The following is a 138,388-nucleotide window of genomic DNA, read 5'->3' on the forward strand; positions in this document are numbered from 1 at the left end:
TGGCTTTTTGACAGAAAGGCTACGAGTAAGGAACTGGGTGCCAATGGAATGGTGCTTTGCTAAGCTTGAATGTCGGAAGTGTTGATATTCATAGCCTGTCTGAGTGAGGTTCATTTACTTATTAAAATATGGAGAAAGTTGCCGCATGACTCCGTGAACATAATAAGCAGTGAGTGAGCTATAGGAGATCTAACTGTGGGGTAGGAGAATGGCATTGTTGAAGCAACCCCAAGTGAGAATGCTGTTTCTATGACTTTAAATTCTCTTCTCTTCCATCTGTTGTTAGAACAAGATTATTAATGAATGGGGCCATTGACGGTTGCTATGAAATGAATGGAGGCATTTGGTTGCCCTTATTTCCATAGCATCTTTGGATAAGAGCATCTCCATTATCCAAACTCCTTTGAGTTCAGCACTTGTGGGTTATTTCTGGTGTTATCTGATTCCTGCAATTTAGACATTGTGAAGTTCTGTTGGTTTTTGTCTCTTTCTGGTCCACTCCTTTGTTGTTGCTGAATATGAATAAGATTAAAAACACGTGAAAAATCAAATGTACTGTAGTGCCCTAATAAGCAACAATCACAGTCCATCAGCAGCGCAAGAAATTCCTTCATATAAATATCCAGTATCTTCTAAGCAAGCACCTCCAGCAGATCTAGCAAAGAGCACAGAACACACAAGAACAAGGTGATACACTTCTTCAATGTCCCTCCCCCAAAACACTGTGATTAGAGAACTCTGGCAAAAACATTATCTCTGATTAGAAACTAGAGCTGTCAGTCATAAAACAGCTGCCTCTCTCCACCTCGTGTGCTTTCCCTATATTGAAAGCTTGAGGGAAACTTGCAGACACACATTGATTTTTATTAATTTTTTAACTTTGGAGGCCCCTGCTTTGGTTCAGGGGCATTTGGCATTTCAGCTTGAACAAGCCCTGAATCAGTCTGAGGATTTCAGTTGACGATTTGGGGTTAACCCTAATCTAATGCATCTCTATTACAACTGCTACTATAATAATAATTTATTATTTATACCACACCCATCTGGCTGGGTTTCCCCAGCAACTCTGGGCGGCTTCCAACAGAATATTAAAATACAATAATTTATTAAACATTAAAAGCTTCCCTAAACAGGGCTGCCTTCAGATGTCTTCTAAAAGTCAGGTAGCTGTTTATATCTTTGCCATCTGATGGGAGGGTGTTCCACAGGGCGGGCCCCACTACCGAGAAGGCCCTCTGCCTGGTTCCCTGTAACTTGGCTTCTCGCAGCGAGGGAACCGCCAGAAGGCCCTCGGCGCTGGACCTCAGTGTCCGGGCAGAACGATGGGGGTGGAGATGCTCCTTCAGGTACTGGACAATGGAGAGGGTATTTGGGGAGAACCACTGAAAGTATACATAGTTTGAACTATTCCTTGGCAACGGCAGAGCTCAGAGCAAAGCCAATATAAGCACATAATTCCTGGACATTGCAGAATTCCAGTTGATCTGAGCTTGTTGGCATGCCACCAAGGTTAGAATTCAAGTCTAGGAAGCAGAGCTCATGTAGGCTTTGCCTTTAGGCATGCCCTTTCAAATGCTCTTTTACAAACCTTTGCAGTGAGTACCACATTCAAATCTTGCCTGGTGTCCAGTGCTCATAACTTCCTCTTTATTGACAGAGGGCCAGTGGAGCTGGCATAGGCAAGTCTTTCGTAGTAACATTCATGCCACACAACATATATTAAGCATATCCGTATGGAGAAAATGATAGGTTTAACTTTTGCAAGTTACCTTCTAAAGACATATAATGCAGAGGTGTTATAACAAGTTTTAAACTGACATCTTTTAAAGCAATGAAATGTAATTGGAGATCTCATTTTGAGGTTAATGGCTACTGTGACTTATTTAGGAACAGTTATACACCAGTACAAATCAATCATTTGTACCCAGAGAGGATGCTCTCATTTCAAAACCTCCACCGAGTGTCCTAGAAAAGCAAGTTTATCTGACTATTTTTAAAAGTGAAGAACTCCATTTCTAGCAATTCAGCATACAATTATTCCGGCTCAGAACCATTGTTGGATGCTGTGGGCTACATTTTGTCTGTCTGATTCATTATGCATTTCTAGAGAGCTGAGTGTGTTTGTACCTATTCGTCCCATCGTGGGTGATATCTTCTATACTCCTAGATGTGATTGCATTCCTGAAACTGGAGCGGTTTGGGGACCCCAAAAAATAGGTACACGTTTCTTTAGACAGTTCATTAATTTCCATTTTGGCACAGAGAGCTTAAACATCATTAAACCCTGGGATTGTTAAGAGACCACCCTTTTATAAGGCTATCCATCACCTTACATAACAAATGAAGTTAATCTCTTTAGCTTGTGGTTTTGCTAGGAAAGGCAAATCCTCTAGGCTTAGAGGAAAGTTGTGTGCTTTAAAAGGACCACAGGGATTCAGTTGTGTGTTAGTTGATACCTGATGATGCTCAGACCTGCTGGATATAATATTGGAATAGCATCAGAGAATGTGGTGTTGAGCCCCATCCCCATAATTAAGAAACTAATTGGGTCACTGAAACTCTCACAAGACTCCCCTAAACCTTTACAGTAGGAACAGGGGATCTGTTGTTGGAGAATCTAAGTATTCATAGAATAGCGACCTCTGCTGTCTCTTCATCACTGACTTCTGCATGTTTAATGGCAAAACTTAAAAGTATGGGGACTTGACGTTGTGTAGGCTCTTGATGTGTTTTAGCACCCTGATCTAACAGAAGTCTAGATCATGCAGGGCATCTATACAAGGACAGCAGGCTCTCAGCTGCAGATATTATCCCTCTGATGCAGGCATAGGCAAACTCAGCCCTCCAGATGTTTTGGGACTACAACTCCCATCATCCCTAGCTAACAGGACCAGTGGTCAGGGATGATGGGAAGTGTAGTCTCAAAAACATCTGGAGGACCGAGTTTGCCTATGCCTGTAGAAGACAGCGATGGGGATGGGTGTGCGTGGTGGGGTGGAATCTCTTTCATGATTGGAATTTTGGGAAGTTGAATAAGGACAATGTCTCTCTGTCATCCATGTTCTAGATCAGTAATGGCGAACTCATGGACCTCCATACATTGCTGGACTACAACTCCCATTAGCCCCAGCCAGTATGGCCAATGGCCAGGGATGATGGGACTTGAAATTTGTGATGTTGATTGGATGGGTACTTGAAACAAAACCAGAGATAAGACAAAACTGAACCAAGTATTTCTAAACACAATGACTTTTTTTTTCCTGGTGGGGAGAGTCTGTACCTTCCTTCCCAGTAATAACTTTCAGGTAGTAAGAAACGCAGACTTATGACGCATCTTCAAAATATTTGGTTTCATTTCTACAAGCTACAGTAGTTAGATTTCTTTCAGAATGAATATAGTCTAGCAGGGGCAGATGAAATATTTAAATGCCTGGAGGGCACAGGCTAATGAGTACAGCAGGAAGAAATATCAAAGGCAAAATGACTGTATGGTACAGATGTCAGGAACAGTTCTCATTTCATATTGGACAAAGGAACATACGTGGCTAAATAAAACGAAAAGCCCACATCCTTCAAATCAAAGATTGGAATTTTAACTCAAGAGAGAGCCAGACAGATGCACTTCCTGAAATATTTAAAGGAAAATGATTTTCAAATACATTGTTGCCTGAAGGTTGTTTCTTCCAAGAGATTTAGGCACAATGATAGAACACGCACATATGTTTTGAGGATAAGTTCAGGTGTAGCATTTTCAAAGCATAGGTAAAGGCAAGAAATCCTTGCCCATTACCTATGGTGTGAGTCTATCTTTGCAACTTGCACAGATGATGTGCACCCCTGCAGCTGAAATGGAAGATCACCCCCAAGCAACTACCCAGGATTCAGTTTCCTTAGAATGAAGGTCAGTAGAGATTATGGTGTCTTTAGGATACATGGTTGTTGGTTTTTTTTACATATATATACAACCTGATGGAGAGGAGAGTGCAAAATATGGTCTGAAACTCAACATCAAAAAAACAAAGATCATGGCCACTGGTCCCATCACCTCCTGGCAAATAGAAGGGGAAGAAATGGAGGCAGTGAGAGATTTTACTTTCTTGGGGTCCATGATCACTGCAGATGGTGACAGCAGTCACAAAATTAAAAGACGCCTGCTTCTTGGGAGAAAAGCGATGGCAAACCTAGACAGCATCTTAAAAAGCAGAGACATCACCTTGCCAACAAAGGTCCGTATAGTTAAAGCTATGGTTTTCCCAGTAGTGATGTATGGAAGTGAGAGCTGGACCATAAAGAAGGCTGATCGCCGAAGAATTGATGCTTTTGAATTATGGTGCTGGAGGAGACTCTTGAGAGTCCCATGGACTGCAAGAAGATCAAACCTATCCATTCTGAAGGAAATCAGCCCTGAGTGCTGATCCTGAGGCTGAGGCTCCAATACTTTGGCCACCTCATGAGAAGAGAAGTCTCCCTGGAGAAGATCCTGCTGTTGGGAACGATTGAGGGCACAAGGAGAAGGGGACGGCAGAGGACGAGATGGTTGGACAGTGTTCTCGAAGCTACCAGCATGAGTTTGACCAAACTGTGGGAGGCAGTGGAAGACAGGAGTGCCTGGCGTGCTCTGGTCCATGGGGTCACGAAGAGTCGGACACAACTAAATGACTAAACAACAACAACAACCTGGTGGAGGGGCTCACAGCACCAACAACTCAAAAGGTTTTGTTTCTCCTACATTCACAGCTGTGGGTCCAGCACAGGGCAAAACCACGTCTCTCTGACTGCAGCTTCCAACTCTCTCACACCTCTGGTTCCTGTTCTCCTGTGTAGCAGCTTGCGGTGTCTTCTATGACACAGAGCAACTTCTTTGGTTATGTTAAATCATGATGCTTAATTATCAGGAGTGGACTTTGGTAATCTTTGGTAGCATAGTGCCCTGAGCGAGGCCAAAATTTGGCCTCCATGATGTTTTTTTTTAAAAATAATATTTATTAAAGTTTCAAAAGAGTTACAAAAATGAAAAAAAGAAAAAAGAAAAAAGAAAAAAGGAAAGAAACAAAAAATACAAAATACATAAAAATAGAAACAATTAAAAACAAATCAGTCTTTCCATGTCTTGTCTTTCATTTACTTGTTTCTTTGACCTCCTCACACCTCCCTTTTTTGTATTCTAGTTCAATAGTTGTTTCAGCAAATCCTTACCATTTTTACTTTTATCTTAATAATTTATCTTAATATATTGTAACTTTACATTCTCACCTATTAACAATCCATTTTTACATACCCCTTTGTAGCATTACTGCTAAAACTGCATAACTTCATTCCAGCATCCTTCTAACATTCCTTAATTTTACAGTGTTTCTGTAGATAGTCTTTAAATTTCTTCCAATCTTCTTCTACCGACTCTTCTCCCTGGTCTCGGATTCTGCCAGTCATTTCCGCCAATTCCATATAGTCCATCACCTTCATCTGCCATTCTTCCAGAGTGGGTAAATCTTGTTTCTTTGCAATGCTTTGCAATAAGTATTCTTGCTGCTGTTGTAGCATACATAAAGAAAATTCTGTCCTTCTTTAGCACCAATTGGCCGACCATGCCCAGGAGAAAGGCCTCTGGTTTCATCAGAAAGGTATATTTAAATACCTTTTTCATTTCATTATAGATCATCTCCCAGAAAGCCTTAATCCTTGGGCACGTCCACCAAAGTTGAAAGAATGTACCTTCATTTTCTTTACATTTCCAGCATTTATTATCGGGCAAATGATATATTTTTGCAAGCTTGACTGGTGTCATGTACCACCTGTATATCATTTTCATAATATTCTCTCTTAAGGCATTACATGCCGTAAATTTCATACCTGTGGTCCATAACTGTTCCCAGTCAGCCAACATAATGTTATGTCCGACATCTTGTGCCCATTTAATCATAGCAGATTTCACCGTTTCATCCTGAGTGTTCCATTTCAACAGCAAGTTATACATTCTTGATAATGTCTTAGTTTTGGGATCTAACAGTTCTGTTTCCAATTTTGATTTTTCCACCTGGAAGCCAATTTTCTTGTCCAGATTGTAAGCCTCCCTTATTTGATAGTAATGAAACCAATCTCGCACTTTGTCTTTTAGTTTCTCAAAGCTCTGCAATTTCAATTTATCTCCTTCTTGTTCCAAAATCTCCCAATATTTCGGCCATTTGGCCTCCATACTGAGCTTTTTCTGAGCCTTCGCTTCCATCGGTGACAACCACCTTGGGGTTTTATTTTCAAGTAGGTCTTTATACCTTATCCAGACATTGAACAATGCTTTCCTGACAATATGGTTTTTAAACGCTTTATGTGCTTTGACCTTATCATACCACAAATATGCATGCCACCCAAATACATTATTAAAACCTTCTAAATCCAAAATGTCTGTGTTCTCAAGAAGCAGCCATTCTTTCAGCCAGCAAAATGCAGCTGATTCATAGTAAAGTTTAAGGTCTGGCAGGGCAAATCCACCTCTTACTTTTGCATCAGTTAGTATTTTAAATTTTATTCTGGGCTTCTTGCCCTGCCAGACAAATCTTCAGATATCTCTCTGCCACTTCTTGAAACAGCCCATTTTGTCCAAAATTTGCAGTGTTTGAAACAAAAACAACATTCTTGGCAATACATTCATTTTTATCACAGCAATGCGGCCTAGCAATGAAAGCTTCAAATTTGACCATATTTCTAAATCTTTTTTGACTTCCATCCAACACTTTTCATAATTATCTTTAAATAAATTCACATTCTTAGCTGTCATATTAACCCCCAGGTATTTCACTTTCTTAACCAATGTTAAACCTGTCTCCTGCTGAAACCTCTCTCTCTCAATCACTGTTAGATTTTTCTCTAAAACCTTAGTTTTTAGCTTATTCAACTTAAATCCTGCAACCTGACCAAATTCTTGAATCAATTCCAATACTCTTTTGGTGCTAGATTCTGGCTCCTGTAATGTCAATGCTAGATCATCTGCAAATGCTTTCAATTTGTACTGTTTGGCTCCGACCTGTATACCCTTAACCAGTTGGTCCCTTCTAATCATATTTAAAAGGACCTCCAGGACTAATATAAAAAGCAATGGGGAAATTGGGCAACCTTGTTGTGTCCCTTTCTCTATCTTAAATTCCTCCGTCACCACATTATTAACAATTAGTTTGGCCTTTTGTTCAGAATATATTGCACCTATACCATTTCCAAAACCTTGACCAACCCCCATCCCTTGTAGATTCTTTTTCATAAAACTCCAGGAAATGTTGTCAAAAGCTTTCTCCGCGTCCACAAATATCAAAACTGCCTTAGTATTGATATTCACTTGTGGTTTTTTCTAAGATATTAATTATATTTCTCGTGTTATCAGACAAGTGTCTACCCGGTAGAAAGCCTGCTTGATCTTTATGTATCTCTTCCACTAGTACTTTTTTTAATCTTTTAGCCAAAATATCTGCAAAAATTTTATAATCCACATTAAGTAGAGATATGGGGCAGTAGTTCTTAAGCTGTGTCTTCTCAGACTCACTTTTCGGTATAAGTGTAATATAAGCTTCTTTCCACGACTCTGGTGCTTTTTTCCCTTCCAAAATTTCATTACAAACTTCCTTTAGTGGTTGTATTATCCAGTTTTTCAAGGATCTATAATATCTTGAAGTTAAGCCATCCGGCCCTGGAGATTTACCCAGTTGCATATTCTGGATGGCACCTTCTACCTCCTGTTCAGTTATTTTATAATTCAACATTAGCTTGTTTTCTTGAGAGATTTTTTGTAGTCCATTTATTTTCAAAATTCGATCAATGTCAATTTCTTTCTGTGGCCCTTGTGTATATAGTTGTTTAAAATACCTCTGGAAACAGTTTCTAATCTCCACTGGGTTCTGTATGCTCTTTCCTTCCACTTCCAAATTTATAATAGTGTTAAGTTTTTGTCTTTTTTTCATTTGCCAGGCCAACAATTTCCCACATTTATTGGCCGACTCAAATGTCTTTTGTCTCATCTGTTTAATTTTCCATTCTATTTCCTGGTTCATCATTTTCATATACTGTACTTGATATAACTTTATTTCTCTCTATAACTTTATTTCTCCATGATGAACCTTCTCAGTTTTGCTCCCTTTGGCTCAGCACCATGTGTGTGGGGGGGGAAACCACCTGCACTGCCCGAAATCTGACTCTGTAACTAGTCAGTCAAAGCCATTACTGCCCTGAGATCTATGGGTATAGGGCAGTATACAAATTTATTTAATCACAATAGTAGCAACCTTGATTGGTTTGGCAAGCTTGCCCCCCACAGATACAAGATCACAAGAATTGGAAGGGATCCATCCATACTAACCTTGCCAACTCATAAGAATATGTTCATCCTTTACCAGACTAGTATAGAATAAACACCAAAAACATTTACATATTGGTTGCAAAATAGTGATAGGAGGGAGCAGGGGTGGCACACAGGAATGCCCTGCCTCTTGGTGGGAACCAGGGTGCCCCCCCCAAGTATTGCCAGTCGGCTTCTCTGCCCAGGGGTGGGGAAGATGAGCAGCAACACCATGTGCTGGAATGCCCTCCTCTTGTGGGAGGTGGTGGGGCAGACTACCTGTTACACTTCCGCTGCCTAAGGCAGGTGCTTCACCCCACCTCATGGGTGGGCTGGGACTGGAAAGGAGAAATGTGTGTTAGGGGGGTGCCAGCCAGAGGACACCCTACACAGCTTACTTTCCCACCATTCACGCCGCATCACTAAAAAAAGGTGCAGAACCACTTATGGTTTTGCCCCTGCAGTAAACTACAGTGGTACCTCAGGTTAAGAACTTAATTCATTCCGGAGGTCTGTTCGTAACCTGAAACTGTTCTTAACCTGAAGCACCATGTTAGCTAATGGGGCCTCCCTCTGCGCCACTGGAGCATGATTTCTGTTCTCATCCTGAAGCAAAGTTCTTAACCCGAGGTATTATTTCTGGGTTAGTGGAGTCTGTAACCTGAAGCGTCTGTAACCTGAAGCGTATGTAACCCGGGATACCACTGTATGTGGTGACTGCAGAACAGTGGGGGCAGAGCATTCTCCAGAATTCCTAACTGCCTTATCATCTAATAGTGTGATCTGGGGCTGAACCAGTATTTAATCATTGGCTGAACACTGCAGCTACACTGCAACAATTGGGGTTGTGGTGGAGAGGTGGCTGTCCACTTTTATCCAGCACTGAGTGAGAGTTCCCTAATACCAAAGAAATTCTGATATTTACTGGAATCCTTGTATACACAGGAGACTCGCTTAGCTTTTGATTATGATCCTACAGTTATTGTGATCCTACAACAATAAGAAACAGCAGTCTTTTGACTCAAATCACAATCCTTTATATGGTTACCCAGGAGTGAATCCTATTGTCTTCAGTGGAGCCTATTCCCAGGAAAATGTGCATAGGATTGCAACTTTACAATGCTGTTTATACAATCAGTACAATTAATGAGTTTTCTACATAATTGCAGGGACATTAAGCTTCCAGATACAACAGGCTTGTGGATATTTATCTTTAAAAGCATCTGATTCCTTATTGAGACAACTTTTTAATTATTCCACAGCTAGAAAGTTTATGTATGTTCACTATTGCATTGTAAGTGGTGAATTCTTTAAGCTGTTTGATGTTAATATTTTAATGAAAAACTTTTTTCATTTTAATATTTTAATGAAAAAAATCTACAATTTTTTAAAAAGCCACACACGCCAAGACACAACACACACAAAATATGTGGATGTTATGCAGCTCCAAATCACTTAAGTAATCTTCCCCACATTACAGAAAATGCCTAAGGGGGCTTCCATGCAACTTCTGAATTAGCCAGCATTTTTACGGATTGCAAAGAACTGCAAGGTAGTAAAGAAAAAGTGATCTCATTGGAGGATGCTCTTTCACTTCAAACCGAGTCAATTCTTTCTTAATTCTGACAACTCATTGAACATGCACACTGATAGTTAATTAGCGCAAATGCACGATTGAAGCACACACAGGTGGAATGACATTTTAAAAGGGGTATTTCATGTTCCATTAGGTACAGGGAAGAAGGGTTGCAGGATATGGAATTAGGATTTATTTGAGTAGCTTTGAGTAATACTGATAATAGATGCCTAAACTAGGGCAAGGCAAGAAGGCATTTATCAGGTTATTACTCATTATTTGGAGCCAGACATCAATGATGGAGGGAACCTGCCAAGGCCAAGAAGAGGACAAAAACTTACAGGGGAAGCATTTATCATATTAGGAAGGAAAATCAATGCATAAATTAAAGACACCAAAATGTACTTCCACAAGCTTCTAAAGTATTCTAGCGTGTACATATTCAAACCTTTCACTGTTTAGATAAGCTGAGACCTCCCACATCCAGGACTGGTTAGCTGGCATCTGTCTGTCTCAGGAAACAATGGAAGTGTGCGCCTTTGGCGGGGGGGGGGGAGGTCAAACCATTGTAGAGTTACAGTGTCTGCTGCGGCCGTAGAGACTGATAATGGGAGAGATATGTTTTGTGGCAGTTGGGGCAGATGAAGGTATCTGGTTGTGCTGATGCAGGTTTACCATGGCGTCTCTTCTTTCTGCACTTGTCCCAGTGGAGTGGTCATTTCTCCTCTGGCCACTGCTTCCTGATTGTTTTCAAGTGCTGTGGCCACCTGCCAGGGATTCCCACACAATGTGGTTAATGCTGCCAGCCTTCATGTCATGTCTCCAGACATCTTTGTAACACGGAGTTGGTCTGCCAATGGGCCTGGTGCCTGAAGCCAGTTCCCTGTCAAGCACCTCCTTGCAGATTCTGCCATCTTCAATTCTATGCCAGCATAGACTGAGACAGAGCTGCGAACATGCTGGGAATGTAGGCTTGGGAGACCACATCTTTGTTTGAGACTTTGTCTTGTCGTGTGAAGCCCAAAATCTTCCTGATGCAAAGCATGTGGAAGGCATTGAGCCATCATTCCTGGTGGGTGTAAGTTGCCTGTGTAAGTTGCCCATAAGGCAATGTGCTCAACATACAAGCCTGGTAGACCTTTATCTTGCTATTGGAATGCTTGCCAATGCTTTTGTCCAGCTCAGTGTCAATTGAGAGGTTGCTGGTTATGGTAGAATCCAGGTAGACACCTACCATCTCAAGCGTGTGCTCACCACTGCTGATGCATGGAGTGCTGGCGACTTCCTGACCCAGGATGTTGGTCTTCATAAGGTTGATAGTAAGGCCAAATTCCAGGCAGACGTTGCAGGATGCCCTGACATTGCTCCATGCCTGGCTCCATATTTGGTCTCAACAATGGTGGGGGCACCCTAAAAAAAACATTGAGGGGTCCCAAAGTGCCTTGGCCCCCGGGAGCTGGAACCTATGTAAGGAAAGTAGGAACATGTGTCCCTCTGTATCAGCAGATGATGGACAAGCAAAAGAAAGCACTTCCTCTCCCAGTGATGGCCACGGCCCACTAGTTTAGCTTGCTCCCAAAGGTGATTTGATAAGTTTAGGGAGGCTGGATCCATACTGGTTATTAGTCATGATAGGTACATGGAACCTCCATGCAAGGCACTGTTCCTCTGTGTACCAGTTGCTGAGAGCTAATGACCAAGTCCTGTCCATGACCTTCTCAGATGCATCTGGTTGGCCTTGATGGAAGACTGCATACTAGCTATGATGAACTTTGCAACTGAACCAATAGAGATCTTATGTTCTTACCTTAATGGAGCTCTTAGGGTTTGTCCACACTTCCTTTTGTTCCTCTTCTTTGCCCCTGGGAAAACTGCTCTTTAGTGCACAATCAGACCAAATGGCAATTCAGGTTTCCCGCCGGATTGCTGTTTGTCCCAATCTACAACTAAACAGAGGGTTTTCCCTTGGAAAGGAGCAGGGCAAAAGGAAAAATGCTTGGACCTGTGCTTTCTATGCATGACAAAAGCAGAAGTGTGGGCGAGCCATTAGTTAAATTTTGGGAGCCTCAAATTAAGTTAATTTAGTGACATAGCCGTGAATGTGTATGAGTTGGGGCTATTAACATGAATGCAGTAGCACTGCTTAAGATAATTAACAATTATTTACAGCTGCCAGAAAGACTTCCATTGCTAAACAAAGGGCAAGTGATGCTTGTCTCTTGCAATCTGAGCTGAAGCCTTTGGTTTTGGAGCTTTAGGGTCCTTTTGTTAAGCCATTTCTTTTTAATCTCTTGGAGAATTTGGTTCAGGAGGGCTGTGGCTCTCTATATCACTTGTGCTAGCTGCACAAATCTCTTTGGCTGTAGGGCAGGAATTTTCTGTTTTCCACAGAGGTCTCAGGGAATTGAAGTGAGATGATAAATAAATATATGGCTTGGTGGAAGTAGATAGCTTGGAGGCTTTCCACTACACAATATATTGCTCTTCATAATTATAAAAACTCAAACCTTTTTCTTTTTGCCTCCACCAGGAGAAGAGTGCCCTTAGAAAGGCCAGTCCTTTTAGCTCTGTATTTTTTCCTCCAATTACCTAAACCTATTTTGCACTACATAGCAGCATCTAGGAACTGGTGTTCAAAACTGTTGGGCAGCTGATGTGAGTGGGGAATGATGGAACTTAAAAAAATGGGATGTGGCCTTTCTTTTTTGCTTGTCTTCTAAAACATCAAGGGGGGGTGCTGGTTGTGAGACGAATAATACATGATGCTTATAAATGTATGAACAGATCACACTTTACACCATCACTGGTTTCTTATCAGGGGTTTGTTCTGGTTGACATTTCAGAAGCATAGTCTCTTCCATTGTGTATCTTCTCAGAATTATACACAACATGGAAAGAATCTTAACGTAGAAAAAGAATTGTCTTAGAATCATAGAATTGTAAAGTTGGAAGGGAGCCTGAGAATCTTCTAGTCCCAACCATAGCTGTCAACCGTCCCTTATTTGGCGAGAAAGTCCCTTATCCCAGCGCCGTGTCCCGCTGCTTTCCCTTATTGATGATGTCCCTTAAATTTCCTGGGTTTCAAAGGAAGCAGCTCCTCTCCCTCCCTCCCTGCCGGCCAGGGAGGAGGGAGGCTCCAACTGTGTTGCTTGTCTGCATTGCTCACCCAATAAGGAGTCTAAGAACGACTGGGGGTGGAGCTTGCATGCCTTGTGCTGATCAAATCGGCCGTGTTGCCTGGGGACTCACCTTTGCTCAGCACTTCCCAGCGGAGAGGTGATGGTGGTTTCCCTTGCTGCATCCCCTTTGCCGGGTTGCTGCGCTGTGGGAACCACCTGTGCTGGTCCAGGGGGGAGGTTACCGTGGGGCGAGGTCCAGGACCTGAGTCGAGGGTCGGCAGACAGTCCTCCACGGGCGAAGCGGGGTCCACAGCGAAGAGCCGGGAAATGACAGGAACTCAGGGGGAACAGGACTGGTTGCTGGCCGAAACAGCTCTTCAACGACATTGCTCCCGCAACCTGGGACCGGGCTGACTGGCCTTTATCTTCTCTGAGGCCAGGGGCGGTCCCGGCCCCCAGGTGACCCGCCTCTCCTGGCCTTAAGGCGAGCGCTCCTCCTGGGAGAAACCAGTTCCCTCCGCCTCTCTGCCCTGAGCCTCTGCAGCTCAGGAGAGGCCGGTGGGTTACTGGACCCAGGGGGAGACTCACTTTCCCCTGACAGGGCTGGGAGAGGCGCACCTGTAGGCAATGCATCCTCAATCGCCTCCAGAGCCAGAGTGGATTCACCTGGTGCCTGCTCCTGAGGATCCGGCACAGGTGCAGGCGCTTCAGAATCAAGGCCCTGCCCCAGCTCAGCCGGCCCTGGAGGCGGGGACTCCTGTGCAGGCTGGGATTCCTCTGGTTCAGCCTCTGAATCGGATTCCCAGGCCATCACACCACCACTTGAGGCTTCGTTTGGCTGCTGGCTGGGCTTTCTGCCTTTGGCTCAGAGGAGCTCAGAAGTTGAACATACCTGTGTTTGGAAAATCCCTTATTTTGGCTGCTGATCCCTTATTTTCGAGGCTGCTGGTCCCTTATTTTCAAATCTGTAAGTTGACAGCTATGGTCCCAACCCCTACAATTCAGAAATATGCAGCTGTCCTATACAAGGATCAAACTTGCAACCTTGGCATTTATCAGCACCGTGCTCTAACCAACTGAGCTTTCCAGGCCTTGAGATTCATGAATTCAAAATTCAATCCAATAATAGACACTGAAGTAGCCACTGCTTTCCCCTTTCCATTTTAGTGCCAGTTCTGGGGGGTTACAAGCCGAAAAAGACCCTGATTTCATCTTCCCTTAACTATGGCAGGGGATGTTTTCAGTATTGGAACCTTAAACCAATAACTTAGAGCTGGCTTGAAGCGCCCTAGGTTTATTGATATCATCACCATCATTCATCATCAGGAGTAGATCAAAGCCTTTGTGGAAATAAAATTGCCAGATACATATTTTTAAAGTCAATTTTCTGGATAAGTTTCATTTATTTATTTGTTCGTTTCTTTATCTAGGAAATCACAGCCTACAAAATAAGGTTCTCCACGTTGTTCTGCAGAAAGCTCAAAATCATTATATAAAGAACGGTATCACCATAACCTTACAAAGCATACTACTGCTTCACGGATGGGAACACTGACATAGTCAAGGTCACTGGTGAGGGATGGAGGATCTAAACCCAGCTCATCCAGTGCTAGGTACTGCAGGCTGTTCTAAACAATCTCACTTAACATGCTGTTGTCATTTGAGAGGTCACCAGGGTACACCTCCCTCCAGCATCCCCATTAATCAGTCACAGAAAGAGTTTTTGATAGTGTGAAGGTAAATGGAATCCATGTTGGCTTGATTGTTTTGTGGCTCATATTATAACCTCTTCCTATCTACTCCTATTCAGATTAGTACAATTGAAGAGTAACTAGGCATACAGTTAATAGTATTATAGTGGTACCTTGGGTTACATACGCTTCAGGTTACATACACTTCAGGTTACAGACTCCGCTAACCCAGAAATAGTACCTCGGGTTAAGAACTTTGCTTCAGGATGAGAACAGAAATCACATGGTGGCAGTGGGAGGCCCCATTAGCTAAAGTAGTGCTTCAGGTTAAGAACAGTTTCAGGTTAAGAACGGACCTCCGGAACGAATTAAGTACGTAACCAGAGGTACCACTGTAGTAGTAGTAGTAGTAGTAGTAGTAATAATAATAATAATAATAAGTTGCACTTAAATGTGAAAGAGACCTGGTTCATTGGTCACCTTGAGCTTTTGACTGCAGCATCTGTTTTCACCTGTGAAGTGGTAGTGCATCAACAGACCACGGTGTATTGCTATGTTCATGATATATCATGAGCCACAGGATCATCTGCTTCTCTCTCACCTTGACATGTGAAGTGTTGGCCTTTTCCAGGATGTCAAAGTCTATTCCTCATATTTAGGGGTGTCAATCAAATAAATCTTAGTCAGTTTAAAATAAGAGTTTTTGACAACTAATCTATCAATTTTAAATTTGCATGCAAGTAGAAGCTCAAGATGCAGGCTTAACAAACTGTGGGTTGAATAAAGTACCAAGAAGGCAAAGTCAGATATTCCAATCCCATAAACATAAGACTCTCTCTTTCAAATCAATGGCTTTGGGTGAGAGTGTTTTCCTCTTGAATGCCTGCTGAAATCAGTGTAAGGTTCAGAGGTTAGCCTTTCTCCAAAATTTGGACTCACTAATGAATGTGTGGGCTTCTAAAGTGTGGGTGTTAATGGCTGAAGGCAGCTGATGGCTGCAATCTTAACCCTGGCTGCTGCCCTAGAGCTTAATATCACCATGTGATGGCTCAGAATTTAATGGGCCCTAGACTGTCTCTCCTCTCCCAGAGCACCCCGATTCAGGACTTTCCAATGGCTGCTTTTGGAAGGGACTCGCATATTCAGAATCTGAATTTTATTATAATATATTTCTTTCTTAGACAATGATAACACAAAACAATCCAAAGTGTCATAGCTTGATTTCATTTTATATAAATGTGCATGTCAATCATCTCATGATTCACTCAAGGATAGAAGTTCAGAAGTGTCATTTAGAAAGGAGAGCATTTGTTCTCCCTCATGTGCTTTGGATCACATGTGATGGAACATCTATATCTCCGGTTATTGGGAACTACAAAAAGGAGATATAAAACATGCTTATATACCTATCTATCCACAAGGAGGATTATGAGCCCTAGGGTGAATCTCCTCCTGCCTGCCCCTGGAGCCTGAATTTCTGCTTCTGCTTTTAAGTTTCTGGAGCCAGAGCAAAGCTAGCACAAAACAAATGCAAGCTTATATCACTTTCAAGGAGTCAATAAGGCTAAACAATCAAGTTTAAGAAATCTATATTTCTATTGTGTAGCTACTTCCTTTATTGAGCTCTGGAAAGCTTGCCAGAAGCGGTACCTTAATGAAGGCGAGATTTCAGCAGCATTGGTAGCTTGACCTGAAAAAGAAACAAATCCTTTTGCCTACAGCAATGGGAAGATGCTGAGGTATAAATATGAAAAAGGAAAGCTCTGGCTACTGATGTTTTATGCAAAGACTCAGTTGCAACTGGAAATCATAGATACTGGGAAATACTGCACCACTCCTATTATTATATTTAGTAAAATGTATTCTGTCGCTGAGCTATAGCCTCTTCCCTAAAGATAATCTTGATACAAATATGAATTACTGTATCTGTCAGGGATACACAACAGCAGAAAACAACAGTAAACAGGGGCAGGCAACACTGAGAATGGTTGTGAGTTATTTTGATGATAGAGCTTTTGCTCTTAACAACAGTATCCAGCCTGTGGCTCCAGCCCAGCCAAAATGAGTTTTTAGACTAAAGCTGTAAGAGTAAAGCTGTGTGACTAAAGTGGTAAGGGTACCACTTACCCTGTCTCCAGTGCACTTCCACTGCTGCTGTTTGAAGCCATGGACACATGGTGCTAGCCACAACACACACCTGTCCTGTAGAGAAATGTTGTTTGAAGTGTCGCCCCTCAAACCAGCTTCCATCCAATTTGCAAATGGAAGCCACATTCGTTTTGCTGAAGTGTGTAGATTGGTGACAGCCGTTGCACATGTGCAGAAGAGGGGACATATGCAGGTGACTGCTTCAGTGAATAGGACTTGGGGTGTATGTCACGCAGGCTTGGGGAAACCAAACAGGTAATGCGCTTGGGGTGAAGAAGTGCCTGCCCCCCCGCATATACAACAATGTGCAAAAGCAACCTGATATGCAACGGTGAAAAATGACCTCACTGCATTTTAAGCTGCTAATGTTATATATAGCCTCAGTCTCCTTGAAATCTAGGCTGGAGATGGCTGCTTTAGCTAATCCAATCAAACTCTTCTTACAAATCAAGGCAAGGAGTGACCAATTTGCCTCCACTGTATTTTTTATTTATTTAAGGAAGTAATCCCCCCCATTTTTCTTTTGTGTGTTCAGACAATGAGAACAATGCAGCTCAAGCTGAAATCAATTTGACTCAAGAGTGTTTAAATTTTGCCTGAATGATGCCCATTCAACTTCTCCTGTCCCCCCAGCTATGAAAAGTGTTCAGTGTATCAAAGAAACCCCAGAAGCAAATTACAAGTGTAGAATTAAAACTTGAACAAGACAGAGCAAGTAATTAATGGGAAAGTAAAGGAATTCAATATAGGAAAGAAATTAACCATGACTGACAGTTTGAAGCTTTTTAAACATTTTGCATTGACAGAATTCTCTGAAGAGATTTACAACGTAGTAACCAACAGATGGCTGAAGGCTGTAATCCTACATTGCGTTATTAGGACATTTATTTGATAGTAAGACCCACAGAAATCAGTGGGGCTCACTCAAGTATTTATGGATGGCATCAGGCTGGCTCAGCTGTTATTTTTACTTAAAACGCTCAAGTTCTATTGAAATTTACGAGCTTGTAAATGGTCTCAGGATATCAGCATTAAGCTGTAGTCCACAAAAGGACATGCTTGACAAGACTGGCTATTGACAAAATTAAACAGAGTTAAATCAATCGGACTAAACTCATTTGCAACTTGATCCTATGAGCTGCTTGTGCTGACAATAGGGCCAAGTCATGGCCAAGATCTATTTAAAATGAGCAGCAATTTTTAATTGGTTAATCTGCATGACTAGTCACTACTGCTTTAACCACAAATTTAAAGCTAGTACTCCCATGTAACTGCAGGGCTTGATGGCAAGCAACAAAGACTTTGTGGTCACATCTTCACCATACATTTAACACACTCGTACCACTTTCCCAGAGACTCCTGGGAACTGTATTTTAGCCTTCAAGGAGCTATAATTCACAGTTCCCTTAACAAACAACCAGTGGTGGAGCTATGTACACAGGGCTTTGTTGGGGTTCCCTATTCATTCACCTAAATAAATGTAACTAGGTCAAAATTAGAGGTGTCTGAGGTGATCATAATAATGTTTTTGCCTCTGTGCCGTGCTCCCCATTCCCAAAAGCAACTCTATTAATTGTATTGGACAGGGCATACTACATTTCAGAAATGGATTAACAAAATCGTGCATTTCCCAATGGTCTAATCTCTGTTCCTTATGAGGTTTGCAAAAGTAACCACAACAAATGGTCTTAAAATCACAAATATGTCCAAGAGAACCCTTTAAGATACTGAGCAAAGATGCAACTGCTATGCTCCTGCTGTTGTGTGAATCTTGCTCCCCTCCCTTCACAATTTAAATGCTGAAAGAGAGAGAGGAAAGACAGGCTCTGAATGCTGAGCTTCTTGTATTTTTACTGTGTGCCTCAATATTTTAAACATTATCAACCCCATTCCTCCTGAGTTGTATCAGATCACATGAACTGGGAATTACATATGCCAGAAAAACGAAAGAACAGATGTGATCCTTTTTACCACATTCCAATTGGCTGCATTCCTGAACATTATTTACTCATGAGTAAGCCTCATGTGGGACCGACCCTTGAGCAAAAATTCATAGGGGTGTTTCTTTATCTAGATGTGGTGTGACAAAAGCCACAGAAATAATCTGAATGATAAACAGCTTTGGTTTGCCCTTAAAACATTGCTGTATTCACACAGTCTAATTTCAACAGCAGTTTGAAGGCTGTTAAATTTAACTATGCACCATAACTAATAGGCTTTTCACTACAAAATCAACAATAATGATATTGAATATTAATGTTGAAAAGTATAGTTACCAGCTCTATTTTATTTAATGCAAATGGTTTGCAGGAATGGACAAGCTATATGTCATGAACAAAACCATATTATTATTAACATTTATATCCCATCTTTCTTCTAAGGAGCTCAAGGTGACACATATAATTCTTCTCCTCATTTTATCCTCTCAACCACACTACAGGGTAGGTTAGGTTGAGAGTGAGTAACTGTCCCAAGGTCACCCAGTGAACTTCATGGTGAAGTGGGGATTTGAACCCTGTTCTCTCAGGTTCTAGTTCAACACTAGTCTGACCACTATACCACACTGGCTCTTTATCTGAGTCTGGGGTGTGACATACCTAGCACTCCAACTCATCCACGTGTCTGCCATGAGCTAGTCTCCCCCAAGACAGCATCTATATCCCAATTCTGTTAATTGTTGGTTTCTATTTCCCACATGCTATGGTTAACAGAGGAGGGACTGACTTTCTGGGATTCTGCCATAAGTCTGCTGTGCATGGAATTGCCAGGGCAGTGACTGACTACACAGTCCTAGACGCAAACCATTTCCATAGGTTAAGGCCAGTGAAACTCTCAGGGCAGGACTTGGGGCAGGTGTCCAGTACCCCACTGAGCAGAATGAGCAAGCGGGCTCCAAACACAGAAGAGATGGAAACAAAGTTAGTGGACTGTGTGGTTCCCTGTTTTTGACTGAATAGTGTGTGAGAGTAAGAGACTGTATATGCTTTGACCCCATCCACCAGCAGTGGTCATGGTACATCTTGACAACTTTCCTTGAGGTCATGCAGCCCACGGGGGTGGGGGGGTGGGGAGTGGTTCCCTACCACTGGGTTTGAGAGTTTGCTGTCTAAGACCCCTTAAAGCCTATGTTTCTCTTGTTGTGGAGAAAAATACCTCCTGTACATTTCAATAATTTCAATAACTGGTCTGTCACTCAAAATATAGATTTTATTGTTTTAAAGATAGAAACTTGAGTAGAGTTGCTGCATTTTGGGGTTAACTAAGCCACATCTGGGCCTTACTAAACAGAATATAATTGACTGTGTCACAGATGTTCAATAGTCTACTTGACTGCATGACTGTGACGTTTTAAATCTTTGTGTGTGTATGTGTTTTGTGATGGTTAGTTGCTGAAAAGGATAAAATGAACTGAGCTGAGCAATTATGTAGTACAATCTGAATGGTTTGGGGTAGCACAACCAAAATAATTTGATCAATATTGAGAATATAGTGATGTGTTGTTAGTTTTCCATCTTGGAAAGTGGAGTATTTTCCAAAGCACATAGTTAAAGATCAGGACATGGGCAAAGAAACTGAGGCCCTCCAGAAGTTGCTGGACTCCCATCCCCCTCAGCCAGCACATCCAATGATTAGGGAGGATGGGAGTTGTAGTTCAGCTCCCAACCCTGGATTAGGATAATAGTTAACTGGTGTAGACCCAGCACAAAATTGGGCACCATCACTTGGGGCTCCATTCTTTTGTAACCCATTGCCGTTCTAACCCATGGAGTGTGGTGGCAATTCATAGTCCTGTTTGGTGTGTGACTGTCTTCATCCTGACATCTTCTTCCTCTGAAGGGTACTTCATTCCAATCCAAAATCAGAGCAATCCGACGAATGATTTCCCAAGGCAATTCTTCTAAGGCCAAGAAACATTCTGTGCTAACAAGAGGGGAAAGCAAAGAAGATATTTCACTGAAATAATTAACCCAGTGGCGCTAAAAGTTAGCCTTTAAGCTACTCAATAAAACAAAATGCTTCTGCCTCTCCCCCCTAGAGGTTAGTATGATTAAATCTTAACATCCAGTGCCGGGGGGCTAATAAGAATATGTGATTTAGTTCTGTAGCTATCTTGATGCAGACTGATTTCAATAAACAGTAGATATCCTAAATTAATCCCCTTTGGTCAAAGTTATTTTGCTTCCCCAAAAGAAAAATAATCCTTTCTATCTGTATCTGGTACTATACCAGGAATGAGGTTTACATCTGATTGATTATGTGGGGGAAGTGGCCTAGTAGTGTGGGGTTTTTTTTGTGGGGTGTGGGGTACTTTTCTTGGCTTCATCAGGGCTTTCCTGAGAACTATAATGCCTTTTTAGTTTATTTTTATGGAGCGCATTCAATAAAATATCTTGTGTTAAGAGCCATGTTATGAAACCACAGCTTTTCCTTGCCAAAGAAGAGTTGCCTAACCATCAAGTGAGATTCTCAGGCTCGGCAGTAGGTATTTTAATAATAAAGAACAATGGGGTATCTCTTATGTTCAGATTCAGATACAGCTTACTTGCATGGCACGTGTTAGGCCAAACTAATATATATTTGAACCAAGATAAATGACCTGAATACAAAAACAAAAAAACCCAGATTGTATAAGTTTTTCAGCTGCAACTCCCTTGCCCACTACTGGTCTTCTAAAATCTTTGGTTCTTACTCTGTGGTGCTGTTGTATGGTCTCAATTTGACTTTAGCTGTTGTGGCAGTGGGCTATTTTAAACCATTCGGGCTTGGGAAGTTTCAAAGTCCTGCAGCTATTGCTCACAAATATGGACAGGAGATGGAAAAATATCTCCCTTGCCCCTCCTCCACATCTAAAAACACACTATATTGCCACACAAAATGCACTGAACATTGCCAAAGTCTTTAATGACAGAGGGATGAGCCTCAATCCATGCATTGTCCCTTGTATAAATGAGGGACAACTAAAACAGGGCTTGCCAAGATGGTGTTCTCCAGATGTTGTGGACTATAGTTCCCATCAGCTTCAGCCTCCATGGCCAGTCAGGGAAGATGGGAGTTGTAGTCCACAACATCTGAAGGGCATCATGCTGCTGCCTGATGACGATATGGTATATGGAAGCTAAATGGACTAAACACTGGTGAGAGGATAGCATCCTTCACTGCACCTAAGGCAGTGAGCTGGACCAAGTCCCTCAGGCAGACTGTGTGACAACAACAGGGCAATAGTTGGTGTGCATGTCTGCTCAGGAGGAATTACTGCTGCCCTCCTAAATATCTACCACCTGAAGCAGTTACCTCACTATGCCTAATGGTAGAGCTAACTCTGAAGGGAACTTTTTATGCTGCTTAACCTCCAAGGCTCTCTAGCTATTTTGTACACCACCTTGAGTTATATATGTGCAATATGATTAAACAATAATTGCAGTTATTATTACCTTGTTTGGTTTAGAGCAACAACAATGAAACAAAAATCCTGATGAAAAAGACAGTGGGGAAACTGATCTCTCAATAACAGCTTTTATGCATGCTGCAGATTGAGTCGATGAGTCAGTTACCTGACCACACTGAAGAGAATCTCTTTTACACACCCATAAATAATGTTGCACATCACAATGGAAAACAGCAATACAATGGGAATATCTGAGAGACCAGCCCCAGCCAGCCTCCAGTCTCTGGTCTGGTCTACTATTCTGTGCTTATCCATTGGCAAGTTAGCTACAAATGGCAGCATGCAAGTATCTTCTTCACTTTCCCAACCTCACGAGAGGCGTTCAGTCAAAAAGTGGTGTCACTTGCACTTGCCAAAAATTCAGTCTTCCTTCAGCAACCAAAGTACAATTCACAAGGAGCACACAGTATTATCATGTTGACCTTTCCAGCCAATTAAAAACCAAGCAGGGGGTGGAGATCGGCCATCGTTAGTGGCTGCTCCTGGGACATGCTGAGCTCAGCATGGATTGGCTTTTAGTATTGCAAGGCCTGAAAATGTTTTCATTGTTATGAAGTGTTAAAAGCCACACGATTTTGCTTTATTTCAGTCCACTACAATTGGACCTCATCAGTGCAGTGGCATGCTAAAAGCCAATCCATGCTGATCTCAGGATGCTCAGCCAGAGTAGTGTTATTGAGTCACTTCCTCAGGTAGTGTTGCTGGACCTGGATTCCAGCATTTTCTGAGTGTGAAGGGTTTTTTGTTTGTGGTGTGTGTGGCAGCCTCCATTGAGAAATGGCCTGCAACTAAAACCAGAGACTGGGTGAGGGACTGGCGACCTCTAGCCTAAGTGCTGCAAGTGGTTTTTGCCTCAATTTCCTGTGGCTTTTGAATTAATTTCTTGGGGGGAGGGGGGCAAGGAAGAGAAAACTGAGGGAAAGGAAATAGCAGAAAGAGAAAAGGGCTGCCCAGCTACTTTCAGCTCCAGCACCACCCACAGCCAGCCTTTGACAGATTACCCCTGAGGAAAATCAACTTGAACAAAAAAAGATTATTACCCACTCCTGGACATTTGAACGTCTCAGGTCATAACAGACAAGAACATGTCCATGTTCTTCCTAGAGTGCTACTTATCCTTTAGTTCATTAGCACGTGTGGAATGGACAACTCTTGCAGTTTCTCAGTCATTCTGGTTGGTATAAGGGAATATTGATCCATTATAAACACATTGCTGATTTCAATAGTGGCAAAGATATAGAAATCTTCTGGGTTATGAATGAGCACCGCAACCCCAGAGTCGGTCACGACTGGACCTAATGGTCAGAGGTCCCTTTACCTTTAGTAGTAGTAGTAGTAGTAGTGTAGGAAGCAGGTGGTGCTGTGATCTAAACCACTGAGCCTCTTGGGCTTGCCGATCAGAAGGTCGGTGGTTCGAATCCCCATGACAGGTGAGCTCCTGTTGCTCTGTCCCATCTTCTGCCAACCTAGCGTTTCAAAGCACACCAGTGCAAGTAGATAAATAGGTACTGCTGCGGCAGGAAGGTAAATGGCGTTTCCGTGCACTCTGGCTTCCGTCATCGTGTCCCGTTGCACCAGAAGTGGTTTAGAAACGAGATGAGCACTGCACCCCACAGTCACCTTTGACTGGACTTAACCGTCCAGGGGTCCGTAGTAGTAGTAGTAGTAGTAGTAGTAGTAGTAGTAGTAGTAATATACTAAGGATGATGACCTAATGTTACCCTGTTGTGCATTGTCTATTATTTTCATTTACAGTAAGAAAATAAAAGTGTCTTCCAAGTTGAAATAGCTATCAAAGAAAACAACAGTCACTGTTACAGCAGACTGACTTATTGACTGACAGACTGATCAATATACATTGGTACTTTCAGAATAATGGTGCAATATGCATAAGAACTATTGGGAATGCTGATTCTCTGTCTATTTTTCTTTGTAATGTGCTATAAGGAAGGATTCTCATTTGAATACTCATTTAATACTTATTGGGAGAAATAGTTTGTCCACTTCTATCACCCACATGAAATTATTTCTGTTGACATCAATTCACCCTAAAGAAACTGACCACAGATAATCAATCATATGCTCACCTTATCTCCTCCTGTTTCCATTCAAAATGCAATCCTGCTCACAAAGGTGCTACTTCATTCCCATTTACACCCTATAAAACTTGAAATGGACCAGAATATTCTGGCATACTGGCCAGTATTGGAGAATGGTTTCACCCTGAGCACCCTGTAGGCTGGAGTAACTGAATCTCATTGAAGTCATCCTGACCGTGTACAGAAGTGCAAGCTTCTTAATTCAGAGGGGTACTATAACCACTCAGAGAATATCACTATTTAGAAGGTACTCATCAGCCAAGCTGAAACAGAACAAAGCTGCATTCTGCTGAACTCCCTGACATTTCAATTTCCTGCCAGCAGAAACTTAAATGCCAGAAGGTAGAAGAGAACAACCACTGATCCTTCCTCGTGGCTTCAAGCTTTCTGATTTTGGATTTGGATCAACTAGATTTTCAATTTACCTGTCCCCAGATAAGAGACTAGTGGGACCAGGCTTTGGGAAACAGAGAAAGTAAATACAGTGGTACCTTGGATTAAGAACTTAATTCGTTCCGGAGGTCCATTCTTAACCTGAAACTGTTCTTAACCTGAAGACCACTTTAGCTAATGGGGCCTCCTGCTGCTGCCGTGCTGCCGGAGCATGATTTCTGTTCTCACCCTGAAGCAAAGTTCTTAACCCAAGGTACTATTTTTGGGTTAGCGGAGTCTGTAACCTGAAGCGTCTGTAACCTGAAGTGTCTGTAACCCGAGGTACCACTGTAGTCAGAATTTGACAGGCCATCTGAAGGGTTCACAGGTAGGAAGTGGGTTGGGAGGTTCATAAAATATTCACCAAGGTTTCCTAAAATCCTACATCTGAATTTTAGCTTGGTTGGATATGGCTTCCTGGAAGAAATTATGCTCAACATTTGCAGTGAATTCCTATGCAAATCTCTTGAGAAGTCTTACTTGTGTCCAATGGGACTTTACCCCAAGTAGATGTGTTTGGGATTGAAGCAATCTGAAGTAAACTTAGCCAGCAATCCTAACCCGACTTGCCTGAGAGTAAGCCCTGATAGTGTAGTCTCAACCCTCAAATAGCAGTATGAACAGAAACTCTCTCTGAACTTAACTGTTTATTTTTATTTGAGAACATTTATAACATGCCCTTCATCACAACAGTTCACAGGGCAGGGTACAGATTAATACAAATCACATAAAAACCACCATAAACTATACAACCCAATATAAACTATCAGAGCAGCTAAAACTACAGAATGGGCTGCTCAACCTATGTCAATAAATACGCTGCAACACTGTGAATGTTTGGGCGGACATGTCAATCTTTGGCATTGAAATGATGAAAAGAGCTGGTACCCAGGTGATTTCATGAGGTATGAAATCCAGTTTCTGAAAGGTGCTCAGACTTAGGAAACAGTTTTCTAGTGGGCAGCTGACCAAAGGCAGAGTATGTTAATATTAGTTGACTTGAAACTGATATTGATGGAACATCCACATTCTTAATTGCCTATGTAGATTTCAGTGGGGCATGAAGACATTCACTTGCAGCTGGATACAAAGAGCTATATGCTGTGTAGATGATGATGATGATAAATTTATATGCCACCCATCGGACTAGGTTTCCCCCGCCTCTCTGGGTGGCCCAAGGGATGATAGTGCTTGGTGGATGGATGCTTCCTACATAGAAATATCCCTATCCCTAGTCATTTGCTTCAAGTTGGACACTACAGTGTGCACAGCCAAGGAATCTAACCTCTGCTAATGTGGCTTCAAAAGACCTTTCAATATTAGGAACGATATAAGCACATTTCCTATACTGATTTAGAACCTTGGACCATATCAGTATCTAAGTGCATAGCCTTGAAGTCTACATCATAAAAATCTTTTATCAGTTGTTGCTGTGGATATGCCCACTTCACCAAATACTTCCTAAGCAATTAAAATCTATGATGCCTGGAGGTGGTCCACTGCCTTGCCCATACATTTGTGTGCAATGCATCAATTTGTTCCTGCATTGCTGTGGCCTCTGCCGCCCCGATTTCAGCTGCTATTATGACTTTAAACTCTCAGCTTTGCCTTTCCCCCTGCAGACTACTGTTTGAAATTTGATTGCTTATTGCTTTTCCCTTGGATGTCTCTTATTTAAAATGTTATTGCTTTTTGTCTTCTCGCTCACCATGCCTTTCTGAAGCTTCCTGCCTGCTTTCAATTTCCCTCCCTGCATTTCTCTGTTTTGTGTTTACCAGCTGCCATCATTTTTTAATCTCGTGCTTTTGCTTAGCAGTGTACACATCTTCCCATGCATCTCCAGAGTTTCCTCCCTGCCTCTGAACACATCAATTGCTCTCACTCCCCCTCTTCTGCCATGCTATTGAGCACCAGCCTGATTTCTTTCTCTGTAGAAAGAAAGAATACATAGACAGGGATGCAAGGCTTTCTGCTTGAACACTCCCCACCCCACCCCAGTATTCAATTATTATTTTTTTTTAAAAAAAACAACCCATGAAAGACTCTAATAAATTAGCTTTCTAAACTGTCAGGGGATTGATGAGGGCTTTGTACTTTTATAATTTCAGTTTTAATGTAAATGTTAATGGCAGTTGAATTCGTTGTGTCAAAAACTCTCTCAAGGCAAAATAAGGGTTTGGTCACTTTAAATGCAGGTAAATTAAATGTGTGTGGCTAAAGAGCTCCTAAATGATGCATGCTGGATGGAAGAGCCCAACTGGTCTTGAAGGAAGCTTCCTCAATGACCAAGTGTGCAGCTTGGCTGCTTTCCTGGACTTGGCTCTATCTGTGAAGTGCTGATAGTGCCTTTTAGCTGGCGTTCCCTTCATCAGATTCATTGGCCCAGTATAGCTGAAGGGGCATCTCCACCCTCATCGTTCTGCCCGGACACTGAAGTCCAACTCCAATGGCCTTCTGGCAGTTCTCTCACTGTGAGAAGTGAGGTTACAGGGAACCAGGCAGAGGGCCTTTTCAGTAGTGGCACCCACCCTGTGGAATGCCCTCCCAACAGATGTCAAGGAAATAAACAACTATCCGACTTTTAGAAAACATCTGAAGGCAGCCCTGTTTGGGGAAGTTTCTAAACGTTTGATGTTTTATTGTGTTTTTAATATTCTGTTGGGAGCTGCCCAGAGTGGCTGGGGAAACCCAGCCAGATGGGCGGGGTATAAATAAAAAAATCATCATCATCATCATCATCATCATCATCATCATCATCTCTGCCATATCTAGAGATAGTTGACTGTGTTACAGTCACCCATGCCCTGGTTGCTCTGTAACAGTCAGCAACTTGGACAGCTTTAGAAGAGGATTCCTACTAGTCATGATGATGGGTGTGTACTGCTAGTCTCTGAGGTGGGATGCCTCTTGTATTTTTATTTTGTGAACCTCCCTGAGATCTTTGGATGGTGCATAAATCTAACAAACAAACAAACAAATGAACGAACACAAATAAATGCCATTGGCTGGAGAAAACAAAGGTGGGGAGAATGCTGTTATGATCGTTGTCTTGCTTGTGAGTTTCCTACATATATCTGGTTGGCCCATGTGACTTTGGTCTCTTCCATCAGGGTTCTTGTTATGTCCTTATGGCTGTCTTCAAAGACCTTTTGGAACAGCAGCTGGTATAGAATGTAACTGCCTCATGCTTGGGGTGGGGTGAGATGGGAGATTAATATTTAGAAAGTATAACAGTGATTCTGTAACCAGCTGTACTGGTTGCCAGTGCTTTTCCAGTTCCCAGTTAGGTGGTGATTTCCTTTGAAGTTCTAAATGACTTGGGGCTGTGTTATTTGAAGGACCTGTCCTGGCTCTAAGATTGGCCAGGAAGAGTCTGCTCAAGGGCTTGCCACTGACGTTCATCAGATTGGTGGACATAAGAGACAGGGCCTTTTCTGTAGGACAGGTACCTGGCTCCCTTTATGGGCTTTAAGGACATGTATGTTTGAATTTGCTTTTAAGTGAATAATGTTGCTGGTCTAAATGTTATGAACAGTAGTTTTTAAATGGTCACTGATATTTTTGGTTTGTAGTGAAATGGAATGTTTTCTACCGATGGCTTTAGCTGCTGCATTGCTTATACACACACACACACACACAGAGAGTGCTTTTTTCCTAAAAAAAATGTTTAGGGGTATTCTCATTTTGACTCAAGAAAATCACCATTTTATAGTTCAAATCAGGAAAAATAAATACAGTAAATGGACAAAAGTACAAAGATTCAAAAAATGTTTAGGGGTATGTGTCCCCCTGTGTCTCCCCAGAAAAAGCTATGTTTTTGTGTGTGTATGCATGTGTGTATACACACACACACATATATATGATTACTTTTGCCGTTAAACCATTGTGAGAATGCTTTTTACCTAGAAAAGTGGTATAAAAATAAATGCTGGATTTAGGTACAAACATGAAGAAATATTTTAGATTAGTGCAGCCTCTGTTGCTGTGTGTCAAGATGTGTGAACCTGGTGGGTTATACAAGATTGGGATGGCCTAGAAAGAGGACACAGGTAAGGGAATTCCCATGTGTATACATAGGGATGGATATGGCAATGAGCTGGATAATTCCATTTGTCCCTTTTTGCTGTGGTGTTAAATGCAAGATCCACACTATCATCCTGTAAAAATTTGAAACTGGTGCAAGAAGGATTAATAACCATGAAACAAGTTTAGATATCTGGAAGAATGTGAAAGAATGAAAATCAGTGGGGCCTAATGACATTCACTGAAGGATTCTGTGTGTGTAAATCTCACAACTGCTGCCATATATGTATAAGAGTTTGTGAAGAATGATGAAGTCCTTGAAACAAGAAAGGAGGCGATTAAAGAGAGAGAGATTTTAAGGAAGAGCCATTAAAATACACATTAGTTGCCTTGACATCAGCACCCAGAAAGAGGAATAATACAGTAATTTGTAAGCACTAGAAAACAGAGCTCTGCCCAACATGAATGCACTAAGAAGTAATGATGCCATTTACAACTAGTTTCTCTCTATGGTAAAGCATTTTCTATAGCAGCTAATCAAAAGTATTTTCTTTAGTAGCTAATCAAAATCTCTTTGGTGTCTTTCAACTTCCAGAAGATTTCAACATACTTCTATCTGCAGTGACCCTTTAAAAGTGGTCTGTGATGAAATAAAAATAAACCACGAAATGATGAATGTGCATTTGACTGAAACATTGCATTCACATATTGAGGGCTGTATCTAACCTTCTCTGTCTGCTAGCACAAGGACTCTTGCACTAGTGAATGGGTTAGTTTTAATCTAGGGCAAAAAGAGGCATCCAATGCAACAGTTGTGCTAGTGGAAACTCATTGCACAAAGTTACCATCAACCTGTTTATGCATTCAGTTGGGCAACGATGTTCCACTGGCACAAAACATTTCACCAGTGGAGCAAGTATATCATTACGTGACTTTAACATAGCACTACAGTGGTGACAACTCTACCTGTGTAGCATTAGACAGGAAAAAAATTACGCAGAGGACTTCTGCAGTGGCCAGGTGGAAGGTGCACATAAAATTTGCTGCTAATATCAGTCGTGGCAGCAGGGTTTGTGGGGAGGTGCTGAGCAAGAGAGTAATTTGGGGCTACTTAAAAACATGAAAGGAACTCAGGCATAAAATTTAACTTCAATATACAAATGAAGCTATGGGGAAAGTATAGATAAATGCATCGTAATACATTCTTTGTGGTCGATTTTTAGTACAGCTGAAGTTGAGAATATTACATAATACTTTACAGTAACACAATAGTGTAAATACAAGCATACAAGACATAAACAAAAAGAAACAAGCTGTTACCTCCATATGTTACCACCATGTTGTTATTTTATTGAGCCTTATTGGAAGCAAACCTCTGTCAAATCACTGTAAATGAAACCTCTCCCAGTTTTATGTTCCACTGACATCAGTGCTCATCCTACTAGCTGCTTTTGTGACATAGATGATCATTTTTGAAATCAACTTCAAATTTGAAAAGTGATCTGTCACCAGAATCAACAGTCACAAGGACAGTGAGAAAAATGGGATGGACTCGTCAGCAACTAAGTCCAGTGGCAGCAAAATGGCAGTTCTGCAGGCAGAGGCCTATTGGCCATAAACAGAACATATTTAGGACCACCATGGTCTGTGGTTCATCAAGAAAAGGATCCATTTACTGATGAATCTGATCTTTTAAGCACAGGCTACATTTATTTGTATTTGTTTCTCTTTTCACAGCACATTTGTAAGCATTTCTTTCCGTCTTCACTTTTTCAGCTCTTAGTGCTTGGTAGCAAATCTCTGAGACGTTTCTGTTGGAGAGAAGATAAGGGCCGACGCCAGACAATTTACAGCTTCCTCACTGGCTGTAGTTATTATCTCAGGTAGTGGAATGCATTAGAGCAGAGAGGCTATAATTCTAGCATCAAGCAACAACAGCGGCTGTATCTGCTTTTAAAGTGTGATAGAGCACACGGGACTCGTATTAATGGCTCAGGAGTCACTTTGTTAAATGCCAAGGTTTAATTCCACGAAATCTAACTCTGAAATGGTGCGTGGAGACGAGTGTGCTCCTAAGGCTCATATAACAACTACATCGCCATTTGTGAAAGGTTCAGAATTAATGCGCTTGAATCTATTATCAAGGACAAAACAATGTGGTACAGAAGGACCCAACACAGCTCTTTTAAAAGGTTTGTAGTAGAAAGGCATAACAAAACATTTCCAAGAAAGACTCCCCGTTGCCTCTCATACTTTTTAAAAAGGGAATTCTGCTTCTCATGGATGTAGTAGTGCAAAACAGTTTTTGAAACTTAACTTTGAGGTATACAGTGTTAATTGCTACTTAAATCTGAGTTTGAAGTAAATCCTCCCATCCCAGCTTGTATGCAGGAAGCACTTTTGGTGGCTATGCGAGAAAGAGTTATGACCACTCTGCAGCATAAGAAAACAGTACCCACTTTTATGGTTGATTTTAACAAGGATGCTCCATGGTTTCATGCGCTATATCAGTTTTTATAGCCAGTCTCTGAAACTTTCTACCTTTACCTCAGATTGCTTCAGTTTCCTATTCATTCAATTGCCACCAGGGCATTGGCTTTGATACTGAAGTCTGGCCAGAAGTTTGTTTAAACCTTGTTTGTGTTTAACCTTGTCTGTATGTAACCTCAGACGTGGGCCCACCTCTCCAGAGTCCTTCTCCGTGCTATCACCTTGATTATGGCTATTCACTTTTCCGACTGCATCTGATAGTAACAGCACTCTAGACATTTTCTTGGAATAGAAAACTATTACCTGCCCTCTCAACTGTACAAATGCAGAACCATTGCACCTCACAAATAATTTCATCTTCTTCTTAGCAAGTTCAAGGCACAATTCAAAGTTGCTCCACCTCTTTTAAATCTTGAAATAGGACAGCAAATCGGGTCCTCCCTTAAAGAGGGCATGTGTTGCAGTGAGACCTGGCAACTAAACTCTGCGTTGTGGGTGGGTAAGATTGGTTAGCCACAACACTCAATTGGTAGGTCCCTTGATGCAGGGTTTAATCAGGCCAATGGGATGCAGGCTAAATGGATCAAGGGACCTATATATCCCTATGCACGTGACCCAGAGCTTCCTCTTTCGGTGTGTGCATCAGAACACCCGGCCACCTCTCCCTAATTTTAGGGCTTGTGTGCTTGACCTCACTATGCCGTTGTTTGTTGTCTGTCATTGGGACAGGGGGCATGGCAGGAATTTCCCCCACTTGGCTGATTGGCTGGTGCCATTTGGGTTTCGCCTGCCGTGTAGCAATTTGTCACAACTTGTAAGGTTGCGGATAGGCTCTGGATCAGGTGATAGGGATGGGAGAACACTCTTGCCACCCCTATGTGAAGGGTATTCTGTTAAAGGAATCCAAGGACTTGATTGTTTGGTCAACCCCTGAGAGGGGGTTGTGCCCATGCCTGAGTCCAGGGGGGCATTTGGGTGGCGGAGATAGCCCATTCCCGGCTTTCCACTTATCCAGGTGTTCACCCTTGGCTGACCTATGGTAGAGCTCTGGGTCAGCGCTACCTGCAAGGGTGCAGGGAGCTAGTTGAACCAGAGCCTATGCAACCACTCACTTGCTGTAATCAATAAAGTTGTGGCCAAAAAACCAAACCAAAATTTGAGTCTTGTCTGAATTTATTTAAGGGGGAGGTTTAAAGGTCTGAACACGCAATAAGTTTTCACTGTGCATTTTCTTTCACCGGAGTCTGCTGCGGCGCATGGTTAGCAGGAAATGAAACCATTTGAATAGATGCAGGAAGGACACACTGAAGAATGGTACTGGTTATGTGTCACGTTCAGTTGTATGAGTGTAAGAACAATTCACAAGAATTTGTCAAATGCTTTGAAAAGCTACGTGCCAATTGCCATTCAGCTATAATAGTGCTGTGGTAATTTTGCTGCATTTATTATAAAATTAGGACACAGCAGAAAGGATAGGGCTCCAGCTGGTGTAGATTGATAGATCTCTTTCGACATGCACAGTGTTTGGCAAGTCACACCAGTTGGAGTTTATTGTTCAGAAAAGAATGATAGCTTCGCTACCAGCCCACCGTCCAAGGTCAGAAATTAATTCTAAAGGAAAAGGTATTGGCAGAAGAGGGAAAACAAGATGTCTTACATAGAAACTTCAAGTGTTTTTGCCTCAGGTGACCTTGAAATGAATCTCTTCCTCCACCCCCACCTGTGTAGTGAGAAAGCAGTTTTCTGTAATGAGCTGGGCAAGACATGTGAATGGATGGGGCTGGTCATGAGTGTCTTTCCCACAAAACCATTGCCAGTTCTGTAAGAAAGATTGACACTATTGCCCCCATCAGTATGGGTGCATTATTCCCCGACATCCCCCAGGCGCTTGGGAGCACATCATAGAGAAAAGTATTTCTCACAGCTCAGTAGATTTTATGTGAAGGGCACCTCTGCAAGGAGGTATTTGCTGCTGAAAGTCCTTATCACAGCACTAACATTAATTTAGCAGTAGGAGAGACAACTGATTGAAATTATGTCTGTAATATATCACCCTTCTCAGCGGTTAGATGCTGCACTAAACTCATGGATGGCTAAAGCTTGCAAAGTAAAACCACCCAAAAGTAGAAAATAAAAACTATGTAACATGTATTTATTTGCGAAGCAAATGGACGTCCAAATATGTAGTTCGGTCTACCATGTGTTGTCGTGCACTCAGAATGCATAAATCTCTTGCTAATGATTGCAAGCTAATTGCATCTAATGATAAACATCAAGACTGCATTTTTCTTCTGCCTCTGTCCTGCCAAGAATCCTGGCATGGTTCAGAAGATGATGGAAGGTGATTCCCTTGAATGAGCACAGCAATTAACCAAGATGTCCACCCATAAAAAGGTTTACTGAGCAATGCTTGGAAGACTGTGCCCACACCAAGGTGGTTCTATAATATAGGCTATTTTAATTAGGTGTCAGTCTTTTTTTGAAGTTGAAGTGAAACTGTGTAACAGTTCTCCCAAAACCAAGGCGTCCCATTTATTACTGCCAAACAGAATGCAAAAAGGTCATTTCCCCACTTTGGAATTTCTGAATCATTTAGTAGCCAATTTGTAATGATAATTACAGGAGTTTGATGTGCATTTAGCCAGAGGTATTGTTCTTCCTCAGCTGTTCAAGAGAGTGAGAAGTGAAAATACACTGTAGCTCAGTGCCAGGTGGGCAGGAGGCTGGTGGGTAGAGACATCCAAAAGAAAAACAATACAGAAAAAACATCAGAGTCTTGAGGCACCTTAGAGACCAACACATTTATAATAGCATAAGAGTTCATGCACTGCACACCAGTTCACCAAATGCATAAATTATTATTCTGAGTTGCAGGCATGACTGAGGGGTGGGAACTGTATGCAGTGAGGTCAGAAGAAAATAAAATGCTACTTTAGCAACAGTGGCCATTAATTAAAAAACAGTAGTTTATAACAACTGATTGCTATTTTTATTTATCTGCAGTATATTTATTGGGACATAGGACCTGTCATACCATAGGTCCTTCTAGTCCAGTGTTGTCTACTTGGACTGGCAGTGGCTCTTCTCAGGTCTTTTACCTGTGATCTCATCCTTAACTGGAGATGCTGGGGATTGACACCTGTGCAAATTGAGTAATGGAATGGTATCCAAAGCTCCCAGCCATATGGCAAATCGCCTTTGAGACAGAATGATTTATAAAAGCAGTTTGCAATATGACATTGGCAGAAGGAGGTGTTCACTGCTCAAAGAAAAGAAGAAGAATTCTGTTGGACCTGTGCAAAGCCCATGTGTGAGTCTATGTTAATACAGATCCTGGTCTATGTTAATACACAAAATACTATAGTTTAATATACAGATACAGTGGGGGGGTGTATTTTATTCTCAGTTTTGGAACCACTGGAAAATACAAGTTAAACAACATGACTCTGGGCAGCAGCAGCTGTCTACATTCTCTATAGCCTCCTTATGAATAATTTCACAACTGCTCCAGAAAAATGGTGTTGTGTGAATGCATTCCAGTGACCTATTGACAGCATGGTCCTAAAAAGCACTTCCACAGATAAATGTTCACCACTTGTGTGGATGGAAAGCCAGTGGATTGCATTGTGCAAGTGAGTGAGCTGACTGAAATGGTGATCATGAGAGAAAACAGATTTTTGCACACTACACTGTGCATCTTTGTGTCCTGAACCCCTGGCCTACCTGGTGGCAAGTCACTATGTCAAGTCCAAAGTTCCAAGACTAGGGGTCACTCCATGCAAGCAAAGTCCAAAAACCAGAGTCAGGAAACACAGTCCAGGGTCATTCCAAGTAGGCCAAGTCTGAAGTCCAGCAGTCAGGATACAGTGCAGAGTCAAACCCAAAGAGGTACAAGAACATCCAAGCCAAGACCCAGCACTTCATCTCTGATTCCCTTTTGTACTTTGCATGTTCTTTTGCAGCATATGGGCTTTATGAGGCATGCGACTCTCACCTGTTCCAAGCCTTCTCCTGCTGGGAATCACACACCTGCTCCTACAGCTAGCAAACCCCACCTGGACAGCTAGGGAGCTGGGCTGTGGGCCCTTGCCTGCCTCCGCCTCTGAGAGCTCCATTTCCACTGCTATCTATGCCTCAGAGCCCTCTGTGTTCATGAGGACAGGGGCCCCTCTGGCTCTGGTGGTGGGTCCTGCTGCTCTGGTTCCTGTGCCTTGCCCTCCATCTCCTCACCATCCTCCATCACCCTGTGAGTATTTACTTCCCCATCGCCTGCTTTCCTTGGTGTGTCCAAGGCCTGGTTACACACCTCACCCAGATCCTCTCCCTCCTCCCCATCATCCTGCTAGTTCACAACCCTTTGTGTTTGTTGTTTGACTCACAGTGAACAACTTCAGTTCATCAAAGCAATTGCTGGGAAGTGCAAAACTCCAGCCTTGGACTGTGGCGCTGAAAATATTAATTGGTTTTATAGTCTGATTAATGGATTGCAATTAATTAATTGTTGGCTCAAATTTTAATCTGTCCTGTGATGGCACACTCAGTACTACTGGTATTATTGCAAATAATGAACGTCCATCTTTTGATCTGGGGAGATGCACTTAAACCTTCAGCAAAGGGACAAATCACACAAGTCATAGAAGATTGTTATTTTGTACTTTAATACTTCATGGCAGACTAGCAGGCAGGCGCTATTCACGTTTCAAGTAGTGTGTGTGTGTGTGTGTGTGCAGAGAAGATGGATCACAGACAGGTGTTTAGAAGGCACTGCACCTGTTGTTTGCAAACTTGGCAGAAGCTAAATAGCCCAGGGAGTCTTCTGCCACATCCTTATAATCATTCAGGGAATTTATAGAATACTTGCTTGCTACACAAGGTCAGCTGTAACTAGGGAGATTATCAGTGCCTTTAGCAAGTGCCATCGTTTACTCTAACAGCACTACAAAGATAAATGGAAAATAGCAAGTGATTTGCTTTCTTTAAGGTTCCATCAAAGAAAGGTGAGCACATAGTTCTGTCGAGACAAGGTGGATCTTTTGACAGCTGATCAGATACTATCAGGATGCTCAAAGCTCCCTTTTCAGCCCAAAATTACTACCATACCATAAAAATATGTATTTACAGGCTGCTTTTAAATGAAATGCATTATCCTGTCTGGTCATGATGTCTACAAAATACAAATGGGCTAGATTTCCTTGCACCTCCCTACCAAGTATTTTCCCTCTTATCTAAATATAAAGAGACAGCTTGGTGCATTCTGATTAGTGGTGTGGTTTGAGGTTTTGAAAGTCAGACACAACTCATATGTATGAAACAATTTGGAGCACCATTTTCATTCTAGCCTGTTTTAGGAATCCAAGTTCTATGTTGCTTGATTGTGTCACAAAAAACATCCCCAGCTTTATCCCCCCTTTGACTGCTTTAAGTCAAAATTCTATGGCATGCACTCTCCTGGAAAGAAAGCTGGACTTGCAGGATTGCACAATGAGTTTTATTGACAATCTGTTCTTCTTTTTTTATGTGTTATGTGGAACCTGGATAGTGCTTTAAGAATTTTGTTACAGAGTGGAAGGGGAGAGTTGAGATATTAAGGGACAACAGAGAAAGGGATGTATACAAAAGGTCTAGAATAGGATGAAGCTGAGATGACTCCTCTAACTCCACTTGCAAAGAAGTCCACATTTGGGCATTTTTTTGGATGGGACTCCCTGAATACAGGTGAAATGTTCACATCCATGTCGTTACCAGAAGTCCTAGTGGAGGCAGTGATTACACCCTTTACTTCCCTTGACATCTGTGCCGTAGTGAGAACACTCATGCCCTCCTTATGTTTTGACTCTGTGAAACATCTGATTGGCAATGTGGCATCATCACAATGGTTTCTGGCTATATCAAGGAGTCATGAAGCCAACTCAGAGCGGGAACGAGGGAAGCCCTCCTATCCTCAATCTGTCAGAGTGGAAGTGTGAAAAATGCAGACGGTGCAGTCGCTGCCACTGCCAGGAGTGGTAAGAGGCAGTGAAGAAATGCTGGGTGCAAGGTGAGAATGTGCTTTCAGGTTACATTTGATAGGGAGTTTTGATGCTGTAATTCTGATGGCGGTTTTGTATTTTGCGATGGCCACTGTGCTAATAGTTTGTTTTACAACTTGGTTGAACGGTAGATTCCCCCCCTCATTTTATTTCTGTCATATTTGATTGTTAGCCACCTTGAATTTCTTCTGAATATTATGCCAGCTGTGAATTAGACTTAAGACATGGTGGACAGGACTAGAACAAAAGTGGGTGTCACCATCCCCCCTCCATCAGGACCTCATCTTATCAAGAGCCTAGAGAGAAGACCTGGGGCTCCATGGTGGACCTCACTCCACCTGAAGTCCTGGAGGCAGAGTTTTGCCTGCCCCCACAAACCCTGCCTTGATTCCCAATTTCCCCCCATTGCTTCTGGCTTCAAGAGCAAAGACCTTTTGAGAATGCTAATCCTCAGCTGTTCCTAGCTCAGTACCAGCTATGGCTCTGGCTGCTACAGGCTGGGCTGCTCTTCTCCAGCCAGCAGGTTTCCAGAAGAGGGACTGAATGCCCATACCAGAGGTCTGAATTGATAACTAACAGAGAGTAGCAGCTAATAAGATCATAGCAGGTAATAAGAAGTCCTTCCATGTTTGTGCACATAACAGTGCTGTGATCATATATTGCAGTAGTCTTCCATATTCTTTTTCTAGTTGTATATCCATAAGTCCCAGTAGAAAAAGCTCTGGTTTCGACTCAACATTAATCTTTAAAAGCTTCTGTATGTATTTGTATCCATTTTTAGAGCTTTTTTACACGTCAACAACACATGATAAAATGTCCCTTCTTGTTCTTGACATTTTCAACAAACATTTGGAACCCTTTTATGCATTCTAGATAATTTATCAGGCGTTAGATACCAATGATGCATTGTTTTATAACCTTTAGTCCACATGTGTTCCCACTGATCCATCTATATATTATAACCATGTTTTTTGCTCATTTAGTTGTATATTCTTTAACTTGTTCCTCTTCCATTTCAAATTCAACAGAAGTTTATATATTTTAGATATAACATGTTCATCATCATTTCACAATTGAACTATCAATTAGTCTCTGAATGAATTGCCATTATCTCGCTTGCTCTGGTTCCAGGTTGTTCCAGCTTTGTCCTCATTTTTAATTAAACTGTTTTCCTCCTTAACAGGAAAGAGACTCTTATCTTCTGGCCTTGAGCCAGTGTCTGTCTTGGTCAAGTAAACCTTCATCTGCTCTCCATCTTGCCAGCACACTGAAGAGGGGGAGGCCAGAGCCTTTCATGGATTCCTTAAATAAAAAGCACCAACCATCTCAAATGATGTTAAAATCCATGGCAGAACTGTCCTGTTGACTTCTGTGAAAGATATATCAGCTCCTTAAAGATGGAACAAATGCAGATGGTGATTGCCAAGAGGGACTTTACTGGGCTGAGATGCAATGATAGTTTCAGTTAAATTAGAATTAGAACTCATTCCAAAACTCCTAGTACAATTACACAAATGCTCAATATTCTCATTAAGTTAGTTCATTTAATCAACATTTTCTAATCATGTTTTTCCTAGTTCATTTCCAAGTGATTATTTGTTCAAAGTGTTTTGTGAGCAACAGCTTGTTGTCTATCATGTTGCCGAAATGTGTGCCAGAAAGCTTTACCCTCCCCGTGCATGGCTCCTTAGCTGACACTCATAATCAGTGCAACTGGATTTGATTAAGCAAAAAACTGGCAGCATTTATGAAAATAGCAGACATTTTGCTGATTAAATGTCCCATAAGGAATTGTGGAAGTGTGAGAGACCCTCTTGACTTTTTTTAAAAATCACTAAATTAAATTATTTCCATTGGATTGGAAAGCAAAATCTCCTATATGTAAATTATCCCATCAGCTCTAATGTCAAAGTTTTTGGTCCCTTCTCCTGAATACAGAACTTCTAGCACTCATCTGCAAAATATTTATTCCAAGGCCAGTGGTGTTCAATGGTTGTCTTTTTTTGCCACAATTTCCAGAATGCATCATTAATGAACTGTAGGTCCTGCCCTATCATCTTAGCTACATACCTGCAATATGATGAGGTAGGTGTGCAAATTTACTATGCCCCTTCTCCCCTAAAAGAAAAGGAGAGTTTGCAATGCCTGGGGAAGGAAAGTCATAAAGTTTTGCGTTCACATTATCACTACAGGGAATGTAAAAGCTCATTTGAACATGGTGCCTCACAGGAACAGTAGAAGCAGTAGGAGTTTATAGCACAGACTAAGGTGATGAATTATGAAGAGCAAAACTGATTTCATATTTAACACATGCCATAAAAATGAAATAATATGGAAATGGAGCACGTTGGTGGTAATGATTTTGCCTGTTGTGTTGGAACACCACATGTTATCATCTTTGCATGTGCTGTCTGGTTAGTAATACATAGAAGTGTATAGGAATGTAGAATATATAGAAAACTGGCCAACATCATTGAAAAGCAGCCTGCACACTTTGAACAAACCAATTCACAGATGCAATCGGGGGCTTCAGCTGTCCAAATCAAGTGGAGATTTGACACTGACATTTACAGGCTCAGAATTGTGTCTTGAGTGAGAAGGCACCTTGAAGGCTTGCCTATCATCTTTACGATGCGACCAGTTGCCAGCTTCTCTAGAAAGCCTTTATTATTTAGGGTCAGTATTCATTAAGAACTGTAATCATTGAGAACTGTATGCTTGCTGGTACAAAGCTTGGCACTTCTAATCAACCAGGGGATGCTTGAATACGTGTCTATTTGCTTTGAAATCTCAGTGTTTGATCATTTTAATGATATCAGGGTGGGAGTCATCAGATTAGCTCATATAACAGACAAGTTGGAAAGAAAGCCTTGAAAATTTTGGAATTGGCAGGGCTCAGCAACAAACTCCCTTAGCCTAACTCATAATTAGCTGGTCTTGGCACCAGCTGTTTGCAGCCTTCCCTGTTGCCAGTTTTAGGGCCCCTTCAGATTAAGGTGGGTTTTCTTTTTCAGAGGTATTCTGTAACATGTCATGGATGCAATAACAGTGCATTAGCAGTGGATTTATACAATGTTGGCGCTCGGTCAGATGCAGGTCAGCACACAAGATGCAGAGTTTGGCAGTGTAGTTAATTCTGTATACAAGAAAATGGCATACAGCTCAGCAATGCCTCCTGACAGGACTTGCCCCATCAAGCAGATGGCAGGATTGACAATCCCTGTCCTCTGCTTCCTCTAGGTCTCCTTCTCTGCCAGATGTTTCCCAAGCAGCCTCAAACTATGTCAGGGCACCTGTAATCTCTGTTCCACCCTACACATAAGCAAGACAAACTGAAGCCACAAATTCCAGGATTTGCAGAGACACAGTGGAGATGTCTAACACACGCTCAGAAACACAGCTTCTTATTGTCCCTAGTACCAGTTTCTCTCAACCACCCCTCAGGAAACTGGGGAAGGAGGTAAACCAATTACTGAGGATGCTGAGGATGAGGTGGACAACGTACAGTGGTACCTCGGGTTAAGGACTTAATTCGTTCTGGAGGTCCGTTCTTAACCTGAAACCGTTCTTAACCTCAGGTACCACTTTAGCTAATGGGGCCTCCCACTGCCACTGCGCGATTTCTGTAGCAAAGTTCTTAACTCAAGGTACTATTTCTGGGTTAGTGGAGTCTGTAACCTGAAGCGTCTGTAACCTGAAGCGTCTGTAACCTGAAGCGTCTGTAACCCAAGGTACCACTGTATTTCCAAACTTTCAGAGAACCCCTTTTCCTAGTATTGTCTGAAAAATCTTGGAAAGATGGGCTACAAATAACAATTGGATGATGTGTGTGCTATCTTATTTGAAGCGCTTATGTGTCATCTTTATTGATGATTTCAGGGTGGTTCACAAAAAATCCAAACAGCAATAACATTCAAACAAAGCAGCCAGCAGAGGAAAACACAATTGAAAGTCAGCTTTAGATATTTAAGAAAGTAATTTTTTTAAAAAAAAGTCTGAGTGACTATTTTTTTTAAAAAAGCTTTTGCCAGGTGCCTTAAAAAAAGAACACTTTCATTTTCTATTTTCCTCTTTAAACTAACACCAGACAACATCGCAGAAGAGACTCACCTGTTTTTTCACCAAGGACCATAACATGTTATATAACTGATTAGCTAATCAAATCAGCAAACCAAAACATTGGTACACAGGTTTGATTTTTTTTTTAAATGAATATTGAGTAAGAAACCACACTGTTTCAACTAAGTCTTATTTAGCAACAGGGTCCTTATTTGTCTGCTTCAGCCATATAATGTTAAGCCATGATACAACTGTCAATCTATTTGAACCAACCTACAGTTTGAGATGTGGGTCCACATCAAAGGTACAGTGACTCGTAAGGAGAAAACTCCACTGAACGCAGATGCTGACTAAACTTGGGTAGGATCAGGCTTCAGGACAGAGATGTTGTACACAGTTAAGTCATGATGCACAAATCCAAGCAGGTTCATAAAATTCCTGTTTATGAGCAGGATTTGTAGCTCAGAATTCTTTGTGGAAAGGAGGCTTAAAAGAATTAGTGTAGCATGCTGGCTGTTTTGAATTGCCGGTCTCATGCCGTGAAATAATATTCCAACAGAGACTGGGCAGGTATCCTCACTTTTGACTTTCAGCCCTCTCTTGAATACCTTTTTATTCCGACAAGCCTTTGCAGCTTTGCAGATATTTTAAATTTTTGACCACATGTGTATCTGTATTGTATTTTATTAGTACTTTTTTGGGATGTTGTTGATTTTCTTAAAAAAATGTTTTAATGATGTACACCCCCATGAAAGTTTAATATATGGTAGTATAGAAATAATTGTTGAAAATAAATAAATAAATAAACATACATTAGAGCAGTGTTTCCCAACCTTGGGCCTCCAGCTGTTTTTGAACTACAACTCCCATCATCCCTGACTAGCAAGACCAGTGGCAAGGGATGATGGGAATTGTAGTCCAAAAACAGCTGGAGGCCCAAGGTTGGGAAACACTGCATTAGAGAATAACGTGGGAATTTCTGATTTAGCCATAGGTTCACTCGGTGGTCCTAAAAGCTTTCAAGTTTCAGCCACTCCTTTCAGGCGACAAACAAGAGATAGAAAAGTGGTAGAGATATCAGTGGTGCAACTTGTCTTAGGTTGGGGTGTGCCAGTGTTGACCCAGCTAAGTGTTCCTTTTCCATCAGTCAAAGACCTGTTCCACTGTAGGCAATCTGATATATTTCAACTTTAGTTTTTTGTCTGTGATATGGGTAGAACAATACTGGTGCCAGCACCTGGCATCATTGAACAAGCGGACTCACTGCTGATCCTAACCTTGACCAGCCTTCCTGTTGTTGTTGTTTTAACCCAGTATGTTGAGTTCCTCCAGGCAGCTAGATCTAGCCACCACCTTTTAATCTCCTACAAGGCCCTACATCTAGCATTACTTTAGCAGGCAGCATGGGAAATTAGAATAGTTGCATAGGAAGCTGCTTTATCTAGTTCAGTATTCTCTACGTAGACTGCATGTGGTTCTACTGGGTTTCAGGTAGGGGATGTTCCCAGGCTTCCAGCTCTATGTTTGATGTTGTGCCTGGGACCTCTTGCATGTCAAGCATTTGAACTGCAACTGAGCTCAGACCCCTACCCTCGCTAGACCCAGCTGTTCAGTACTACTTGGAGTAATGCAAGCCAAGTCAGAATCCAGGACCCACTTGCAGAGGAAGAGACACACCAGAGGACACTTTGTCCAACACTCCTTCAAACCTGGATCCTGAATTTCCTTACAAACTGTTAAGGGTTAGTGAAATAACCCTGTGAAGTGCTTTGAACATGCAGAGGATTATCAGAATGGTAACTGAACTCTTCCTCCCTGCATTACAGGAAGAATCTTTATAGAAAAGAATCATATAGATTCGTGACCGGTTTCTATCTTATATATATATTTGGTGCTTGGGTGAATATAGTTTTACATTCAGAATTTAGCAGCGCTCATCTCTGATTGTTTTCATGCTGGTGCTCTAGACATTATTAATGTGGTTTCAAACTAATTTGTTTTCCTTGCTCTAATTTCTTATACTGGCCAGCTAGCAATCGGTAGGGAGAAAAAGAAATCCTATGTGATGCTTTTCTTGCATTCCCCTCCCATCCTTGAATTAGGCTATCAGTTTTGCCCAAGAGGCATTCATTATTTTGGAGCAACATGTGTGATTTTTGTAACACAGAGACAGCTCTTCCAGTTCTAATATTTCATATATTTTTTTGTTTGGGAAAGCCCCTGGCAGAATGAATAGTGTCTTTGCATATAATGTCTGGCTTTGATTATTGCCTCTTCCAAAGAAATGCAATGTTTGCTGATTATCTCTTTTTGTAAAGCATCAAAAATCCATTTGGTGGCATGGAAACCAGAAAAGTCACAGAGGCTGCTAGAACTTGAATATCTGGGTTGAATGCATAACTAAGGATTGTATCATTATTTTATTTTATAAATCCTCAGTGGTTGGCTGGTCTCAGGTCTAACTGGAGTGATGGGCATGAATGGGCATCTTGCTAGAGTCCTCTCACAGTCGTGGACACACCATCACCTAGAGCCCCCCTTCCCAAATCCTGTCTGTTGGTAACACATTTTATTGCTGAATGTGCACAGGCAAGCACAGCTGTGATGACGAGGAACATTTATTATATGTTGAAAGGTCATTGCAAAAGCTTCTTCTTCTGCTCACCTGATCAACTGCCTATGCAATTATATAATTTCATTAGCCTAAACCTTTCAATTGCCTGTCCTCCTTTTCCTGGCAGGTCAGCCCAATGGGCCTTCAGTGAGAATGAAGAATATGCCTAGTAGCCATTGTTATGCCAGTGACAGGACTGTGAATTCAGTGGACCTCATTCTTAGTGCATTCATATAAAAGAACAAAGGGTAAAATCTAAGATCTTGAAGAACCCTTTCCTAAATAAAAGGGATTCTGGATTCGGTATTTCAGAATGATTTGTGACATCTGAAAACATATGCAGTCAACTTAGATTATTTACAACCTTCTTTTCCAGGATCAGTCAAAACCAAACACAGAGCATTTTCTTTGGTCCACATATTTATTATACATAGAATAGTTATGTCTAAGAAGTTAAACAAATAAGATACAACACTGAATGAGGATGCTTAAAGGCGAAGCATTTTCCAGATATAAGTGACATATAATATTTACTTGGAGGTGAATGTTAAAAAAAAAAACCACACTGAGATAAATAACTCATTTTTAAGAGACAGTTAAACAGTCTCTGAGGAAGGTCTGAGGCAAATAAATTCCACAGAACCCTTGAACAGTTAAGACGTATGAAAATGCAGCTTGAATTGCAAATGACATTTTGCAGAACTTTATAAATGGAAAGTTTGATTCCCATGGATAAATCAGGTTTGACGCTGGACCCTTTGATTCAAACTTCACAGTTATTAGAAAAGAAATATATTTATGATGTAATGGTAGCTGGAAGAGCCTCATGGGTTGTACCACATGAACCCAGTCACCTTCATGTTGTCTCCCCATGTAAAAACATGGAGGAAGCCATTTGACTACTTAAGCCAAAGAGACAGAGTGCAATCCTACAGATCTTATTCAGAAATAACTCCCATTAAACTCAAGTTGACCTTACTTCAAAGAAGACATGTATAGCAGGGGTGGAGAACCTTTGGCCCTCCAGATGTACAGGAACTACAACTCCCATCAACCCCAGGAAGCATGGCCAACAGCCTGAGATGATGGGAGTTGCAGTACAGCAATATTTGGAGGAGCAAACTTCCCCCACAACTGATGAATAGGATTGCACTTTCAGGCTGCAATTCTATGCACATATCTTTGGGATAACTTCTGCACCTTTAATAGTTGTAGAAGCCCTGTGCTCTGCTTCACCTGGCCACCCTACATAGGAGTAACCCCACTGAACCTATAGAGCTTACTTCAAAATAAATATCCAGAAGACTGGGTTGCCTAAGTGCTGATATGCAGGCTCCCCCCCCCTTTATGAAATCATTTTTATTTGATTTTACAAATGCAAATTAATTACAATGCCAAATACATATCCATAAAAAGAGATTTATCTGAATCTCGCAACTTCCTCCCATTCCCTCCATGGGTCCTGTTGTCAACATTTCCAACAGCATATTGTTTCATATCTATGTTTTGTATCTATCCATATTGTCCATAAAATATGTTACATTACAAGTGGGATTAAAATCCTGCTAATGCAGGTTTACAATGCAATTCTGTGTCTACTTAGCAGTAAATCCTATTGAGTTGAGTGGGACTTGGTCCTGGGTGAATGCATAGGATTGGAGCCTACAGCTAGTGTTGGTTACAAATCTTGTGCAACAAGCCAGCATAGAATTAGACTCAAATATAACCCAATAAGGAACACATCATGGAAATTAAATAACTGATAGTTCTCATAAAGAAGCATTTCATGCTCCTTTCTTAAGCACCGTTTATTAGAAACAACAATGCTTAAGGAAGGAGCATCTAATATATTGATTGGGAAACACCATAGGGTGATTTCATTTCCATGATGTGTTCCTTATTAGGTTATATTGGAGATGATTTCTACATTGCTTTTGCCGTTTGTGGAATTACTGTCACTTCACTTCACTGGCTAAGTTAATTTGCAGTGCTATAATGGACATTTTATTTGAAAAATAATTTTGAGTGCAGTGTAGGGTTTAATGAACCACATGCAAAGACCGTATGTCAGATTTCCAGCATTGTTCATCATGCTCAGTATGAGGGATAGCACAAGGTTCAGAAAACCCAAACTTCAGAAAATGTCCTTTCCTCTTTAGCACCAAGGCTGTAGTTTTAAGCACGCCTGGAAGCAGACCACATAGAACTCAATGTGACATACTTCAGGACTGTGCTGCTAGAGTTTCAGAGTATTCCCCCAGCACAGATTTGAGGATAAACTTCACAGAAAGGATGATATTTACTTAGCCAATTGATTTAGGCTGCAGTCCTAGAAACATTAGAGAGTGAACCCCAATGAACACAACAGGACTTTTTATTTTATTTTAGTAAACATGCCTTGGGTTGCAGTGTTAGTTGCAGTATCATCTTATGATGGCTATACATTCCTGTTTAGCCTGGGGTTTGCTGGGTGTGGCTTCAGACAAAGTACTGTCCCTCAGCACTCAGTTTATCCAATCTGTAAAATGGGAATTTGTTCGATTTATTTCCCAAAGTAGAATCATAGAATCATAGAATCATAGAGTTGGAAGAGACCACAAGGGCCATCGAGTCCAACCCCCTGCCAAGCAGGAAACACCATCAGAGCACTCCTGGCATATGGTTCTCAAGCCTCTGCTTAAAGACCTCCAAAGAAGGAGACTCCACCACACTCCTTGGCAGCAAATTCCACTGTCGAACAGCTCTTACTGTCAGGAAGTTCTTCCTAATGTTTAGGTGGAATCTTCTTTCTTGTAGTTTGGATCCATTGCTCTGTGTCCGCTTCTCTGGAGCAGCAGAAAACAACCTTTCTCCCTCCGCTATGTGACATCCTTTTATATATTTGAACATGGCTATCATATCACTTCTTAACCTCCTCTTCTCCAGGCTAAACATGCCCAGCTCCCTTAGCTGTTCCTCATAAGGCATCGTTTCCAGGCCTTTGACCATTTTGGTTGCCCTCCTCTGGACACGTTCCAGTTTGTCAGTGTCCTTCTTGAACTGTGGTGCCCAGAACTGGACACAGTACTCCAGGTGAGGTCTGACCAGAGCAGAATACAGTGGCACTATTACTTCCCTTGATCTAGATGCTATACTCCTATTGATGCAGCCCAGAATTGCATTGGCTTTTTTAGCTGCCACGTCACACTGTTGGCTCATGTCAAGTTTGTGGTCAACCAAGACTCCTAGATCCTTTTCACATGTACTGCTCTCAAGCCAGGTGTCACCCATCTTGTATTTGTGCCTCTCATTTTTTTTGCCCAAGTGCAATACTTTACATTTCTCCCTGTTAAAATTCATCTTGTTTGTTTTGGCCCAGTTCTCTAATCTGTCAAGGTCGTTTTGAAGTGTGATCCTGCCCTCTGGGGTGTTAGCGACCCTTCCCAGTTTGGTGTCATCTACAAATTTGATCAGGATGCCCTTGAGTCCATCATCCAAGTCGTTGATAAAGATGTTGAATAAGACCGGGCCCAAGACAGAACCCTGTGGCACCCCACTAGTCACTCTTCTAGTTGCAAAGGTAAATTAGATAAGTATACAGTAATCTTACTGAGTGGGATTCAACTAAATTTTTGTTAGAGTGGACCCAATGGAATTAATGAACTTGACTAAAATAGGTTCCTTAATTTAGAAAGGTCTACTGTGAGTAAAACTTAGTTGAAAACCACCCAATATTTAAATGGGTGGATTGTCAACGAACATGGATGTGCAAAAAGAAAACTGCTTATTGCATTGATAATCATTGTTTCTTAATTTCAAATTAACAACAAGGTGGTTGACATATTTTTTGCACCTAACTATTTGTCCTGAAACTTTGAAACAAGTCCATCAAACCTCGGCAAAACTGTTACTCTTGGTTTCACCTAGGGACAGCTCTCGTTCCTTGCTTATCTTAGTTATCTACAAAGTGTCAGGCTGGCAGTAATCAATATTTTTTTTATTTTTTTAAAAAAGATATAGCATTTCTTCAGTAAGCTGATTCACTTTCACAACAGAGTAAGATTTACTGCACTTGAAACCTACAAAGGTCCAAGAAAATCCATATATGTATATCCATATTTATGATTCAAAAAGAGGCATCACCAAGAAGCAGTATCTTGGTATAGGTTATAAACTTCTGCTGTTAGTTATGTTTTAGAACTTGGATCTTTTCCAAATCCTTACTCCGCAAGGGGAAAAAAATATTTTGTGATGGAAGAAAGCTAATTATTTACTTGCTCTTCTGGACCAGACTTTGAGGAAACAAATAATAAAAGAAAATGGATATTTAAATGCTACAGTGGTACCTCGGGTTAAGTACTTAATTCGTTCCAGAGGTCTGTACTTAACCTGAAACTGTTCTTAACCTGAAGCACCACTTTAGCTAATGGGGGCCTCCTGCTGCCGCCGCGCCGCCGGAGCTCGATTTCTGTTCTTATCCTGAAGCAAAGTTCTAAACCTGAAGCACTATTTCTAGGTTAGCGGAGTGTGTAACCTGAAGTGTATGTAACCTGAAGCGTATGTAACCCGAGGTACCACTGTATTGACTTGAAATTATGTAAATTGGGAATGATGATTAAAAGTGCATTCCTATGCCTATCTAGCTAGAGTAACTCCCATTACTTTTTTAGTAGAGTGGAAATCAGTGAGGCAAAATACAACAATTTTCTTTCCCAGGGCTTTGATTTGCCCAAAATAAAATCACAAGACTTTCCGCTATTGGCAAAAATAAGAAAATAAGCACTCATCCTTTCATAGCTATGGCTAGCAGAAAAATGAAAACACAGTCTCAGTACAAGCTGTTAAGTATCAGAAAGAAAAATGACCAGAAAAGATTTCTAAAGTATTAATCTGTCAGAGCCTGGTAGGGTATGTTGTGAAGACAATGAAGCCACAATCTTGGGGAAGCTTAGCTGGTCTGTGCATTATCTGTATCTGGGTAGAAGGTGCTCTGGGAACTACATAATGCTGGAGGAACAGCCAGTGTGAAGGAGCAGTGGTAGAATCATAGAATTGTATAGTCATCAGGTCCAACCCTCGTAATGCAGGAATCTCAACAAAGAATCATAGACCCGGCCTCTCAGAAGCAGTTTCATTGCCATGTACCAAAACACAGTCATACTTTGGAAGTTGAACGGAATCCATTCTGGAAGTCCATTCGACTTCCAAAACATTTGGAAACCAAAGCGTGGCTTCTGATTGGCTGCAGAATGCCCCTGCAGCCAATTGGAAGCTGCAGAAGCCCTGTTGGACATTCGGCTTCCAAAAATACCGGTAGTTCAAAAACCGGAACACTCACATCCGGGTTTCGATTGTTCAGGAGCCGATTTGTTCGGGGGCCAAGGCCTTTGAGATCCAAGGTACGACTGTAGTGAGGATGGCACCTGGCTCTTGAATTTGGAGTTCTTTCAGCTTTGTGTCAACATCGTTTGAGAGCTCCTTTAAAGTTTTAGTACTGCAGTGATTTAAGCTTAGTATGCCATCATTTCAAAGGTTCATTGATTTCATATTTTACTGTTTCTCTGAGCTGCTCTTCTTTACAACCTTGTTTATTACTGTATTTTCTATATATACTTTGATTAGGGGTAGATACTGGATTTGGATGAATCCCAAGGCAAAACAAGGTGCCTTGGAGGGATGTCTGACTTAGGGAGAAGCTGGATTTATGCAAGACTGCACAAACCAAAAGAGTGACTGCTCCCCACATTAAACGGGGGGCACCCTTTGCGTGGTCGCGTGCAGCCCCTGGACCCTATGCGGCTCCATTAGCACAGGCTTGGCTTCGCCTTCCCCCAGGTGGGATACCTGGAGGTCTCCACCTACCTCAGTCAGTTGTCCAATCCCACCTGGGGAAGCGTTGCCAAGGTGACCAGGCCAGGTAGGGGGAGGGACTACCTGCCTACACAATAGAGGGAGGATCTTACCTGGGAATCTTCAGTTGGCTCCAGAGCTTCTCCCACCCTGCCCACCCTCAGTTAAGACTTATTTTGCAGATTAACCTTTTCTTCACAGGTACGCAGGCACTGCTATGTGAAGGCCGCTGCCTTTCCTGTAGCAAAATGTCACAACTTTGGCGGTATCAGGCCTTGGGCGGAATCCTTTAGTCTATCTTCCCTGAATGGGGGGCGTGAAGCGGTGACCCACGCCCCCTTCCTCTTTGCGGCGGCGATCCCAGGGTTCCCCGTTAAAGGGTTTTTTTGAGGGGAGGCTTTGATCGTACGCCTAGAGGTCGTCAATGCTCTCCCCTGCGACGGTGGCGGCCAATTTTAATCCCGTAGCACGTTGTCTTGAGCTGTTATTCCACATGGGGGGGGCAGGGTTTAGAGGACTCCGCCTGTCCATGCATTGACCCTTGAAGCATCTTATTGTGCATCGACAATGTGGGCGAAGGAGCAGGTGTGCAAAACCTAGACTTGCATCAATAACTTAAGGGAAATGCAAGGATCAGAAGGGGAAGGAGAAAGTTATTTGCAGCTGACAGGTCTAGTTTTTAAGCAGAGGGAATCATTTCACCAACACTCTTGAACCCCTTGCTCTGCAGAAGGGAGCAGCTTCTCAGGAGTAAAACCTATGTCTCTAAGCTTACGGAAGACGGCAGGATGGATAGCAGAAGAGGGACCACCCTTCTGATTGACAGATCTAACTTACATCCAGAGAAAATGAATTAGCCAGAAAGCAAATTTCTTTTAGTTCTTTCCACCCCCAAAATCAACTTTAAAAATGCCACCCCAAAAAGCTCCCCCAACCTATTTGTCTACATTTTGGCAAGGGAACCAAGTGCCTACAAAGTGCTCAGGGAGATCAAATAATTCCCACCCTAAATTGAAATCGAGACTCATTGTATTTTACCAAACCCCAATCCTACAACAACCTGGAGAGCCATCTTAGTTTCTCAGATGTGCATCTAGTTCTTCTTTCATATTAGATCAGGCTTCCTCAACCTCAGCCCTCCAGATGTTTTGTGACTACAATTCCCATCATCCATGACCACTGGTCCTGCTAGTTAGGGATCATGGGAGTTGCAGGCCAAAAACATCTGGAGGTTGAGGCTGAGGAAGCCTGTGTTAGATCCCCTGCTAAGTAAAATTATAATTTTCCCTCGGACCATTTGGCACGAGGTTTGATTATCTCCATTTGCATCAGATGAGATGCCTCTTCACCAGTATTGTGAGCATTTCCCTCTTACAAGGTCTGATGGTGAGCTGGGCGTTTGAAACAAAATACATTTGAAACCTGTGGGTTGATCTATATGGATCAAACTGAATAATCCATAGCAAAGTATGATTCAGATTAAACACGTTACTAGCTGACATGTATAAGAACAACCCATGCAGAGCAAACTGGCAGGCAGCTTGTTTCCTTCTAACTATATAATTTATATATTCCTGCCAATATGTGGCTTTTGTTACGTAATAAAATCTTTCTGGAGTGTTGTGAGTGGGCAGTGTATGGCAAGAACTGGTTATTTGCTTCAGTGATTCATCTGTACTTCTGTTTCATGTTTGCCAAGGGGATGAGGTGGTATAAGGACTTAAATTTAATTGGCTGTTACAATAGCCTTTTTTTATTGTGCTGTGCCATTCGATGCAAGTAAGTGAGTGTACATGTAACTTGGGACAAAGAACAAAGAAATAAGACTTGCAGCAGGGAGAATTCACACATATCAAAATGGATTGCAGCTATACCCTGCAATAGAACAAGTGTTTTAATAGTTAATTTATTTATTTATAAGATCTCCTACCCACCCCTCACCACAAGGTCCTGGGGTGAGTTTCAGCAACACTGCAGTTACCAAAGCAAGCAGAGCAATTACAGGTAAAAGAACAAGTAACACTATTCCAACCAAACAGAACAGCATAGGTTCAACAAAAGGATATATATTTATATGTTGAGGGGAATATATGTTGGTTAATGTGCACAACGACTGGACATTGTGCACATTCACCAGGTCTCATGGCGAGTGAGGCCTTGGGGAATGTCCATATCTTGCCTGCATTCTGATGTTATGCAATACATTAGGAGTGTGCAAGCAGGATTTTTTTTTTGTTATTTGTTGCTCACCGTTCATTTCTTAAAATCCTACTTGTTATGTTATTTACTTATTATTTGGTTTATTTTTTATTACTTTTATTTGTTTACTTCCCATTCCTTTCAATGGGAGGCTGAGCTCATATTCGGCTGCCTATAACATCTGTGCTTTCCATCTGTTTCGGATCCGACTTGTCAAATATCAGACATATTACAGGTAATTTTAAAAAGTGTGTAAGATGTAACTACTATTTAAAATATCGTTTATTTTAGTCAAAGTCATGGATGCCAATAGGGGCTCGCAGAGGGCAAACTAAAAGCCTCACAGGCCAGTGAAGAAGTGCAGTAACACTTGCAAGCGTTGGAACGAGGCCGCCTATTATGGAGGCTGTTGGCTGTTTTTGCATTTACCTCATCATAAGTTAAGGAAATCAGGACACAAGAGGGTCACACTCCATCAAGGGCAACCTTCCTGGCTCAAATGCCCATTGTGAGTGGGGCCTGAAGCAAAAGTGGGTGGAGTAACAGGTGTGACTCTTACTGTTGTACAATAGGTATATTCCACCCTTGCCAAAGTCAGAGGTCCCCTCGCCTGCAGATACCTCTGCATCTTCTATTTAGAAATGCAAGAGGCATTATCACCCGAATCAGCACACATTCCAGTCAGGCAAATGGGACAGAGCAGCTCCAGTGTGGGGTGTGGTCCAGAGAGCCAGATAGGTGTGGAGGGCCACATTTTGCCCCCAGACCTGATGTTCTCCATCCCTGAGTATACATAGGTTACCTTGCATGTTCTATAGTAGTATTTGTTCCTATCTTAGGCTTGTTAGATGAACACCTAGCTTCCTGGCAAAGGAGCATCACTGGGCTTCCCACCAGTCCTTAGAGACTTAATGTCCAAATGTGTTTTGTTGCTGCTGCTCTTTGTGAGCAGCAATGAGACTTGGACCAAAAATAGATTTAGCTAGAAATCTAAATGCATGTTCTTTCTCCTCTACCACCAACCTGTAACCTTCAGATGACCTGTCCTGCATTGGCTCCTAGAGGAAAATGGAAATGAATGAATTCTGAATGAGTAATGAACGAATCTATGGACATTCAGAACTCATTTGTTACTCTGCCATTTGTTCCGTAATGAACCATGAATCAAATGAATGCACTCCATTCATTTAAACCTTCCACTCTTTATTCAAGTAATCACACCCTTACGGAGACTCACTCCCTGTTTTGCTGCTTGTTTAGAGCTGCTAGAGGCACTTTGTTCCTGCAAACAATATTGGAGATTAGAGTGTTTGGGGGTTAAGTAGTAGGAATCACTAGATCTACATAAAATGTAGAGCTAGTCAAAGAATAGCTCAGGACTATACATTTCAAATGGGTTTATAGATACTTAACAACAAAATACATGCAGCTCTTTTCAAGGCTAAAGGGTGCACAAATGTAAAGAACACATTTCTAGGAATAGAGAGGAAGTCTATTTCTTCTCAGTGCAGGAATTTACAAAGGGAATGGCAAGATAAAAAGCATGTACACCATCTTGGTGCTGTGATACATTATGAACCTAGATGACAGAGGTCTTTTTTCATCTTGCTGCACCACTTTGATGTGAGGGAGTAGGGCATAGCTGCCTGGGAAATGTCTTTTTCCTGTATAACGTGGGCTCAGCAGTCACACTTGCTCTACTAAGTATAGCATGGGTAATCTACAGAGCCATGCTATAGCGATCTCCAACATACTCCAGTCTCATCATGACAGTAGTTGGCAAAGAACAGTTGTATGCTCACAGCTGGAGCCTTGCAGTATAGATGCCGCTGTGCAATGTGTAGTGCCCTGGGAAATGCCGGAAGCCCTTTAAAGCCTCTAGGCAATGTTGTAGGAGACAGAAGGGTTTGCTTTCAAGTAGTACCACAAGTCTTCATCTATGCATGTTGCAGGAATGCACACAGAAAGGATGAAACACGTGTTGACCTCTTAGCTCAGAGTCAAAGTGTACCATATGACAAATTACACCTAATACATATATGCCCAGAGTAAAGCAGACAACAGGCCAGAGCTTAAAATAAAAGAATATGCGATCTATTACAAGAAGGTAAATAGATCAATGGGACGCGGGTGGCACTGTGGGTTAAACCACAGAGCCTAGGACTTGCAGATCAGAAGGTCGGCGGTTCGAATCCCCATGACTGGGTGAGCTCCTGTTGTTTGGTCCCAGCTCCTGCCAACCTAGCAGTTCGAAAGCACATCAAAGTGCAAGTAGATAAATAGGTACTGCTCTGGTGGGAAGGTAAACGGCGTTTCTGTGCACTGCTCTGGTTCACCAGAAGCAGCTTAGTCATGCTGGCCACATGACCCGGAAGCTGTATGCCGGCTCCCTCAGCCAATAAAGCGAGATGAGTGCCGCAACCCCAGAGTTGGTCACGGGGTCCCTTTATCTTTACCTTAAATAGATCAATATGCATTCGTAACAGAAATAAAAGGTTGATTATACAGGAAGTATTTAAACTGAGCTTCTGTCAAGTTCTGCACTGTACTCCATTCCCCACCTTTCCCTTTTAGGAAATGTGGGACTGGTGGCACTACACACTGTTTTGGAGCCCTAATACCCTTTCCCCTCATTCATCCCCCTGCTGTTTGAACCCAGGTCTTATTATCCACCCCCCCGAACTGGGAAATAAAGTAGACTTACATATAATAATGGACTGGGAAGTTGCTACCTTTCAAGAGAGCTGGGTGGAATCTAGATGATGATAAAATTATAAATTGGGGTGAATGTCAAGGTTTTCATATGCATTTTGTAGTTTGCATCTGTCTCACAAGCTTCTTCATGAACACCATGACATCCTTTGCAGCTCAAACTGTAGCTCTGGGTTTGTCAATAAGCAATTGAATTTGGACCTCATGGCATGAAACTAGAGTCACTGCTTTTTCTTTTAACCCTGTGAGAGTTGATTTTCCGATAGGTAGAAATTGCTTTAGATCTTACATTCCTCTGCACCAAACCAGACAGTGCAGATATTGCTTACTGTCTCATGAATCAATCTGAGATTAGAAGAGGGCACATCACTCAATTGAACCTGCTTTGATATGTTTTTCAGGCTGCCTTTCAAACAGCTATGAAGTTTTTGCCTTGTCTTTACTGCTGGAAAACCTACTATCTTGCATGCATGAGTTATTCAAAAGATGAATTGCTGTTCTACTCTCCCTGGTCAACATTTCATGTGTTTCTCATAACCTCTCTGCTGTGAGTTGTTATTTATCAAGTCAATCATCTATTTCCCCAGTTTTCAAATCCTAGCTTCTTATCACTTATTGGCACTGCTTCATCAGTTCTGTCCTTGGTCCTGAATTAGTTTTTGACTGCATGCTTCCTTCTAGGAGTAATACTCGTAGCTGACAGCAAGTTTATTATACTGTTGAGGTCTTGCTGCCAAATGCTGTTTCATCTCTCCTGTTGTGTTTGTTTTGAATATAACGGCAGAAAAGTGCAAACAAGAATTTATTTTCAGAGCAAACATTTCTGATCTTGAGCTTCCATGCTTCCTTTTCCCAATTGCATTTTGTCCATGAGATTTCCATACCTGTATTATTTACAAGTTCTCCACACACACCACACAAGAGGCCAGAGCTCACAACCAACGCCCCCCAAGTGCTATTAACATTGCTATTAGAGATGTGTCAAATGTAATAATAATAATAATAATAATAATAATAATAATAAAAATTATACCCTGCTCATCTGGCTGGGGTTCCTCAGCCACTCTGGGTGGCTTCCAACAAAATATTAAAAATACAATAAAGCATCAGACATTAAAAACTTCCCTAAACAGCATATAGATCTCACGTGGTCTGACAGGGATAGTGTGCTGAAATCACTCCATTGTCATGGTCAGACCAATTTCTGGTGAAGTTTGGATTTGCTGAGTCCCCTCCAGATGTGGCTGGACACCAGCTCCCACCAGTTCTAGCCAGCATGACCAATGGTCAGAGTTAATGGGACTTGTAGTCCCACAACATCTGGAGGACACCAAGCTGTCTACCTTTGGGGTAGAGATTTTGCCCCCAGTTATACTACCTAGTAATACAAACTTTCTCCTAACTACTTCAGTTTATCCAAGTCCCTGAGGACACCCACTAGGAACACCTATGGGACCTCCTCTCCTGGTATGTCCCACAGAGGACCTTATTGTCTTCAAATAAAAACATCTTGGAGATCCCAGGCCACAGGGAGGTTAGGCTGGCCTTGACCAGAGCCAGGGCTTTTCCGGCTGTGGCCCCAATCTGGTGGAACACTGTCACAAGAGACTAGGGCCCTGCGGGACTTGATATCTTTCCACAGGGCCTGCAAGGCAGATCTGTTCCAGGAGGCCTTTGGCCAAGGCACAGTCTGACCCCCTCTCTCCTTCTGTAATCCTCATAGAACTCTAACCCAATGGTTGCCATTAATTTGATTCTGAATTGATTTTAGAATGCATTTTAATTAATTGTGTGATTTTTATTTACACTGTGCTATTTTTACTTGTTGTAAAACAACTTACTTACTGAGCCTGGCTTTGGCCGGGGAAGGCAGGGTACAAATAAAAATTTATTTATTATTATTATTATTAGGATTTTTGCATTATTTTAACCCTTTCTACAAAAACATAGAAAAAATGATCATTAAAGAATCATTAAACATTAATAGAATTCCCTGGGAAGAGGGATTATTATGCAGCTCTGTAAGAGGAATAGGAGTCTCCTAACAGCTCTAAGCGCACTTGACAAGCTACACTACCTAGAGTACTTTCAGAAAAGCTGCAACTGTTTAAAGAGGTATTATACTGTTTTAAATATAAGGTGGAGAATGGGGCCTGAATGAACATCCCTTCTGCATTGCCTGTATATCCATTTGGAAGACTGTTTCTTGGTCATGCCAGGAAGGGTGACATAAAATTGGAAGCTGGCTCTTATGGACAGCATAGCATCTGAGATGATCTTATTTTCAAATTTCTGCTGTATATTTTGAAAGTGATCATCATTCTCTTCCTAACGGGAATAGCAATTATAATGGAGCAAACATAATGCGAAGCTCGATGCACTAAGCATGACTTCTGAAATCACAAAATCAATGACTATGTTGCAATTACTTTCAAAATAATTCCAGCGAGAGAGCTAACAGTGAGATGTGCACTGTGGTAATATTTTTGTCACTTTAATCTAAGTGCTAATAATACCATTAATTTAGTTCCTCTACTTTGCCTGTCTCCTTGCTTGATTACCACAACTGTTTCACAGACACATTTTTTTACAAGGATAGCGAATTCTCACCTTCAGCAGTTAAGCAGATTCCTAACTCTATTATTTTTGGCCTTAGGGAAGGCAGATTTATTGTTGAGTTTATACTCCTCTATGATATTGGACAGGGCATTGGGAACATTGCTGAACAAGTCAGCAATAATGCGTCAAAATGTAACCCTTGTTTGCCTGCTTGATATTAATTTCTTTGAACTGAGCCCTTGGTGTGGTTGGCAATTGCCCAGTTTATAAGCTTTGTGAAGTTACCTCATCTCCTCATTCCCTTCCCACCATCAAATACGGAAAAATATTTCTAATTCCCAAGAGCCCATCTTGTACAGTGGTACCTCAGGTTACATACGCTTCAGGTTACAGACTCTGCTAACCCAGAAATAGTGCTTCAGGTTAAGAACTTTGCTTCAGGATGAGAACAGAAATCAGGCTCCGGCAGCGCGGCAGCAGCGGGAGGCCCCATTAGCTAAAGTGGTGCTTCAGGTTTAGAACAGTTTCAGGTTAAGTACGGACCTCTGGAACAAATTAAGTACTTAACCTGAGGTACCACTGTACAGCGATGGAAAAAGAAAGATGATAGGAGTGGCTTACTTGCTTAAAAAATGAACAAAAACAGAGACCTTAAGACATAAGGTCTCTGAGGTACAGTGGCATCAACAGAAACTTTTCGGGGGGGGGCACAGAAGGGACAAGAAAGGTGGGTGAGAAAGGAAAAGAACAGCATATGTTAATGAAAGGAAAACATCCTTGTTAGGGAGACACTTGCCCCCTGCCCCCCTTTGGTGCCTTCATGTCCAGTACCTTGCATATTTTATCCATTGATCAGAGAGGTAAGATAAGAAGGGTTGGCAAAGCACCATGTATTAAAATTCTAAGAATACTGGTTGAAGCTTTCATTCCGCTCCCAGATTCACTGAAGCATTCTCTCCTGAAGAGGCATGAGAGGGAGACACGAGGATGAAAATTGTACAACTTTTGGGTGGCACAGGTCCTGCTAATGATTCCAAACTGGAAAGGGCTTTCCGTGTCCTTTCTTTTCTTCTTTGACATTTGGAAAGCTGATCTAGCCATAGATGCCCTTGGGAGGGAGGCTGTGTGATGATGGCATAGTTGTGTTCTCTGCAGCATTCCTGGAGTCGGCTGTCCCCATGGATGGCCCATTTGGGCAAATAATCATTTTGTCCCAGGAATGCCTCCGGCAACAACATTATATCATCACACAGCATTGTCCCTAGGGGCATCTGCAGTTAGCATTTCAATGTCTTTGGCAGTTGGGCTGCTGGGCCTGAAGCTAAGCTGTGCTTTTCAAAAGTCAAAAAAGAAGATGAAAAAGGAAAGAAAAAGAAAGAAGCCTTCCCCACACTGTAATTAAAAACAGAAACCCTCTCCCAAAGGTTTCTCTGCCCTCCAGATGCTCCCCTCACAGGCTTCTGGGGGGTTTTCTGCCCCCACTCTTCTTGGAAATAGCAAAACAAGACCTGTGCAAATTCCATGGTACAGTGAAAGAATGAAGTAAAACTATTATTTGTAATTGCGATTGGTTAAAGCTATGAGTGGGGAAGGCTAGTGAACTGTTTTAGGAGTACGTATAAGATAAACCAATCATTTCATATGTTTAAGCAATATACATTTTGAAAGAATTATCCTTGTAATTTGAATGGAAAGATGGCCATCCAACAGTTATCATGGATGCTTTAGCTGAGATTCCTTCATTGCAGGTAGTTGGACTAGATTACTCTCAGGCTCCCTTCCAATTCTACAATTCTATGATTCTATAATCGTTGAGAGTCAAGACTACCTTACCCTCATTTCACCTGGCTTTTGTGCGTCCTTCTTTGTTTGGAAGACTCATTCAGCTTGTTGCAATTGAGATTGTAATCATTGCAGTGTGAACTGTGTTTGTGTGCTTATCAGCCAAATTCCACTTGCCCTACAAACCAAGGTAACAGACGAATAGCACAGCTTATGAAAACATTGTCCTGGTCTCCAATGTGAGACTCATGTCAAACATTTGATGACATGAAATGTGCTCCTGGAGCTATCATTTAAAGCTATTCCAACACAAAGAAATACATATAGAACCAATTTAGAATTATTTTTAATTCACATACACAGTTTTAGGTCTTGAATCTGAACTTTGAAACTTCCAGAAAAGCAAACTTGAAGCTATGGGATGCCCCTGTTTATTGGGCAGTTATCACTAATGACCTCCACCTTTTCAATTTTTTATGCAAAAATAAATAATATATAAGAGACAAATCCAAATATGACTCGCAATGGATATTTTCAGGTTTTGCATGCTACCGCTGCTTTTGTTCGTACCCTTTACCTGGTGACTGGGAGTGGCTGCCGAGACCATATAACACCAGTCCTGAGAGACCTGCATTGGCTCCCAGTACGTTTCCGAGCACAATTCAAAGTGGTGGTGCTGACCTTTAAAGCCCAGTATACCTGAAGGAGCATCTCCACCCCAATCGTTCAGCCTGGACACTGAGGTCCATCTCCAAGGGCCTTCTGGCGGTTCCCTCACTGTGAGGTTACAGGGAACCAGGCAGAGGGCCTTCTCGATAATGGCGCCCGTCCTGTGGAACACCCTCCCATCAGATGTCAAGGAAATAAACAGCTATCTGACTTTTAGAAGACATCTGAAGGCAGCCCTGTTTAGGGAAGTTTTTTATGTTTAATGCTGTATTGTGTTTTTAATATTCTGTTGGGAGCTGCCCAGAGTGCCCAGATGGACAGGGTAATAATAATAATAATAATAATAATAATAATAATAATAATAATACCTTTATTGTGAATTATTATTCACCTAGGTATTAGTATTCACATAGGTATTATCACCTATTATTAGGTGAATTATTACTCACCTAATGCATGCTAAAATGATGGTAGTCCATAGTAACAGCCCTGGAAGCAGAGCTTGGAGGACAAGAACAACAAACCTCTGTGATGGCAGCAAGGGATAGGTGCAGTAAGAAATGGCAGTGGAGATAAGATGTAGTGGACATGCAAGCAGGAGCAAGCAGCGAGAGCCGCGAAGTTATGGATCAAGCTTGTTACAAGGAAAATATCAAAGCCTACACAGCACATTGCTAATATAAATCCATGGAAGGGGCCAAATTCTGTGCAGTGCTGAGAAAGCTCTTGTTTATTTCACATTACTCATGCGAAGAGGGGACCTCATGAGAGTTATTGCTGCTGTCTTGCCATTTTATATTTAAAAATGAATTTGGAAAGAAAGAATGCCTTCAAAATGAATGATTGATGTGCATGCAGCGCTTTCAAAGTCAGGAGCTTCCAAGTAAATCAAAGTGAAGGACATCTTACTTTTCCATCTGGACAGATCCCTGTTTAATTCATGACCTGTGCATTGCACCCTTCACTATGTGGCTAAGCAGTTTGCTGGTAGGTAGATTAGAAATGGTTACATGTATCAAAGAGATTAAAGGTGTTTGTTCTCAGTGTAAAAAACCCCAAATTAGATATCTCAAACAGAAATCGAAATGGCTTCATTTATTTCTTTATTTTGGCTGCCTTTTAAAAAAACACTTCCAAACACTGTATCTTTAACCTTCAAAATATAAGCTTAATGTGTGATGTCTGAATGCAGAAGTTCACATACATGTCAGCCGTGCCGTGCAAAGCACTCCTGTCTGCGCATGTTTCCCTTACCCAGGTAACCATGCCCTGCGTATGTCTGAGAATCACAACCTGCCTTTTCTGGCCCAATGTCCTTGCATCTCCTTGCCACTAGACTAGGTAGTTCAGTAGACAGGGGACATATTGTTACAGATGTGGGGTAGCAGATTCTGGCGGTGCAACGGCACCCATTACAGCTAGAATTACTGGATGGTATAAATTAATAAATGACCAAATTTAGATAATATTTGGAGTATTTAAGGGAAGATACCAGGCTAGTGAAAAATACAAGCTAAGCTTCTTTTCCAGGCCAGGGCTTCACCTGGGATAGAAGTAGTCAAGAATGACAGAAGGTGCTGGAGGCAAGTCATTAATCCATCAGTGAAAACCATCTTCAGGGCAGGAGGGAGAAGTTCCCATGGTTTAGGATTTCAGCTTCTGTGATGTAGGAAAATAGAGGAAGGGGCAGAATGTGCCCACAGTAAAAAAGGGTCATTTTATTTTACAGGAGGCTTGGGTTTCTTTCCTGGCAAGCGTCATTGGGAAAGAGAAGGATGGAGACAGAAGTCCAGGCAGAGGCAGGTGATTTCCTTCGAAGAGCTCCGAGAACCCCAAGCTACAATTCCCAGCACTCTCAACAAACTCCAGTTCCCAGGAATCTGTGGGGGAAGTCATATGTATTACATGTGTATTAAACACATGGTGCGTACACAGTAGGAATCTAGAAGCCAGAGAGATCAGCCCCACTATTACTGTTTATGACAAGGCTATTTAGCTTTTGTTCTCTTGTAACAGATTTTATTAATGATTCAAGTGTTAATCTTACAATCCCTTTTTTGATCTTCTTGACTAGGTGAGTCTTATCTTAATTTGTTTAGCTGGCATGTGCTTAATAGCCTGCCCCTGAGAAAACAAGAGCTATACCTTGGACACGAGATATATTGAGTACCATTAATGCATTTTATACTATGTGCAATAAATATGCTGATTGAGTAGTGCAATTTGTTTCTACAAAATGGATTACTAAGCAGGAACTATGGGTTTGTTGTCAAACAGTGTCCGATGGACTAAGCATGGCACACTACAATAAGAAACACTGGGTATCCATTATGCACATTGCAACACAAACTAATATATTGTGGGAATGGGTATCTATTTGCTGTCTTTAAGGGAATTCATGATTCACATGTTCTTAATCACTTTGCACTGGAGAGACAAGGATGGGACATTACTTCAGGAAAATAGTAAATTTTAGTTAGCTTTAATTCAGACCACTGAATAAACACATAAATCTGAATAAGAATAAAGTGTGGATCAGAACCAAATACTGGGAAGAGACATTCTATTAGCATAAATCTTCTTGAGGGTAGGCAAATGTAAAGCAGATGCCTATAGTTAGTAATGCAGTGTCCTGGAATAATAACTTAGCAGCCAACCATTCAAAGATTTTGCTACTTGTTGTCTTGTGTCAGGTCACTTCTGTTGTTTCTGTTTCTACAGAGCACCTTCATTAGCTTTCTTAACCCTTGGTCCAGCTACTTTGATGGGAAAAGTCCTAGCTCACTGGCTGAGCACCTGCTGCTTGCTTTGTAGGTAAAAAGGCTGCAGGTTCAATCCTCAACATCTCTAGGTAGTGCTGAGAAAGATCCCTACCTGAAATCCTGCAGTTATGTTGCCAGTTAGTATAGGCCTGTGATGATGAAGCAGCGGACCTCCATAGGACGTTGTTGGACTCCAACTCCCAACAGCGCTACCCAACATGGCCCCATGGTCAGGGATGATATCTGTGTTGTAACCATCAGCAGGGGTCACAGGTTGCACCTCTGGGGTAGATGACACTGGTCTACATGGCCCTGACACAGTAAAATGTGGCAACAACATCTGGCACCTATCCATTTTTTGGAAGTTTCCCTAGCCAGCCCCTTAAGATGTCACTTATAAGTAAAATGGTGGGCTTCTTCTTTGTAAGCCTGTAATGCTTAAAGGCCAAGCCAATCCCCTTCTAGGTCAGATCCACACTATACATTCATACCCTCCAACATTTCTCCAAGGAAAATAGGGACGTCTCATTCCATAATGATAATTTTACTATTTATACCCCTCACATCTTACTGGGTTGCCCCAGCCACTCTGAGCAGCTTCCAACATAAATAAAGACATCATAAAATATAAAGCATTAAAAAAACCTTCCTTATACAATTTCAGACAGCTCAGGAGTAGAATAACTCCATACCCGCCAACATTTCCCCAATGAAAATAGGGACGTTCTAAGGAAAAGTGGGACATTCTGGGATCAAATCAGAAATCCGGATGGCGTCTCTAAATCAGGGACATCCCTGGAATTAAAAAAAATTCTCACAGCTACACAAAACCATTCTACAGTATCGCTTGTTCTTTAAGAGCTGGTATAATAAATCTGCAGCTCACTTCTGAAGCATAGAATTCTTTCCCTGGATGGACTGAAATTTTCTGCAGGATTATAGCAGGGCTTGATTCCCACCTATAAATCAGTAATAGGCTAGTACAGTCCCCGTACTGTTGGACTTGTGTTGGGAATACCTTTTTTGGTCTGTAGAATAATCAGGTTCTCTCTCCTTTCCTTTTTTAAACAAAATAGCCTGGTTATTTATCTGCAGTGCTTATTTCCCACAAAGTTGTAGGGGAGTAAATATTTCACATAAAAGGGTTTAATTCTTACATGTGCAAGTTATCAGTTTTCAAGCGTTTATCATAGGCTCAGTATTTCATTTAATAAATAATTGACAGATTTATGTCATTAGTCATAGGATGACAAATGGCTGATGCCCTAATCTTAAATTAAAGAAGGATTTATTGAAAGCTGCATGTTAATTAAGAAACATCCTGGTGTTTCCTATTATAATATCTAATTAGGTTTTTCATTTAGCCCATTTAAACACAGCTGCTGATGCACTGATGCACATTTATTTGGGTAAAGAGCTTTAGATATACGATTCAGAGGCTTCATACATGGAAACAGGTCAAAAATGTTTGTCTTTGCTCCATTTGAGATTCCTGTGTTGGACTAGATGACCCTCAAGATACCTTCCAACCTGACAATTCTGTGATTCTGTAATTTGTGCTCTGTAGAATACTGGCTGGACTATTGTATCAGAATGGCTTTCCTGCCATTAGTGAGGGCAAATATGCTGGCTCTTGAGTCTTCTTCAATGGTGTCAGGGTACACTTTAGCTTATGCTGAAGTGGACAAATGGTTGTGACTTTTCTAAGGAAATTAGTAATATGTGAGGGGAAGTAATGTCCCATTAAAAAGGTAAAGGTAAAGGACCCCGACAGTTAAGTCCAGTCGCAGACGACTCTAGGGTTGCAGCGCTCATCTCGCTTTACTGGCCGAGGGAGCCGGCATTTGTCCGCAGATAGTTTTTCCGGGTCATGTGACCAGCATGACTAAGCCGCTTCTGGCGCAACGGAACACTGAAACCAGAGCAGTGCACGGAAATGCCGTTTACCTTCCCGCCGGAGCGGTACCTATTTATCTACTTGCACTTTTTGGCGTGCTTTTGAACTGCTAGGTTGGCAGGAGCAGGGACCGAGCAATGAAACCCAAATGGCAACAGCCAATCAGCCAAGTGGGGAAAATTCCTGCTGTGCCCCTGTCCCAACTACAGACGACACACGACAGCATAGCAAGGTCAATTGCAAAATGCCCCCAAAGTAGGGAGAGGTGGGTGGGTGTTCCGATGCACGAGCCAAAAGAGGAAGCTCTGGGTCACGTGCACAGGTATATATAGGTCCCTCAATCCATTTAGACTGCACCCCATTGGCCAGATTAAACCCAGCAACAAGAGACCCACCAATCAGGTGTTGTGGCTGTGCAATATATCCACCCACAACCAGGAGGTCAGTCTCCAGGTCTCACCACAGCACGTGCCCTCTTTTAGGGAGGACACGATTTGTATAAACCTTGGTAAAGTCTGCTCATATCTCTCTTGTGTGTGCATGGAGCTATTTTGGCTACATAAGGACTCACACGTGGAGAATGCTTTCATAAATAGTGTATAAGATAGATAATAATGGCCTTTCTCTGTTCAGTCAAAACAGGCTTCTGATTGACAGAGGCTGAGGACAAACTTCACAGGGTACCCTTATTGTGGGTTTTCCAGGCATTTGGTTGATCAGCACTGGAGGCAGAATATGGATCAAGTAGAATTTGGGCATTTGGTAACTCATGAGAAATTGTAACCTGAGGAGTAAATACAGCATTTTTTCCCATAGAGCCACTCTTTGTCCTTCTCCAGCTTTTGTAAATTGGTAAAGTGAAGCTCCAAATTATTGTGGCAATAAAAACATGCCTGGATCTTTTCACCTCCACTTAACTCAGATGATACACGATCTACCCAATATCTCCCCTTTCTCCCTATGGAAAGAGATGCAAGCCATTTCTTTCATGTCGCCACTGGCTGATGTGAGTGAGAATGATCACCTCATCCGCTCTCCTTCAGCTTTCAACAGCTGGCTTTGTAACTCTTGTTCCTCTTTCTTCCTTGCTGTGGAAAGGCGACATTGTTATTTTACGGTTTCACCACAGAGCTGGCAATTTTTTCTTCCACTCCGCAGCCCTGACTTTATTCTTAAGTGAAGTTAAAGCCAATCTTCTCACCAAGGAACCCTTTTACAGACTAAACAAAAACATGAACATCCTTTGTCCAAGGCTCTGTGGTTGAGCACCTGCTGTATGCAGAGGGTCTTAGTTCAATCCCCAGAATCTCCAGCTAGGACTGGGAATGAACCTTGGAGAGCTGCTGTCCATCTGTGTAGACAGTGCTGAACTAGATGGACCAATGGTCTGATTCACTAGAAAGCAGTTTCCCATGTTCTTAAATATCAGCTTTGTGTTTTTGTCAGGAATACTGGGAGAGGAAGAGGTAAACTTCCCCTTTCCCCCCAAGCACCCATAGGTCAGAGGCTGCTTAGTCTTCTCCCTGGCTTTTACTCACAAGCAAGTAATTGCTTTCATAGTTGTTGCATTCGCATCCAGCATGCCCCTCACCCAAATGCTTATACTGTTATAAACCCTAGGAATTAAGAAATGGTAGGATTTTGATTATTTGGAATATTGAAGGGAAGACTGCAACAGGCTAAGCTTCCTTTCCTAGGCAGGGCCCATCAGGGCCAGGCAGAAAGTTGCCAGGATAACTGGGTGTGAAGTGACAGCAAAAGAGAGTATTTAGCAAGGTGTGCTGGGAAGAAGAAGGGAAAGAACAAGGAGAGATCCATTTGGGGCAGGCTGGCTGGAGACTGGCTGGGAGAGATGCTTTTGACTCGTGTTCGGCACTGCTGTGGGGAATAAACCCTGCTTGAGATGACCATGCTGTAAGAGCTGGACTCCCTCCATGCGGACTGAAGGTGTAAATAGGTGAATAAACCACATTTCTTAAAGCTATGACTGTCTCCGCCACGCCTTCAATTCTCTAAAGGAGCAGAAACCCTGGGTGAGTGCCTGGAACCCCCTGGAAACTTGCTACCACTTGGCAGAGAATAGGGGTAGCACCCAACTTTTGTAACAATATCTTATGGACAAGCCATGTGCAACCAAGACCAGAGGCCTATTCAGACTGGCTGTCTGAATAGGGAAAAAGCTTGGGGTGTGGATGCTTAACCTTTCCCTTATTGGTTGTTTTCCTCTTGAGTGCTCCCAGCTGCCTTATAGGTAAAGTTAAAGGTAAAGGGACCCCCTGACAGTTAAGTCCAGTTGTGAACGACTCTGGGGTTGCTGTGCTCATCTTGCTTTACAGGCCGAGGGAGCCTGCGTTTGTCTTCTCTGCAGACAGTTTTTCCAGGTCACGTGGCCAGCATGACTAAGCCGCTTCTGCCACAACAGAACACCGACACCAGAGCAGCGCACAGAACACTGTTTACCTTCCCGCCGGAGCGCTACCTATTAATCTACTTGCACTTTTGGGCATGCTTTTGAACTGCTAGGTTGGCATTAGCTGGGACCAAGCAATGGGCGATCACCCCGTTGCAGGGATTCAAACCGCTGACCTTTTGATCGGCAAGCCCAAGGCTCAGTGGTTTAGACCACAGCCCCAGCTGCCTTAATTCCCACCAATGTTCTAGAGCAGTGCTTCTCAAGCTATCTGATGTGGTGGACAGGCAATTCCCCCCCACACCCAATGTCCAGTGACCAGTACCATAATTGGTCCTGGAAGAAGGGTCTTACCCAATCTGGGCTGTGGTGGAATCAGTGGGGACCAGAAGTTGATGGGCTTGTGGACAGACCCCTTTGAGTAGTACTGTTCCAGAACCACCTTTAACTTGAAAATACAGATCAGGAACTCTGCAGGGAACTTCTAGGAAGAGAGAAGTTTCAATTGTTACCTGGCTAGCCATGGAAGAATGAGAACACTCCCTTCCTTCTAGTTCTTTCTCTGCACTAATCGCTCCCTTCCTTCCAAGCAGTTTTTGATTTGGAGGAGGGACTGTCATGTTTTTATTGCACATGAAATTGCTGTGCTCCTTAATGATCTGCTGCATACTCTAATGCATATATTATGGCACCTCAGAGATCATCACCTCTGAATATCAAGAAATGCAATGTTTCAGAGATTCATGGATTCCTCTACAGAAAATGGTCTTCATCAGAATGACATTTTCCAGGTCGGTTCAAGATTTCACTAAACTAATGATGCGTTCCTTGGGCTGGGGCCAATATTCTCTGTCCACTGGCAGATGAGTGAATACTAATGCTATGCAACAAAGGAATACAATGCAACAAATTCTACTATCTATTATGCAGCAAAGCAATCCACAACCTGCTTATGCATTCTCTTGACCAACAATATTAATCTGGCACAAAACATTTTGTCAGTGGAACTTGTATACTGCTAAATGTTTTTAACTTAGTGCTACATTGGACACAGCCCATAATAGAGAAAAGGTTCAAGGAACCAGCTGAAAAGTTGTACAATTTGCCTTAGCTGTGCATTTATCATACTGCTCATAACAAAAGTCGGATAAGACATTCAGACCAAGGTTCAGCACAACTTCCTCATTTCATTACATTTTTTAAGATAATCTCTTTCTCCCATCAAATAGCCAAGAGTGATACCAAAGGGAAGACTAGATTCATGAGTTTTACACTTTACAAGTATCCAAGAGGGCAGTGCAATTTTTCTCACTTCTTCCTCTCCATTAGTGGTTGAACATGTTTCTGATGTGGTCTAGTGCTATATGCCCTCTAGCAAGTGAGAGGGAGATAAAGAACTGCAGTTAGGAGTTATTACTCACAAGGGGCAAACATGGCTGAGCATAAAAAGATGGATTGGAGATATATTGGCCTGAAAATAAGCACAAAAAGTTAGAAGAATCTATTTACCCCAAAGTCAAAAGTATGTGGGTGTATTTTAGGGTCAACTGTATGGACTGCCTTTATCCCTCAACGAAGGTCAGAAAGTAGCTAAGCCTTTTCAACAACAGCTGGGAATGAATTCCCACAAAATCTGCAATGGGCTGTAGGAGTTCTGAAGAAACAAATGTTCCTTGCTTTGTTTGTATAGAAGCACAGAGTGCTGTTACTGTAGTAATGAGCAATGGCACAGTGAAACATTGTCTTAGGGCTCAACCACACTTACCTTTTGCTCAGCTCTTTCAGGCAAAGGTCTACGCTTTAACACTCCATTTCATTACACACACACACACACACACACACACACACACGTGTGTGTGTGTGTCTATCCCTGAGCTTTCCTGCAAAAAAAACCCCTAGTCTTTAAAGCTGAATGGGAGCAAATGTCAATTCTGTGTTTGCTTCAATCAAGATTTAAAGAGTGGGTTTTCACGGGGAAAGCTTCAGAGCAAAAAAGAAAAAAAGAAAAAAAGGGGGGACATTTGGACATGGAATTTTAAAGTGTGGACCAAGAGCAGAGGAAAGGTAAGTATGTATAAGCCCTTAATTATTATGGGCTGGAGTCAAGGCTCCATTCTTAGCTTGAACTTAGAGTTTTTTTCATTTTCCTTTGCAGTTGTGTGTTAGCTTATTCCTCAATACACAGCTTCTTGTCCCATCATACAAAAATGAGTAGCCCTGCCTTATATATTAAATAAGAACTTAGCAGTGGTGTTGAGAAAAATCAGATAGATATTCCATCCTGTGAGAGAAATGAGAAATTCAATCCACAAACAGAAGAAATGTAGCAATATGTGGAAAGACTGGGCCACTGTTTCCTTGCTAATGAAATCACTGAGGGTGACAAACAAAAGGCAATATTTTCCAGTGCTTGTGAGAGTCAAACTTATTTCCTTTTAAGAAGTTTGGTGCAACCACAAAAGGCAGAGGATAAAAGTTTGGCATAGTTGCAAAAGATCTTGTCTGGCTACTATGCTCCGAGGCAAAGTATAAATGTGGAATGTTTCAAATGTCAAAAGAGGAGGAAGGAAGGTCAATCAATATTGGAGTACAGTGGTAACTCGGGTTAAGAACTTAATTCGTTCTGGAGGTCCGTTCTTAAACTGAGGTACCACTTTAGGTAATGGGGCTTCCCGCTGCCGCTGCACGATTTCTGTTCTCACCCTGAAGCAAAGTTCTTAACCCAAGGTACTATTTCTGGGTTAGTGGAGTCTGTAACCTGAAGCATCTGTAACCCGAGGTACCACTGTATGTAGCTGATCTCAAAAAGCTTACTGAACACTCTTCTTTCTTTCATTCACATTGGTTGGAAGTGTGTCCCAGGAATTCCACAAGCTCAGAAAAAATCCACAACAATCTTTGACTGATTTTGCATAGGAAAAAGGCATGGAGGGGGGGGGCGTGTTAGAGGTGTACAAAGTTAGGCATGGTGTAAGGATTTTCTCCATATTGCATAAGAAGATTCAGGCTGAAAAGAGGGCACTTCTATTATGCCCACTCTTACTTGCATTTTCTCTAAACTGAAAGCCCCAAATGTTGTAACATTTCCTCATAATGGATTTACTCCAACTTTTCAAACATCTGGGTTGTTCTTTTCTGAACCTTTCTAGTGCTATATATCCTTTTTTGAAGTGTGACAACAAAGTGCTTCAGTTGCAATTGCACCATTTATTTGTACAATGGCTTCATGATATCAGCAGTTTTATTTTCAGTCTCTTTCCTAATGATCCCTAACAAGGCATGTGCCTTTTTCACAGCTGTTGCACACAAGGCTGACATCTTCATTGAGCTATCCACTACAATCTCATTCCTGATCCATTCATTAGAGTTTACTATCAGGATCCTATTAATTGCCTTTGTAGCATTTTCTGTAGGATTGACTGATTTCTAGTAATGCACTAACAGATGCCTCTGTTTCTGTTAAATGTTATTTTCCTGTGATGACAACCTTCCTTAATTATTCTGCATCACTTTCTGTATGCCTCAGAGTACCACAACCACATCTATAAAGACTTGTGTTCTCTCTCCTCCCAGAACCACCATCTTATCTCCACTGAATTCACTGACTTAAAATGGCAGGCAATTAAAACATGATAAATCACTACATGGCACATTCAGAGCGGGTAGAATCTGGTAAGGAAAGCCTATGAGGAGAAATGATGGGGCCAGGCTTTTGGATTACAGCAAGGCAACAGGGCCGTCCCTATCAGTAGGTGTTGTTGTTTAGTCATTTAGTCGTGTCCGACTCTTCGTGACCCCATGGACCAGAGCACGCCAGGCACTTCTGTCTTCCACTGTCTCCCGCAGTTTGGTCAGACTCATGTTTTTAGCTTCGAAGACGCTATCCAACCATCTCGTCCTCTGTCGTCCCCTTCTCCTTGTGCCCTCCATCTTTCCCAACATCAGGGTCTTTTCTAGGGAGTCTTCTCTTCTCATGAGGTGGTCAAAGTATTGGAGCCTCAGCTTCACGATCTGTCCTTCCAATGAGCACTCAGGGCTAATTTCCTTAAGAATGGATGCGTTTGATCTTCTTGCAGTCCATGGGACTCTCAAGAGTCTCCTCCAGCACCATAATTCAAAAGCATCAATTCTTCGGCGATCAGCCTTCTTTATGGACCAGCTCTCACTTCCATTTATCGCTACTGGGAAAACCATGGCTTTAACTATACGGACCTTATCAATAGGTAGAGTGAGGTAACTACCTTGGGCAGCAGTGGCAGACCCCTGACTATTCCTTCTGAGCTTCCTAGCTGTGCCCTTCTGATAGAGCTGTGTGTGTCACATAGCCTGCTCCCCCCATCTCCATAACTAGTCTGCTGCCCTCAAACCATAGCTTAGTGGTAGAGCATCTGCTTTTCCTATGGAAGGCTCTAGATTCAATCCCCAGCATCTTCAGGTAGGACTGGGAAAGGTCCATTTCTGAATACCTGGAGAGTCACTGTCAATCAGTGCAGCAGTGAGTTTGCTCAATGGCCAAGAGGTCTGGCATAATATTAAGGCAGCTTCCTATGGTCTCCTTGTTGCTTTAAATAATTGGTATTTATTGCAGGTTTGCTATTTAGGATTTGCCACTGTTGTTTTATTAATAGAACACTTTTGTGTAGAAAGGCGAATTAGCATATTTTTTTTTAAAAAACCATAACAACAGTTTTCTACCTTGCTGCTGTAAGGTTTATTGGGATGATGCATGAAGTACTCCATGATAGATGGAGTGATATGAATTGAAGTAGAGTTTTTAAAAGTAAAAATAAAAAAGACCTGAGCTGATGTAGAAATAAATTCTACATATGCTGTGGATCAGACACCAGCCTTCATTTTCTGCTTCTTTTTCTATTGAAGTACCATCTGGAATGGGAAATTTAATATCCTGGTTTCAGAGTTCTTGGCAGGTGTGTTGCAATCCCTAATAGAACACTAACTGTTTAGTGACCCTTTTCTCCAACACACTAAAAGAATAAATTACGACTGTCAACATGTTCCAAGACGGAGCATTTTTGATTCCTGCCAAGATGATGGGGGAGGGGAAAACTGTTATTTGTGTTTGATGCATTTTGAAGCTCAGCAAGACCACAGGTGCCTGTCTTGGCCATTGCTATTCGCCTTGCATCACAGAGGACCAGATTAGATGTCAGCTTGTCTTGTCCGATTATGAAAAACCCTCTGAGATGCCTCCTATTAATGCTCCAGTAGTGTTCAATTTAGACAGTCACACATGACATGGGAATATGCAAGTTAGATTATTTGGTATTTCAGGTTTTTGTTATTTTAACCTGGAAATATATATTGCACAGTGTGGGAGAAAGACACCCAGAAGATGAATTGATTACAGTTTTGCCGATTAATCCAGATTTTCTGTTCCCACAGGCCAAGCATTTAGCCCATTATGTGTATCATCAGGAGGCATTTTCATTTGAAGGTACACGGATGGGGGCACTTGGGGAAAACTGAGGCAAGGAGGATCTGACACATTCTTATTTCAAGGGCCTTTTTAATTCTTAAAACTTTTAAAACATTATTGACATAACAAAGGCTTCACATTTTTGCCTCAGAGGTTTGTGTCTTTGTCAGCTGCAAAAAAGAGGATATTTTCACTCTAATAAGAATAATAATATGGGCTGAGACATGTAAACATAAAATAGTTTTTTTTTTAAAAAAAATTACCCCGGGACACTGAATTCGAAAAAACACATTTAACTATACATTTCTAAACCTGCTTCTCTCATCCTCACTGTAGTGGTTTAAGATGGTAAATAATTAATTGCTTCCCAGCTTTTTTGGCTACTTTCATTATAAAATTCATGATTAAATCATGCATCACTACCCAGTTAATAACAAAAGGTTAACCAAGGTCATGCTAAGCTTCAGTCCATCAAGAAAAGAAAGAAATGTGTCTCATATTCAGCTCATTGTTAGCTTGAACAGATTCCAGGCCGGGAAACAACTTTCTACTAAGCAACAGAATTTAGGGGGGGGGGGAATGAAAGCTCTTCCAAACTGGGATGTGGGCGATTCCAGTGAAGTGTGTGATCTGCTGTGGTGGCTTTCTTAAATACTACAATAATTTATCTTGTGTATTATCAGCAGGTAAGTGGATCAAGGCGTTCTGGTAATATCCTTGCAAGCCACTTAAATGCTGATGCCTGATATTTCAGCTCTCAGGGAAAGGGCATGTGCTTATATTAACATTTTTGGTTCAGTGGGCAAGGCTTTGAAGAGAGCATTAGCTATTTATATTTATTTTTGTAACGCTCACCCTGCCAAACTGTTTCAATAGTCCCCAGGATAGCTTCGGTTCAGATTTACTGCACACAGTAGCATTTATAAGCAACGAGCACACAGTCCTTTAGGTACAGATAGCTTCAGTGACACACAGAATGACTTGTACTTTCATTGCTTAGGGGGCAATCTTGGTATGGCAAGGAGAGGCCAGAGTTACATTGCTATACTGCAAGGCAACCGCAGTCTCATTAGAGGAAGCAACGAGCAGATATCAGTTAGGCACCTGTGTATTGCATTCATATATGAGTTATTTATAGTCAAGGATAGCCATGCCTTGACTTCACCATGGTTCACACATTGGCAACCTCATGATTTAACTCCTGTGGTGTGCTGAATGTGGGGCTACCTTTGTGCTTGGTTCTGAAGCTTCTGCTAGTGGAAAATGTAGTGGCTCAGATACTTAGTGGAAACCCCAGCTTTACACATCCTTCATTGGGTTGAAAGATCTGCACTGAAAAATTAGCTACCAAGCCAAGTTCAAGATTTTGCTGCCGATATCTAAAGCTGCAAATGCCTTGCGACTAGGATACCTGGACTGCCTCTCCTGCTAAAGCTGAACTTTAAGATCTTATATAAAACAAAGATGCTAGATGCATCTCTGTGGGGAAGGAGCAAATTGTAATTATCAATAATAATAATAGTTAAAATGCCTTCACGTATAGTGTCTCCAGCCTCCACTCCATCTCCCCTCAGCTGTGTGCTGTGCAGCATAGCATTCTGCTGTTTTATTAATTAATTTATATCCTGCTTATCTGACAAATTACAATAGTCTTGTAATCTGGGGAACCAGGTTCGCGTCTCCGCTCCTCCACATGCAGCTGCTGGGTGACCTTGGGCCAGTCACACTTCTTTGAAGTCTCTCAGCCCCACTCACCTCACAGAGTGTTTGTTGTGGGGGAGGAAGGGAAAGGAGATTGTTAGCCGCTCTGAGACTCCTGAAGGGGAGTGAAAGGCAGGATATCAAATCCAAACTCCTCCTCCTCTTCTTCTTCTTCTTCTTCTTCTTCTTCTTCTTCTTCTTCTTCTTCTTCAAATGCTTCTAGGTCTGCAAGGTTTGTATCTGACAAAGGCTTCTAAGCTGTTTACAAGTATTAAATGATTTATAAAATATCCACGCCTAATTAAAATGCACAATAAAACCATCCCAGCAAAGCATTTAAAACATCTAGAATTAAAATATATAATAAAACAAACTTGTTAAACGGCATAATAATTAAACATGTTAAAAGAGCAATTACAACAGGGATGAGCTGAAGGTGGCCATCGCTACAGCAGCATTGTCCCATAATACTGTGCTGGCACAACACTGTAGGCCCTGTATACATTCCCAGCGCAAAGCACAGAGTGTTCTGTTATGCATTGACAGATGTATCTATGGTGGAATCACTGAAAACTTTTTAAAGGTTCTGATAGAGTTCATTCCAGAATTCTGTGTGTGCTATAGATTGATTAATTATACAATGTGCAAAGAATGCTGTGTTAATTGGTGGTGATTTTACTTTTTAATGTAAATTGGCCAAGAGTGTTTCTCAACATCATTAATTAAACTCCTACATGTCAAAGACAGAAAAGCTCTTATTCCTCTACTTTTATGTAGGTCTGCTCAGAGAACTGATCTGATTACCATCAACGTAAGAACATAAGAGGCTGCGGCCACTGCCCCATCTAGGCCAGCACCCTATTCTTATAAGCAGGCAACACGTGAATGAGAGGAGCAAGCTGGACCCACTGACTGTACCCTGACTACCAGAGCCAGCCCAAAGCATCTGCCTCAGGCGGCAAAAGTGCAAGAGGCAGCGCTCCACCTGTCCCGCTGCTTCCCGCCACCGAGAGGAAGGTGCAATGGCGCATGGAATTGCCGCTTGTCTTCCCTGTCCCTTGGCGGAGAAACTGAACAAGCAGCAATGCCTTGAGAAGTGCCCTGGCTCCCACTGAGTTTGGTGGGAGCCAGAGTGTTCCTGTGTGCCACGTTGCAGATTGGTTCTCCACCTGGGGTGGGGGTAAGCCAAGTAGCAACACTTTGAGGAGTGCCCTTGTGACGGAAGGTGATGCGCAGTGAAGGGCAGGTGGTTTTGCTTCAGGTAGCGAACAGGGGCAGATCGCCCCTGCTGACCACCCTTACAGAGTAAGAAATCTCCAAAGAACCTAAATGTTGACTACATAGGTTCTGATTGTGTTATCTGTACCCTGCAAGCTTGAACAGCTGCAGGCTCTGTACACATGACTAGTTCAATGTGTGGAACTTGGGCAGGGCTAGGGAAAACCAGAACAATTCCAGTCTCCCTACCATGTATTAATTGCATATAGACAGACTGCATACTAAAGGGGCTTACAACCCTGCTCACTTTGCTTTACTCACCAACCTCACCTGTCTCCTGTCGGAACCTGCGTTCGACCGAGCGACTCCTCCGGAATCGCCCTCTGACGCGATTAATGACCTGAGCCTTTGATAAGGCTCCAAGCATGTTCCCATTACGCAGAGTTTCAAAGCAGCAGAAGTGCTGAGAAATATGAGCTACATGCTAAGAGTTTTATTGCTAAGCTACGCAGACAGAAAAGAAATACATCCTCTCTCAGTGAGAGCAGAGAGCAACTGAACCAAAGGAATAGGAAACCAGTAATGTCACATCTGTCTCCCATCTTCCATGAGACTTCCAACAGTCTGGAATCTCTGGAATGCAAAACAGAGTCTTGTGACTCCAAAGCACTGCACAGTGGCAACACACAGAAACCAACATCTCCAACTCACAAAAAGAATGCCTCCCTTTACACCTCACCCACTGACTTACATTATACTTCACCCAAACCACCCACAGACCATTTAAAACTTGCCAAAACCAACCATCTCTTTGCTTCACACCTCACGAAAACCCTTCTTTAACACCTCACCCTTCCCCATACTCATTGCAAAACCTGAACCATCACTTTCCTTTACACCTGCCTGCCTGCCTCTGTCTCTAAATCTGCCTTCCACTGGTGCAGCAAGTCTCAGAAGTGTCTCAGCACACTGTAGTTTGCAGAGCCACCTGTTAGTTGCTAAGCAAGCTGTAGCTTGATGACAGACTTAATTTTTTATTATATGTAAGAAACATATCCTTATGTGAACAGGAGAATAAATAATTATTACTAAATCAATTACAGTGCAATCCTATGGAGATGGCTCCCAGTTATGTAGCTATAGCATTGCAGTCTTAATTTTATGACCCGCCATATGTAGAAATGAGAAACAAATTGTATCCATTAAGAGGATATGAGATGTCTTACTTATTTTTACAGACTGTACACATGTTCTGATGGAAGTACAAAGCTAAGAGATGAAGTTTCACAAGGAGAGCTATAATGAGTGTCTTGGGTTTATGACTGACCTTTCCTTTTGACTAAAATGTTACTGTTTTCAAATTCACTGACCCTGGCAAATTGACATCAGCCAATTTGCTCTCTCTGTGCTATGGAATTTTATAGTCCTTCAGATTTCCCTGCAGAGACTACATTTTCAATTCAGCGGTTCAAGTCATCCACTATGTTTCTAACAATATAGAGTTTTTTATGGTTTATTTGCCTAAACTATCTTAAAGTATTTTTAAGAGCCAGCATGGTCTTGAAAGTAGAATGCTGGACTTTGACCTGACAGATTCAGATCAATACTTGCCATTAGATCATTGATGGCCTTATTTCAATTGCTAAAGCTGCAATGTGTTTCTCGTTTTTTAGAGTTTGATGAGGCAGGAACCCTGTAGACAGCATGAGTACTAATCAGGAGAATTCAGTGTTGGTCAGCTTATTATGAGATATGAGAGCTAACATGCTCTTATACAGGAATGGGCAGCCTCCAGACCATGGGTCAATAATAGCCAGTTAGGGGGTCGAATTTGGCCCTAGCCATGTCCACCCATCAATGAGCTTATGCCACTAGGTGGCATAGCAGTGAATATGCTGGCAACTCAGATTTCTGCAGATAGCAGGAATCAAGTCCCTGCTCATCAGCTGGTGAGTGGAGAGCTCAATCCTGCTTAATTGTCAGGCGTCAGAGGAATCAACCCCCACGGCAGGTTGCCAGGAATGGATAAGACAAGGAAATGTCTTTACCATCTGCTTTTTATCCAGTATTTACAGAGAGAGGCTTGGGAATGCAGCCTCTTAGAATAATGGTGTTGTCTCCACCCTCTCCGTCTCTCCCCCTTCCTCATGCATCATTGCTATGGGTGCTGAGAAGGGCCCTTTGCCTTTGAGCTCTTTGCTCTTCTACTTTCAATGCTCGCTGGAGTCTGGGAGGGGGGTCTGGAATGCTTTCTAAAAACACTGTGTCTGTCAGCTGTCCCCCCTCTGGTGCTTCTTCTTCCTCCTCCTCTCCCATTATTTCCCAGCTTTCCCCCTCATCTGCCTCTGAGCTGTGGCCTCCCTCTACCCCCTGTTGTAATTCTGAACTGTCTTCTTCTTCTCTGGAAGGCTCAGGCTGAGGAGATGGTCTCCACCATTCCTCCTCTGCCCAGTCCCTGACGTTGATCTTGCTTTGCCAGCATGTTTCCTGTGGTGAATGCACTGGCATAGGAGAACCTTGAAGAAAGAAGGATTGAACCTTTCACTCATCAGCTGCTTAGTAATGCTTTGCCAGTGTGCTCCATGCGGGTACCACACTAGCAGAGCAGCCCCCTGCAGAAAGCAGGATTTATCCTGCTGATGAGTGGAAGGTTTCATACCAGGCTCTAGTATCAAAAAGGTTGGATTGGAGACTGAGGTTCAAATCCCTCCTCAGCCCAGCACTCATGGGATGACTTTTAGGTGGTAAGTCAGTCTTTTTCTTAGTTCCTTCTCTGCAGTTGGAAGCAATAGTTCCTTGCCACATAAATGCACTTGTGGAGATAAATAAAATACAAGTGAAGTGATAACCTCCCAGCTGAAGTCTTAGCTCTTTTGGGATCTTGAACCTGCTTCTGGCTCTCATTGTTTCCTATCTGTAATGTGGAGATACGGTAGTGACCTGTCTTGGGGGCTAGTTGCTGAGATAACATGTAAAGTGTATTGAGAACATACGGAAAGTTTTACATAAAGGCAGCTTTTTTAAAAAGCACAGTGAAGTCCTTCCTGACAAAACCAGCTCCCTTTCTACTCCAGTGATCATAATGGCCATTTTCCTTAAGCACAGATACCTCCTGACAACCTCAAACAAAAATAATTGAAAATCTTCAATAGTGTTTTCCAAGGCAGTGGAGGCATAAATCAAGCAAGGCATCATCTTTCTCCAAATATTGGATTTATTTATACTCATTTGGGATGACCACTTTACACACTTGTGGCTCCATTTCATTCTGTCACTCATGAGTAATCCTGTCAGCACAATTTCACGTACATAAATCTTACACTCAAAAGAAAGCCCAGAGTCTGAAATCCTCCCTGCTGATAAAGGCAAAAGCCCCACAATAACATGCTGTGTAAAGTTCATACGTATTGAGAACAATATATGTATTGATCATGCCATGCTGTGAACACGAGGACATGAATTTAGAGAATACATGGCAAAACAACGGGAGGAGTTCAGCAGGTAGAGTAAAACCCCATGCTCATGATAACTGAATATTTATTCTCTGATGATTCCGAATCTTCTCATTTAGGGATGCACAAATTGTAGCAATAAAGATGATGGATGGATAACATATAGGACAATGCTTCTCTGGTCCAATTCAGCCATAACCATGGCTTAGTAGTCTACAAATACTGTAACTATTGTGCCAAAATGCCTCCTTTTCCACTTTCTTCCTGCCCTCTCTTACGTGTCCTGAAGCAAATCTTATAGCTGCACTGGGAAGCTGTAGTTTAATTTCTTACTATACCACAGGATCTGAAATAAAGACCTGAACCTAATTTTCAAACCTTGTTTGTAGTCAGAGATTAATCACAGGCTTTTTGTTCAGACATAATGGGAAATTGAGGTTTGAGAAATCTTGGGCATTTTGCATTATTCTGCATGACAATAGGGAGTTACAGTGCTCATTTGGCCCAATTAACTAAAGTTTAATGAGCCACAGGGTTCTGTCCTGGGTCTAACCGCTGTTCAACGTCTTTATAAATGACTTGGACAAAGGAATTGAGGGGAGAGGGCTCATCCAATTTGCAGATGACACCAACTGGGAAGGATAGCTAATGCCACAGAAGATAGAATCAGGATTCAAGATGGCCTCAGCAGATTGGAGAACTGAGGCAAAACTAACAAAATGAATTTCAAAAGGGGCAAATGCAAGATTCTACACTTAAGCAGGAAGAACTAACTGCACAAATATAAGATGGCGGACACCTAGCTTGCCAGTAGTATATGTGAAAAGGATCTCAGGGTATTAGTAGACCACAGCCGTCTCTTATGAAACATGTCTGATGCTAGTATTGTAAAAGTTTTATTCCATCTTTGCACTTTGCCATTCTGTGGTAAATCCAGGATGGAAAGATATAGGCATTATAATCCCCCAGTGGTGTGAATTCCAAAATGTTTAGCATGTTGACTGAAGAGATTATGTCATTTTAAAATCTTAATACCCAGCACTCTAGATAATTAGCTATTGCACCTCAGCTGAATGTGATCAGCAGATGGCATTTTGCTTATTAGTTCTCTCCGACTGCAGAGCTGGAAGGTCAAGGTTGTGATCTCCTGTTGAGTTTCCTTTGGCTCACTAGCACAGTCTGAATGACAATCATGGCACAACCTGCCAAGAGTCTCTGTGTTTATATGCCATGCAAAGAAGGCCAGGGAACTGCAAAGAAGAACTTTCACATCAGAATTGTGCATCCCTCTGTTCTCCAGCTCACTCCAAACTGCACATTCATTAGGTTCATAAGAGTCACTGGCACCTATAGGTTGTGCCTGTGCTTTAAATCACACTTCCCCCATGCTTTCTTAAAAAGAAGACGTGCCCTTCAAAAGAACAATCATCCAAGATACTTGTTAGAAGAGAAAACTGCATTGCAAAATGTGGAAAAATGCATTTTTCAAAGGAAGGCTCTGTTTCAGTTCTCATAGTATTTTAGAAATTTTAAATGCAAACTGAATTGAATTCCCCCATCCTGTCAGCCCTGGACTCATTAAGTATGAAGATAACTAAATCCATTTGTACTAGAATGCAAATTATCCATGATGGGAAGAACTGAAATCACTTTTATTTCAACCCTGAGAGTGCATATGGGCTTATAAAATATGGAAGCAGAGGACACGACCTATGTCCCTTTATTTTCTATTCTTGTGATGACATCTCCTTTCCAACCCAAGTACTTCAAAAGCTTCCACTTCCTGGTCTCACAGCTGCTTACATTATGATTACACTATTATTATCAGTGACAATTGTGATTTCATTAGAACTGTTAGTCTTTAGAGCTTGCAAAGAGGGCAATATTAATATGTGCCCGCGGAAGGGCACAGATGACCATCTGTCATTGTTTTTGTCACCTTCCAGCCCATGGAAGACAGTTGCCTGCCATTGGGAACCTCTTACATGCTTGGAGGATCCCTGCACATTTTAGAACCTCCTGTGCAAAATCATGCAGCTGATTAAAAATACATCACTAGCATTCAGAAGATTTTCATTAAACTGTGCTATAGCTGTAAAGATTTGCATCTGAGTGGATAGGGAGGTTGGTCATTAGAAGCCTGCATTGCCATTAGCATCAATGCTTAATGAAAACACAGGCATTATATTTTTTTCAAAAAATCAATTAATGTTATTGTCTGTCACCATCCTGCCAAAAATAACATACCGGTAGCTACTAGATTCCCATTCTCAAAAAAAATTCCATCTATCTGTCTTCCTTCCTACCTGTCACTGAAATATTGATGCTTAATTCATTGATGGTAAGAAACTCCTGAAATGTTGAGAGCTCAGCAAACTAGGAAGGTGGAGGGCGGCGGGAAGAGAGATAAGCAAACACAGGACTTCTTTACACAGCCTTTTCAGCATGTCAGACAGAAGAAAAAGCAAACTCATGCTGACTTCCAGACACTTCAGCCCAGCCAGTTGTGAAGATAGTGCTGTGAGCTGAATGTGCCTTCTTAGACAGCATCATCTACTCCCAGTCCTAATGAAACATATTTCTTTGCAACCAAGTCCCACCTATTCCAGCACATTCAGGACTCCTATAGTGATTTAGGAGTCTGCTGAAAGTCAAAGCCAAAGCATGTAGATATGGATAAGAAAGACTTTTTAGAGTTGCTTCAAAGACAGCTTATACGGCTTGGCATACATGATTTAAAAGTGTCAAACACACTCAGTGATAAGACATTCATAGACGCTCAGAAATATAATCAATGCTGAGTGACATTAGGCAGAGTTAATGCACCACTTAGGAGTCCTCGTGGGGCCAAACCACTTCAGACTGCAGGTGAGGGCTTGCATTTGAAATGCTGTAGCTCCCGCACAGAAAGGAAAAGCTGGATTGGATTCTGCATATTTATTGTATGCAGAAGCTTCCTTCCTTTTGTTTGATAAATGGGAACATTTAAAAAAAAGTGATTCTCCCCACCTCTCCGCACCCCAGCATTATGAAGCGGTACAATCCCATAAAAACTCTTATCATGTGCTTTTGATGAACCACTAATTCGGCTCTAATGGCTTCTCCTTGGAGGGTATGACTAACATTCTGTTCCCAGTCAATATCATATATACAAATCCCTTGCTACCAGATACTGAATTCTCGTAACTCTGTAGTCAAATATTCATACTTAAGAGAAAAAAAGAAAACAACAGAATTGTACCTTTAATGTTGTATTACCAAGAACTCTAACGCCTAGGTGATCTAGTGACAACTTTATGTAGAAAATGGCAAAGATGTTGTTGCCGGGAAACGAGTACAACATACACAGCTTTCCCCTCTTATTTCCACCTTTAAAGCACAGGGGGAAATGATAATCTACAAAGGATTTTCTCTTAGGTTGCAAGTTAAAACTATAGCCACTGTCTCATGATTAACAACTAGAGCATGAGCTTCTGGAGATCATTTTCTGAATGATGGGAATGTAAGGAAAAGGTCACCCTAGGACAATGTGAGTCCTTTTTAAAAGCACAGGCCTGATCCTTTGTTGGTGTAAATCAACATTCTGTTCCAGGAAAACCAATACAGATAAGTTGCTGACCTATTGGTTTCCTCTCAAGATTGTACAAAGAAAAATCTTTACCTGGGTAGTTAGAAGAAAAGCAAGGACATGTTTATGACATTGCAAAAGGTGCTATGGTGAGATAAGAACATCACAATAAAAGAGGGCCATTGTATTGGTAATTTACTGAGCTCAGGAATTTACATTTTCTTTTGCATACAAGGTAAATTCTTTCAGCTTGGTCCTGGCTATAGAGGATCAACTCTTCTTCCCCACAAGTCCCTGGAAATAAAAACACAAATGCTTAAGATACGTGATCATGTTTTCAAGCAGATCTTTGTTTTTCAGTTCTGTTCTTAACACACTGAAAGATGCAAATTGTTTAACAGTCCTAGAATACTATTGATAAATTTTAGGGGATTACCTGTAACTTTGGTGCAATTTTTCCATGTTTATTTGACCAATGTGCTATGAAATAACTTATAGGAGGCACCTATTTTCCCCACTCTAAGGACAATTTTGTTCATGTGTGCAAGTATCTGTAGAAAACAGTAAACCAAACAACACTGGTTGTTTGCTTTTTAAATTGTCAGTGCAAGAAATAATGGGGGTGGGCAGGGAATCGCTCTTTAGTTCTTTGAGGGGAAATCAGAGTTTGGGGAAGGTCTAATCCTAGAAATAGTGGTGCGATAAAAAAAAATGTTGAGGTATGAATACACCCTAGGGCGGTCTCAAAATCTCGTAATAAGTTCCTGGGATATTAAATTACCTGTATGCCTACTTCAGTTTAGGGGAGGGACCAAGTGTGAGTGAGTGTGTGTTCATGAAGAAACAGCAAGTTTGCAGTTTGAAAGAGACAAATTCAGGAGCAGGGGGAGCTGCTGTTTGAAGGCACCTTGTTGTGGAAGGTTAGGCTTCTATCCTTCTTTGCCTTGAAAATGATTGCAAAGTTGCAAAATGCAGAAATGGAACTGTGGATGCACATATGCAAAAGTGACATAGATTTGAAACTGGTGTGTGTGTGTTTGTGTTGTGTGGTTTTGCCAGGATCCAAGATTGCAACGTGAACTTGAAGCTCTGATGCTGACAGAAAATAAAAAGACTGAGATTCCTAGAAAAAGTGGTGAGATGAAAAAATTTTGAGGTAGGAATACAGGTCATTGACCATACTAAAGTGATTGATTGATTGATTGATTTGAGGTAGGAGCTGAGGGGAATGTTTCCTGGGCCTGTATTGAAAAGGAGTGGCTGTTAACAAGCTGTTTCAAGGTGAGGAAAATATTGGACACTAATGAGAAGGGATCGCATTGTGGTTCTAAAGTGGTTATGTCTCCTTCAAAATCCCCAGAACACTTGATGAGGAAAATGGGCCTCTGAGTACAAAATAGTTTATGAAGCATTTTCAGCAAATTACAACAGAGTTCACAGAGAAGTTTGATAAAGCTTTTAAACCTCTTGAGGAAAAGATTACAGCATTAACCTCCACAGTAGATGAAATAGCTAAAACTGCTAACTCAACTATGAATCTTGGAGCTAAACATTAATAACCATTTTTAAAATATATATAAACCTTATACATGCTCAGAAAGCCCTTAAACTGGAACATCATGAGAACAATCACAAACAATCTTCCTCTTAGGGTGAGGGGAATGATGGAATTGAATTGGAGGATTTGAAAGCATCTATTATTAACTAGATCAATCCTCTCCCTCCTGATTTTGAAATTTCCAAGACAGAATTAGAGCGATCCCCTTTGGACTTTACAGCCCTGGCCAAGAGATAAATCTCAAGCCAGAGATATTGTAATTTGTTTTCATCAAAAGGAAGAATTGATGGGATAACTATGGTGAGTTAAAGACTTTTCACATAATGGCAAACAAATACAAATCCTGAAAGAGCTTTCCGCAGATAAGCTCCAATGTCATAGGGAGCTGAGACAAGTTAACAGTATCCTTCAAGAAAAAAAAAAGTGAAATACAATTTCCTTTTAGAATCATTTTGAAAAAGGACAATTTCTTTTACGTTGCTACAAATCTCCAAGAAGGGCTGCAAATGCTAATGGTTTGGAGTAAGGAAAGGTGGCATACAAGTATGCAGGCATGCATGTAATGTGTTTAACACATATAAAAAGAGCCCAACTGCATCCTCTAGTAATTTGTCCAATCCTTTTTTAAAGCCATCCGAGGTCGCACACTAGCAGTGCAACATGGCCACTGGTGGACCTTACAGAGAAACATTTCTCGCCTCTAGTAAGTAGAGAGCCCCTTTCATTTTCCAGTGTCATCTGCACTGCTGCAGTATGTAAAGTGACCCAGAACAGAATTTAAAAAGCTTTGAGATAATACCCACGGGGGGCTTCAGGAAAGGTGAAGAGCTATGAGGATAGGCAAGAGGATGGCTGAGTGGGACTTGACAGGCCTGATCACTTGTGTTGCACATTCCTAGAGTGTGAACACTCTTTTTAGCAAAAGGATTAGCTCCCTTGGGGGGGGGGGATAACATCCTGTATTTTGACCATCAGTTACTGATCTCAGTTCACATAACTTTTTGAGCCAGTGGATGATGTGATATTTTTCTTTAACTTGAACTGATTTTTTCCCCTTGCAATGTTATAGGGTCAGAAAAGCCATGTGACATCTGGTCACTGCTCCCAAATGCACATTGAGTTCAGTCTGGATCAGGCAATGGTTACAAAGAGCTGTCCCAAGAAAAGCTTAGTGTGCAACAGGCAGCAGTGGTCTGATTTTACATGACCATATGAACTCATGACTGCATAAAAAAAGACATTCCAGGCTGACCAAAAGCCACTGCCTACCATGGACTCAAAAGTTTCTGCGAGTCAGCCTGAGAATATGAATTCAGATGATTCTTGAGAACCACCTTGGCTTGTCATTCTTTCAACATGAACACATATTAAAAGTATCTTATCCCCACCGTCTAGCTGCCTTTGAACTGAATTGACTTTGCTCCCAAGATAATGGATTGCAACTGGAAAAAGTGGTGCATCAAAAAGACCGCTCTCACAACAAAGCTACCTGTCATCTTCAATCTAATTATCACTGAGTAATGAGACAAGCCTAGCGAGCAAGAAGTCACGATTTTGAGAATTTAGCTAGAGGAAGCCGGGAAGACACAATTCCTCTGATCTCTTTAATCTTATAGCATGTGCATCACTGTGTGCTGCTTACCACACAAATAGCTAGCTCTCTGTTGAAACCTGTCCACCATTTTTTCTAAAAGAACTTTCTCAGAATGCTCTAGAATTTCTTTAGGATTTCAGTGAGGTCAGGGTTGAGCTTCCCTTTGTGTTATGAGGTGGCTGTAGGCGGTGGGGCTTTTCTTTTTTGCTGCATTGCAGGGATGTTTTTGTCCAAACCACACCTGAGACTCTGACTTACTTTTAAGTGAACATACACAGACTAAGGTTGCAATCTGAAGTCAGTTTACCTGGTCATAAGTCCATGAATTCACTAAGACTTAACTTCTGAGCCGAAAGGGTTGGGATTCTAGCCATTGCTCTTATTTTGTAACATTTCATTATTTCATTCCATAGCACTTAAGGGTTGCTTCTCTGGGCTGCTTTGGGAGGGAGGACAGGATATAAATTTATCAAATAAATGAAGTACCTAAGAATTTGAGGTGGTCACTTTCTTGAATACTCCTATAAGAGTTCTAGAGGGAAAGCCTAGATATATGGCAGTATCAATGGCACTTACGTCTGTGCAGACATAGAAATACAATGTAATTGTCCTCCCCCAAAAAAGTACAAGGAGTTTGCGCTTTGTCCCTGCCTGAGCATCAGGCAGTTGGAGTCTTAGCGCCCCTGAGAAGATGAAGGACATCTGTCTTAGGAGCCAATATGAAAATAAGGCATTAATTACTCATCAGATAGAGGAGACATTTCATGTGGGCAGCACAGGCAGAGGCTTCCATTTTAGATACTGGAGTGATCTGGGTTTAGAGACTGTTTGAATAGGAAATGATTCTATGGGATGTAACTCTAATTTGTGGAACACCTCAGTGATAAAACTCAAGTTCTTTAGTGACAGGCTCCTGCTTAAAGTAAATACTTCACTTCTTAAGAAAATGCTATTTGGACCCTTTTATGTTGCCGTGCACATTGATGTAACCTAAGCCACTCTGTAGAAGGACAATATCTATTACTTAGCATTTGAGTTTTCATGAGAATCCATTACATATTCCTATTCAGAATCATCAGTAATTTACCTGCATTTTTCAACATGTAGGAATGCTTTAATGGGATATGCAGAGTATTAAATATAAAAAAAATACAGGACAATAAGGAAAGAGAGTGTGCTTTCTGATTCTTCACATCAAGGCCACTTATTATATTAACTGGACTTCTGTCTTAAGCAGAGGTGCTGTGGAGGGTGAGGAACAGTCTCTAGGAAGACATCTTATTATTGGGGGGCAGTACTCTTCTGAGAAGTGCTATGCTTAAATCCACCCTCCAATTCCTCAAAAGTTTCCTTCTGCTTTGAAAGTGGTGTCCATATTTCTACCTCGTTCTCTTTGCGCTTTAGAACTCCTTTATAATTTTGGTGGGTGAAGGGTTTTGAGCTTACCTTGTCACTGCAAGGTGGCCAACCATGGTGTGGGCTTTTTCCTTTCCAGTTAGCATTTATCCAGCACTCCCTGAGGCTTCCCTGTCTGCTCATGCTTCCAGATCTGAAAAAGCCCCATGGGAGGAGCTACCTCATGATGGTCTTTAATTGAAGCATGGGCATCTATGAAGGCTGTACAGTGCAGGCCGCTGGTGAGATGACTGGAAAGGGAGAACACTCTCTTCCGGTCTGCTGCGGAGGACAATGGCGGTGTGCTGAGTGTCGTCCGCGACACAGAGCTGGCAGAGAGGCTTGGAGGGCAGCGCTAGAGCTCAGCGCACCCCCCAAAAACACCCCACAGGAGAGTGGGGACCTGAGAGTTCCAGCGGAGTGAGAATTCTCTCCCCCCCCGATCGCCTTCCGGCCACTGTTGTGAGCGCAGGAGGGAAGGGGAAGAGGCTTGAGATCGCTCTCAATAAAACATTTCAAACGTGGAATTAGACTCTAAAATTGCAATTTGGCAAAACGGAAGCAAAACAGGAAGCCAGCTTCCAATCTTTGTGGACAGGCTCTGCAAAGGGAACTTTTTTTGTGAATGGGACTCAGACTCTGCTTATAGCAAAGGAGAATTGCAACAGTTAACTTTGGCTGGAGGGATGGTTACATTCTAATGGTTTGCAGCTTTAACTGTATCCAGTTACCCAGAGAGTTACAAGTGAAAGTCCACTGACAGCTGGAGGTTTGAGCAACTTGGAGGAGCTAAGGAAGAAAAAGGGGAAGAAAGGAAAGGAAGCTTGCAGAGAACTCTTGCACATTTGGGGGGCAACCCCAATAAAAGTGGAAAAGGGCCTGGAACAGCTTCCCAAGCACTCTGATGTACTCCCCCCCCAAAAAAAATTGAAACAGCTCTCCAAATAACAACTGTGAACTAAAACCCCAGCATGTTTGTGAATTGCAAAACAAGACTACTGCCATGGGGTTAAAAATAAGAATTAATAAAATAAAAAGGAGCTACAACTTCTGGAACTATTGTAAACCATCATTATTAGAGATTTCATAAGTGGATAAGTATAACTCAAAGAACAAACACAAATACTGCATCCCACCCATGAGAATTTCACTATATTTTCTCTCTCGCCTTCATAATTTTCAAAAACAATTTCTTTTTTCATTGATTTATGGAGAATGGTTTAAAAAAGAGATGTGGGAGAAACTTTTGAGAAGAGCATGCCTGGTAGTTATGGGTACTTTGCTCAGCAGTGAAGTTAACAATAACAATAAAGAGATTAATAGTAATAATACTGGTGCTGGTAATCATCATCATCATCATCATCATCAATTCTGCTCTATCGCCCAAAAAAGCTCAGGGCAGAAGTTCAGGGCATTGCTTTATGTAAGCAATGAAATTAGTGATCTTTTGGAGAGCTCTAGAAAATTGCATCTGTGAACCTTTTTAATCTCATGATGGAATATCACATTATTTTCATTGAGTTGTAAAAACACAGCGTCAGGAAGGTGTGATCCCAAGAGTATGGAAGAGGTTTTGTTACAGGTTTTGCTACAGGTTTTGTTAAAAAAATGTAAAGCAGTTGTAATATCCTTAAACAGTTCAGACTCAAATATAGTTTGTCTGATGATTATCTTTATAAATATTTATGAAACTGACATTTGGTTGCGTGGTCCCTAGTGAATAAAGGAAGGCTTCTGTTGCCTTTTCTTCCTGTTAGAATTTCTGCTATACACAAACAATTGTTATGAACTGCTCTCCAGGGCTCTATACAACAGTGAATGGTGGTGTGGTTGTACTGAGAGCAGGAGGGGCCAGGTGGTGGCCAGGTTGGCGTGGTGCAAACAAGCCGGAGGAGCTATCCTGGCACATTTGTGCTCCTGCAGGTGCATTTCTACTGCACTGAGCTCACTGCCTGGTCCATGACACTCCATTCAAGACCATCCACTGTCCTATGTGAATACGAGCTCAGCTGCTTATAAATGTACACACACTGCACAGACATTTATCCTAACCCGTGACAACCTGCTCCTTTTTGTTCTTTCAGTTCTTACCCCGCCATTATGCACTTCCAGGCTCTCTATCTGGCTATAGATGAGCAAGTAGAGCTTCTTGCAGATTCTTCTCTACATGTGCATTTGACTCTCTAGGACATGGGTCGGCAAACTAAGGTCCGCGGGCTGGATCAAGCCCAGTTGCCTTCTGGATCTGGCCTGTGGATGGTCCTGGAATCACTGTGTGGATTCCCAGCTCGTGTGTTCTTTCCCTCTCCCTCCCTCACACGCGTTGCCTCCTCCCTCCCTCCTCCTGGCTTCTCCCCACCCTGCCTAGGGGAGGAAGGGGGCTGGGCTTTCTTGGTGCCAGCAGCAGCTCGAGCGGCCGCCATTTTAAGCAGCCCCTCTCCAGAGCCTTTTCGCATGCCGCTCACTGTCCCGTTGCCGCTGCCAGCCCCTGCCACTTGCAAGACACAGGTAAGCTGCCACCGGGGCTTGTGGTGCTCTTGCATGAGTTTTTTTTTTTTCAAAATATAGTCCGGCCCCCCACAAGCTCTGAGGGACAGTGGACCGGCCTCCTGCTGAAAAGTTTGCTGACCCCTGCTCTAGGAATTAACGGCCAGATTCAAATATGTTGTCCTGCTAGCAGAAGCTAGTGCAAGGACTCCTGCTAGTGCAGTGGGGCTTGCCCCTCCTCTCTCCCCTACCCTGTATGACATTGAATTCCACCCTATATATTTTCCCTATTTAGAGTACAACACCTTTGCTAAAGCATCTATGTAAGTAGCAAATGCTCAATGTCTTTTTTTAACCTCAATAGTAGAAACTTTAGGTGCGGATAATCCTGATTGAACCATCCCTGCATTTATAATGGAAAACCTGTCCTTTTAATTAACAGTTGCTAACAACCTGAACACATTACTGCACAAGATCATAAAGGGTACTCATTCAGATAATGATGCTATGCTGTTTACAAATCACAAATCACCTCTTTGATTTATTGCACCGTTATAATGGAACTGTTTGGGAAATGATGCACTGATGGAAGGATTTGTTCACTGGAGAGTTGTTGAGTGATTGCGTAATAAACAAAAAAACCTTAAACAAATAAGAAACTAAATGCATACGGATGTATTGGACCATGTGCTCCCCCCCCCCAAAGTACACAGATACTCACTTGAGAGCATTTTCTGGAGCCAGTAATGAAGATCCTTAAACCCATTTATGGCAATTTAAGGGGAGAAAACAGGGATTAAGAAGTCTTGAACAATTTACTTATGCATTAGGCTGTTAAAAAGAATAGCTGCAATTACCATAGCTATTCATTTTAGCATTTACATTTACTAATTCACAAATTTTCTGGGGAATATGTCAATAGTAAGTCTTAATGAAACGTATAGTAATTGTTGGAAAATCACATAAGGCATTTGTAAAAGGCAGGAAAATGGGTCAAGGTCAGTTGCCAAAGGTATGAAGACCATTATAAAGAAAGAATATGAAACCTAATCAGCTCCGAATTTTATTTCTTGTAATTCAGTTTGGTTCAATAAAATATATTACCTGTAACAATTCTGAGTCTCGGCAATAAATGTACAAGATTCTAAACTGGCAAAATCAACTTTAAGTGAGCTAAATCACAAGTTTTAATTATCTTCTTGCACTTTAGAATCTGTGTGTCTTTCCAGTTAGAAATGGGAAAATGTTCTTTTCATTTTAGAATATAGGGCCTTGGTTTTTATTACAAGATTCAGGTTTCATTCTAAGCCTGAATTTAAAGAGAGGCCACCACTCACTCATTCGTTTTATTTTTTAAATAGGGCATATATGTTTTACACGGGGTTGAAAGTACTTCTTGTAGAGCTCACCTGAAATTTCAGGGCTTTCCATAGCCAACTGACACAGGCCCAATTTGCATATCCCAACCATGGCTTAGAATGACCAAGTGTGCAGTTTCTTAGAGTGAAGATTGGAGCTACTGCATTCCTCATGCAGTCCTGCTGCTGTCATGATATCCAGGGAAAAGCAATGGTTTAGCAATACATTCAGACCTGAGATGGTTTGTTTGTTTCATTCTGTGAGTGTCTGCTAGCTCAGGCCAAGGCTCCATCTGGTCCAGCATTCTGTTTTCACAGTGGCCAACCAGTTGCCTATGTGCAGCCTGCAAACAGGACCTGAGTGGGACAGCCACTCTCCCCACTTTTGATTCCCAGCACCTGGTTTGTGACAAGCGCCTCATCTGCGCGTTGCTGCAACAAGTGACACTACTGCTTCCTGCAAAAAGTACAACCTGTAAATTACACATGGTGCATTTCAAGATATCCTGCCAATATTTGGCTGAAAAAAACCTACATCTCTGAAGCTGCTATTGTAGCCTCCCCAAAAGGGTCTATTATCCTGAGTTACCAGACAGCAATATGATAATCTTCTGACACTTTGGGGACTGGGAGTTTGCAAATTGTCTTGTTGACTTGAAAATGCACTGATATATCATTTCACTACTCACAGCAAGACAGCTAAGGGTGTTGCATAAGGGGGAGTTGGGGGTTATGGTGTTGTTCTGCTTATTATTATAATATGCTTCCTCCCCCCTCCCTCAGTGAAGTCTCTGTAGCTACAGGTTTCATATCTCTAGCTCAAACAATGTTTCGTAATAGTAATAAATAAATAAAAATAATTCCCAGGCTTGTCCTCTATGGACGGTGTCACAGGCTCAAGTATTACAGTGTACAGCTGCTGTCAGATGCTTTTCCTATGAGAAATGAAGGAAAAGAATGAAAAGCAATTTATTTCCCCAATTTCATTTAGGATTTGAATGATTAAAAAACCCTAGGAAACACATTGCAATGAAGTATTCCCCCCTCCCCTTTTTGTCTCACCGGACCTCATCATGCTACGAAATCAATTCTCCAGAACAAATATTAAATGTCAACACTGTTTCCATACTGCAAAGGTGGAAAGTAATAAAGGGATAATAGATGATGCATATAGGCATTTTCCTTTCAAAAGAATGGATTTCTAACATTCTTTCAATACTAAGATATTTCCTGTATACTTTAATTCTTGTGAAAAAGAGAGCCCTTACATTAATGTGGAAATAGTTATTTGTGTAGAACATATTTGTACTGTCAGTTTCCTTGGAGACTATTATAATGGTTCCCCCAAAAAATCAAAACCTGATTCAGTAGCAGTTTTGGTCTGCATTAAGGAATGAAACTTTCTGGAATCCTGGAAATAGATTTTTGTGCCAAATGGCCTTTGAGAATTAAAATGTGGTTGGTGTGGTAAATGAATATAAAAAAATCAGAGCAAACATAGTAGTAGACAAGACTCTGTTCTCTCAGGCCCTGTCTTAAATGACTATTAAACATATTTCTGAAAATATAAGAAAAAACATTGAATGTTTGAAATGTATGATGACCTGGTTCAGATGCAAAACTAAATCATTGAGCATTCCTCACTCCAAAGTCCAGGGATGCACCAGAGGATGAAATTGGAAGCATCAGATTCTTGTTTTGCACTAACCACAGTTTGTCATGCAATTTTAACTGTGTTTTGTTGAAACTATGGCTTATTGAAACAAGTCAAGATCAAACCATAACTTCCAAAATTGACTCGCTTCAATAAACCAAAGTTTATTGAACTGTAATTCCTGATTCTGATGTAATAAGAAACTGCAATTTACAAGGAAGTGAATGCTTCCAACCTCCTTCTTTGGTATCTGCTGGAGGAAGAGGGGGCAGGGGAGTAAAAAAATGGCTTGTTTCTGGAATGCTAAATTAATGTTTAGAATTACACCTGGACTGGACCTATATGAATGCTAAGTGTTCTTATTATATTCCAGTGGTCCACATTGCTATGCAGACACACTCAAGTTTTGCACTGGATATTGGTTTGTTGCAAGTAGCCCTATTAAACCTATAGACCTAAAAATTTGCACTGAAGCAGTCTGTTCTCACGCAAAATGGGCCAGCTCAAGGCCTTCTTTCATTCCATTGCACTGTGTCAGGGAATGGTCTGAATCAGAGGAGTAGGGAATGCATTCTCAGGCAGATCAGCTCCTTTCTGAAGAGGAGGAGGAGGGGGAAGATTCACGCCCCCCCTTGTTTCCATTGGTTTCAGGAGCAGAGAGAGACACAGACACTGAGCAGCTTTGACAGGAGTTGCCTAGTTACAAGATGGTGGAAAGAGAAACAGAAGGGAGGGAACAGCCAGCAGAGACGTCATTAGAGTGTGGGGGACCCTCCCTCCCCAAGAACTAGGAGGTCCATCCGTATTAGAGAACAAAGAACAGAGAGGAGGAGGAACTTCCTGTTGGTGCCCAGGATGTTGCTGGGGACGGAAGGGGGAGGACTGAGAGTAGCCAACTGCTCTCCTTATGGAGAGATGTGGATATTTGCTTGTAACCAGATGATTGAATAAAAAGGACCATAAAAGATAAACTGCTCATTAATTCTTGTCGGTAAGGTTACCAAAGAGAGAGGAGGACTCTTCATGCAAGACACACTGTCATCAAATCCATGGGGAAGGTGGCTTACTGTTTCACTATATGTTGCCTCTTGTGGATTCCCAACATTTTCATAACAATCGAGTTCAATAATTCAAATAAGATCAATTCATTACAACATTGTTGTAAGAACAGTGAATTTTGTATGCTGAGTACTTTAGCTACACAGACCTTTGGGTGGCAGTGGCATGGCATGGGGGAGCCTCTGGCCCTCGGTGCATTTTTTTTGAGGGGGTGCGACCAGGCATCTCCATGACAGGCTCTCTCATGAGACCCTGGCGCAAAGGAGTGCAAAGGAGCTGCAGAGACAGCTTCCTCACGCGACAGCCCAATGCTGCCAGCTGCAGTTCCACCCCTGGTTCAAGCCTGCCCAGGGGGCAGAAAGAGGCTGTGGCATGTGAGGAAGCTTTCAGGTGGTGGCGTTGGCTTATGCTATGCCACTGAGTCTGGGGCTTGAAAAGAATGGAAAGTTCTAGAAAATATGAAAACATTTCACACACTTCCCATTCTGAAAACTGAGACAAAATATCTAAAATATGGGGAGAGGGAAAGATAAAAAATAGTATTGTCTATATAGGCCTCTTTCTAGCCAGAAGGATTTTCAAGAAATACACAATCCAGTCCCAACTCGCTTTCTAGCAGCTCTAATAGACTTGACATTATTCTTTGTAATGGCACGGATGCTGATTAATACAGCTGAGATTCAAAGCGGTCTCTTGCACTGCTTGCTTCAGGAGTTCAGTTCTAATTCATTAATTTTCAAATAAAATTATTGATACTGGTTTTTGTTTTGCCTCAAATAGGATAGCAAGAAAGGTGCCTCTGGGGAGTGGAGGACAGCTTGTGATTGGCATTGTGCGGTTTCCCCCTCAGATGCAGCAATAACCAAATTGGGTTGATTATGAGCAACAGCTTTATTAAAGACAACTTTTCAAAAGCATCTGTATTTCTCTGCAGTGTGGCTCCCTATTGATGTAATGTAGAGCTGGGGAACCTCAGGACCAGGAGCCAAAGCTGCCCTGAGCCATTCAGTCTGACCCTCAGGATTCTCCTTTTGCCAGTGCTGCTTTCCACCTTCCTTGAATATTTTGGCCTGACCGGAACGAGTCCTTGAACTCTGATAATGCCTTTTGCTTGCCGGGATGGAGAATAGAGACGTGTGTGTGAGTGCCTGTAGAAACTAGCCTACTATACGAAGGTAAAAATTGCATCTGTTCCTCTGCCCACTGTTCCCACTGTCTTGCTCAACCCTGGCATGTGCGCTTCAGTAGGGAACTGGGCTGAGAAAGGGTTCCCCATCAACAGTTAAGGCATTGGCCAATTCTTGCTTGTGCCCTACCCCTTTGGTGGGGTGAGACTTCATGCTCAGGGGTCCTGAGTAGTTAATTCTCTCACCTTGATGAAGTTCTTCTCCTCAGAGGGAGAAAGTCCATTCCTACTGATGGAAAGGGATAGCTCTGACTGTGCTTTTTGTCCCTGCAGCTCTCCCTTTGCTAAAGTGAATGGGGCAGAAATGAATACAGTGGTACCTCGGGTTACATTCTCTCTCTCTCTCTCTCTCTCTCTCTCTCTCTCTCTCTCTCACACACACACACACACACACACACACACACGTGGCTTCTTGCTTGACATGCAGCCTCCCATTTATTCTAATTTTTGTACCTCTTGGCACCCCAAAGTATCAAGATGGGAATAATTCAATCATGCTCAATTTTCTCACACAGCTTGGACTTCATAGGGTGTCTGAAAAGGCACCAAATCCAATTTGTTTCTGACAAGATGCAGCCAATATTTATCTTAGTTAGCGCTAATGAATGGGAAGAATTGTTACAGGTGACATCTATTGGTGAATACACAAAGGCAACAGGTTACATGGTACAGTGCATTATCTACATTCACACGCAATAGACAAATGCCTATTTCTTTTCCCTGCTGGTTCACCTCCCGCATCTGTGAAATAGTTCCTTTGAGTTACCTTCTTGGCACCAAAGTTTGGAAAGGGCACCAGTTTTTTCCTTTGTTTAATATGATTTGAAACCAGTCTCATTGTGCTTTTTCTATATGTTTCATTCCTTTATTGAAAGTAAAAAATGCATTTCCATTTATGTCGTGCCTAAATGGATGATAGAAATAGCAAAAGCGTAGACATTATACAAGCTGATCCTGTTATGGAGGAGCTCACAGCATTAATACCCAAGGAAGGTCTTGCTTCTCCCATAGCCACAGCCTTGGATTCCAACAGAAATCAGGCATGACGCTGTCTTCCAGCTGCCTAACCTTCATCCTGCCATTTTCTAGCTTCTAGATCACATAACTCAACTTTGCCTTTGTCTAACTACCAGCGAGTTGAGGGAGGGGCCCGCAGACATTTGGCATCTGGCACAGAACCACTTCTTTTGTTACCTTGAAGGCCCATACTAAGAGGGCCATTACCTCTTCAGGAAGCTAGCCTGGCTATTCCAGGAATTTGAACCTTACTTAGATTTTAACACTTGCTGGATCCAGGAATTAGAAGGGTCTCAGCATACAGCTTATGCCCACCAACCCATAAAACTAAAAAATACTTTTCAATTCTCTTAACGATATAGAAAAGTGGTGCCATAGCTTCTAATTCCCTACTAAGGAGAGCAGCATTGGGTGGTCCATTGCTGGTGCCAGACCAGGAAAGCTCCATTCAATTCTTCCATACAACACAGCTGTGCCATGCAGGGAGAAGGATTGTGGGAAAGGCTGATGTGGCAGTTGCCTCTGTGAGGATTGCAATGCAGTTAAACCTTTGAATAGGATTGATTGGATCTGCCTGAGCTATCATGTCTTAAGCACAGCAGAATAATACACAGACAGTGAACCCCATGTGATTTGTGCTACCTTGCTAGATATCTTCACCATTACTCCATTCCTTCTGATAATGCATTTCAGGCAGATGACAAGAGATGCACTGTGTTTAAGTACAGCTGTTTTGCTTTGCTCAAAACTTTTGAGCATGTGCCAGGATCATGAGAATCCGATCAGTCCTCAAATTGCAGTGTTAAAAACTGTTGTTGTCTGATTTTCTTCTCTCTCTCTCTATTTTTAAATCCCGCAGAGATAGAAAAACAATTAAAAGTGAGGCTAATGAAGGGCACTTCTTGCATTTCACTGTGGCCCCCTGAAACAGGAATTAAATTACACTGAATTTTCACTAGAGAATTGTATCCGACAGATTGTTGAGAACAAGAGAAGATTAATACTCTTATCCTCAAAGCAGTAACTGCCTGGACGGTTTGATAATAAAAAAATGCAAGCACATTGTTATAAAGTGAATGAAAGTAGAGAAAATAATTGGCTCTAAGAGAACAGCAAAACCAAACAAAGCTATCTGTATTTCACCTATTGTGTAATCCTGTTGTTTATTTTGGAGTAAGGAATGGAGAAGCAGTTTTGGAACAGACATGCTGAGTCCAGACTAGCACTCTTTGGATGCAATCCTAAATGCATTTACTAGGAAGGAAGCTCCATTGACCACAGTGGGATTTACTTCTGAGTAAACATGCAGAGGATTGTGCTGCACAGCAACCATTACTCATAGTGGCTTCTAGTGTGCTGTTAGCTTAACCAATTTTACAAACGTCTAATCAGAAGTAAATTCAACTGAGTTCAATGGTATTTACTTCTTGGTAAGCTTGCATAGGATTATAGCCTAATCCATATAAAAACATTTTAGATGGTTCTAGCTGTCCTTTCCAAACCCTTGTGTCATTCTTGCAGATAAAATTCAGCACAAACTCCTGTACATGTCTGTGGACATCACTTTTAATAAAGTTCAAGAGGTGTATTAATCTTAGGTTCAAACATCGTGCTATATGGTGTTCTATAATTCCTCTTCTCAGCTGTCCAGGGAGAGCTGCAGGTTTGAGAGGAAGAAGGGTGGTGGGTAAATCTTTTCACCCTTTGGTCATTATTTCAGTCCAGAAATGCTCCCCTGGTTGCTTTTTCACCAGCAGAGGAAAAAAATATAGTTCTCTACGGGGACATTCTAGACTAAACAAACAAACAGCTGGGGGAGGAAACTCTCAAGCTCAAAAGGACTTGGGAGGTGATGGAATGATTATTTAGCCCCTCTCAACATTTTTCTTCTCAGTCTCCTAGCCTGTCCAGGCTGCTTTTGATTTTTCGAAAACTGCTATCAATAAAATATGTTGTCCATATGTGAATGAAGCATATACAAAAATGGGATAAGAGACAAGAGTTCCTGAAGATGAGAGCATTTAGGGAAGTCAAGTTTCCACTTCCCCCAAGACTGGCAGGGACTGCCCTCACGCTGCCACTGAATTCAGATGAGTTAGAGAGCAGAGCACAAGCTCTCACCCTCTGGAGTTGGGAGACAAAAGGGAAGCAAATAACTTGTCAATTTAAAATTTCATTAATGAGGATTTATAATCTGCTTAATCATAAATAACTCGGTTTTACATAAAACCTCTTTTTAGCCTGGAGCCTAAAAGTGCCCCCCCAAAAAAACATGCACTCTCAGACTCCATGCACCTGTACCCTGAGCCCAGCTCTGCCATAGGGTCATTTAAATTACAAGGCAGAAATGGTTGTGTATTCAAATGCACATCCTATTACAGACACACCATCTGGGACCCTAGCCATCATCTGATGGCTTTTGAAGGCTCAGGTTAGCATTGGACTTTCTTGAATCAGCTCTGGATGTCCCTGGGAGCTCTCTAAGGTCCTGTAGTAACTGAATCTGAAAGCAGCAATTTCAGCCCACTTTTCCGCTCTCCAAAATCTTCTCTTTTCCATCGCATCCCACTGCCTGCTTCTGGTTGCTCTTAGCTCCAAGTCAATTGCCCCAGACATTGTTTAGCACTCTTCAGATGGTCAGCCTATCAAACACAGCAGTGACATCAGCAGTGGCTATGTTAGCTGGTTTTCCTCAGGATAAAACATAGCAAATCCAGCAAATTCTGTGTAACAACTGCAGACTTACTGCATTAACAACAGAATTCTGAAAGTTCCCATATCTTGGCTTGGTATAATGCTGTATCCTTTTCCCTTCCCTTTCTCCAGAAACCAACTTCTGCAGCTGGAGTAATGTTTCAGTAGCATCCAGAGCACCCCCATAATTTAAAACAATAAGAACAAAGGCAGTAGATCACATATTTTAGCATGTGTGGGAAGGCTCCCCAGTTCATTATGATTTATTGGTCTCTGAAGATCAAAGATCCAACATATTCTGGAGACTTCATACTGTGGCGAGTCTGCCCATCTTATAAAACTATTAATAATTTAATCTGTTCAGTTTCAGCTAATGTGCTTCTGAGTGATGTGCCAGCTGGGAAAAATGATACATTTATGAACTTTCTTAAACAATGCCATTGATCACATCTGGTGTCAGCTTCTTGAGAGGAGCTAATTCTTCAGCAATTTTGTCCCTGATTAGGTCTGCTCTCAGAAAATCTACTTACTGAATCTGGCATTGGGGGGGAAACATTACATTACAAGACAGAAAGCTGGATTTCAGATTTGTTATTGGTTGAAGATGGTCAAAAATCATAAATTGTTGAGTGGCATTAATTTGAAATCATCCAAAACTGGCACTGAAAAATTGACATAGATATCACAGATCTGGAATTCCTTAATATTCCTTGAGTTACTTTAACATATAACATAAAACAACTGTGTATCAGCATTTTTTATCTTTGTAGGAGCTGAAATATGAAATACAGCACAATGTGGGCTAATTTATAGGACAGTGCGTGGAGTGAGAGAATATCAAATGAGGTGGGTTTCCCCTCACAATATTAATATAGAAAAATGGTTCTCTGAAGTTGCCTCATCTGTTAGGAAGCCCAGACCTTGAATCAGAAACCTGAGGTTGGCACCTAAGCCTGATAAGCTGTTAAGGCCCAATAAGATTTTCAGATGGAGAACAGAAGTGGACTATGTCATATTGGCTCTTACCACTGGAAGGTAATAGGAAGCCGCTGTTGTCCAGGCCTAGTATGCATTCTGTGAGCCAAACCTTCTATCCTTGACCAATCAACAGAACATTTTAGGGCCCAGCCACTGACCTCAGAGACTTGGAGAACACACCGTTCATATCAGATTTGGTTATAGCCAGCACACGAATATAGGAAGATTATTACTTGAATCGTGCTTATATTCTGGATTCTTTTAGAGAAAAAGTGAACAGGATGTGCAGTAAACTATAGCCTAGTACAGATGCAATGTTTCCATATTGCCAACCATGGGTTGGTGACTAGAAGGGCTCACACACTCCTTCCTCACTCCCTCTTCATCTCTCATTATAGGCACTGTCCTTCTCTTTCAGAGTAGGAAAGAGCTATAGTTATTGTTATACCTGTTCTGATATTTTTGCTAACCATAGTTAGCACAGTCTGCCAACCTGCTTCTGACCATGATAGCAAACTGTGGTTTGGCATTCACTTTGGTTCACAATGGTATAATAAAATAAGATTGGCACAGATGTAAATATACCCACAGATATCTTCAAAACTGAAAGGGGGGACCAGATACCGTTATGTGATGATGGGGGAAAAGGAAGAGCACATTGGTGCTTCTGCTTGTCAAACCAGCGTTTGGTGGTGGGGCAGTGTTATGTAAGCATTGGAATAATGTGAAGAATCAGTACTACAATCAGTACTATTGTAAAGGTTGTTGTAAATTCCAGCAACTGTTCATTTTTCATTAAATACACCATGAATATTCAACTGTTGGAATATTAACAGATTCTAAGATATCTATGTATATATTTTCCATGAATTATACCTCCCTCTAGTTCATTTTTAATGTTTGTGCTGCATTTTACTGTGCTTCAAAAAAGAAACACAAATATAAAAATCCATAGCAAAGGTGGCAAACCTTTTTCATTTCAAGCACCATCCTCTCTCTCTCTCTCTCTCTCTCTCTCTCTCTCTCTCTCTCTCCTACCATATCTATATGGGCTGCATTAAAGACACATATAAGCCATGTGGCCACAGGATTCTCATCCCAGAGGGGAAGGGCCTCTCCCCCCAGTCTGCTATTCCTTCAAAACCTCAGTTGATAAAGATTGATATCTATGGCTCTTTTCAATCTCTTTGCCTAACTTTGGTACGTTAGATTTATTTCAGAGGTTAAATGCATTATCATCCTTGTTAGGGGTCTCTGGCTGGGCTTTTGTGAATTAAAACTGGTTAGAATGGATGGGGAGTACGAGGACATATTTCAAGGTCACCAGCTCCTTGTTGATGTAAAAAAGCACGACTCTGTATTATTTAGAGAGCAACCCAGCTCATGGAAATGTGAGCTTCTCTTTATAAATATTAATCCACAAATGCATCCTTCTTGTCAGAGAGGAGTTGTGATAAAATCAAACCCTGAAGCTAAAACCGTGGAACAAGATTGTGGTAAAGGATGTCTCCAAGATGTCAAGAAACATCCAGGGCACTATTAAAGAAAAGGTGAATTTGAAAACGTTGAGACTATGCTAAAAGGGGAAATAATTCATGAAAGAATTAGAGAGGGAATCTGAAGTTCAAGTTGCACTAGTTTTAAAAGTCCTGAGGGTGATAGAGTCCCCATTAAAACCCTTGGCAAGGATACAAGCTGCTTGCTGTGTTGGGTTGTGATGGTGGTGGACTATACGGAGAAAAATCACACCAAACCAGGCTAATGAGTAAACGTTGAATGTTTCTTGAGAAAAGCAGAGGCCAAGTTCCCGCAAGCAGAGCAGATTCCGAGGGGGATAGACCAGGAATGACCCTTGAATTAATGATAACAGTAGTAGTAGAAATGAAAAGTCAGGGACAACTAATCAAGGGCTCGGTAAAGCCTAAGATCACATCTCTCATCTTAGAAGGCACCTCTGAGTTTTACCATTACTGGAACAGCATAGGAATGGAGCTTATTTGGAGCAAGCATGCGAACGAAGATGGGCTGATAATGCTTTGGGGACTCTAAAACGAAGAAATCAATTGACAGGCCAGAGTGAAGCGAAGTTGCTGTAGAACCAACTTAATTCTTACTATTGGAGAAACTCCTTCTTGAGACCGAGAGAGAATCAATTCCACAGCCACGCTGTGGTAGATTGGTCCTATTTCAAAGTAATCCAGATAATAATTGTGCCCTAGAGGCAACCTTGTAAAGATCCAGTGCCCCTTCTCCATATACAAACACTCCATTTTCCTTGCCCAGCCACATAGTGAAAGGATTTCTGATTTCCCATACCAATAGCAAATAGGAACAGCATCTGTGTCTGCATAATACTTGGTGGCATTATTGGACTCCAATGTTTCGCCATCTCAGTTGTCAATTACTTATAGCAGTTATCTCAGGAGTTGGTTAAGACTTCATAGGACAGGAATGGAGAACCTGTGACCCATCCGATGTTGCTGGACTCCAGCTCCCTTCCACTCCAGTCAACATAGTCAATGATCAGTTGATTATGGGAGTTGAGTCCACCAACATCTGGAAGGCCACAGGTTCTCATCCTTGAGATAGGGCTTCTAAGTGCTCCTCAGATTTGGGAGGGTTGCTGCACTTTTGTTGGGGTTTATTGGGGATGTGTTTTTTGATATTGAGCTTCAGACCATATTTTGCGCTCTCCTCTTTCACCTTCATTAAAAGGTTCTTTCCTCATCATTTTCTGCCATCAAGGTTGTGTCATCTGCATATCTGAGGTTGTTGATATTTCTTCTGGCAATCATAATTCCGGCTTGGGATTCATCCAGTCCAGCCTATCGCATAATGAATTATGCATATAAGTTTACTTCCAGGTAAATGTGTATAGGATTGCAGCTCCCACTGAACTCAGTGATACCTATTTCTAAGTAGACTTGCAATAAAAAGCCCTCTCACTGGCATGCCTAGGATTGTAGAGGAATAACTTCTATCACCAGTATTTTTCCTACTGTTTGTCTTTGAGCATTAATAGAGATACATTTCTGGAGAAAGTAATTTTAACCCATCCCCCACTGCCTTGACTGAAAAGCTAGTGCTAGGTTTGCAATTCATTGAACTGATCCAAAATAAATGAATGCAATTAATTCCACCTCCGTCAAGGAATTGCACTAATTATACTAATTAGCGTAATCCATTCTACTTTCACAGACATAAAAGAAGGAAGTCCCTGAAATGTTGGTCATATTGTTACCTTAAGAGCAAGAAAGATGATTTTGGAGAAAAGAATACGACTAAATAAACAAAGGCTGGAAGGAAATGCTTTAACTGCACTAGCAAAAATCTGAAACAAATACAGTACTGGATCTTTCAAACTATTTCTCCTGGCTGGAAACACAAAGAGCAGGTTTTCCCCACTCCCAGGACTCGAAAACTTCACAACGAAAATGAGGAGGAGTAAATGATAAACTGAAAAAGCAATACTATCTATTATTCAGAAATAAGCAGTACATTCCTTGCCAGCTTTGTTCCTGGCACCAGAGTGGAATAATGCTTCACACACACCCTGGGTTCCACAAAAGCAGCTAGACCTCATCCTGGTCTGTCCTAATAAAATGCTACATTTATTTTGTGCAGAATGTGTAACTATGGGATTTCACAGGAGGTTGCTTTAAAGGAGTATAGCAGGGTTGTTGTTTTTTAATGCCGGTGGTGTGTTTTTCAAATAAAATAATAACCATGCTGAATCAATATTTCATGTAACTTTTTAAAATACCCATAATGAGATCCGCATATGAAATCCTGAAATGCATTTCAAACCTGTTCATATTTACCAAACATCCTTTCCAACATTCCTTTCCTGCTGCACACATGTGAATGAGATATGCCAACAGGGGCAACAACAGAAACAAAGAAACAAAAATATTGTGGGCATAGGGCTCTCTGTTTATTTATTAATCTGAGTACAAATCCTGCCTTTCTCGTTATGCTCAAGGTGGCTAACCTAAGCAAAGAAGCAGCAAATAAAAATTACAGAAACATAGAACTGCATTTCAATAGCAGAGTGAAACACATAGCAAGCTGCCATATACTGGGTCTGACCATTGATCCATCTAGCTCAGCATTGTCTACTTTGACTGGCAGTTGCTCCCCAAGGTTTCAGCCAGGGGTCTCCCGTAGCCGTACCAGGGATTGGACCTGGGATCTTCTGCATGCAAAGCAGAAGCTGTGCTATAGAGCTACTTGCCCATCCCTCATGCTTAACTATCTCCCATTGAAATAATGGGTACCACCAAGATGCTTACTTCTGGCTGTATTGTGCGTGGATAGATAGATAGACAGATAGATAGATAGATAGATAGATTACATATCTGGTTCAGTATACACTGAGCAATTATCGATGGTCAGATCTAATGGGGAGGAAATGGGAGCCACCTTGAGAATTCTTTTGGATTCTTTTTACAGCTTGTATTTTCTCCTTTACATCCCAAATAATCAAAATTTATTAATTTCTAGGTTTTAGGAGGGTCCCCTCAAATCCATAATGATATATACCAATGCATTTAAGGTTTTGGTTTTTGTAATTGCAATACAGAAAATAGCATTGGGCATTCTGGCCAGATATCCAGAAACTGAATTTCTTCCTTTTAGAGTATTGAAATGTATTTGTATGAACAGCATCTCAGAAGAATTCACAGCAGAGCTGCCATAATGTGCCCTGCAATAATGGCCTGGAAGAGCTCAAATGGCCAGAATTTTCAATCTGCTGTTTCCTGTTTGGCCTTTTAGGACTTCTATTGATGCAGCGAATGACAGTTGTGACAGGATGGCATCTTTGATTGCATAGCCATTTGTCTTCTAGGTCTTAGAGTGATTTCACAAAGGATCTGAAGTGGCTGTCAAATGCTCCTGCCAATCTGATGTGGCTTGGATGGCTGACCTGGAGATTAAAGAAAACATCTAGGATTCTTCTTTCTCTCTTGACTATAATTCACTTATCTTGACAACCCAGCCAGCTTTCCATTTTTCTGCCTTCCAGCCTTGTTATGACCTCCTTACTCTCTCTCTTGCCTTGTCTAGCCTTCCTTTTAAACTCTCCTTTTTTCATGGTTTCCTGTCTCTCTGAAGGGCATGTATATTTCAAATAATGTGCCCATCTTCAACTAAATGCACACAACAGTCTCCATTTGTTTCTGTTCTCAGGCGGCCGCTTTCTCTTGCTAACTATGGGCAATTTCTCTCCTGTGGACCATCAAACATGTTCTATAAAGCCTGTGGATTTTTTCCAAGGAAACTTGTGTGAAATACTGATGCAGAGTTTCAAATGTCAACAAATAGGCTAAAGCTGTATGTGAATTCCTACAACATTTGGAGTTGGGGGTTGCATGTGGAATTTAAAGATGGATTGCCAGCTATTGGTACTAAGTGCAAATGTTGTTGGTTAAATTCTCTGATTATACATTTCAGAGAAAAAAGCTTCTCTCCTTCACAATTTGTTGGTGTGGGATGTAACTTCTCAGTCCTTTTTTTTAAACCCCTAATTCAGGTATGTGTGCATACACAACAGTAGTCTATGGTGTACTTGCAACTGAGGAGTATCTTCCTAGCTTCGCTTTGGGGCTCTGCAGGCACAATTTTGAGACCCAGCAATGGTGCCTCTTAAGACTTAACAGCAGTGGCTGGTGGGTCAGCAAAGGTGGGGCTGCGCTGATTCCCAAAATTGTACACAACTGCCACTTACTGAGAGGGGGAGGGGGACGGGGAGGGGGAGGCAGCCTGGAGCTCACCACAGTGTGGCCAATCTGATGCCTCAACACTGTGCCTGCACTGTGCTTACCTCCCTGTTACCTTGCCCCTTGCCCTCTCAGTAACCAGCAGTGGTGACCAACACTGGGAATCCAGGTTAGTAACACATCCCTTCCTGTGCTGCCCCACTGGCTGCTATTGAGGCTTGAGGAAGTGCCCTCCTCAAGCAAGATGCCTTCTGATGGATCTCCTTGAGCTTCTGTGGTCCCTGAGTCTGGGCCATTTAATTTCCCCACAATTCTAGAGTGATGCAATGTTAGGAGCAATGCAAGAAATTAATTTTTTTTTTTTGCCTGGCTTTTCAGGTGCTGACTAAACCTGTAGCTGTGGTACCTGGGCAGTTCATCAATGGGCAGCACAGTCAAGGAAATGCAAATGCACTAAACCTGGCAGCTGTCTAACAGTTATGGGGGTTGATTTCTGGCTTGATCTTGGGCATGTGAGCCTTGGGGTGAAGCTTTGAACATACAATCAGTGCATTTGCCCAATTGGGGTGCACATGAATAGCTCCAAGCTTCCCACAGTATCCATTTATTTTAAGGTATTCCTTATTCAGCAGGGGGTGCATGGACCTGATCCAGCAATTTTCTTTTTGCTGGATTGGAACAGTTCCCTTCAAAGTCATTCTGCTGAAATCAATAGGTCTTTGCCCAAGCAAATGTGTTTAGGATTAGGGTGTAAATTGGTAGCTGTTCAAATATTTTTATAGTAACATGGATGCTTACAACTTGCAAATATGTGACTTGAACTTTACAAGCCATGCAGTGCAAATTTGTGTGTTTGACAAGACAATATACTGCTATATATTTGCTGCTAATGACCTACTCTGCTGAGCCAGCAGCTCATAGCAACAGGTGCAAAGGTCCTCCTGCTGAAACGAGATGACTCTGAGAGCCCTAATGTGCAAGCTAGAAAAAGCTCTGGATCATGCAGGGCTCAACACTCCTCTGCAACAGCTGCATCGTACTGGCAAGAGAGGAACCAGAGGAAGGCACATTTCCATATGGGTTCCAAATAAGGGTTATGTACTGTTACATGGGTCATGTAATCTTGAGATTATGGTTCTGGGTTACATTCAAAATGCTTGCACTAAAAGCCCCATACAGTCTGGGACCAAGATACCATAAGAGCTGCCTCCTTCCAAGCCCTAAGATTGGCACCAGGGATTGCACTTTGTGTCCTATCACCATTAGATGTAAAGCTGCTGGGCCACAAGAGAATAATAGTGTCTAGGACTGCAGCTGAACATAGTTAAAGCAATATTATACTACTTCAAGCAGTCATGGCTTTCCCCAAAGAATTTGTTAAGTGTGTTGAGAGTTGTTTGGATACCCCCTCACTGAGCTGCTCCCCCCCGACTTCATTGTGTAGAAGGAATGATTGTTCAGCCATTCTGGGAACTGCAGCTCTGTCCCTTCAATGGACTGATGGCATATGCTCAATTGCTCTTATGCAAACCCGGCATTTTTGGACCCACAATAAACAGTGAAAACAGTAGCTCTCTTTGGCCATAGTGAACCCAATGCAACAGTTGCCTAGCAACTATTAAGGCATTGTAACAGCAGCAAGTGTCCCTTAAGAGCCATACCATTGACTCCACTATAACATGCTGTGCAATTTAGAAGAAAACATGCTATAGAATCACTTGTCTCAACTTTGAAATGGACCTCTCAAGGAAAGCATGGAGTATCGCGAGGGAGGAATTTGACTTTTCTCATCATCCTCTCCTTCAGTGTTTTAACTAGACTAAATGAAGCAAGGTGGCAGTTTCCAGCTCTCTCCACCAGTGCAAAATACGGTGCTCCAAAAATGGGTGCTGATTGCAGATGCTTAAGTGGAATAGAATGGCAATCCTCCCATTTTAAATAAGCTGATTGGTTTCATTGAAGTTGCTTCCTGGATGCATTGGGGGAAGGCGCAAGAAGCAGTCACTAATCAAGACTTCCATTTCTAGTGTGAGAAACGAAGTTCAAGCATATTTTGCAGGCAGTTGCAACTTCTAATCTGGATGCTATTTCCCCATGTGTGAGGACTTAGGGCTAAGGGAAAGACATTCTCCATTTGCCCAGAGACACTCTTTATGTGTACGTTGCTGGCGTCTAGCAGATTCCAGGGCTCCTTAAATTCTGATTTCACTTACGTGAAAGACAGTATTTTCCAATATCCCTGGAGTTACAGAGAGGTTTCCCCCCTAAAGTATTACTTTTATTTTGAATCCCAGCTGTGATCTCGAACTCTGGAAATAAGGCTTCTGCAGGCTAGCATTGATTTACTGTCACATTTCAATAAATGTTATCCTACATCAGTGTGCTTTTATTTGTTTTAATTTGCAGCGACTGTTGGGTCTTCATTTGCTGCTTGTCTTAAAGAATCCTTGCAGTCATTTTGTTATCAAACAAACTTCACAGACTTTCCAAGTTACTTTACTAGTATCTGCACCTTTCACATTTCGCTGTATCTTCCTCTTTCCAGCAATCTGTCTTATGCCATGAGAGATAATATGGTCTCATTCTTGCCATCCATTATGGATAACTTTGAGCTCTTGAATATGTATTTTCTGATTGTTTTTTATTGAATAGAAGGTTTTTTTTAAAGGAAATTTAATAGGTGTGTGTGTGTGTGTATGTGTGTGTATATATATATATACACATACACACACATATATATGTATCTGACATGATTGTGCAGTGCAATCTGGTTCCCATAGTTATTTTTAATACATCACTTGGAATTCCATAGCAGAGATACAACTTTTCATTTAATGCTAATGGCTTTTTTGGAGAGGTGAGCATTACAAGGTAGGATTGCATGAGCCAGGAATTCCGTCTTGGAGGCTGCACTGTAAGAAAGGGTAACTATATGCCTTGTATCCTTTTATGCTCCCTATAGGACTAGCCCTCCCAAACAGGCAGGTATCAACTTGATTCTATCCCTATTTACTCACAGATACATCTCTTGGGTTTCAATGGGAGTTACTCTGAAGTATCCTTAGGATCCCACCCTAGGGTAAATATTGACAACTAGGGCCTTGTAACATCTGCACACTTCCTGTGAAAACACTTGTATGCAAGCCCAAAACAAGAAAAAAGTAGTGAACGATGGGGGAGTAGCAATTGCCAAGAAACGCAACACAGAAACATTCCAACAAGGACAACCTACTGGTGTGGATGAGAAACCCTGGAACACCTATGAAAATCCAATACTTAAAAATGGAGGTAGCAGATAGACAGATGATCCGTAGCCACTGAAATTCATTGATCCTCCATGAATTTGTCTAATCTCCCTGCAACTGCATAGATCATTTCCCTAGCATGCTATACCAGATAGTAGGGATTGTTTCGCAAATGCTCCCACGGTTAAGGATGAAAAGAAATCCTCTGACCCGCAGTGCTGTGACCATTTTAAAAACCATTTCTCTCTCTTTCTCTTTGCTCTATACTCCTTTTTTTATAAGTCCAATTCCAGCTTCAGTAGCACAGAGCCCAATACCATATGCCGTCTTTAAGATTTGAACTCCAGTAGTTTAAAGCCTCTTTCCATTTTGTTCTTTAATTGCTAACATCAGTCATGGTGCTCTGGAATACTGACAGCTAGGTGATGTTAGGGCAGCCGGTACTATCCTGTACTATCATGAAATGAAGGTTGTGAATAAGCTTCTATTCAGTTGGTGGGGGTCCTCTTTTCATGAAGGGAATGCTGCAAATTCACATGACCTACACAGGCACACGGTTTCCTTCAAATGACTGCAGTTTTATGCACCTTGGCATTCTTTTGATGCTTCCTTGTACAGTGCTACCTCGGGTTACATACGCTTCAGGTTACCTACGCTTCAGGTTACATACTCCGCTAACCCAGAAATAGTGCTTCAGGTTAAGAACTTTGCTTCAGGATGAGAACAGAAATCGTGCTCCGGCGGCGCGGCAGCAGCAAGAGGCCCTATTAGCTAAAGTGGTGCTTCAGGTTAAGAACAGTTTCAGGTTAAGTATGGACCTCCGGAACGAATTAAGTACTTAACCCGAGGTACCACTGTATTGCCATTGGGCATTTCTGTGTAGCATTTTTCACTGGTGATTTTATCACCACTGGTGCTGTGCAATGCCAGGTCTATAGGCAACAAAACCGCCACTCTGCGAGATTTCTTTATCTCGCAGGGGGTCGACCTGGCTTGTGTGACGGAGACCTGGGTGCGCGAAGGGGAAACTGTTACCTTACGAGAGATGGCGCCCCCGGGTTTCTCCGTCCTCCACCAGTCGCGGACTGTAGGCCGGGGGGGAGGGGTGGCATTATTAATCCGGGAAGATTGTTCTTTCAGGGCTCTACCATCACCATTGATCCCCAGCATTGAATGTCTTGGCCTAGTGTGGGGCTCTGAGGTGAGCTTGGCTGTCTGGCTGGTGTACCGGCCACCTAGCGCACCAGCAGCCACCCTGTCAGGCCTGCTGGGGGCAGTGGCTGACTGGGCCTTGGAGTTCCCTAACCTATTTGTATTGGGGGACTTCAACATCCATGCTGATGCTACTCCCTCCTCACAGGCTCTGGACCTGGTGTCTTCCATGGCGACACTAGGGCTCTCCCAGTTTGTTTCGGGCCCCACACATCAAGCAGGCCACACGCTGGATTTGATCTTTGGCGCCGGTATAGATGTGATCATGTCTCCTTTGATGAAGGTGCCATGGTCTGATCACTACGCTCTGAAAGCCAGGATTGACTTTCCACCCCCACCCTGCTTAGGTGGCGAGCCGATTTGGGCTCGCCCGCAGAGGCTGATGGACCCTGATAGATTCCGTCAAGCCTTGCGGGACCTTGCTCCCCCTGGTGACTCATTGACTGAGCTTGTTGAGGGCTGGAATACCCAGCTCCTGGCAGCCATCGATGAGATCGCACCTAAGCGCCCTCTGCGACCCCGCAGAAACCGGGCTCCCTGGTTTACCGAGGAGCTTCGGAAAATGAAGCGGGACCTCAGACAGCTAGAGCGAGTATGGCGGGGTGCCCGTGACGGAGCCTCAAGAACATCTTATAGGGTTTTTATGAAAACCTATGAGATGGCAGTGAAGGCTGCTAAGAAGTCTTACTTCTCAGCCTCCATTGCATCCGCTAGCTCTCGCCCAGCGCAATTATTTAGTATAATTAGGTCTTTAACGTCCCTTGAAGGACAGCCAAATTTAAATAACAATCTGACACACAGTTGTGAGGCATTTGCAAGCTTTTTTGCGGAGAAGGTCCTGTTGCTCCGCCATGACCTCCCTGCCAATTTGGATACAATAAATGAACTGAGGGCCCCTCGACTGTCCTCGGGTCCAGTATTGGACCACTTTGACCGGATATCTCCAGCCGATGTGGACAGACTCCTCCGAGCTGGAAAGCCCACCACCTGTCCTCTTGACCCGTGCCCGTCATGGCTGATTAGAGCGTGTCCAGATGAGGTGCGGGCCCCCCTGGGGGATATCATCAATTTGTCCCTTGGCACCGGGATATTCCCAGGGGAACTGAAGGAGGCAGTGGTGCGTCCGCTCTTAAAGAAAACATCATTAGATCCCTTAGATCTATCCAATTACCACCCGGTTTCGAATCTTCCGTTCCTGGGTAAGGTGATTGAGAGAGCGGTTGCTGAACAGCTTGGTAGGTTTCTGGATGAAACATCGGCTCTGGATCCATTCCAGTCCGGCTTCCGCGCTGGTCATGGGACCGAGACGGCTCTGGTCGCCCTAACAGATGATCTCCGCAGGCAGCTGGATCGAGGCGGGTCGGGGCTGCTGATTCTTCTAGATCTGTCAGCAGCCTTCGACATGGTCGATCACGAACTCCTGGACCACCGCCTTGCTGAGGTGGGGATCCAGGGCACAGTCCTTCAATGGCTGCGCTCGTTTCTCTCTGGTCGGGGACAGAGGGTGGCACTTGGGGGGGAATTGTCATCGCGCCACTCCTTGGTGTGTGGAGTGCCTCAGGGTGCGATACTCTCTCCGATGCTTTTCAACATCTTTATGCGCCCCCTCGCCCAGCTTGTCCGGAGTTTTGGGCTGGGTTGCCATCAGTATGCCGATGACACCCAACTCTATCTGTTGATGGATGGCCATCCTGACTCGGCCCCAGACACACTGACCAGATGTCTGGAAGCTGTGGCTGGATGGTTACGTGGGAGCCGGTTGAAGTTAAATCCTTCAAAGACAGAGGTCCTCTGGCTGGGACAGGACGATATGGGATTGAGGGGGCAACTCCCATCTCTTGCGGGGGTGCAATTAGTGCCAGCACCGTCCGTTAAGAGTTTGGGTGTAATCTTCGATACCTCCCTCTCTATGGAGGCGCAGATTACAGCTATAACAAAGGCGGCATTTTTTCATCTCCGCCAAGCTAAGCAGTTGGCCCCTTATCTCTCTCGCCCTGACCTAGCCACTGTGATCTACGCGATGGTCACCTCCAGACTGGATTATTGTAACTCGCTCTACGTGGGGCTGCCCTCGAGACTGACCCGGAAACTCCAGCGGGTGCAGAATGCCGCGGTGAGACTCCTTATGGGGTCTTTGCTGCAAGACCACATTCATCCGGTACTATACCAGCTGCACTGGCTCCCAGTGGAGTACAGGATCAGGTTTAAGGTGCTGGTTTTAACCTTTAAAGCCCTATACGGCCTAGGACCCTCGTACCTACGGGACCGCCTCTCCTGGTATGCCCCACAGAGAAGCCTACGGTCTGCAAATAAAAACATCTTGAAGGTCCCAGGCCTCAGAGAGGTTAGGCTGGCCTCAACTAGAGCCAGGGCCTTCTCGGCTGCGGCTCCAATCTGGTGGAATGCTCTGTCACAAGAGACTAGGGCCCTGCGGGACCTGACATCTTTCCGCAGGGCCTGCAAGACAGAGTTGTTCCACCAGGCTTTTGGTCAGGGCACAGCCTGACTCCCTCCTCTGGCAACCTGCACAGAATTTTGCTTAATGGTTGCCATCAACTTGATTTTAATTAATTTTTATAATGAAATATTTTTAGAATGTTGGATTATTTGATTGTTTGATTGTTTGATTGTTGTTAGCCGCCCTGAGCCCGGCTTCGGCTGGGGAGGGCGGGATATAAATAAAATTTATTATTATTATTATTATTATTATGAGCCTTATTTGTTGAATTACGGCACAGGTGGCTGAGCTAGAACTCATGACTCACCTACCTGAAAGCACAAGTATGCACTATATAGCTCTCAGAGTCAGACGAGAATGAATCAACCAAGTTCACAACTACTGTACCCATGAACTGAGGAGCTATACTGAGTTCCTGATACTGAACCTAAGGCTAGTGATCAGCAGCTCGCAGGACCTGAGCTGAACTCTTCACAGATACTTTTCTCCAAACCTAATTCACCTGAAGATCCAAATACCTTCTACTCTACCCTGTCTGCTCAACAGTGCAGGGAATGTGCTAGACTGCAGAAAGGAGGAGGAATGCTCCCTTTCAGGCTGATGATATTTCTCGATCCCCTTAAGCACTTGCTTTCCCCCCCATAATTGAAAAACCAGATGAGTGCACCATCAATTTCTAGCAAAAGTGAGAGAGGGGAAGCTCTCAACAGATACTACAAAACAGAAAAGGAAAGGGGGGCCACTAAGTGGCGCATCGGAAGATGGCTGACAATAACATCTCTCCGACCCACACGAGGTAATTTGGAGGCTATGATGGGGGTAATTAGCCTCCTTAACCCCCCCAGGATTGTGGGGGGGACGGCCCTTGCCTGCTGTGCCCTATACCACCCCCGAATTTGTGGGGGTGGGGGCACTAGGCACAAAGCCCTCCTGTGGGATTCCGGCACTCCTGGATGCCGTCCCTGATTCGCGCCGCTAGTTGCAAGCATCTTCAAAAGAAACAATTTGGACGAGATAAATTGCACATGCTTCAAGGAAAAAGGGGAGTAAAGACTGCTGACAGAAGAGATCTCTGATAACAAGACAAGAATAAAATATGAGAAGATACGTCAAGATACGGTATGACTGAGGGGGGAGGGGGAAAAAAACCTGCCTTCCTTTTTCTTATGTGATTTAACAAGAATCCCCTCCCCTATTGAGTCAGAAACTAAGGACTTAAGCTGTGGATTTAAGGCTGTGTGGAGATAAACTTTCGAACCAAAGCAATGTTTCAAGATGAAGCTGGAAAGCTAAGAGTTTTGGAATGTCGCAGTTAAAAATGCCGTCGCCATTTTGGGAGGCATTGTTGGAGCTCTTGGGTCTGGGAGGAGAAAGAGAGAAATAGAGTTGTTTACATATCGTGGATCAACTTCTCGGTGGGACTTAAGAGCGACAAATGCCAAATTTATGATGGAAAGAGCGATGTTATCTACGAAGGAGATATATGGAAACCATCTGGACTTAGTGGAGGAACGGGAAATCCACACAGGATTATTATTTTGATTATCGGCTTAAGGAGACTAACAGAAGAGATTGTAAAGGAAAAATAGAAATTATATGAACAAGATATGATGTGGAAACACCAAGATAAGACTGGATAGAATTATGAATTTTGTTTGGACTGATTGGGACTGATTTGGACATTAACGCAGTAATAAGAAGATGATCTGAATCCCCCTTTGGATCTTGAAGTATGGGTTCCCCCAACAAAATTTAAAAATTTGGCTTTGTAATTTGGAATTTATGTGATGTGATTTAATTTGATGTGATTGGCCAGTTAATAAAAATTATTTAAAAAAAAAACAGAAAAGGAAATATAGGGGAAGGAGGAAATCTGCCGCCTAACTACCATTAAGGGTTAAAAGTCCTTTTCAAGGACAATTCAATTTTTTCAAGTTTATCCCAAAATAGTTTTGTATTTTGCTATCTCCTACGCTGGCAATTTCCTCAATCAGCAACTTGCCTTCCATTTAAGGCTATTGCATATGACAAAATGTGCCCTGGGAAACCCTGGGATGAGCTGCTGTGAGTTCATTTTTATGATGCTTGACAGAACCGTAAAAGTGCCATAAAGCTGATAAACAAGAATGCTGGTGGTCCCCCCCCCCTGTTTTGCAGGAAAGCTTCATTGCTGCTGCACAATAAAAATGCTTATTGTGCTCTGAACATATAATACAAAACAAATGACAAAGAAACAAATGAACAAAAAAGCACAACCAGGTTCCACTGAAGGAACTTATCTCGACAGCAAGAACATAATGGTGTTACTAAAGCATTATAACTGTGTGCCTTTTTTTGCGCTGATCAGCCAAAATCCTTCTCATCGTAACTTCCTGCAGACCATGATAAGCCTGTCCATATGCACCAAAAGATAATGGCTCATATTCACAAAGCAATATGGGCAACAGGTCACTGGGGATAGCAGTAAAGTCCAAATGCAACCACGTTGCACTGGCGTACCCAAATACCTCCAATTGTGGAATGAGGGATGTTAGTTTTTTAAAAAGAGATTCAGTGCTATCTTGAGCTACAGAATTATTCAATACATGCAGATCTGTCTACACTGTCACTCCTCATGAGTAAACAGGACAATGACAGGCATAATAGTGATTGAGCAGTCCACAAAAATGGCCTCTTGGACATATCAAGGGAGAACTGGTGGCAAAAATGATAGATTTTTCCTGGGACTCTTCTAAGCCTCCAAGTCTACCAGGTACTGTTGGAAATGTGTAAGGTTACCACCTAGAGAAAACCCTACAACTCATATAATGGTTTCATTTCATTCTCAGAATGAGCCTCACTGAACCTGATTAGCTACTACAACAGTTACATTTGAGGGATCCCCATTTTTTCATAGAATCATAGAATTGGAAGGGACCAAGAGGGTCATCTGGTCCAACCCCCTGAAATAAAGGAATCTCAACACACGGTCCCCCATCCAATCTGAAACTATGTCAGATTCTGTCTAGCCTTGCAAATGTGCTAAATTGCTCTTCTACCAGGGAAGGAGAAATTATCCAACAGCTTTTCAGAGGTGGAGCCCATTAACAATGGCAGTAGCACAATTTCTTTCTCCAATGCTCCCCATTTGTTGTGTTTTTAGAAATATATACTGATCTGGTCACCATTTTGTAGCCTCCACAATTTTGCAGACCCAGCATCACTCAGAGACATTGTGGAGGTTGGAGGAATGGTGGTTAAAAAACACACACATGACAAAGGTGGACAATAGTCAGAGAAAATTCTGTGATGTGATCTTCTTGGTGGGGCAGGAGATGAGAAATAGAAAAACCTCAGACTTTTTTTCAGCAAAGAAGTATTCTGAGAGACTTTAGCCTAGCTCTAATTTGCTACTTATTTAGATTCATGGATAAAAATCCACATATCTCCTTTAGCCACAGCTTCAGGTGGGAAGCTATAGGTAGTGAAGAAGGTAGCATCTCATTTATTATCGTGGACTGACTGCCTCTGTTGGACAACCTCACTAGCTTTTACTGTAGCTCTTTTTTTAAAAAAAAATGTGGCAGAATGAGAAAAGAGAGGAATAGAATTGTGAGCTTGAATTTCATTGAACTGCAGGCTTGGCTTTATCCATTCCAAGCAGACATGTTTTCCTAGCAAGAACTGATTAGCTTCCGTGTTTTTCTTACAGCAGAATAATCCTGAGGCCCAAGATTAATGGGTCGCTTTCCTTTTCTTAAATTGTTTCCAGATGTACGGTTCCAATTGGCAAAGAGATAGCTATGCAGATTGACTGTGTTGAACGTTTCTGCTGAGCTGAGTTCTTAACAAGACCTGAAAGCATGAAGAATGTCCTGTCTGCCGCTATTAGAGCTTTGTGAAGTTCCTACATTTGGAAAGTATGTTGTCCAATTTGGTGCTCTGAGGCGGGAGAGGAACCGTCTCCATGTTGTTGTGTGATTGTGCATGCAACTTTCACAGTAACATCTCTGAGGTTCTTCGGCCCTTCTCAAAGGAGGAAATTACAAGCACCCTAAAAATAATGGACTGAAAAATGGAATAAAGCATCCAGGAAATTGGAGAAGAGATTTTGGCATTGCCATTCCTACTCTTGACTTGGACGAATTTGCCACAACCCTGCTCCCCTATGAAGAAGCATTGAATGGCTTGTCTTTCCTGAATTTTCTTTGGGTCCCGATGAACCGAATTCTGATCAAACCTTCTTCAAAGTCAATCTTTTTTCTTGACAGCACTGCAAAGTTTACAACCCTGCTGGAGACTTAATCATGAATCTTAATCAAGATCTGCTATTTATGTGCCATGACAGTGCCACAAAGAAACAATAGGTTGTCTCTTGGGGGATTCATTATTATCTCCATCATTCATGTAAACAAGTTCAACTTTTTTTTAATATTAACCACCTTTATAATGGCATGAATGGTGTATCACAGCAAACATATTGGGAGATTTAATGACATAAAGCTTGTGATGGGCTTGAAAAACTGCTGATGAAAAAATGCTACGAAGGTGTTCATTATTCTCTTGCAAGAGCTGATTTGGATGTGCTGTGTTTGTGTAACTTGCAGAAAGGTGAATGATTCATTCTTTGAAAGCCCTGCCTATATGGGATGTCTGAGCTGTTGTTTATAGCAGCCTCACACTTTACAATGCAAATGTGTGTGAGAGAAGTACAGTCTTGCAGCAATATTTTATACAGCTAACGTACATATTGAGTTCCTTTCCATTAGAGGGAGCACCCCTTCATGAGTGCTCCCAGTGACGGAAGTGGCAGAAGAGACTTTCACCAATTCCTCATTTCCCTGCAGCCCTTTGTACACTGAAAACCTTACCATACAGGATTGGGGGGGGGGCTCTGGATTATTGTGGGGAGCTGCAAAGGGGACACAGGCTGCACAAGGGAGAAGGGGACAGGAAGCTTTCTTTCCATGAATTTCCTTACTTGGGGTCACTAATTTTGGGCGGAACATTTGCAAATGAAAGAAACTGCTGTGGCACCACATATGCATAGCATACGCCTCAGCGTATCCTGTTGCTTGCAAAATAATAATAATAATAATAATAATAATAATAATAATAATAATAATAATAATTTTCTTATTTATACCCCACCCATCTGACTGGGTTTCCCCAGCCACTCTGGGCGGCTTCCAACAAAATATTAAAAACATTATAAAAAATAAACATTATAAACTTCCCTAAACAGGGCTGCCTTCAGATGTCTTCTAAAAGTCAGATAGTGTTTATTTCCTTGACATCTGGTGGGAGGGCGTTCCACAGGGGGGTGCCACTACCGAGAAGGCCCTCTGCCTGGTTCCCTGTGAGGGAACCACCAGAACTCCCTCAGTGCTGTACCTCAGTATCCGGGCTGGATGATGTGGGTGGAGACGCTCCTTCAGGTATACTGGGCTGAGGCCATTTAGGCCTTTAAAGGTCAGCACCAACACGTTGAGTTGTGCTCGGAAATGTACTGGAAGCTTCTTTAAAGCCTGTTTTAGAAAGGGGGGGGGGAGAGTCTGGTGGGCCCCAGGGAAGACCTTTGTAGCCACATGTATGCCTGTGGGTGCCACAGTGGTGACCCCTGCCTCAAATTTACTTAGGATCCAAACCTTATGTGCCATTCGAAAACAATTAGAACAATACCACTCAAAAGCACAAAGAACATTGCTAGGAAACCGTGAGTGAGGAATATTTCTAGAGTGGTGTGCTTATAGCTTTCGAAACTGCCGGATGTGCATTTTGTAGTTCTTGCCAGTGTACGGAAGGCAAGAAAATCCTCTTTAAGTTTTGACAGGAAATGCTGTGATGTGTTACCATACAAGGCAAAGCAAGCTTTTCGTATCCCTAGCAATTCCTCAATATAATAGTAATAATAATGACATCAAAACAAGTTAGTATTGTGGATTCGGTGCATTGCTGAAAAGTGAAGGTATGTAGCTCACTTCAGATGCAGGCAGCCTTCCAAGATAAAAAGTGTAAGCTATTAGCACATTTTAAAGGGAGTAATTAACTCTTCTCTTCTGCCCCTCCAGGTCAAGAGGTATACTGTGAAGAGTCCATTAGAAACACATAGTGGTGTGAGTGTGGTTTCTCTTTTCCTCCAAAGAGGCCATAAAACATTAGAGTCTACACCAAGGTTTCTCATAGCTGAAACCCATGAAGGTTATGAGGCTAGTCAGTTTTGACTCGAAATGTTTGAACCACAGAAAATAATCAGCCTCCTTATTACTGATTTATTCAGTGATAGTCAATGTTAGTCATACCAACATGGAAATCAATCATCAGGTTGGGGTAAATGGGTCTACTCTGAGTTCATATATTTTAATAAGTCTACTGTGATTATGACTAAGTAGACTGTTGTCCATTGTGTTCATTGACAGGCAACTCTTGCCCATCTCTGCTGATATTCACAAACTACTTCTCCTCCTCCTCCTCCTCCTCTTCCTCCTGCTTCTTCTTCTTCTTCTTCTTTATAGCTCACCTTTAACTCAAGATGGCATACATGGGTCTACCCTGATCATTGAGAATCCAGCCTCCCATTCCCTTCTGAATAGCAGAAAAGAGCTTCATGCATGCACTGTAGCCCCTATTATTATTATTGATTGCCCGCCCTTCACCCTATGGTCCCACAATTTAAAATGCAACATTAAAAGCAGTTTAAAAATCTACAGTTATGCACAATGCAGTCACAAAAATCTTATGGATCCTAATCATATACATCTCAGGTGTCAAAGTCCAGGTTAAAGAGGTGCATTTGCTGAAAAATGATCTTGCCAGATGTACCTCTGCTGGGAAGAGAAGGATAATTATTATTATTAACCATATAACCATATGAAATAATGGAGCAAATTAAAATACTGTACAGAAACAGCCCATTCAAACAGACAAAAAGATTAACCTGCTCTCACTTAATCAGTTCTCACTTTATGTTTCCCCAAGCTTTTAGGAACAGCTGATGTTATGATTCTATGATTGCTACAGTATGCCGGGTGATGTTTTCTGTTCCTGTTCTCTCTCCCCCCCCCCCGCCCTTTCACACTCAAGCAACAGAGACAGACATGCCTCAACTTATCTCTCTGCCTTATCTCTCTGAGGCTGCCTTGCTATATATTTCTACCCAAGAACATTTACCTGCATATTCTTATGGTTGCATGAAGATAGTGCATGATTGTGACATTGGATTAAGTAAGTAAATCATCTTTAAACTTACTTCAGATTGTGGTCTGTTTCATTGCATGAGGGCTGAAAGTGGGTCAGCTGCCTCAAACAGCTGGACATATTTAAAAGCTTTTATGACCTGTTCCTATGCTTCATTAATCATCTAGCCTGAGTATAGTGGCTGCTGTGACCTGTTCCTGAGCTCATATCTCTTTTCTGTCTGAAGATCGATCTCTTCCTTACACTCAAGTAAAAGCCAATGTGATTGTGATCTGGGCAAGATCCAGGATAATAACACCCATAAGATTCAACCTGGGCAACATTAATAAACAGGAAAAATAGGCACAGAGAAATGACAAAAATTATGTCAGAACACTAAATATTTCTTACCACACTCCTTTCATGGTGGGAAAAGCTCCATGCAAAGGTTTTACTGGCATCATGTCCTTCATCCTATTAAGGTCTGGGAAGACAGATATAAAACTGCATTTCGGAATAAACAGAAAAACCAGGCAGATGGAAGAACAGTGAAGCTTTATGACTTATCTAGGGATCCTCTAGTGTGCCAATCAAGTCCATTTCAAAAAGAATACTTTATAGCCACTGCTATAGTATTGTTCCACCCTAAGGTGAGGTTAACTTTGATGATCACGTAAAGTTTTCCTACCCACTCTCAACCGTAAACTGAAGCTTGGTTAGAAATTCTCCTTAGATTAAATTAGGACCTAACACACTTCTTCAGTGGGTGGGGGGCATATATACTCAAATCTTGGGAAATCCTGACCTATTTGTGGGCTTTATTATAATCAAAAATATATTGTTCTCTTTTATTCAGGGAGACTATGCTCTGACAGCTATGGAGCTATTCATCTCAAAAATACCTTCTAATCATCCTTAATTTATCTGATAGTTCTGGGTACCCATAATATTTATTATGTGGGGCAGAGAATTAATTAGAAATTAGAACATAGGAATCGCCCCCATCATGATTTTAATTTAACTGATACCATCTGCATTAAATGATATCCTTGCTGAGCACCTCCATTACACTGATTCCCTTCATATATTCATGAAATACTTGGGCTTTGATCCAAAATATCTCTCTATAGTACAGTATTATTCTATGTTGATATTAATTATGGCACAAGGCACTTTCTCTATGAAATCATGTTCCAGTAGTTGCAAAAATCAGGCTAGAGATTTTTAATAATAAATAATAATAATAATAATAATAATAAACACCTTAAGATCCTGCTCATGTATTAGATTTATTGACTTCTTTTCTTGATGTTGCAGGAAGTCACTTCTGCATGTGGAGAACTTGCATAGATAGATGCTTGAAGCCTAGCAACCCCTGAGGGATAGCTCAGTTGGTAGAGCATGAGACTCTTAATCTCAGGTTTGTAGGTTCACGCTCCATGTTGGGTGAAAGATTCCTGCATTGCAGGGAACTGGACTAAATGATCATTGTGCACCTTCCAATTCTATGATTCTGTTGGGCAGGGAGTGTTAATTTTGGAATACACCCCAGCTATTACTCTTCCAGTGTTCCCACAATGCTCTTTTTATACCCTAATGCTCTGCTTAGGGAAGGGCTATTGTTTGGGGGCAGAGCTCATGCTTTGCATGCAGAAGATCCCAGGTTCAATCTTCAGCATCTCCAGGCATGGCTTGAAAAGACTTCTGTCTGAAATCCTGGAGAATTGTTGCCAATTGACTTCGTTATGTCACCAAATCTGATAAGCTATTTTGCATCAGAATTTTGCATTATTGTACAATTTTGCTTACATAAATGCAAGGACGGGTGTCTGTTGGAAAAAGTCAAGTGAAGGGCAATCAGATTTACTGAACACTTACGGAATAGGCTAAAAAGATTAACAACCTGATCCTAAAAGTGGGACTTATATCAAGCCAGCTTTTAGACCTCATCTTGTGTCTCTCCACTCCTGCCACGAGGACAGAATTAACTCCAGTGCAGATAGTTAGAATAGTAGATTCAGGAGAGTCTGGGTAAAATGTAATCTACATTGACCTCATGATCTAAACACTGCAAATTTGGTGTGGCAGAAAGCTGTCATGGAGACAAATTTTGCTTTGTTGCAAAATTGCATTGTGTGATAGCTCGTATCTGCAGGAGCATCTCCAGAACTCCCCATGCCTCAAAGGCCAGCCTTTAACAACAAGTGATGCAAAGAAACCAAGCAGATATACGTAGTTTCTCTTTCCACAATGATGCAAGAAACTTCTCTGTGACGTTCACCTTTCAAAGGCTCAGAGAAACCTTTTTAGGCAGTGGTGGAGGCACCAGGGCAAGCTCGGATATATTCACCATATCTGCATAGTTCTGTACACATCTTTAGCTATATGAGTCATTCACATTATTTAACCAGCACTGCTAGAAAGAGGCATGGGCAAAGTATTCTATTTGATCTCTGACGCAGGTGTCCCTTTGCTTCCGGTGAGGATGGGGCATCTGATTATTGTTGAAATTACATAACATGAGATCAGTTTGGAGCATTGGTGTGGTATAGACTGGAAACTCATAGGTCAGGCTTTTATAAAAAGGAAAGTAAATGTATTTTCCTCTTAGTATGCAAGTATATATATTTTTTGTATATTTAAGGAGTCCCCAGAGTATGTGAAAACCACCTTTGGTGACTCTGTTTTTCTCCCATACTGATTGCACTCAATCACTTCAGTTTGCTATTAAGAGGAATGATGAACTTGAAACCCAGGACTGATTTATTATACCTTGGAAGCCAGGACTCAAGCAGTTTTCTTGCTTAATAAAGAACCTTCACTGTACCATAGATTGCAGGAAATTAACAATACATTTATGCTTGCATGAACACTCTTATACACAGCTGTGAATCATGTTGCCTTTTTATCTTCTTCACAGTTACAATTTTGTGGGAAATTGCACGGGAAACAGCACAAAAGAAGAAAAATATTAAAGGAGATCATTTAACTAGTACACTAAAGGAGCCCTGTGGTCCTTTTCTCAGGGAACATACAAAGAAGTAATTATCCAACCTTAAAAGTCATTGCCCTAAAGGTCCTTCTAGAAATCATTTTTTTTGTTCTTTATTGATGATGATTTGTGCTCATGATGCTATCAGGGTGGTTATATGCAATTCCAGTTTCTTTTCTTTTTTGTACCTGCTAAGGTTTCAGAATGGATCTACTGCTGTGTTTCCAGTTGGGACAGGTCTCATAGCTTCCTGCAAGAAATCCTGTAACTTTTCCTACTACAAATGTTCTGTTGCTGTTGTTGTTGTTTTTGTATCACTTCTATTGCATTATAGCATAAAAGTGCCGTTTTAGGCAGCAATGATGCAGCAACCCTGTGGAAGCATAACAGAACAATTAATGGGTGGCGCTGTGGGTTAAACCACAGAGCCTAGGACTTGCTGATCAGAAGGTCGGTGGTTCGAATCCCTGCGACGAGGTGAGCTCCCGTTGCTCGGTCCCTGCTCCTGCCAACCTAGCAGTTCGAAAGCACATCAAAGTGCAAGTAGATAAATAGGTACCGCTCCGGCGGGAAGGTAAACGGCGTTTCCATGCACTGCTCTGGTTCGCCAGAAGCGGCTTAGTCATGCTGGCCACATGACCTGGAAGCTGTACGCCGGCTCCCTCGGCCAATAAAGCGAGATGAGTGCTGCAACTCCAGAGTCGGTCGCAACTGGACCTAACGGTCAGGGGTCCCTTTACCTTTACCTTTAAATGTTCAGAATAAATCCATCACTAGCATGTTGGATCATTATTGCATCAGTATCACATTGCAGAATACATCCACAATAAATCACCAGTCTGGAGAGGCCCTACGATAGGAACTCAAATGTTTCAGTATGCTGGGCCTTATGTTTCAGGGAAGGCAGTGATGGAACTTTGTTTTTAAAATTCTCAAGAAACACAAAGGTAATAATGACATTCTTTCACTGAAGAGACACGTTATTAACAGAGAGCTGACCTAGTTTTATATCACTGGGAACATCTGGCAAGTGCAAGAAAACTACTTTAGATGGGATGCTCCTCAAGTGATGATTTGGTGTGAAAGAAAAAGGGATGGCATAATTCTTCTCCCCTTTTTCTGAGACAGGGAAGGACTGAGGAACCGCTTCTGTCCTATTTGGGCAACATTCAATAACAGATCTGTTTCATACCATTCCAGGCCTTTCTGTTGCATTTATGCATACTTTTTACATAAAGGACAGACATTTATGTAATATTCACACTTTGCAGTGCACTCACCAGCAAAATACAGTACATATTCTGTATGCATCTTTTACAGAAAATATGTGTAAAATATATGATATTAAATAAGTCCTGGTTTTCTGTGTTTCAAGAGATTAACACAATTACAAATTGTAACATAACACCCACACTAACACCCATAACACCCATGCAACAACTGGCTCTTCTAAACATCTTTGAAGAAGATAATAAAGGATTATGCTGGAAGGAGTTGATTATCCGTATGCTAAATGTGGCCAGAGCCACTTATAGCCTGATTTTTTGGAGGGACCTAACCAGAACACATACTTCTTGCTGGTACACGAAGACATGGGAATCAGCCCTGCTAGAAAAATTGACAAACGGAGAAACTCTAGAGGTCAAAAAAGTAAAGGCAAATTTCTTTCTGTTTGGTATGACTTTATTGTTTACATTAATTATGCAGAACATCACCAATCTTCTGTTCCCCACCCCTGGCCTATAAATGTCTGTGGATAATACAATAAAGCAGGAATACGTGCAGAGCTTCACAAAATAAAGTTTGCTGGAAATGCAGCTCACTCCTCTGGAAAATAAGGAATATCCATGTCAATGGTGTTTTTATTTTTATAACTTATTATAATCTCTCTTCTTTCAACAGTCTGGAATGTATGGCCCCTGCTTCAAAGTTTCATACTTGTTTTCTGCAATGATTTTGTTCTGTGCTCAATTTTGCATTTTAATAATTTTTTTTTTAAAAAAAAACAGCAGCAGCAGTCTCACATCTTCTCCTCTTTCTTAGTAATGATTAGAAACAGAATGTGGCATGTATTTCCCCCACAAGCAGTAGCCAGAGATGTGGAGCAGGAGTGGGGAAAATTTGCAGCACGTGATACATCATCTCATGTTCTGCAAGCTGGTGTCATCCAGATGTTTGGGACTAGAACCTCCATCAGCCTCAGGCAGTGCAGCTGGGGTTGATGTGAGCTGCCATGCAAAACACCTGGAAGACACGAGGTTGGAGATAGGCTGCCTTATGGCATTGAAATAATGCACCCCAAGTCCGTTGTAATCCAAACCATCTGGAGGGCACTAAAGGCTCACCCACAATTTCTCTTGTGCAGGATTTCTTCCATTTGGTCCATGACTTCTAGGCACATATCCAAGCTTTTCTTTTGTCCCACCACTTTCCCCAGGAAAAACCTGTTTCCCACTGAATTGGAACAAACGTCAGTCTGCAGGAAGCTTGATTGACATTTGCTCTGATTCAGCAGTAAACAGCAGGTTTTCCCAGTGAAACCAGTGGGACAAGAGAAAAACCTATTGGACCCATGCCCACAAGTCATGGACCAAACAGAAATGTGGATGAACCCATAGCTGGGTAAAGCTGCTGTACACTTTTCTGAGTCTGGTATGTTATAAGACTTTGAATGATCATTTATCTCATGGAAGAAATGAACAAAAGCTTGCATAAGAATTCCACTCATTTTGGGCAAGCAAACAATGATAATTTTCCCTCTTCGAAATGATTTGCTATAACCATTAGTAAGATTTAAAAAGGAAAACGATACTTTATGACTCTGTTCAAACCTCGAACACATAAGCTGCTACATAACCATCACAGGCAGTTTTATTACTCCTGATTGCCAGAATTAGCTGATGTTGTAAGAACACCGCAAAGCAGTAAATTCACAAAGGTGTCTTGTTTTGCTAGTGCATGGAATTCTTTAGAATAACAATGACAACATTAAAATCTGGTAGAAGTCTGCACAATCAGGTGTACATTAGTCACCTAATTACAGTTGTGTCGTGGAGGACACACAATGCATTTTAAGATGCACTGGGTGCACTTTTATTTTAGCTATTCGTTTTACAGGATGTGAAGGGTAGGTAAAATGAATATTATGTTGCTCATTTACATGGTCACATATATTGCTGCACTTCTAATGAAGGCACAGATTGGCACAAATGTGTTTCTGGTAATACATGGATCTGTTCTCTTCATTACCCCTCTTGCTAAAGTATCTGAACGCTTTCCAGATCTGCGATAATGGAATGCTTTTGCACAGGCCCATCTGATTAATTCATCCTTTCTGCTCAATGGCAGAAATCAATACATTTTCAAACTGGCAATGCTGATTCCACAAGAGAGAATTTCAGAATTTTCTGTCCACAACTAATTGTGTGAAGCGTTTTCAAAGTTTTCTGCTTCCTTTGCTCCTTGAAAGATTGCCATCTGCAATGATCTGGTACGGGGCAGGACAAAGAAACATCGTATCTTTATCTGCTTAAGATAATGATCAACATCAGGGTCCACATCAATGGGAATGTGCATGTTTTCCATCCATAATGTAATGGGCTCAATCTCTGGCATCAAGCTGGCAGGAAAAAGACCTCCTTCTGAAAACCTGGAGGAGTGGTGTCAGACAATGCTGGACTTGGTACTAGGCAGCTCTCTGACATAATGGAATGATGTCATCTGGAAGCAATGCCTCACCTGTTATGGGAAACCAAGTGAAGGGAAAAAAAGTATCTGCTTGATCACTTGACTGTAATAACCATATTCCTAGGGGCTACAATTTGAAATTTTAAAAATAGCCATCCTCCAAATTAAATACTAATATAAAGCTTTCCTCAGCACCACCGGTAAAAGTGGCCATAAACAGATGTCCAATTATTCTTAAGTTTGCAAATCATATTCCACTTGTAGGAGCACATTTTTGGGGTGCAGTAGAATATAACACTGGCTGTCCCCCCCCCCCCAGTTTTCTACCTGAAGTTCTTCTTAACTGACTATTCACTTCAGGTGGAATGACAGAATACTGCGATTCATTCTGGGAAGTTGCTGGCTCAGTGCTTCTAAAGTCCCTTGGTGTGCATGCTTTGAGCCCAAGCACCTAATTCTGTATCCATGTTGACTGTTCTACATCCCACATTGCACCTGACAGTTATATATCTAGCTGGGGGGGGGGAGGGCGGCGGCAGCAGAATGAGAACTGGACCTGTGCTACTAAACTTTTATGATACTTCTCCGCACACACACAGTCAAAAGAAAAGAAAAGTTGGTGTAGCTGGATGGAGTTATGGATAATCTTAAGGAGCAGGTGCTCTACTTCCATTCAGGAAAAAAAAGATTTTATGTCAATGCTGGAGTGTAGAGGAAAGCTCCAGGCATTGCCAGAGGAGAGACATAAAATGTCAATTCAAACTCCATCACAGCATTATGATAAATAGGAACCCTCTGGGTAAGGTTGTCTGGCACCAGAGCAGCACTCAAATCTTGGCTTTCCTGATGGAACAATGATTTAGTTAAAATGGCCTATTAGGTTATTCAAGTCCCCTTCTCATTTCCCCCATGAAGCTGTCAAGTAGAGATGGGGAAAAAACAAAAAAGAAGACGACTTGAGTCTTCTTCATCCCCTCCTACTGCCGTGAATTTAGGAGAGGATGAGCAAAAGCAATCCATTTCTAGAGTCTTAAATGGGTTTCCCTGCCAAAATGTAGACATTTTGAAGTGTGACAAAAATTCTCTCTGGAATTTCTCTTATTGTAATGTATTTTCTCTTCTCCATTCCACCAATGATCCCCCTCCTTTTAGTCCTATTGTGAAATACTTGTCAGTGGCATCCAGCAAGATCATCCTGCTTAAAAATATTAATTAGACTATCAGCCATATTGATTGCTACATTAGGGTTATAAACCAGGATTTAAAGCAAATTGCTGAACACATACGCATGGACATTATTACTGCCCCTGGTATATACCCCTTGCCACCCAGTATGCATATCCATCTTGTGTTACTACACATTGCAGTATGATTTTAGGACACAAGGGGGCTCCCATTACATATATTCAAAGCCTCATAAATTTCCTGTCCGTAGCTGACATAATTTCTTTAAATGAACAGTGCTAAAGCAACACTGATACTTTAATGAACAGAATAGCTGTCCAATTAGCCACAGACACCAGACAATTGCAGTTGGTTATACAAGAACCCAGCAGAAGTGTGAACCGTGGTTTTTGTTTTTTTTGGAAGGCTAAGATTTGCTGCATAAAGTAATTAAGATGTGGATGATTACATCAAAGTGACTGAAGTCTGCAAGTCCTTTGAGTCTTTCTTTCCTATTGAAAGACCCTGTCCTGTGGAATGACTTTCATGTGGCACTGATACTCTCTTCTGCCTCACTGGCCACAGAACAACTTCTCTTGCTAAGAGACAAGGTCACATTTCTGCCTCTGAATCAGTGTGCCTGAATCAGTTTTTCCTGTGCTGCCAAGAACTCAACATACACAGAGCCTATGCCTTGAGTGCATTACAGGACTCATTCAGACGTCTTGTATATGAAGCTTTCCTCTTGATTTGCTTGCACAAAAGCTTACACAGAAGTTAGACTATGTCCAAGTTCTTTCTGATGTGAGTGTTCTTTCTGATTTGTTAGTTATGCAACAATAACGAGCATGCTTGATCCTGATTTGCTTGTGGGGTGTTCACACATCTTCCTTTTAATTATTTGTTCATACAACACTTTCCCCTGTCACTTTTCTAACTGCACTTTTTATTTTTTATTTTTTGCATGTGCTTTTTTAAAAGTGAACTTCTTGCTCTAGGGAAACAGAGCACTTTAATCGTGCAAACTTTAATTGTGCAAACCTAAATTTCCAGTATGTTATTGAATCCCTCCCACAAAATAGTGACAGTCTGGAGAAGAAGGAGGCACCCACGGTTGTGACAGCAAAGGTTAGTGGCCGTGCTGATATGTGGGTAAGATTGGTTCAAAGTGCTCTCATCAGTCCAGATATCTGCTTGTGACAACAACTGGTATTTAGGTGTCGTGAACTGGTAGGGCAACAGGGAGGAGGAAGAGGGTCTTGGCGAGGCGTGTAGCCTGGACTGGGACACATTGAGATGAGCAGGAGATGGGGAAGTATCGGTAAGTACTCAGAGGGTGATGGAGGATGGCGAGGGGATGGAGATCAAGGCACAGGAACCAGAGTAGCAGGATCCATCACCAGAGCCAGAGGGAGCCCTGTCTTCATGAACCTGGCAGACTCTGAGGTGTAGGAAGCAGCAGGAAGGACACATTAGGAGGCAGAGGCAAGCAAGGGCCCACAGCCCAGCTCCCTAGCTGGCCAGGTGGGGCTCGCTAGCTCTGGGAGGAGATGTGTGATTCCTCAGCTGGAGTGGGCTTGGAGCAGATGAGGGTCACATGACTCATCAAACCCAGGTGCTGCAAACAGCAGACAAAGTATAAAAGGGTAGCAAAGCTGAAGTGCTGGGTCTGCTTACCTGCCCATGTTGAGGGACCTTGGCTTGGATGCTCCTGGACCTCTACAGAACTGTGCTTTGGGTTTGACTCTGGGCTGTATCCTGACTGCTGGACTTCAGACTTGGCCTACTTGGAATGACCCTGGACTGTGTTTTTCTAACCTTTGGACTCCCAGACTTTGGACTTGACATACTGACTTGCTGTCAGGTAGGCCAGGGGTTCAGGACATTAGCTAAACTGACTTTTCCAAAACATATCTTTGCTATCTGGATCAGGAGATGAACTTCTTCAGGTCTGTTTTTATATATATCAAAAATCCAAACAAAGAGCCTGCACTGTGCATCTATGTGAGTAATTGAGTTGATTAAATTAGATCTTTCCATTCTGTGGACTCATAAAAAGCCCTCCCGTATTTCAACAGAATTATGCATAATGATGGCTGTATTGAAGGTGATCATAGTTTTTAAGACACTGAGATTTTATTTTATTTTAAAAATCTAAAACCAGCAACACTGGAGAGCCGGGCAGAGTGAGGATGAAGTGGGCAACATACCGGTCTATTTCATATCTCCTAGGACAGTATGTGCCAAAAATGGCTCATCAATTGGGACAGACGTGCTATCCTAGGTTCACAGCAGGTGTGTCAATATTACCTTACCAAGAGGGAGGGGGGATGATGGGGAGTATGGTGTGGTGCAAATGCAACGGCAGAGCCATTTCAGTACTCCTGCTGGTGCATTTGCACCGTGCTGATCTCTCCACCACCTCATCCATCAGCCTCTCCCTTCCAGTCAGCCACTTCTGGCAACATGCACAGAAACAAGCCTTTCAAACAGTTGGAATATAGGCAGTACTAAAGAGCTCCCAGAGCTTCCAGGGAAGAGGAATGGTCTGTTACTCTGGGAACTGTAGCTCTGGGAGGGGAAGAGAGGTATTCTAACAATTCTCAGCACTCTTATCAAACTGAACTTCCGGGATTCTTTTGGGGAAGCCATTGATATTTAAAGTACTGCTTTAAACAGAGCTGTTGCTGTGCTCTCTCTGATGCCTGACACTGTTTCATGGCGTGCCAGTTATTCTCAGTGCTGTTTTTTGGGGGGGACGCAGGGGGGGCGCATACCCCTAAACATTTTGTGAATCTACGTTTGGCCTCATTGAGGGGCAGTATTTCAATATGAGTAGGAAAATGAGAGTGCCCTTGAACATTTTTTTTTAAGGAAAAAAGCACTGCTTATGCCCCTCTGCCTGCACTGTTTCTGCCATTTTATTGCCCTTGTTTATAACAGCCAGGGTTTTTCTGAAGCAATAATTTGTGCATATGTGCAGATTTTAAGATGATGTCCAGAATTGTATCGTGCTAAGCTAAACTGAAGTCTGCAACTGTGTGGCACCGGCAAAATGTAATCATATGAGATTTGGCAGGAATAAAAGCACCTGCTTGCTGGTAAATTAACTTGCTCAGCATAGTCTGAGAGAGTAAAGCTGAGTTGCCTGTAAATTGGTAGAGGGAAAATGTAACTATTCAAGAGGTCCAGAGCTACAGATGGGATTGATCCTCTGAGAACTCTGTTCATGAAAAAGAACATTATTGAAAATGCCCAGCTGTGGTTGCATAAACACAGAATCATAGAACTGTAGAGTTAGAAGGGACTCCAGGGTCATCTAGTCCAACCACCTCTAAGTGTCTCAAAGTAGTCTACATGCTTCTTCTCCTTCCCATTTTATCATCACAACAACACTGTGAAGCAGGTTAGTTTGAAAGCCAGTGGGTGGTCAAAGGTTGCCAGTGAGCTCCATGGCTGAGTGGGGATTTGAACCCTGCTCTCCTGAGTGCTGGTAAAAAACTCTTAATTATTGCCCCACACTGGGACCATAAATATACAGTGGTACCTTGGGTTCATTTCTTAATTCGTTCCGGAGGTCCGTTCTTAACCTGAAACTGTTCTTAAGCTTAAGCACCACTTTAGCTAATGGGGCCTCCCTTTGCCGCTGTGCTGCCGGAGCACGATTTCTGTTCTCATCCTGAAGCAAAGTTCTTAACCCGAGGTAATATTTCTGGGTTAGTGGAGTCTGTAACCTGAAGCATATGTAACCTGAAGCGTATGTAACCCGAGGTACCACTGTATAGCCATTGGCTCTGGAGGGAGTTTTGTCAGGCTATCTTCTTAGAGGAGAAAGACAGACTGCTTTCCTCTTGTGTTTTCCCTCACACCACAGCTGATGCAGCCAGGTAGAACAGTGTGGGGAGGGCAGAAGTCCCTAAGCCACAGAAAGAATACACTTGCTGCATTCATTGATGTTAAAGAAACGAAGCTGTGTGGCAGCATATACGGTATTCAAAATGCCATTCCCCTTCTCTGGTCCCAAGGGACAAACTTTTTTTTTTATGACTCTAGTTTCTATGGTGGCAATTTCAGAAGTTATGCTAGGAAGACTTGTGTCATCCTGTCTCAAAGGAATAAAGTGATGCAGCAGCCAAGTTCTTCTGTTGCCTTATATTTCCCTTCTGTGTATCATCAAAAGTCTGACCAAAGCCTTGCAAAGTGAATAAGCAGCTTTCTCCTGTAAAGCTCCAGTGCCTACTGAGCTCTCTTCTCTTTCTCTCTGATGTCATGGCAAACACATTGTTTTATGAACTGGAGTCTTGGGCCAGTCCCGCATTTCAATTCCAGTTAGGGGCCTTGTGAATGTCCATAGCATCACCAATCCTCTACAAATCTCCAGAAAACTCAGCCTTATTCTGAGCCTACAATCGCTTCCTACATTTCTCTCCTTCTCTCTATCTGTGGCTCAATTCAAACATCACGCCAAACCATGTGCTAACCAGAGCTGAGAACACACACCATGGTTTGGGCTTCCAGATGTACAGCAGACAAACCATGGCTTAGAGTAGAGATGGGGAACCTGCGGCCCTTCAGATGTTGGTTGAGACTGAAGCATGGCCCAAAAGGAGCAAGAGTAGCATTCAATCTATCTGGATGGCAGAGCAGTTGCAAAGGTAGGAGGACGCCACTGTGAGCCGCCATCTTGTATTGCATTTGTCTCTGCCCTTGGCCTTAGAACCTGATTTCAGAACAAGACACAGTCATGGAGATGTAGAGTAACAAATGTGCATTGAGTGATATCGTGGAGCTTCCATTGAGGGGCATAGGACATGCCTGAGATCAGAGCAGAACAATATTGATAGAGTACAGTATATATCTTAATTATTTTCCTCTATCCTTGGATCAATTTTGCTCTCTTGAATACTCCAAAGGAAATTTAACCAGCTGCTAGCACAGCAAACCCCACCTAGTATTAGAAAATCAATCTTCAATCTTTATGCTACATAAATAACCAGGAGCAATAAATGTTTAGTGATCAGGCATCAGCAAGCCAATGATGATAGCAGGGGAAAAACTTTGCTTCATTTTTATGAATTTATTATGATGACTATTACAGCAGGTAATGGGACATATAAGCAATCTCAGGAGGAAAAAATCTTGTTTTCACTGCGCAGGATAGCAAGTACCTAATGAATTTAAATTAAGAAGGCAGCTTCTAGCCAAATTAAATGATGTGTTCAACATGGAAAATGAAAAGGAATATTTTTCTGCTGCCTGAATCCCATATACTTAGGGCTAGATCCACAGTTTAGCACTATAATAGATCAAGGGAGAGAAAGTGTTCTTTGGTTTCTTACTACGGAAATATTTGCCTCTTAATTTTGATTTCTTCCTGTCTGCCATTCTAAAAAAATATAACAGATGAAAAGTTTTACAACATGAATAATCTCTGAGCTGATAAGAATATTCAGTGTTTTTAGCTTTTTAGACTTTTTAAAAAAAGTTTTCATAATTTAGATTTCAGTTTTTTAAATGTTCAAAGTGCTTTAGATTTAATCCTCAACACACCTTCTATGAAGTCCCATTGGACTCAGTGGGACTTAGCATGATGCCATTGTTTCTGCTTAACATTTACTTAATGTCATTTGTGAGCTAGATTCCAAGTAGAACGTAGAAAATGACGATGCCCAGAGAGAGATTTAAGTCTACACCCCCAACATTTGTCTGACAGTTCGATGCATGGGGATGACAGACTGACTTTTTTGAAAAATGCCACCTCTATACTATTTTCGCACATATGTGAGCTGCATCACTTCTGTGCAATAGGTCACAAATATAGACTGGCTTTTTTTAAAACAACAAAAAACCACTGGAAATGAGCTTGAAAAATTTAATAAAGCAGTATCCATGTGTGTAAATTACTTCTAAGCAGGAATATTGCAAGTGAGACTATCCACTGAAAAAGCCTGATGATATAAAGGCCAGTAATATGGATTCAGTGGCATAAGCATCCCAGATAATGAATCAAAGATAAAGCAAATAAATATCTCTATCCAGACTCACATCTGGTGCTTTACAAGTGCAGAGAAGAGGCCATTTCATAACCCAGAGGAAGGGAACCTGAGGAATCTCCAGATGTTGTTGGACTACAACTCCCATCACCCCTAACCATTGTTGGAAGCCGGATTCCAACAATCAGGAGGGCCACAGATCCCTGTTGTAGCCTGCCAGGGTTTTGAATGTTTATTCAGAAGTTCGTGGTGGCTGGGCTAGCCCTGTCATTAAACAGAGTGAGGCAGCTGCTTAGTGGAGAGAAGTGGCAAGGTGTTGGGAGAACAGATCAGTCCTGGCCCCTACAGGCTGCCCTACACATCCTTATCTAGGGAGGAATAAATCTGTTGATTTTGATTTTTCTCAAATTCACAATTTTAAGTTCAGTGCTCAATGTGTATCAAAGTGTTATATATGACTTCTCAAAACCACATTCTCCTACTATACACATTTTTGTAATCTATTTTCACTAATACAGTGGTACCTTGGGTTAAGTACTTAATTCGTCCCAGAGGTCCGTTCTTAACCTGAAACTGTTCTTAACCTGAAGCACCACTTTAGCTAATGGGACCGCCTGCTGCCGCTGCGCCGCCGGAGCACGATTTCTGTTCTCATCCTGAAGCAAAGTTCTTAACCTGAAGCACTATTTCTGGGTTAGCGGAGTGCAGTGGCGTAGCGTGGGGGGTGCAGGGGGGGCCGGCCGCACCGGGCGCAACATCTGGGGTTAGGGCAAATCCATGGGTTAGGGGGCGCAAATCCACGGGTTAGGGGGCGCAAATTACTTGACTTGCCCCGGGTGCTGACAACCCACGCTACGCCACTGGCGGAGTGTGTAACCTGAAGCGTACGTAACCTGAAGCGTAGGTAACCCAAGGTACCACTGTATACAAGTAAATTTTTTGCAAGTATTTTTCCCCAATATACTGAGTTTTGTAAATTATTTTATGCACACTTTCCCCAGCCATATGCATTTTTGGATACATTGCCTGGCTGAATTACTGTATCACAAAATTTAGAGAAATGATAATTTCAGAGGGTAGCTGATAGTGTGCATTTTGTTTTAGGATGTGTGAATCGGGTAGTTTCTCATTAAAATGCCAGCTGAACCAAATGTCTCTCCTCACCCCATCCATCGAGGGTGCTGTCTTGTCATCCGTGTTGAAAGAAGATTCAATCTCTGGTGTAACCACTTTCTGTACTGTACTGGAAGCACCACCTTGATTCCAGCAGCAAAATGTATTGGACTGGCACTGTATTCCATTTATGGTGGGTCCTTTGTGAAATTCACCAGCCCTGACCACTGACTCCTCCCAGTTTAGCTTAACCTTGCCACTTCTAGCCTTCTGAAAACAATAGCTAAGGGAGATGACACCTGAGGTTAATGGGTCAGAGCCTTTCTTCTCGCTCATAATTGGGTACTGGTTTAGATGGGTGTTGGCTCTGAGAGTGCAAATAGTGCAGAATGCAGTGAGCTTGTATATGGTGACAGGTACTGGCTATGGAGAGAAATTTAATAGTGACATGCCCAGGTAAGCAGACTGTTCACCATTCTGAATTCTCCCCGTATCATCAAATGGAATACCTGGCTGTAGAGATTTAACAGATAACTCTTGGAGAATCTCTGATCTGATACTTAAATGCTTCATGAGAATGACAGCAGGCATATTATGCCTGACATTTCCATTTACATCTACTACCTGGGGGGAAGAGAGAAATCAGCCATTTGGCTTTTGTTATGAAGGAAAAAAAATACATATATTACTATTGAATCTTGGGGATTATTTTAGCCTGTAGGGGATCTGATAAAAAAACACTTCTAACATTTGTTGCTTGCCTAAGCAACCGCTAAGAAGATTCAGCAGTGGCATTCCTTTGCTGGCAACTACCGGTATATAGACACCTTTTTAGTAATTAAGGCAAAGATCACACAACACAAACAGAAGCCAAAAATATTACAGAAGAAAAAAGGCATGGAATACTCCTAGATACAGAATTATTTATTGCTTTATATGTGTTCAGTTAATGCTGGAATATGTGGCATGCCTAGTTATCCCTGCATCTACAAGTGTTACATTCTAGGTTTGGAATACTTGTATTACTCGTCTCAAGCAGAAGATCTAAAACTTCCACCTGCAGATGAGTTGAAAATGACTAGAGTCTCAGCAGATGACTTCATATATATTTTTTCCCTTCAGCAATGGCATTTTCATCAAAAGCAGTGCTGTGTTATGAATATCACATGCCCTAGGCTAGGCTGCTTAGAAAGTCCCCTTTAGCCGGAACATTTCGAGGGGGAAATTAGTAGACTGCAGTGATGCCATATTATGAGAAATCACAGGGCCTGTTTCACCAATCTGGCCCTGTAAAAATGGGCTAGATCTCTCTTGTTAGACAAAATAAATCAGGTGTGCCACCAACTAGACATTCTCAGTTGCTCCATAACCTTTCCACAGCTCACCTGATTGGAGATCACAGCCCAGAGCCTGTGCACCTCTATTCCACAGTCACTCAGTGAATAAATCTAGAAAGCCCCATTGCACTGCTGTGCAGGACCAGAGTTATTTTGTTGACTACTGTTTTCATGAAGTCTTCATCAGTAAAGAAAAAACAGAAGCTATGATACAGGAGTCAAACTAAAAACTGAGATTATATGCCTTACTGAATATGTTGTAGCTATTTCAGTTGATTTCAGGTAGACTATTTTATGCTTCAGCAGCAAACCTTTAACGAGACAACAGCTGGCTTTAAACACCGGAGGATGTTACATGCATGCATGGTATATCAACTATGCCCCAAGAAATCAGAGCCTCCGTAATTCCCCCACCTTTTTTTAGTATACCTTGATTATAACTTTTCATCCACATTCGAGTATAATTACATGCCCAATTGGAAGTGTGTTTGTCTAGCAGGCCTGAGACTAGGGTCTCTAAAGGAACACTTTTTGCTAAAAAATTTTATTATTATTATTATTATTATTATTATTATTATTATTATTATTTATTATTATTATTGTTCAGACCCAGAAACTCCCCCCTAAATAAATTCACACATGACTCAAATTTTGGTTTTGGTTTTTGGCATAATTTAGGCCACAACTTCATTGATTACAGAAAGTGACTGGTTGCATAGGCTCTGGTTCGACTAGCTGCCTGCCATGCAGGTAGCGCTGACCCAGGGCACCAGCATAGGTCAGCCAAGGATGAACACCTGGATAAGCGGAAAGCCGGGAATGGGCCAACTCCGCCACTCAAATGTCCCCCTGGACTCAGGCATGGGCAAAACCCCCTCTCAGGGGTTGACCAAACCATCGAGTCCCTGGATTTCTTTAATGGAATACCCTTCACATAGGGATGGCGAGAGCATTCTCCCATCCCTATCACCTGAACCAGAGTCTATCCGCAACCTTACAAATTGTGACGATTTGCTACGTGGCAGGTGAAACCCAAATAGCAACAGCCAATCAGCCAATTGGGGGAAATTCCTGCCATGCCACTGTCCCAACGACAGACAACACACGACGGCATAGCAAGGTCAAACGCAGAGCCTTAAAAGTAGGGAGAAGTGGGAGGGTGTTCCGAATGCACGCACCGAAAGAGGAAGCTCTGGTTCACGTGCATGGGCATAAATAGGTCCCTCAAACAATTCGGACTGCGTCCCATTGGCCAGATTGCACCCAGCTTTGAGGGACCTACCAATCGGGTGTTGTGGCTGACTAATTGTACCCACCCACAACACAGGGTGTCAGTTTTCCAGGTCTCACCACAATACGTACCCTCTTTAAGGGAGGATCCAGTTTCCCCTCCCCTAGCAATCTGCCCATTGACCAGGGGCGATGCATCCAGTTTTGTTGCATGAAGCAAAATAGGAAGGTGCTACCCTGCCATCACTGCCCCGCTGCTGAAACTTCTGGGTGCCGAAGCCTCCCCCTTACCTAGATAGTGTGGCTGCAGCCGCAAAGCAGCAACAGTGAGCTCCAGCACATCTCACAGAGCCTACAAGATCTCATGATATTTTGGTGAGCTCCTGCAAGATTTCACTGGTAGCCACTATCACCACTGCTTTTCTGCAAGTGGGGTGGTCTACAGGGCCATCACCTCTTTGGGTTCTGCTGGTCAAGGCGGCTGCTTCCGCCTGCCTCATGGTCAGCCTGGCCCTGCCATTGATTGAAATGCTGCCCCGTTCTCAGAAGTTAAACAGGTGGCCGTTTTGTTTGTGGCACCCTGGCTTTGGGACACTCTCCTCACAAGAAGGCTCACCTACCACCTACCACCTGCTCTGCTCTTTTATCTGCTAGGGCAGCGGTGGGCAATGCGTGACCCTCCAGGTATTGTTGGACTCCAACTCCCATGAGCTCCAGGCAGCATGGCCAGTGGCTGGGGATGATGGGAGACCCAGTCCAACAGCATATGGTGAGCCACAGGATCCTTATGCCTTTGCCGGGTGGATATTCCCTAGTCGAAGAGCGTCTTAGCAATGTTCATTGGCATTTTATGGTTTTATGGTTGATTTATCATTTTATATGTTTAATGTGAGCTACCTTGGACAATTAATCAGAAAGACAGGATGTAAATGTGTTCGTTAAATAAAATATATAAAACCTCTGCTGGTTTCAGTGTGGGATATTGGGTGTTGTAAATGTGTATGAGGGGGAGAGAGGGAGTGCCATGCTTGAAGTTTTTCTTGGGAATTTAACAGGATTATTCTCTCTTCCAAGGTGCCTTTATTTTGCGACTTTTAATATTCCAGTATTATTATCTACACATGTTCTATCTTCATGCAGTACATTAGAATCAAGATGTTGGGTGATGGGGTGAAGAAGGATTTTAGATATTTTAAGGAGAAAAGCAATACAAGCACAATCATGTCCAGGCATTTGTGGTCAAGACACTGCTTCTTGTAGTCAGCAGCCAAACTAAACGTGACATTAGTTACATGAATTAATGTGCATGTTTTCCCCAATGTAAATAGCTAATATGGGGGTGGAGAGGGGCACCAAGCAGGAGTTTTACTGTGGCAGGCAAGACAAATTCACCTTTCCTCCCAACTCTCTGATCCCAATGAAAACTGTCGTCGCTCTCCAGCCCACGAGCTGCTATTTGCCCTGGAACCAAATATTCTGTTGGCTATCTTTTAGAAAACCAGTGAAGAGCTTGAGTGCTATAGTTGAAAACTGCGTGCAAAAGCTCACACAAAATGCTCTTTTCTTGGTGTGAGGGTCCTGATTCTCATATTCCCGATTCAGCCCTTGTCGAAATTTGTTGACCAGGGGGATGGAAACCTACTATATTGTGAGGCTATGGTGACCTAGGTTCAAATCTCAATTCACCCATGAAGCTTGCAGAGCACATCGGGACAGCCATTCTTTCACACGCTAGCCTACCTCACAGGGTTGTTGTGAGAACAAAAATGGAATGAGAGAGTGGAAGCATGATTATGAAGCTAATAAATAAATGCTGATTGGGGATTTTTTTTTGGGGGGGGGTACTTCTTCTGAAAGATTTTTG

At 42.1% G+C, this 138,388-nt stretch overlaps 1 long non-coding RNA gene across 1 annotated transcript; it reads left to right on the plus strand.

Annotated features, from left to right (window-relative positions):
- The first annotated feature begins 5,576 nt into the window (after positions 1-5,576).
- LOC310764014 lies at positions 5,577-102,832 on the plus strand. Its single transcript, XR_014548974.1, has 2 exons — positions 5,577-5,621; positions 102,417-102,832. It is a non-coding gene; the product is annotated as an uncharacterized lncRNA (long non-coding RNA).
- The last annotated feature ends 35,556 nt before the right edge of the window (positions 102,833-138,388 follow it).

The sequence above is a fragment of the Podarcis filfolensis genome (assembly GCF_964270895.1).
Source record: "Podarcis filfolensis genome assembly, chromosome: 5".
Classification (NCBI taxonomy): Eukaryota; Metazoa; Chordata; class Lepidosauria; order Squamata; family Lacertidae; genus Podarcis; species Podarcis filfolensis.